General features: G+C 39.3%; 7 protein-coding genes across 9 annotated transcripts; 3 read left to right on the top strand and 4 right to left on the bottom strand.

Annotated features, from left to right (window-relative positions):
- Nucleotides 1-2,568: 2,568 nt before the first annotated feature.
- Nucleotides 2,569-5,093, bottom strand: pigh (phosphatidylinositol glycan anchor biosynthesis, class H). Its single transcript, XM_041804753.1, has 4 exons — nt 4,609-5,093; nt 3,293-3,502; nt 3,063-3,146; nt 2,569-2,928 (listed from the first exon to the last, which is right to left on the bottom strand). Exons 1-4 carry the CDS (start codon nt 4,786-4,788, stop codon nt 2,857-2,859), a joined length of 546 nt encoding a protein of 181 aa, XP_041660687.1. The 5' UTR covers nt 4,789-5,093; the 3' UTR covers nt 2,569-2,856.
- A 946-nt stretch (nt 5,094-6,039) lies between these two features.
- On the top strand, nt 6,040-14,097 carry zfyve1 (zinc finger, FYVE domain containing 1). Its single transcript, XM_041805238.1, has 13 exons — nt 6,040-6,342; nt 6,809-7,344; nt 7,434-7,677; nt 7,753-8,013; nt 8,434-8,648; nt 8,784-8,890; nt 9,305-9,413; nt 9,499-9,596; nt 11,010-11,127; nt 11,263-11,433; nt 11,547-11,727; nt 11,835-11,948; nt 12,566-14,097. Exons 2-13 carry the CDS (start codon nt 6,856-6,858, stop codon nt 12,796-12,798), a joined length of 2,340 nt encoding a protein of 779 aa, XP_041661172.1. The 5' UTR covers nt 6,040-6,342; nt 6,809-6,855; the 3' UTR covers nt 12,799-14,097.
- Nucleotides 14,033-20,885, bottom strand: wdr21 (WD repeat domain 21). The gene is made up of 13 exons (XM_041805239.1): nt 20,450-20,885; nt 20,179-20,312; nt 18,775-18,932; nt 18,497-18,579; nt 17,964-18,066; nt 17,703-17,846; nt 17,423-17,472; nt 17,239-17,318; nt 16,903-16,995; nt 16,459-16,556; nt 16,170-16,346; nt 14,698-14,812; nt 14,033-14,580 (listed from the first exon to the last, which is right to left on the bottom strand). Exons 1-13 carry the CDS (start codon nt 20,560-20,562, stop codon nt 14,348-14,350), a joined length of 1,581 nt encoding a protein of 526 aa, XP_041661173.1. The 5' UTR covers nt 20,563-20,885; the 3' UTR covers nt 14,033-14,347.
- A 558-nt stretch (nt 20,886-21,443) lies between these two features.
- On the top strand, nt 21,444-51,563 carry dpf3 (D4, zinc and double PHD fingers, family 3). The gene is made up of 12 exons (XM_041805786.1): nt 21,444-21,475; nt 34,968-35,128; nt 38,614-38,721; nt 42,257-42,390; nt 45,245-45,340; nt 45,587-45,659; nt 46,138-46,179; nt 49,473-49,610; nt 49,751-49,879; nt 50,571-50,683; nt 50,800-50,881; nt 51,030-51,563. Exons 1-12 carry the CDS (start codon nt 21,444-21,446, stop codon nt 51,095-51,097), a joined length of 1,176 nt encoding a protein of 391 aa, XP_041661720.1. The 3' UTR covers nt 51,098-51,563.
- Nucleotides 51,564-62,894: 11,331 nt separating this feature from the next.
- Nucleotides 62,895-72,238, bottom strand: LOC121521140 (protein LEG1 homolog). The gene is made up of 9 exons (XM_041804895.1): nt 72,094-72,238; nt 68,565-68,912; nt 68,271-68,357; nt 68,105-68,178; nt 67,910-68,014; nt 65,933-66,051; nt 65,348-65,489; nt 63,126-63,222; nt 62,895-63,046 (listed from the first exon to the last, which is right to left on the bottom strand). Exons 1-9 carry the CDS (start codon nt 72,236-72,238, stop codon nt 62,895-62,897), a joined length of 1,269 nt encoding a protein of 422 aa, XP_041660829.1.
- Nucleotides 72,239-74,385: 2,147 nt separating this feature from the next.
- On the bottom strand, nt 74,386-79,361 carry LOC121521304 (protein LEG1 homolog). Its single transcript, XM_041805195.1, has 8 exons — nt 79,013-79,361; nt 78,708-78,791; nt 78,050-78,123; nt 76,958-77,062; nt 76,716-76,834; nt 75,080-75,221; nt 74,888-74,984; nt 74,386-74,791 (listed from the first exon to the last, which is right to left on the bottom strand). The coding sequence occupies exons 1-8, from the start codon at nt 79,305-79,307 to the stop codon at nt 74,628-74,630; spliced, it is 1,080 nt and encodes a 359-aa protein (XP_041661129.1). The 5' UTR covers nt 79,308-79,361; the 3' UTR covers nt 74,386-74,627.
- Nucleotides 79,362-83,844: 4,483 nt separating this feature from the next.
- Nucleotides 83,845-94,828, top strand: stx7l (syntaxin 7-like). Of its 3 annotated transcripts, none has more exons than XM_041805196.1 (10): nt 83,845-83,896; nt 85,938-86,031; nt 86,164-86,233; nt 86,557-86,647; nt 86,759-86,896; nt 88,680-88,726; nt 88,811-88,901; nt 89,006-89,078; nt 90,388-90,470; nt 90,847-94,828. In XM_041805196.1, the coding sequence occupies exons 2-10, from the start codon at nt 85,947-85,949 to the stop codon at nt 90,940-90,942; spliced, it is 774 nt and encodes a 257-aa protein (XP_041661130.1). In that variant the 5' UTR covers nt 83,845-83,896; nt 85,938-85,946; the 3' UTR covers nt 90,943-94,828. The 3 variants fall into 3 exon arrangements, with proteins under 3 accessions (XP_041661130.1, XP_041661131.1, XP_041661132.1); XM_041805197.1 differs by having other exon boundaries at nt 83,847-83,891; XM_041805198.1 differs by lacking the exon at nt 83,845-83,896 and adding an exon at nt 85,367-85,449.
- Nucleotides 94,829-137,415: the final 42,587 nt, after the last annotated feature.

Below are 137,415 nucleotides of genomic sequence, written 5' to 3' on the forward strand. Positions count from 1 at the left end.
CTCCAACCCTTTCACTCCCACCATACCCTAATGATCCCACACCCAAAACAATTTAGGGGATTTCACTCTACAGCAACAATAAAAAAGTATAAAATATCAAACATTTTTAATGAAAACCAGGTGATACATGACGGACAGCAACAGTTGAGAGATGTTAAGAGAAAAGATGAAAGAAGTCATAGAATAACCAGAGATGAAGTACAAAAGTTAATGTGCAATTAGAGGCTGATTATACAGAGGGGTAATTAAGAGACCAGCCCTCTAGCTGTAGAAAGGCTCGCTGTGTTTTAGCTCTGCCAAACCTCCACACTATGATTTACACTCAGGGGGGCTGTGGGTTTATGACGCCTATTCAAGAGCCCTGAGGTGTCACTCTGGGTCACTCCCAGGTTTTTTCACCTCTCTTGGTTCCTGACTGTTTCACACCTCCAGGAGGGACTATTATCCTGTCAGAGGGCCACTCTTCACAGCAGCGTAACGCTTCGCCCCGTGAAAATCACACCCCTCTGCTTGTTTTGTTGGCCTGTGGAGCAAAGGGTTTACACACAGGTTTGACATGGAGCTGCAGCTGGTTACTGAGATTTAAAACGAATGGAAATGATAAGCAGGGGCAACACAGGCCAAAGGAAGGTCCCTGAACTTTAAACTGTCGGAAATGGAGGGCCATTAAACGTTTAGTGGTAACAGCCAAAAGGCATTTCAAGGCATTTTTTTTTACTCCTAGCAGCAGCTTATAAACACAGCCTTACAATTACCTCCATTTATTTACATTTAAGGATTTAGCAACTTGTTTAAGGTGCTGCTTTAAAGTAAGTACTGAGTAAAAATTATCCTGTTTTTAGTGGAGGTGGGCAGGCCTGCCCCCAGAATTGGCTGGGCCCCTGAAAACCCCCATCAATGGGCCCTCCCCAGTTCTGATTTATTGATTATAGTAATGTACGTGTGTTGCATCAGTAGCATTAGTGCTAATGGCTAACAGTTATCTCATTTTGGAGATGTGTCCAGCTATCATTGGGTTCTGAATTTTTGGCCCTTTTTAAACCATTTTCCCACACAGCTGGCCTCTTTTTGCATTTTTATAACCCATTTTTGCCACCTTTCGCTCATTTCTATCACTTTTTAAACACTTTTTACTACTGTTTCCAACCAGTTTTTGCCAACATTTCTACTTTTAACCAATTTTTCTCAATTTTGACATTTTTATGTCTTGATGCAGCAACTTTTTTGCACCTTTTGGACACTTCTTTCTCATATTTGCCACTCTATCTGATTTTTGCCACTTTTTAACCAATTTTCACCATTTCCCCACACATTTTGCCCCTTTTTGCATTTTTTTTAAACCCATTTTTGCATCCTTAACCCTTTTTTTTTGGCTTTGATTTTTTTTGTCAATTTTAACCAGTTTTTGTAATAATTATTTTTTCTTCACAGCTGTCTCATTTCCTACTACTTTATTTTCTGTTTTCTGACATCTGTACCCACTATGGCCCAGCTACAAAGTCCAACAGTACATGTTGTTAACAAAGGGTTTTTCTGTTTTAAGAAAAGGGTTTACATTTGTATTAAAGTTATATTGTTACAATGCATAAACAAATTGAGTTCTTTTTTATTTCTTTAATAGGGGTGACTATTTTTCAGGTTAAAAATAAAATACAGATATCACAGCTTAACTTTACAATGGACTATGAATTTGCTGACCTCCATGGGACCCCCGTTTGGCTGAGACCCAGAAAGCTCTCACCTTTATAACCCTAATGCACAGCCCTTGGGGCGGGCATTGCAGCGTAACTCACAAAATGAAACTCAGCAATGATCCATGTTTTTACTGGTAAGCTAAGGTCTTTCATAACTTAAAACTTAATTATAACTTGAAACTACTACTACTGACATCTACTCTGCATACATTGTTATTACTGTCACATTACAGGAGCATGAGGCAGCCCTGAGTGACATTTCTGAAAACTGGTCTGGTCTATCAACAGTCACAAGGAGCATTAAAGATCATAAACGTGACCAAGTAGCTCAAGGATGAAGTTTAATGTAGTTATGAGGAAGTGAAAATGCATCAAAGTAGAAAGGTGTGGTGGTTTATGTATAAATAGAGATAAACACCTTCAATAACTTTATAAGAGAGCTTCAAAGGTAAATTGAATAAAGCTTTGTCTAAATTAAAAAGCATTATTATATACTTTCTGTGCACCTTCAGTGATTTTATCCGAACCATTAATGTATTTTTAAGAGTTTGATTAGCACAGAAGCGTGAGTTAAGGGTGATGTCGCCCTCTACTGGGGAACACACAGTAAAGCTTTTAAAAAAATAAATCAGTACATGCACTGCCATCTGTAAAGGCAAATAAAGAAAAAACAATTTTAGTTTTGTTATATTTTATTGTAAATATTTTAATAAAAAAGAACAGATAGGGAATTCTTTTAAATCAAACAGAAAATGACATAAATAGTGAACTTGCATCTACAAATAAATACTTTTTAAATGTTGTCAAAGGAAATTTCTACATTTAGTTTAATGTCAGATAAAGGTTTGGCTCTTAAAGTTTATACAAGTACAAGTAGTCTAGCACCAGTGCTCATTTAATTCAAGTAGCTACATGTCAATACAAAGTAAATAAGACACTAATGTTGGTCAACAGATCAGAGTAATGAAATAGTTTTTGTTTATACAATTGGAAAAGGAGAAATATCCTGATACAAAACATAAAGAAAAACAAAATGTGTCTATTTTAAAACTAAACTCCCGTGTGTTCATTCATTCAAAGGAGATAACCTAAAACAGAGAAATATTACAAACATGTTGCCTAACCAGAAGCATGGCTAATGGATGACCAGCATTTCATTTCATCAGCACTTTGAAAGAATCTCCTGACAGCTCTTATAAACCTTCACCAGGCAGTTCAGCCTCGGCTTTGAACTCTGGAAAACAAAGATAGGGGGTTCATTAGAAACAGGTTACTGTGAGTACAAAGACAGAGAGGTAAACAAGGAAGAAAAAACAAATGTCATTTGCCAAGAGCATTTTGCCTTCACATAGATGCATGTAACCCTACCTGGAACAATGGCACAACACTTGACACTGCATTCGGCTCAGAGGGGTCCTTCAGCAGCACACACAGGTAGTAGATGATCTGTTGCTGTAATAAAGGATAATGCATCAAATCACTCATCTTTCAAAGGCATAACCATTTCCTGAGTATAGAACAATATGACTAATTTAGTAATAAGATTAATGTAAATTTGCATTAAAAAGGAGGAAAGAGTCATGCACTTCTTCATTTACCATGTGAACAGCTTCATTGATGACAATGTCCTTGATCTTGCTCATTTCAATAAATGTTGTAGTCTCTCGGCCTGAAGCGTAGCTGGACGACACCTGAATGCCCAAAGAGCCGATGATAAGCAAGGACTCATGGTCCACCTTCACAAAGTGGATGTGAAGCATCATGCCCACCAGGGTGACAAATATAGCACAGGACAACACTGCTGTGTTCTGCAAGGAGGAGAAGACAGTCACATGCTGATCTCATTCAGTATAAAATGTTTGTAGAAACCAACCCCAACATAAAAACTATGTATGTTACAAATGTTAACATTTACAGACCACAAAGAGCATGGCAATAAGGTTGTGAAAAAATATAATTAATTTGGCTTAACCAGAGAAAAACATGTTGATTTTTTTATGTATAAGTCACAATGTGTAAGCATAGAATCATTCAGTTTTGTTGAGGATTACAATCAAGACTGATTGTATATGTGGTGATGACCAGGGCTGGACACTTGGGGAGGGTTCTGTATGTTTGTATCCCGTGTTAAATAAAAAAACAACACAAATGTTAATCAAAAATGATATTAATCTGAATAGTAACTTATAAGTAAAGGTTACAATTCAATATTTTTAGTTGAGTATGAGACAATCAAGTGCAAAATACAGGCTTATAAGAGAAAATAAGATACAAATGAAAAGTACAAGGGGCAGTAGTTGCTACTAATAGTAGTGGGGCTACTAATGTCACTGTAAGTGGTTCATACTGAGGTAAAAAGGTAATCATAAGATTTGCTTTAATAGTAGCTTATGCTAATTTCACCTCAAGACTTCTTTATGGAAAACAGAACCATCAAAACAAATCTTCCATGTGAGTTTAACGTTTCTGGGCTTTTTTTGCAATGTGTAAAAAAACGATATGTTCACGTAAAACTGGCTATTAAACATCAGCATGTACATCTCATTGGTTTGGAAGAAATAATGAGAATCTTTTCTTGCTAAATCTTATCCTTCTGTTTGCTAAATTTCACATCCGTAAGTGCACATTTTTACATACATCACCTTTTCCCCTGTATTGAAAAAAGAAATTGAAATGTATACTTCTACTATATCAAGAAGTACTAACACAAAAGAAATGAAATCTTACAACTCCTGTCTATCCTTTAGGGTGTCTATTTAATCTATGTCTGTAAGATAATTGATTCAATGCGCCCCCTGGTACATTGCAATCTTGTACCTGACTGTTTTGTTAATCATTAGCTTTACTTTGTATTCATGTTTTTTGTCAGAACAATTGTTTGTATCGCTCAGTCATTGAATATTAGTTGTTTTACCTCTGTGAAGAAGAACACGGCGTATGCTAGGAGCCAAACAGAGCAGGTATACACCATCACCTTCACGATGGACACTTTAGCAGAGCTGACTGTGAACTCCCTGCACAAATCTGAGTGATTCTGGCAGTCCAGAGAGATGGCTTTGCCGTTAATGTCGGCGAAGGCTTCATCTTCCATCATAAATACAACAACAAGTGTAAAACTAGAAGACTAGCGAACATTAAGTCAACTTACAGTTAGCTTTACAAGCTAGCACTAACGACAGGTTAGCACTAAGCTAGCAGTGGGTATCTAGAACAGGCAAGGTCAGTCTATGTTAAGACATCAATTGTCGCTATTATAGACGAGAAAAGGAAATTACTCATACGACGCTTAGCATGCACTGTAAAATTAAACGTGGGAAAAACGCTGAAATATTCCTAGGAAAAGAAGTTACAGCTGAGTTGTTGCCAAAATAAATTCTCACGGTGGATGCACTTGTTATATTCACCGGGTTGTCCAGGTTAGAGTTCGCTGAGTTTAGATGAGGGGATTTTCCGATGTGTCTCGTTAATGTTTTCAAAAAAAAAAAGTGTATAAACATATGATACTGCAGTGATACTCACCCTTGGTCAACCAAAGAGCCAAACTGTTGATAAGATACCTTTGCAAGAGCCAAAAAATAAACCTGAGGAGTTGTATATCTGAACGCTCAACATGTTAAAGCACCCAATAATTCCTAGATAAAAACATAATCATCATAGCATGCGGAGAGCTTGGTTTCACCTTTCATTTTCATCATTTTTCTTTATCTATTGTAATTTAAGATAATTATTTGGGTTAAAAAGGATGTTTAAGCAACTTTTTATCCCCTGTGTCAACTCTGTCAGGTGATGGTTTTTGTTAATTTGACAAAAAAATGCATTATCGTCTGTTCAATTTATTCTGCTCATTTGTTAAAATACCAGCGAATATGCAGTAATGACCTATATATTTAAAAAGATTAGTTTTATGTGGTTAATATCAAATAAAAAGGGGTAATAATACATTTTGAGTATCGTTTCTGAATACCAGTACTAGATAAATTAAAACTTCACTTAAATGAAAAAAATAAAAATTAAATATTTTAGTGTGTCTAAAAGCTGAAAAAACAAGAGGGGGTGTGTGTATTATTTTACACTTTGCGTTTGTGTTGGCTGTTATCCCCGCTCACCTCACTTTTCGGTGTACGCAGGTTCATATAGAAGCATACCGCACCGCACAGCAGCTGGAGGGGGCAAAGCACCATGGGTAAACGGTCAGTTGCTAGCATGGATGGTAGCTCTCAGAAAGAAGAAGTTGATAGACGGCTATTATAAAACTAAATTTAAAACAAATTAAGGAGTAAAAGTAAGGGAATGTTCTAAAAAAAATGCTGTCAGAAACGATATGTAGGTTAATTGCGCTGGGTTTAACAGTTATTCACAACTGTTCATTCGTGTAGTTCCCAAAGCCTCACTTTCCCATAATGCGTTGCGTTTGTTTGACTTTTGAACTCTGGATAAAAACAAGCCGATCAGCTGATGTAAAAGCAACAACATCAACAGGGGTCTGACACCAAATAGCTCTGCTAGCTGAGTTTCTCACTAACGTTAGCTGTCTGTGTCGGTCTGTCGGCGGTGCTAGACTGAATACGTGTCCACTTTTAGACCGTGATGAGGCAGCACTTTAGTTCACCAGTCAGTCGACGTCGGTCGGACCAGTAGCCACTGCTAGGTCAGTCTATTCAAACGAAGGTTGTTTGTTTCTATACGAGAGTGTCTCTTTGTGTTGTTAATGGTACATAACGCATATATTACTGAGTTTCGGGGCGTGTTTTCTAACATTATTACGAGCCCACTCAGCAACTTCTAAAGAGCAACTTGTGAGCTAAGCTGCATCATTACTAAACCAAAACAAGAGAAGCAGGGTAGCTAATGTTAGCTAGCAAACTGCTGTGCCAAAACATAGTTATTACGAATCTGGACAAGTGTGTTTAAAATTGGCATCCTGCCGCTCCTGTATTACCTTGTAAATATCCTCATTTAGAGTAAATAGAAATAGGTTCAAGCCATACATTTCTCAGAACTTTTTGAATGTGTTGCAGACTTGACTTTTTGGTGTATTTCCACAACTTCTTTGCAGGCAGAGTGTGTGTTAACAAGGTAATAACTCTGAGTGTTCCTCTTCATTTCATCTGTAGTCCTAGTTGGTGTTAGTAACCTGTCGACCTGTCCTGTTGGGGTTGAGATGAGTGGTCAGGGTCCAGCTGTAGACAAAGGGATGAACACTGTCCTGGGCTGTCAGGAGAGCTACGCCTGTGGAGGTTCAGACGAGGCAGCGTTTGAATGTGATGAATGCGGCAGCTTGCAATGTGTCCGTTGTGAACTGGAGCTTCATCGCCAGGAGCGGATGAGGAATCACGACCGGGTTCGGATTGCACCGGGACACGTTCCTTTCTGTGACTCGTGCAAAGGTGACAGCAGCTGCCCTGTCAACGGAGGGCGTCTCAGAGCGGTGGTGCGCTGCCAGGGCTGTAAGATCAACCTGTGTTTGGACTGCCAGAAACGCACCCACAGCGGAGTCAACAAGAGGAAGCACCCTCTGACACCTTACCCACCCGCCAAGGCTCCACAGGATAACAGTATAGGTGCAGGGGATTCTCAGATGGAGATCCTGAAGGCAGAGCTAGAGAAAGTATGCAGCTTCCTTTTGGTGGATGAGAGGGAGGAGATGCAGGTAATCAATATGAGCATGTTTCCATCTCTTGTTAGTGCCTCATTAATGGGCTTTCAAGATGATGGTGCTAATCTTCTGCTGACTTTTAGGTAAAGAATGAAGAGGAATTTGTGAGCAGACTGGGCTGCAAGCCGGATGAGCTCCTTAAGGTGGTGTCCATCTTTGGAAACACTGGGGAGGGCAAGTCCCACACTCTGAACCACACATTTTTCCTTGGAAGAGAGGTTTTCAAAACCTCACCCACTCAAGAGTCATGCACTGTGGGTGTATGGGCAGCTATGGACCCTGTGCACCGGGTGGTGGTAATCGACACTGAAGGCCTTCTAGGAGCTGGTATGGAATTAACAGTAGATTTGCTCTATGTCATGGTTTAAAAAGGTATTCACTGCAACTTTTTGTTTCCACCAGGGGCCAATCAGGGCCAGCGAACAAGACTACTCCTCAAAGTCTTAGCCATATCTGATGTGGTCATCTACAGAACCCATGCAGACCGTCTCCATGATGATCTCTTCAAGTTTCTTGGTGATGCGTCAGATGCCTACCTAAAGCATTTCACGAAGGAGCTGAAGGCGACCACCACCCGCTGTGGTCTGGATGTCCCATTGTCCACTCTAGGCCCTGGAGTTATCATTTTCCATGAGACGGTCCACACCAAGCTGTTAGGGTCAGGTAGATGGAGGTCAACTTTTATTCTTTGGAGCCTTGATTTTCAACTGCTGGGTCGTGACCAAAAATTGGGTTGTGAAGCCATTTTCAGTGGGCTGCAGATGTATGCCTGGAAATAAAGTATGTGTCAAAAAGTACATGGTAGGCTTATATCTTCATCTCTTTGTTCTGTTACATTTTTGTTCTGTTTCATATCTAAACTGCCCCACTTTTCAGGAAAAAATGGTGTTATGATGAGAAATTCAAGAAATTTGGGATGCAATTTTATCATTGAGGAGGTTGCAGTGGGTCCTGGCAATAAATCAGTTGAAAACAACTGCCTTAGAATATACTTTGTCAGTATTTAATAAATGAGAGCTGCCTACATTTGTTGAAATGTGTTATTTGTATCTCTTCTTTACTCCATTTATCTCTGATCTCTAGACAAACCGTCTGAATCAGCTGAGCGTCTTCTCCAGGAGCGTTTCAGAAAACTAGGTCTGTTTCCAGAAGCATTCAGCTCCATCCAGTACCGTGGAACGCGGACCTACAACCCCCCCACAGATTTCAGCGGTTTGCTGCGCAGCCTGGAGCAACAACTGGATAACAACACCACCCGCTCTCCACGCTCCGCTAGTGTTATCTACAAGGCTCTGCAGGTAATAGTGCTTAAATCCTGTACTCCTAATTTTGTATAAATGTTAAAGGCATTCAAATAACGGCATAAGTCAGATACTGTAGTTGACGGTTTTAAATCCTCTTGTTTCTTCATCTTTTATTGCCCTTTCATTTAGGCGCTGAGTGAGAGCTTCAGTGGGGAGATCCCTGATGAGCACATGACTAGTAACTCCTTCTTCCCTGATGAGTACTTCACCTGCTCATGTCTCTGCCTCAGCTGTGGGTATGTTCATCTCTCTCCTTGCTACAGTCCACTAATTAAAAAACAGAAATTAATGGCAAAAATTGTGTCATATATTGTAACTTGAATTAAGTCTGAAATACCAGAGCAGCTTTCTGTGGTATAATGGAGTGTCTCACAGCCACACTCACAGGATGTAAATATTTGTTTATGTAAGCCAAAATTAGTGCCAATTAGATACACAGAACTTTTGATAGGTAGACAAAGAATATGTGTCAGCCAGGACTGTATGTGGCATCCTTTTACCTTTTTTATGTATATATTGACAGTATTGCAAGTAATCTAAATATTATTTGACTAAATTGTTAAATTATGATTGATATTTTCTTGAAATATTGAATGTCCTGAAAATGTAGAAATATTTTCGGTTTTTGTAAACAAATCCTGGTCCTTCAGTTCAGGCTGTAAGAGAAGCATGAATCACCTGAAGGAAGGACTTGACCATGAAGCCAAACATCGCTGCCGCTACTCCGCCCAGTACGACAACCGCATCTACACCTGCAAGGTAAGCACAAACTCATACATACCACATGGATCTGTTGATATATGCCACTTAAGCAAATTCTGAGTGTTTGTGTTGACCTTATCAGGCCTGCTATGAAGGAGGGAAGGAGGTTATAGTTGTTCCAAAGACAACTGCGTCATCGGACTCACCATGGTTTGGTCTGGCCATTTATGCCTGGTCTGGGTGAGTCTGGCTACCAACAATTAGGATGAAAAGATTAGTAATGTCTTGCTTGTTAGCAGAAATAATTAAATCATATGGAGGAGAAAAAGAAAATATCAAAGAGTTGAGCCACTTGGTATTCTGTAGAAATTCTTTCATCCATTATTTGGGTCAAATTTACCTCTGGTTATTGCTTTAAAGCTTGTGCGATGAAATGTCAAGAACTGGAGTGAGAAATATCATCAAGAAATTCAAAGACAGCCACACAGTACAGAACAAGCCTAGCAAAGGTAGGAAGAGAAAGATTTCAAAGACTCTGGAAAGAAAACTAGTGAGAGATGTGCCTAACAACTGCAAAGATACTAGAGAATGACTTCAGTAATTGTAGTCTCAAAGAAGACAACCACTAAAGTCCTGCACAGGAATGGACTGAGAGGCTTTAGACCAAGGAAAACTCCACTTCTGCAGAAGAGACACCTTCAAGTCAGGCTGAAGTATGCTAAGAACAACCTGGATTGTGTGCACTGGAAGTGTGCCCTTTGGTCTGATAAGACCAAACTAGAGCTAATGTTAAAAAAAAAAGGGAATGATGGCTTGCCCGTTAACTTATCAAAAACAGTCCATAGTATAGATGGCAGTGAGAACTGAGAATCCAATGCACTCTGATGTAATAAAAATCCTTTGTTAAACGGGATATCTACGCTTTTCAACTCCCAACGAGTCTTCATCAGGACATAATGAGCTGATAAAAAACACATCTTTAAGTACCAAACTTTGGCCATGGAGATGTTGCTTATGTTTGGAGAAAGAAAGGAGATGCATATAACCCAAAGAACACCGTCCCCACAGCGAAACATGGCGAGTGGGAGTATTGTGCCGTGGGGATGCTTCAGTATGTCTGTAACCGGGAATCTCATAAAGGTGGAAGCAATCATGAAGAAAGGAGGACGTGAAGATTTTGAAAGAAAACCTCAAGCAGTCAGCAGCAAAACTGGGTCTGGATCTTGTCTTCAACACGACAGCAACCCAAAACATATGTGAACTACTTCTGGAAGACCAAAGTGAACATTATTGATTGGCCTCCTCAAGATTTGATGGTCTTCAAATGTGGATGAACTTGAGAGATTGGCCAGGAGACACATCTAAGACTTGCTGAAAACTACAACAAATGACTGCAGGCTGTTATCCAGCAAAAAGGAGACACAACTAACTATTAGCATTAGTATCAGGGTGGCTAATAATTTAGACCCTGGTAGATTTTTGTTTTTGTTAAATAATGTAGTTTTAGTGTAGTAATTTCGCCCTCATTTGTATATTATTGTGGGTAACAAAAGCCAGAAAATAAATAAGACTTTTTGTGATGTACAGTAAGTTTTTTAAGATGGCACAATGAATCCCTTTGGTTTTGGAACTTAATTTCTCTGTTTTGTACAGGTATGTCATAGAGTGCCCAAACTGTGCGGTGATCTATAGAAGCAGACAGTACTGGTATGGAAACCAGGACCCAGTGGAAACAGTTGTGCGGACAGAGATCCATCATATCTGGCCTGGGGTAAGAATACGGTGGAGAGGTCTAGAGGTGTTAAAACATGTTTCTTTAACCGCACGAATGTGCAGAATGAGGAGCACATAAGATAGAATTTTTTAAAGAAGGTATTTTTATTTACCTCTAAACGTCTTCTTTCAGTCCGATGGATTTTTGAAAGACAACAACAATGCTGCTCAGAGGTTGCTGGATGGAGTCAAATACATTTCTCAGTCTGTGTCCGAACTCAGCGTCAAACCTGCCAAAGCAGTTACCTCCTGGCTTACCGATCAGATTGCTCCTGCGTACTGGAAACCCAACTCCCTTATCCTGGTACATCAACATAAAAAAACTTTAACAGTGTTTAATCGTTGCAGTGGCAAAATTTTAACAAGAAACCTTGAAATGAATTTGATTTAAAGTTTTCTGCTGTTTTTGTGTCCTAGAACTGCTCCAAATGTGCTGAAGAGTTCCAGCCGAATGACACAAAGCACCATTGTCGTGCGTGTGGTGAGGGCTTCTGTGACTCCTGCTCCTCAAAAACCAGACCCGTCCCAGAGAGGGGCTGGGGTCTAGCCCCTGTTCGAGTGTGCGATGCCTGTTTCCACAACAGAGGAATCTCAACTGGTAAAAGAAACTAGTTTCTCTTTGTGCAGTCCATCTAATATAGGCCTAGATGCTTGAACACATCTTATGGTTTGATGTAATCTTGTGTGATTGTGTTCCTGCTGCAGAGCTGCTGGATGCTGCCTTGGAGGAGGAGGGGGGTACCCTGATAGCCAGGAAGGTCGGAGAGGCGGTTCAGAACACTTTAGGAGCTGTAGTTGGTGCCATTGACATACCTCTTGGTGAGTAACATTAACAAAACTCTCTCATTAAGATCGAGGTTTAAGACTGCTTGTCGAAATGCATTCGATGTGTCTTTTGAACTGCCTTACCCAGAAGTGAAAGGGCTTGAAGGGACATTTTGAGTGCTGACCCTTCAGTTTTCTTTGAAGTCTTTCTAGTCATGCACTTTAAGAAGTTTGATCACTTGAGTGTGCTCCTTTTTGTCTTGGTTTTTTATAACAAATGTATTTCAGTTTCTATCAGCCCTAAAAAAAAAAAAGCATTATCGGTTGACCCCTACTCAAAATAGTAGTTTGATGGATCCAGTTTACAGCACGGTCTCTTAAAAGTCCACATTAATGTGATGATCCTTTGCTGAAATCACTTACCTCCTTATTGTTCAACCCGAGTAAAAAGTACAATTCAATTAGACTTTAAACTGCAGGAATCTCTTTCATCTGGTATGATTTCCTTGCTCTCAAGACAGAGGCATTTGATTCATTCTTGTCTGATTGAAACTCCTCGCAAGCTTTAACCTCCATTTTAAATTTGTTGCTGAAGTTTTTTTGTGTTACTAAAATGTCAGTAGATAGGTTGACAAATAAATCATTTGAAATCCCACTCCCTCTTCATTCAGGCCTGGTGAAGGACGCGGCTCGCCCAGCTTACTGGGTCCCAGATCAGGACATCGTCTCCTGCAGCGAGTGCCAGCGGGAGTTCTCCCCTCGCCTCTCCATCCATCACTGTCGTGCCTGTGGGCAGGGTGTGTGTGACGACTGCTCTCAGGAGCGTCGTGCGGTGCCCTCCCGTGGCTGGGACCACCCGGTGAGGGTCTGTAACAGCTGCAACCAGAAACCTGGAGAGCTCTAGCAGGACGAGGAGGCTGAGGCCAACAGCCTCCAACACTGAAAACTGGAAATACTGTTTCGACTTCAAGGCTATTATATTTTTTTTATCGCCACTGGAGCGGGTGTGGCAGGTTGGACTCTGAGTATCATTTTTAAAGCTGTCCTCGCATCACATCAGTCCCAATTTCACTTAAATTTGCCTCTAATTTACACTGTGAAGTATACCAGTCAGACTGAATCTTTAATATCAAGAAGTTAGTAAGTTAAAGGACCTTTAGGTGAAAGTCAGACAAATTTCCGTCCTTTAAAACTGATCCCCATGCACATGAAGCCCTGACACCTTTGACAATCCTTCCCTGTGTAACTAGAGCACCTTTTGTCGTCAGATACTACATGTTAACCAGTTTATTATCAGAAGTACTGACAGAGCATCTTAATCTGACTTTAGGTTTGCACTTTGATTCTCAAAGCTCTGGATGTAGCATTCAGTGTTCGCTATAGAGGAAAACAACAGATAACTTGAAAATTAATCCACCTCAATTGAATGGATGTCAGCCAGCTTCCCTCTGCTTTTCTTGATTCAAACAATCGGAAGCCAATGATGAACTGTAGCACAGAGATGCATTCCAACTAAAATAATAATGACTTAGTGTTTCCTACTTACATAATCCTTAGTGGTTGTTTGTGCTTTTGAATTGGCAGATTGTAATAGAGCAGCCTTAATAAAGCTGTCTGGATTGACTGTTTAAATTTTACATAGATCATAAATATAAGGGATAAAGTTTACTTTATTAGGGATATTTTTAAATGGCCTCGTTTCTTTTAAGATGTCAAAACTACTATCGAGAGAAACCTGACTGCAGTGTAATGAAACAGTCTTGCTTTTAGAGTGGCTGGCTCACAGTAGCTGATGTAGTTTAAAAAAATAAAGACTTCAATGTGTCTTTGAGGCTGGCCCCTCAAAACAGGAGAAGAGTAAGTCATTACTCTGTCTACTCAGGCTGTGTAGCAATGTTAGCAATGATGATGTTGCCTTTACTGCAACGAGACTGTACTTGACCACTGTCTGATAAATACAACATATGACGTTACCGAAGTGTTATATCAGACATAGTGATGCTTATCCTTGGGCTTTTTCGGTGACTGATCAGGAGAGTGTGTTTGGTTTTGATGTCACAACACATAAGCTGAAATAACAGTAAAGGAGCTCTTTGGCATCTCAGAAGGAGATGTTCAATTAAATATCACAAGGAACAAATCAATCAATACTTTAATGTTCTTGTATGCTCATAATGTACGTATTAAACTGCAGAAAACCTCAGTGTTTGCTGATTCTTTTTGAAATAATACAAGAAATAGAAAATTTGATTTGTGGTATACATTTTCACATCAAAGACATCCTCAACTACATTAAAAATTAAGAGCACTTTTTGTAAAGGTTACACAAACCACTCCAAACTTTCATTATTCTTTACACATGGCACCAACAAGTAATTCAAATTTAATGTAACCCTGAGATTTAAAGTTCATTTTAGCACAATGAAACATATTTATGAGATGACCATTTTCCCCTATAAGTCCACCTGCTGCACTGCTTCTTCCTGGTAGTCAGTGTTGTATGGGAAGTAGTAAAGATCATGTTTGACGGCCATGAGCAGGCCAGGGAGACCCCTGCAGCCGCCCAGTTTGGATGAGAAGACCACGCTGGGTATCAGGTCGTTTGCTGCAGGGTGGGGAGATGGGATAGTCCTGAGCAGGAGTCCGTCTTTTAAGCTCCATAATCGTGTGTAGCAATCCTGTCCAACTGATGATTGAGACAGAGGAGGCAGAAATAGTAAGTCAATAACAAACAAGCACTAAAATATATTATCTGACAGTCTGTTAGTGTTTGTTTTTAATAGCATGCATTGTTCTCTCCTACCTGCCAACAGAAGCCCCTCTGGCTCATTGACATGGATGGGAAGGTAGGCGTGCTCGTTGTAGTGTCCTTTATACTCCTGCACTGGCTTCGTCACCCTGACATCCCACAACTTAATCTGCATATGAATACAAAACACAGCACAAAAATAAATCAGAGGATCCACTTGGATAGTCTTATAAATATCTTCTTAAGAAGCTGAAGAGAGGCTAGATAAAAATAAATACTTTTGGGTTAATAGCTCAAATGAACAAACATCTGGCAAAGAAGACTCGGGACTGTTAAGCAGCTAGAATCCTACATCAGACAAGAATTGACCAACATTCCTCTTGCAAAACTCCAGCAAGTAGTCTCCTCACTTCCCAAATGTTTACAGACTGTTGTTAAGCAAAGATGGGATGTTCCACAAAGGTAAACATGGCCCTGCCTGTCCCTACTTTTTTTAGATGTGTTGCTGCAATCAAATTCAAAATGAGCTAAAATTTTTAACCAAATGGCAAAATGTCTCAGCTTCAAAATCTGATATGTTTTTTAGGTTCTATTGTCAATAAAATATGGGTTAATGGATTTGTACATGATTGCATTCTGTTTTATTTTCATTTTGCACGGCGCCCCAACTTTTTTTGGAATTGGGGTTGTACATTATGGGGGCAGCAACACTGAAAATAATCTGGATTCAGTCCTTAATCTCAGTGTTTTTAAAGGGATCCAGTTCTGAAATCTGGTTGCACAGCTGGAAATATTTCTTGACAGGAGAGAAGTCCAGTACGGAGAAATTTACCAAAGAGTGCCCTTTAAGTAAATCCAATATTTTGCTTTAACAAAATGAAGCCAGCCAACTAAGTGGCACAATGACAAGTACAACATCTTTCAATGGTGATAAATCCAGAAGCACTGTAATACACAGCATCCACAGCCAAAAGAGGTTTATCATAGTTTGAACGATCTATTTTTCTGACAGTACACACAAAAGTAATAACTTTTTGAAACAAATAAGAAAAAAATTATATCAAGAGCATGAGTATTCAGGTGAAACATGGTGCAAACACAGGCACTATGTAAACATGAAAGCAGAGTTGGCTTAAAAATTGAGTTATAGCAATTATTATACACTGACTTATGTTGATCATCAATATTTAAGATTATCGCACTTTGTATTGTATTCTTACATCTTGCAGGCCCACAGACCCAAAACCTAGTCAACACACCTGCAAACAAAACAAAACATCTGTAACAAGAGCTAAGGTATCACCATCTAGTTTTAAAACATCTATTTTTTTAATATTATTTTTCAGGATTTATTTTTGGGGCTTTTGGCCTTTATAAGAGGGTTACGACAGTGGATAGAGCCAGAAACAGGGATGAGAGAGTGGGGAATGACATGTGGTGAAAGAGCCATGGGCCAGACGTACCAGGGCTGACTGGGTGCATGCCGCGCAATCTAACCACTATGCCTCTTAATTTCAAAGCCTTACCTGGCCCAGCATGTCAGCTGCCAGCAGGTAGTTCTCATCCTGCAGGACACGAACAGATGTAATGGCTGATTCTTGATGGAAGCGGCTAGTCTTGGAGCTATGATCTCTGCGGACACGCTGCCGAAGATCAATGCTGAAGATCTCTCCTGATCTGCAGCCATTAAACAACACAGGAACCTACAAGAAAGAAACCGTGCATTCTAGATTTCTCGTTTCTTTCTCGGATAATCCTTGTTACAGTATTTGAAGAATGAACTCAAATATAACTATAATAGACCAGACAACTCACTCTGTGGGCAAACTGCTGAGCCAAAACATCGCTGCCGGTGCTGTACGTCTGTGTCCGACCGGTCTCTGCATCCTTCACGATCACCCTGCGAGACAGACCTGCACGCATACCAAGAAGGATGACTCATTCTGGATTATTACAACAGTGTAGAAAAATGAATGCACAAGTCACAAACAATAGATTAAAATTCTAACAAAGTACAGCATATGCACTAAACAATCAGCTAGAAGGAGACAATTTGAAAAAAATATTTTGAAAAAAAAGTGAAAATATTTGCTCAATCTTAAGTGCGACTCATGAGAGCTTTAAATCCTTATTCTATAATTAGAGAAAAACCAAACAAACTCAGAATCCTACAGAGAGCTGTGAATGACTATTGCTGGATCACGATTTTCATATTTGAACATTAATATACAAAATAAAACTTTGTAGGCTGGCACAGACCAGTGCTGAAGGTCTTGTCAAACTGGGGGTTGAGACACCAGGCACATGACCAGGCTGAGGAGATCTTAAAGCTACACAGCATCCCAGGCTGGTCTGAGGAACAAGAGGAGGAATGTTAAAATAATAAAGAGAACAAACAATGTTAACAGAAATTTGAGTGTTTTTACCACTATTTACCTGCAAACTTACAAGTACACATAACAAATGTAGTATTTTGATTGCTAACGCTTATCCCGTAGCAAAGACTTACAAATACAAAGTAAACATAATCTACTTTAATGAATAATAAAAAAGTGCAAGTTGTGTGAAACTAAAAGAGACTGTGATCAATACAACCTGGGTTGGAGTTGCTGAAGAGGGAAGCGGGAAGTAAACTGACACAGCCGGGGGTGTCTGCTGCTCCGACCAGACACAGCCTGAAAATCGTCTGAGTCAAGAAAATAAAGCAGGGCTCCGGCTAGATTTTTTTCAGTTTTAAGATGTAAATTTTCTAAAGGTGTCGACGAAAGCAAAAGGATACAAGACATGGGAGTCAGGGTAGTTGACTGAGGCCCAGCAAATGGAATTCACCTGAAACATATTTACAAACAAAATGTCACCATGCAGAATTTTACAGATAAACTAAATGTTCCTCTGTATTTCAGCTTTAATGGGAATTCAATTGGTTAAGAGCTTTGGTGCAATGAAGGATAACCCAAGTAACAAGGCTCCATAAAAAAGTTGGGTAGAGCATGTATACACCTTATTGTATAATGTCTACATATCCAGGGTTACTGCTCTAGCTCCTGAATAAAGCCCACCTTTCGGTTAGTGAAGTACAGGTTGTCACACATTTCCACAGACAGAGAGCCTCTGCTGCTGCTGCTGAAGTTCATGATGCCGTACTTGCAGCCTCCATGTGACACATCATTGACTGTGAAAACACGCTCGCATGCAGAGTCGCCCTAAATAAATGAGATGAATAAGGACTGAGATATTTTTGAAGGTTGTTACTTCCATACAGTTATTTTAGCTGCAGTGATAAGTAGGTGGATGAATAGCATTTGTGTGTTTATTCTTACCACAATAAGCCTGAAGTTGTCAGTGTTTGGGCTGCTGTTGTCCGAGCTTTGGATCTCCAGTTTGTGGCGTCTCATTGCACTGACCTTCACCTCATGGACCAGCCTGGGTACACACAGGACCATGGTAACAAAGTGGAGACCCATCTGTGAATAGTCCACTTACCAGTAATCTCTGAAATTCAACTGTTTCATATTTATGGATGTTTTTTAGTAGGGTGGATATAAATTTAATTGTTTCCTCTTGTATATGGTTTGAATTAACATATTTAAAACAGTAAGGAAACATTTTAACATGGCTTTTTGTTTCTTTTTCAGCTTTTTTTTTAAATGCTGTCAAAGTTGATTAGTTTTGTTATTAGTAGCCATACACTCCTATGAAAAACTATTCTCCACATACAGAACTGATTATCATTAAAGTTAGGCTTTCTTTTGCTGGGGTTGCGTTGTATAATGTACCACAGCTGTGGCCATTCTAATGTGTGTAGCATACACAAAAACCAGCTCTTTGTACACACAGCAGTATAGTGCGGTACCTGCAATAGGAGTTCTCTGGTAACAGGCCAAGATGTCTTTTCTGCAGCAGCAATGAAGTGTTCAGTCCTGTTCTTGGAGCTTTCTGTGAGGACAAAGCAAAACAAGTTCCATCATTAAACAGGCATAAAGGACAGAGAATGTGTTTGCATTTTAGCAACAGTGAAAGAAGATAAGTCTCTCGCATTTTCCCATTGGCATTTGCAGGCCATTACATAATTAACCAAGACTATGTACATTTACCAGGCCTTGTTTGAGTAGCACCACTTTTCAGACTCACTTTTCTGGGATTCTCATCTTCTACAAGCATCTTGTTTCTTTGTTTCTCTCGTTCTTTTTCTTGCAGCTGCTCTCTGGTCAGTGGGTTACAGTTGTTGTGTCCTGGCAGTAAGCGGAAGTAACGATTTTTCTCTGGGTCAAAGTAGAAACCAGGCAGCTCTGGAAACAGGACAGGAAATACAGAATGTAGTACATAGTTGTTTTCTTGGAAAGACCAACCATTAAACAGTCAGGGGTGGAAAAGTATAAGGCTATTGAACTCAAGTTAAAGTACAGTTACTCTGGTTAAATCTTAATTCTAAGTTAAAGTACTGGATCAATAAATCCATTCAAATAAAAGTAACTAGTATTTCATTTTAAGTTTACTTTAAGTACTCACTGGCTACAGAGGCTGAACAATTTGGGAAATTAATCTAACTGTGATTTGTTTCCCTTTTATGCATTTGCGATTTTCATGCAACTGTTTTTTTTTTTTAAGTTTTTCATCTTTTGTTTTTTTTAACAAACACAAGCAATAAATCATTCTGTAATATAACCAGATTTTTTTTAGATGGAATAAACATAAACGTGTTTCCTGTAGGCCAGGCTTTTGTGGTAGGACAACATAACACGATAACTAAATCAGTATGAATTACATATCTGTATGCATTTACTTTAATTAAAGTTGTAAATGTACTGATTGTTTATACTTTAAGCCAATCATCATGAAAACTAATTTTTAAATAATAATCAACTTAATGTATTGAGGAGAATGATCATTTTCATCTTAAATATGGAAAACATTTACAAAATAAGAAAAGTTGGATTTTTGCAAACTATTCTGAAAATAAAAAGATATTTCAGCGTTTTCATAATGTGTAGAGAATGATATCTCTGCTAAAAAAAAAAAAATAGTATGAAACTGTTTTACACACATTTCAAGTCAAAGAAATATTGCAGCATCTCTGATATAGAAATTAAGTTGGACATATAACAATGCAATACAAATCTGGATTAATTGCTCAGCATTAGTTGCTACTGAGGAGTTGTACAGTAAAATTGAACTTTCCTTATTGGCAATTTACAACATGAGAATATGGATCTCTAACCAGGTTTTCCAGGTAAAGCCACACTGCTACAATAAAGAAAAATATAACAGCTGTTTTGGGATGTAATGTTGAATCATTCTTTCACTGTGCGCTACTATACCACAAGAGTATGGTACTCAACTACTGTTACTCTGGTTAAAACTTACTTGAGTAGAGGCACAGTTACTGATTTCAAAATGTACTCAAAAGTACAGGTATAAAACCCAAACTATCCAATAAAAGTAATTTGAGTAAACGTCATTATTTACTTCCCACCTCTAAAACTGTCCATTTAAGTATACTACACAATAATGAAAGGGTTTATAGTTAGTTCTTACCTGGTGCGGCACTGCTGGCATTAGAAGAGGAAGCTGCAGAGGAGGAGGAGGATGGGGTTGAGGAGGAGGATGCCTGATCTTCATATCTCCTCTGGGGTGACCTGTGGTAAGGCCCTGAATCATAATATCCAGACCTGTGCAAAGAAAGACACAGCATGTTAAGTTGAGGTTAAATGGCAAGGACATGCAGTCTCTGTTGTGACAGTTCTGATTGGTAACACGTTTCAGCTATTTCACCTTCAAGTCAATCTGTTATATCTCATTAGCATACCTTTGATCTTCCTGTGTTGATCTCTGCCTGTTATTTCTGTACCAGCCGTGACGATGACCAGCTCCCTGTCTCCTGTGAGGTCTTTGCCCCTCTCGCCAGTTCCACTTCTTCATCTCTGCTGTGAAGTAAAGCTTCTCACAAAGGCTTTTATTTCACTCACTTCCTTGTGTTTAAGGCTTTCAGAAGTCGCATGTTAGCTTGTAGTGCAAGTTGTTGTCATTAGCTCTCTCGAGCTTTCGCTAACCACGCGCCTTCCTTGTCAACTTTATGATAATAACGAACTTTAAAATAAAGAAAATTTAAAAGATAGCTTCATTTGATCGACCAAAGCGCCTTCCGTTCATGGGAAATCTTGTTTTCTCCTGAAACGTAGTAATTTTGACACCTCATGAGCTAACTATGCTAACTACAGGACATTGAGTTCCTGCCATTTTGTCCCGCCTTCACATGTCATTGATTGGCTGACGGCTAACAATAGGTCGTGACGTTTTCGTCATTCATTGGTTTTTTCCATAGTGAGCATAAGAGCCACGCATCAAAATAATATTTGTTTTTATGTGATAAACAAATGAAATTAAACACAATTGCGATAAATATGTTTATTTTAATTTAATGAATCCCATCCTGTTCTCATTCACACGCGATTAATTGAAAAGTAAAAGATTATTGCTAAGTTGTTAATGTCTAACAGCAATCTAAACCCATAATGCAGCCAAACGCCACGGTAAAGCTACTGATATGAGAAATGTATATCCATATGTGATTCTACGATCAAATAATGACATATGGTTTTAATACAGATAAATTATGACCATTCTAAGAACAGGGCCATTGATTTTGACAGATTTCTCCAAAGCCACGCCCCTTGTCTTGATGCTTATGTTGTATTGGTGGGGAGCAGAGTGCCCACGACCGCATTGGCTGTTGTGTTTTTTTCATAAGGGTCCCAAACTACACCGAGATTTGGAATATTACGTTACAGTCCAGCAGGAAAATGGCGACTGTCATTCATAATCCTCTAAAATCGTAAGTACTTTGAAGAAAGAAATTGCTTAATTTTTCATAATTGGCTGTAAGTGGTACATGTTTTCAGGATTCCTATAGGCTTGTATGCATGTTTAAGAAAAAAAAAACATAAAACGCACCCTTTTGCCATGTACTTGGTCAGCGTCCGTGTTTTTTCTGCAGGTAGCGCTGCATTCAGCGCTGTACAAAAAGAAAGCATGCACTCATGCACAATATGCAGAGGAAACATCTCCAACCCATGCGTAAATATCTCCACTTAAAAGCTCGTGCACTTGGTTTTACTTGAATGGAAGTTGCCACCGTTTACATTATGGGCTTTACAGATACGTCTGACAGAAGTTTGCGTGCAGGGCTCCTTTGTTAATGCATTAGAGATGTTTTTGCATAGATAATTTCATGTAATTCAGACCACATTAAGAGGGCGAATCGCGCTCGGTGCGCGGCTCGTGCTTTTTGCGGCGACTGCCAAATGCATTTTTACAACACAATGAGGATTATTACATGTTGTATGCTTTCCTTCCTTCCTGCATGGTGCAAGAGGTGACCTGCACTATAACGGTGCCGCTGTCTGACCCTTATTAACGGAGCATGAACCAGGTATTATATACTGAACAGCATGTTATCTCCAAGAATAGAAGCAATTATGAGTATTTCTAAATAGCTGTATTATCGGTAATTTTGATCATTAATGGATGTTATTTATTATAGCATACTTGGTGCATATTTGCATTTTCACCCATCAAAACAAATCAGTCTCAGGTCTGCACTGCATTTTAGTGCATCCGTAACTTTCAACTCGGCCTATAGAACTAAATGCATGCTTGTCCTCCTGCTGGATATCATCAAAATTCCGATATCGTGCACGCCTACTTATTTTATATCACTGTGGCTACAGGGAGATGCTGCAGTGGCTTTACCATAATTGTTGAAAGCGAAAATAAAGCCTGTGATTAATTGCAATTTTAAAAAAAGTAGTGCACTAATTATGGATTGTAGTTAATCGTAATTAATCTTGACAGCCCTACTTAAAACCATTACAGGATCTGCAGAACAAAGTGCCTTTAAGAAAAGTTTGATCTAATTGTTTTTACTAGGCATATCTATCTGTTTGTTTAACTTTGGGCCAATTTGAACAAGTGAGTCCAGCCTTATTTTACAAATATAGTCAGACACTATCTGAAAATCCTTACAAGAATTTGTCACGCAACAAAAATAAGCAAAAACACTGCATTTATATTAAGAGGAAGGTAAATTAGAAAACTCCTAATGCTTGTGACTTCTTTGTTTACAACCAAAATATCCACCCATTGCTGAGGAAAAAGCTGTTTTAAGCTGTTGTGATCAACCCAAACAGATTATACACTAGAGGATGTAGGTATAAAGTAAATGTTTGTGTGTTTAGCGTGTCTGCAGTTGTGCATGTAGAGCAGCAGATTAGGAGCGTCCCAGTATTCTCCTGGGTCCATCTGTTAGGAGAGAGAGAGATATGTCAAGACAAGATGCTGCATCTGCCCTTCATATATGGTATGATTTAATCAGATAGACTGCCCCAAACCAACCCCCACTCTATCCAATATCAGGAAAAAGGAAACAATGCATGAGTGGGTTTTTTGACTCCACTCCACCTACGAAAACAGACACTGGAATCTATGTGAGATATTGAGTCTCTCGCTCAGGATGTGGTGGATAAATCATATGAAGTCAATTAGGAGCTGGTGAGGTAGTGTACCCTAGGACCTGTTCAGCCATGTTTAACCATGCATATTTATCTGATTTATTCATTTCTAAAATAGACTTCTTTCTGATTGAAACCCTGGAGGCCTTTAAGAGCTGACATGAAAAGTATTCAAATGAGTGATATATTATGTATGCAGAGGTGTGTTAATGTGCTTATAATGAGTCCTTTTTACCTTGTTGCTTATCATTAGGTCGATGCACAAAGAGCCCAGGTGGAAATTGGTCTGGCTGTGTTTGCATAAGGAAGCAGAGGCTGATATTTGGGGCAGTATGATGTAGAAGGTGATAGCGGGGGTCAGTGCATATGTGTGTTTGTTGCATGGGAAGGCGGTTGTGTGTAGCCGCCTGCCCTTCCCCCTCAATCTGTGTGAGAAGCAGCGTGAGTGAGTGATGGAGGTTTTTGGGGGTCTGAGGGGTGTGTGGGGGTTGTCTGTCTGGCTGCATTTACTGCATACATTTATACTACACACTCATGTGCAGGGGGCAAACTCTGGCCTTTTTCGATGTGAGCCTCAGGAATGGGAATGTCCGGGAATGGTTTCCAGGCATGTGGAATTAAACGGCCAGGAACAATTTTATAAAAAGAAATCTCCACGCAGTGATCAATGCTTTCTTTCTCCAATCTGTACACATCTTTCTCTTTTTCTGTGTATGTGTGAGATTCATAAGAGGACAGAGGGATGTTAGGATATGAATGCATGTTATTCCTCACATTTAAAGTCCTATTTTTTTCCTTTGAGACACATTTCCTCAGATTTCCTCCAGCGATCCCATGCTGAGTTGATGGGAGTTATCGTTCTGCCTACGTCTCCTGCTTTCTTTCCTTCATCTCACCATCCTCCTCCTCCTCCTCCTTCAGAGCAAAAACAACAGCAGCATCTGAATCAGGGTTTCCCCCCTACCTCTCCCATTTGTCCCCCCTCCTCCTCCTCCTTTTGCACTATGCACCTTTTCCTTTCATTCCCCTTTGTGTGTCTGTTTGTGCACGCACAAATGTGCATGTGTGACTGCACTCGTGTGAATGTACATCCGCACGTTTGAGAGAAAATGAGTGTGACAGGGTTTGAAAGGGAACACGTGTGCCCCGGGACATATCGGACCCCTCCTCTTCCCTCCCATTCTGCCTACTTGGCTCCTCCCCTCTGCCTTCTTCCTCTCTCTGCTCCATCGTTGGCGTGAAAAGTGGCACAAAAACACACATCAGTTGCTCTGCCTTGCACTTTCTTAAAGACTCATTCATTTTCCTAATCAGGAGTGGACTTCCTCTTTCACCACTGCCTAATGTGGTGTGGACTCCCATCATTCCCTGACACTTGATGATGTTTTTGAATTACTCCCTGTCATCAGCAGAACTGCAGGCTTTATTAGCAAGATATCACCATGTCAGTCTAATGTATTAGGCTGATTTTAAAGAGGCTTTTATTTTGAAGTAGTTGCGCTTGTCCTTTCCCTCTGGCTCAGTGAGCTGAATGAGGTCATGCAGACAACATATAAACAGTTGTGTGTACTGAGGAACACTGTGCTTTTACAGTAGAGATTCAAGATACTGAAAGTTTTCTGATGTCCCATATGTCATTAATTTCAAACGCTATTCTGCCAATTCCAGTGTGCACAGACACATCTTTTCTTTGCTAAGAACCCCAATCTCTCTTGCATTATATTACCTGTTTACTCTGGAAACAGACTGAAACAAGAGAAAACGCATTTGATTCCACCATAAATTACAAATGTATTTTATTACATAGACATTAAGAAAGAGAAAGCAAACACATTCCTTGGATTGCATGTACATTATGTGCAAAATGTTTTTCTTTTATTTAAAAGACAGTAAAACAAGCTTCATCTCCTTTTTTGCAAACAGCACTGTAACAACCTGGAAACAGACAATGAGCTCTGCAAGGCACTAAATAGAAATGTGTCCCTTTTTTTACAGAACTTACCATTTCAAATAGGGATGCACTGTATTGGATTTTTACCAATGTTAGGGATGAACAATGCTATCAGTATGATATAGGTCTTGGCTGGTATCAGCTTAAAAAGTAAATTATCAGTGTCTGCACACATATGTGTACGTTTCTGCCAATATTTACATCTAATATTTTGCCAAAAAGTCTGCCTACATCAGCAGTAATTATTAGGGATGTTCCTATAAGTCTATTTCCTCGTTCAGCTAAACACTCATTTAAATTGCATGTAACAGACTACTGTAAAGAGAAGAAAATACTTAGAAAACAGTCTAATTCTTCACAGGGTCACTGTACAGAGTATACTAGGCTCACATCACACCTGTTAACATTAGCCGCTAGCTCCACCAGCATTTGTTCTTCTTTGATTAATATCGTGCTTTGATATGTGGCCTTTTCACTTCGGTTAAGTAGTTAAACGTGAGTTCAACCATCAACGGACTACATGCCACTTTATTTTACTTATTACTCAAGTAATACACTGTTCCTCCTACACATTAGCTGCTAAGCTTCTCATATTTACGTCCATTAAAGTGCCAGGGTAAAGCCCAGACAGGAAGGCAGCAGCCATAACCAAAGCTACAGACGATTCTAGTGGCAGGAGGTTCATCACAGTTTAAAAGAATATAACAGACCAGGATTTCAAGCCCATGTTATAAAAGATTAAAGGTAATTAGTCGAACCAACTAGTAAATCTCATGCTGACTAATTTGATAAACAAATAAAACCATTTAACTGCGTACATCCCTTGTAAATTTTGGCTGTATAAGTTAATAGATTAGTGGAGTTTTAGACTGGACCAACAGACCTACATCAGCTGAAGTCTGAACACTTTAAAAGTGTGTTAGGACTAAAAGTTGCACTGGACTTTTTTGTTGTCCGTCATTTTGACAGAAAGGGTCGTAAAAATTTTGCCGTACCATTTTACAATCCGTCATTAGAATTTTCTCTTTAATATCTGTAATATGATATAATTCAATGTGACTTAATTAGTAGTGTTTAATTTATGAAGCACCCTTTCCCAACTTGTATTAAACAACCATCTTTGAGGTTCTCCATTTTAATGGCATTAAGAGACTTGATGAACACAGCAGCACAGCGTTTACTCCTCGTCATTTTTACGCAGTAACGGTGGACCACAATCCGTCTTCAAGCAAGCAACTATGAACTGCGCCATTTAAGGTATCACGTACAGTGAGAGATTTGAGGATATTTTTAATGCTAAGATGTTGTCGTTTGACGACCGTAGCTGATAACAAGTTGTTAAAAGGCTGCACTGTGGGCCTGAGCACATTTTTGTCTGCTCCACAGGAGTCGTAATCCAAAAAACGTCACACACTTGGATCTTAAACACTAAGTCAAGTGCGTTTTTATTTGCCTTGACTGCAAAAATTCATAAAATGTGGCAAATAGTTTCGTAGGCTACTGCGAGCCTGTGTCTCTTTCACTTCTTTAAAATCCCGCTGGATCCATCCTGACAGAGCTTCATACAGCACACGCTCATGTGTCATAGTGCTTAGACAAGTTGGAGAGATGAAGAACAACTTTTAATTTTGTCTCTGTTATGATGTGTGAATAGGCTACAGATGTATGCCTTTATCTGTTATATTTCCATGGTTGATGTCCACATAATACACGGGCAAACTACAGAGTTTAAAGTGAGGTTTCGTGCGAGAGAGGGGGAGAGATGGAGAGAGATGGGGGAGAGAATAAAGCAACAGGCACTGATCTTAATCATCATTCACCCATCTCTCTGTTATATTTCCATGGTTGATATCCACATTATAAATGAGCAAACTTTGGTGTTTAAAGTGAGGTTTCAGTGCAAGAGAGAGGAAGAGGGGAGGGGAGGGCGGTGGTGAGCAAGCGGGGTGGAAGCAGCAGGAACTGTTTTGAATCATTAATCACCCATTTAAATGACTTGGACATGAAATTTTGCATAAAATTGAACCTGTTCCAAAAACAATAATTTCAGTCAGTGTGCAGACATGATTAGAACAACATGAGGACCCATTGTGCAAAGGCCCTAACACTCTGCATGCCGACCTGTATCCCTCTGTGACGTACTGAGACACCTGCAGTAGCCTCTCAGTGTGCTGTCAGCACAGACACTGATACGCTTTCACTAATCTGCGGTGTCGAGGTCAGTGAGAGAGCCCTCTGGTTACAAGATTTTTTAATCATGATAGTCCATGTGTGCAAAATGGAAAAGGTCTATGCATCTGTCTCTGTGTGTGCGCTAAAATGCAGGCTCATCCTCATCATTCCAGTCTGTCAAAATGACAAACAGCCTTCCAAATTCTCTGTCATCCTTTAGAAAAATCTGTCAATGACGGAAAATATTCGGTTAACACTACCTCTGGTTAGGACTGAATTTCATATGTTTACCTTAAAACTTTAAATCCTGTCTTTTAAGGGCTGAAGTTTTAGGTCTGAACTTCATTTAGCTAAATATCAGTATTAGCTAAAACAAATTCATAAATGTCAGCATATCGGATATCGGCAATATCACAGCCAATATGCCAATATTCTGCATCCCTATGCTATTTACAAAATTTTAGCTGATTTCGATTTTGATACAAATTTTTAGTGCAGACCTAAAACTTTAGTCCTTATAAAACACAATTTAAAATTGGAAGATGAACAAATTAACCAAATACCTGTCCAACCCATTTCAGGGTAGATGATGCCAGAAGAAGCACTGTTTGGTTTAGCTGTCCTCTCATATCATTCCTGACCATAATGTTGTCTTGAGGTATTTCAGAGTTCGGGGCAGGGGTTGCTACTTTAAAAAGTGTGCAATACAAGTCTGCCTGAATAACACTAAACTATAGCCTCGTCTCAGCATACTTGGAGGTCCCGCTCCAGAGCAGGACCATTCTGGGTGTGTCAAAGCTCAGTGTGTCATGGCGCGGCCAAACTGGTGATGGAAAAGTAAATCAGCATGGCTTGGTCTGATTTGGCGTGGCTAGAAGTCACACTGGAAAACCACCACTGGTGTCTAGCATCATCTGTCCAGATGAAGAGAAACAAGAGTCAAGGAGTCTTGTTCTGAGCTAAGAGGCTAGCTGAGCCCCTGTAATATATAACAAATACTCATTTTGTCGCAAACATGCTTTTAAACAGAACAGTGATATACTATCAACCAAATAAACCTTGTGGGGTAAGCAACAGAGCGATGATGTGCTGTTCATGTATGAGTCTGTTCTACTAAACAGCTCTGTAATGTGAGCCCCAGTAGCTAGCTCCTGTTTGTAGTGCCAGTTTCCTTTCCTCCGTCCAACGTCCTTATTTAATCCACATTTAAAAAGCCAAACTGTTATCAAATGAAGAGTCGTTTAGAAGCCAAACAACCAGCTCTACTGAGCTGAGCCAAATGATGTGGATCTCTTAAAAGAGAATGATTTCTCATCACAACAAATGGCACCTGGGCATGAGCAAACTTTTATGGTTGTTTTTTGTATTTCAACATGACAGTTTGTCCACAGCATACGCTGCACATTGTCATGTCAACACTGACATCTCCACACTCTGAAATCCATTTAAATTGGTTTTTTCTTCTCAGTGACATAATTTTGCTGTGTTTGGAACAGCATAGGAGAGGCACAGCACACTCCTCTGCATCAAAGTTCATCCTACTTTAAAGAGTGTATTTACAGTGTAAAAATTAGGGATGGGACCGATCTGATCCAATATTGGTATCGGGTCTGATATGGACTTAATTAAAAGATCTGATATCTGACTGACGCCAATGATCCAAATCCATCCTACAGTTTGCGGTAAACCATGAACGCACCGCAGTCCAACACGAGACATTCTGTGTGTAACTGAGCTAGTATTAGTTATGATGTTGTTAGTGGTATAATTACCTAGTCAATTAAACGTAAATCTATATTTAGAATTGTCAAAACTAGTTTCAAGATGAGAGAACACAAAGAAGAGTGGGTGTGACGTTAGCCTGATAATACTCTCTACAGTGTGGCTAGCATTGAAAGCTAGCGCAGCCCGCCTTTATTCCTCTTTGAAGATTAATATCCTGCTGTGATATTTGGCCTCTTGTCACTTCGGGTGAGTAGTCATACGTGAGCTTAACCCTCAACAGCCCACATAGCATTTTTTATTTCCATTTACTACTTTGGAAAACTGTCGTACCGGGGTCTTCCTACTACACGCTAACAGCTTAGCAGCCACTGCCTGGACGTTTACATCCAGGGAAAGGGTCAGAGAGGAAGGCTGCAGCCATTAACTGAAGCTACAGTGGTCTCTAGTGGTGGGAGGTTCATTAAAGCGCATTATAGACAGGGATTTCAAGCCCGTTTTTTTGGATAATGATATTTATTTTTTAGTAGTAGTTCAAATAAATTTGTTTGGAATACGTTTAAATTCAATTCAATTTTTTTTTGTTTTTGATAAGAGGAGCTGGGTGGTTTACTACAGCCTCGTGTAACCTCACACATTATATCGGTATCGGCACATATTTATCGGAATCGGATCGGAACTGAATAAAAGTGGATCGGTGCATCCCTAGTAAAAATGGTCAGAACGGCTGCATCTTACATTGTGTGAGTTGTAATTTGGCTACCACCAGTAGCAATCTCATAGTTTTCTGACTATTTCTCACTCATAATGATAGCAATAAAATCTAACTACAACTATAGTTCTTCAAATCAGAAACAGGAAGGAAGCAGTAAATGAGATGAAAAACACAAATCCGGAAAGAAAACTGACATTGATGTACTCTCTTCCTGATTACTGATCTTTGTAGCAAGGTGAAAAGAAGATGCTGCAAGCGATACAGAACTGACATAAATTTGTGGCAGGTTAGAGCGAGATTGATGGGTTGGAACGAGAGCAGACATCAAATCAGAAAGTCTGACTTATAGAGCATCCTCTAGCCTTTGGCTAAAGAATAAGTGCACTTTGTAATATTTTAGATGATAATCGCTGTCTCTGTAAGGCTCCACCTGGAAACATCCACCTTATCATGAGCTTCTCATTACTTCTTTACTTTGATAAGACTAACTGTCACACACAAAGCTCATTCGAGCATTGGCAGCACAATAATGCACACACACACATAACAGATGCAGATTCCATCAGTATCCAGGAAGCTGTTGACCAGGAGGAATGTTTTTCCCGACATGCAAAACTGGACTTACATAAGCACCATCACAAGGATCAACCAGACAGACGACTAATGGGTACAAAAAAGGAGCACAGTACAATCTCTGATGGATGAGACGGGGGAATCAGGACACGCAACCAACAGACAGATGGTCTTACAGGCATACAAACACGCATGCACTCGCGCTCTCTTAACTTTCGCTGAACCGAACACACCTCTCAAACAAATGCACAGCAGACACATTTGATTATGTAAGAGGTGATGAAACTGCAGACACTTTGTTGCTGAAGAAGTGGAAAAAACACAGGCGATATGTGATGACACAGGGAGGAAGAGAGGGAGGAAAAGTGGGGAAGACAGATACAGAGAAATGCCTCTAGGTCCACCCACCCACTCACGCACACACACGCTTCAGTTCAGGCAGCAAATTGTGAAAGCAGAGACAAACGTTCACTTCTGAGAATCTGAGTTATGTGACAGGAAGTCTTTTTTGGAGATCTGGATTTTTTTTACCCGAGCTGTGACTGCTGGTTTGTCGCACCAAACACCAGCTGTGTTTCTCGTCTGTAAGGGTTTCCTGAAAAAAATAACCTCAGACAGCATCTGCCACATGTGTTTAAGTCCAGACAGTGTACTGTAAATACACTGTGGACACAGAGATGCTACTTGGCGCTCGTCTACTGTGCTACTGCTTCAGGTAGACCAGCCTTTACCAAATCTCAGTATGCTTTGGCTAATTTGAAGTCTAAAAATCTATAGAGGCCCACGAAAAACCCCCATGCAACCATTACATGAGTCTCAAATGTTAACCTTTTATTTTTCAAATTTTTTCTTTCATGAACAGTGAATTTTAATGCAAAAGTTTTAGTTTCAAATACTTTATCATTACTTGGGATGTGTTTTTTTGGTCACAAAGTACATTTAATAAGCCACTGACAGTTACTGTGTTTCAATTGAGCATCTGCAAAGTCACTTCTAGTTCTTTTTTCTCATATTTATCCCTATTGTATATTGTGGCCTAGCAAATTCTTCCCAAGTGGCATTAATGACTCAGAAGACACTGATAGACTCTCAAAACCAGGAAGTGAGTGGCACAGTAGAATGTTCAATGGTGTGAACAGTGAATCCAACACCAGCCAAACCATGACACCGGTTGTGTGCATCAGACAAAATAAATGATGAAAAGGTAACATGTGTTAAAACTTCTTGCAGTTTTGTTACTTCTGAGTCTTAAAATAATGACAGTTAAGTATTTTATGTTTATTAAAAATTAGATTTTTAAATTTAAAAAATCTCTTTTTTTTTTCAGTTGTTGTAAAAGACCCCTCACAGCCCACCTGCAGTACTGCCCACCCCACACTGTGCGAAGTCCTGAGGTAGAGCCTCACCAAAGGCGTAAAAGGACTTGTTACCAAACCTGTTTTTGATTCTGATCTTGCTACTATTTTTGACATCGATGATGCTATTTTTATTCTCCCCTTTTTCAGTGGAAACCCATTCAAAAATAGCATTTGAAAATCACATTGAAACAATAGTTTAAAACTATAAGTTTTTGTTTTTTTGCTACTAAGATAGGTTATAGCAGTTACCATTTTCTTAGCAATAAGCTATAGAGTCAGGAGACAGTTAGCCTAGCGTAGCATAAAGACTGAGGGAAAACAGGGAGTCAAAACACACAAGAGTAAAATCAGAACTGTGCTAGCAGGTAGTAGCAACTTCCTTGTTTCTTCATAAATAGCATTTCCGATAAAGACATATGTGTTTACCTTAAAGTGTAGCTTGACATCATGAGAAATGTGTCTTTAGCTTTTTTTGCTTGTGGGGGGAGGAGGAGCTAATTTGACGCTGTAGCTAGTTAACAAGTTGCCTATTAGCATCATGACTAAGCAGATAGAAGCGGTTAACATGGCATTGCCAAATCAAAATTTACCACTACATCTTTATCTTACTAGCTAACAAATGTTATTCTTTTTAATGAATACTTCGCAGCACTTTGAAATATCACGGTGGATTAGCTGCTGAGTGTTTAGTTAACAGGCAGTGGTGAATTCCTGGATTATTTAATTAAGAAGGTGGATTTTTACATGCAATGGTTTGATATTATAGGTCATTTATTTGATCTAATGTTTGTTATATTAGGAGATAGATAACAAATTTCAGTGAATTTTTAGCCTACACACATGAACAGCAAGAGCCGGGAGGCTGTTAGCCTAGCTTAGTTTTGTGTAGTTTAGCTTTGTCTAGCCTGGGGTAGAAATTGTAAAAGCAGAGGGAAACAGACAATATAATGTGAAATAGACTATTTGTATAGTGTGTTAGTTTACTTTCCTGCTGTTTAGAAGAGGAGACCGATACCAGTATGTCTTAGTAAATTTGTAATAACACCAGTTATGAGGCTGTGGGGCCAATGTGGATGGTTAGCCTGTAAGTGTAACGACTGTAAGCAAAGCAAACATACATTCCCACACCAACACATTACTCTCACTAGCCCAAACATAGTTTTTTAATCAACACAAAAAAACACAACAGCCAAAAGAAACATTTCATCCTCTTTTAATCAATGAAAAAGTTGAATGATTAAATTACATCAATAGTTATTTTATATATAGGGTGCTATTATATTAAAAGGGATAAGCTGCATCTCCATCATCCTCATCTTGCTCTCTATCCCTGCTTTCTTCTCCATCTTCCACATCTTTTTCCTCCCTATCTTCTTAAACCCAGCTCTCTTTCTTTTATAAGAAATGTGAGTTTTATCTGTTTAGCTAAATTTTGTTATCTTTTCTCCAGCTAGGGATACTTTCCGTAACTGAAATGCAACAATGTTTATGCTGCAGCCTAGGATATCCTTGTGATGTTGTTCCTCTTTTTTATCCATTTTGAGACCTCCTACTTTAACATTCCAGATGTGAACAGAAACAAATCTCCCCTTCAGCTCTGATCTTCATCCAGAAGCAGTTATCTTTTTATTCTCACAGTATTTTCATTTCCTCAGACACCCCCCACCCCCACCCCCACCGCCACCCCAATATTCTCCTTGTGGGTGCTCTCTGAACTCTCCCACTCTCATTCATCTAATACAGGCACACAGTACCAGGTAAAGTCACGGCTGCTTCTCAATCCAACCTCTTGCCTTTTTCCACTCACCCTCTTCCTCCTCTATCCACCCTCCTCTCCACCCACCTTCAAACACTGCACATCTTTGTGTGATTCAGTGTGACCAGAGAGCTGGTCTTTGTCCAGCTTTGGCATTCTTAACATGTCTGTGAGGAGAATCCACATAGCGCTCAAGTCTGCTCAGACACACTGACAGTGATGGCTGAGCAGATAGGCATGTGTGAAATCGTGCTTATTGAAAAAAAAACAAAGAGCAGGAAAAAGTTGTTGCATTTTTCCTATATTAAAAGGCATTTCACCAACATAAAATTGTCCTATATGGCTGACTCATTTTAAAAGTAGTCCGGATTTAAAGGCAGTCTACTCTCTCTAAAGCTTAGTAATGTGTGCTCCTGCAGGCAAACATCAGATCACATAAGAACTATCTTTTCCTCCTCTTCCTGTCTGGATTTTATCCGTAATCAAATAAAGAATAACAGACTCAAATTCAATTTTTGTTAAAAGTAAGTCCATCTCTTTGTTCTGCTGTCTCTAATGACATTACCTGCAAAAATCTTGCCTTTCATGCAGACTGTGTGCATAATTAATGGCTCACATCTTGATTTATACTCTCTTGTCTGTCGATGGTGTGCGTGCATCTGGGTGTAGCCAGTCTGTTGTGCAGCCTTCGATCCAGCACTCTAACTTGTCTATAAATCAGACAGGATGAAAAATTTCTTCTGTTCTCAAGGTTTATCATTGTCTCCTGTGTGTGCCTCTAAAAACCCTTACTGTTTCCAGCCTGCATAGATGATCCTTTAAAGCTCAACTGTCTTCATGCTGCATCTTCAACCCTTAAATCCAGATTTGAAAACTAAACTGTGCAAAACTGCAAAGAGCAGTCAGTTGGGTTTTATTACCCCAACATTAACCAGGACCAAACAGGCCTTTTTGCAGAGCGTACCAAATCATTAGCTCCACACATGTTGTGTCACAAACCATCTAAAAAATTCTGAACTGACAAGACTTTAATAGGAGGAATAACTATGTGCACATAAGCAGAAATTGAAGCAGCATGCTGCAAATAGCCTGGATCTATGGCAGAAAAGGGGCTATTATGTTACTTGTGGCTTACTTTACTTCTGAATAGAGATCTTTTTCAGTTTAACTGAGAGGGTGGATGAATGGTGCAGCTCTTTTAGAAGTAAATGTCAAAGAGTTTGATTATGAAAATTATTAATGACCTCTGTTATTGTTTCTTCTCATCTGCATATCTATGAGGGGTGGGACAAAATATCAATACGGCAATGTTTACATTTATTAAATCAATTGTGCCTGTTTCGATACGTCACTAAAAAGAAATGCTGCTCCATACAGATTTCCCCTCCCAGTTTGGCTCTCAGTGTCACTACTTTATGACCCCACATGCAAAAGGTCCATAAAAAAAAGGTCTATAGTATTGTACCGTAGTATGCTGTATATCTTCTCCTATCGTATTATGTAATGTTGTGTTGTGAGTTATGCTGTAATCGCAGCCCTAATACCTACCAAGTTCACTTTCTGTGCCCAGGCTCGGTGACCAGTTCTATAAGGAGGCGATCGAACACTGCCGCAGCTACAATGCCCGTCTGTGTGCAGAACGCAGCGTTCGCCTGCCGTTCCTGGACTCACAAACTGGAGTGGCACAGAACAACTGCTATATCTGGATGGAGAAACGACACAGACAACCAGGTTGGAAACAAAGTCCAATACAAAGAACAACTTCTTGTCCCTAATATGATTTTTAAACGTGTACATTTTACTTTAGATATGTTTGGTTCCCGGGAAATGTGTGACAGATATTGGGAATTAGCTTATCACTTTCTTAGCACTGCCATGTTTTGCTAAATTTGTAAGAACAGCCAGCATTGCTTTGTAGCCCTGGACTCTGGACCTGTCGAAAAAGGAATGTTTTAAGATTTATATGTTTGACTTTTACCCGTAAATGGAAAATAGTATTGGACTTTAACATTTTCAAACTCTGGATGTACGAGTGGTTATGTGTCACACTTTTTCTGCAATTTAGCATGAAGAATGGAAATGAGTAGAACTTCAAGCCTGGCACTTTCCAGTAATTCACTTTCAAAATCTGCCATCTTCGGTTATGCAATAAACTGTAAAATTGTGGTGGTTATGTGGTAGACTATTTCAGGTGATTTCCTGTAGTGTTGAAGATACTGATCACCAGAAACAAGCATTTGGTTGGTGATTGGTATAATCTTAACCACACTCCATTCCTTTTACCTTAAAGGAAAATGAAGAGATTAAATTTCAGCAGATCAACCACATGTAAGATGATATCTAAGGTGACAAGGCAGCTACAACACATTATGTTTTATAGCTGTATAAATAGCCCTGTGATGTCTGATGAACAAGACTAGTTTTATATGTGTGAGTCAAAAAATTGTCAAGCCCGTCAATATTTATTACACATTAAATAAATTAGCCTTCGTAAATGTATGTAATTTCTATTTAGTTAAATGCTGACTTTATTTCCATGAACGTTGCATGACATAAACTTATCCGATGCTTTAACAGTTTATACAGCATAATAAATTGAAAGCTGTACTGTGTGAATTTGTCACATTTAAAATAAAATAAAGGGTTAGCTGGTGTTAAAATAAAATAAAATTAAGTAAGAAATCCTGGGTATTTTGATCTCATTTTAAAATAGGCTACAGCCCAAAGTTTTACAAATAGGTTCAACAACCTAGAGTGATCTTTTCACAGGTTACCTGTGGTGAAAAATAAGTAAATGAATCACAAAAATACGGGGACAACTGATCTAAAACTTCATATGAAGAATGTCTACATTAATGCAATGTCATATCCATCACTGCTGAGCTAGGCTGATCTGTGACCTCAAGCTCTGCTTTGTGTACTTGAAATCGAGTCCAGATAAACGTCAGTAAACTTGATTTGTGGCCACATATTAATGTCAGCAGTCCAGGAAACAGTATGGATCTTTGTCAAGTCCAAATATCCCCAATTTAAACAGATATGTTTTTCTTGCATTTTCCCCCACTCCTTATGGAGCAAACAGTCGTGCCTTGCAACCCAGCTAAGCAGTCTTGTTGCGTGCTAAAAGTTATGTCAGTACAAACCATCTTGTGTGTGCGTAGCTTCAACCTTCAGGGATGGCTAGGTAAGCTTGGCACCCCTATGGAAGGGTGCCAAAAAGTGGGAGAGTACAGGTCAATTATTTGGGACCTTGTCCGACTATTGATATTGGAAATGCAAATAAATGCATACCATGCCGCTCCAAAGTGAACTGGACTGCTGAGTGGAAAAGACCTATGTGACATCACCCATTGGTTCCTGAAACCATCTTTTTTAGCCCATTGATTCAATTAGCCATTTTAGAAAAGTCGTCTCAAATTAACTCTTGGTCAAAGAGCTGGAGCTCCCTTGGGCCCTACGTCTCCTGACCTATGCACAACAGTGCATCTGTCAGTTAGAGGAGCCACGATGATTACGATAAATAACTCCAGTCTTGCATTGAATTCCATTTCTGGAGTTCAAAATAAAAAAAATGATCCCTGTAAAGTGTGTGCTGATCAAAAGGAGAGCTGAACAGACCAAATAATTATTAAAAAAAAAAAAAAAAAACTAGGCTAGGTTTGCTATAAAAGTTAACTTTTTGAATGAATGTGAATGGGACTTCATTGCTTTTGGAGCCAGCCTCCAGTGGACACTCCAGAAACTGCAGTTTTTTGCACTTCCACAGTTGGCTTCATTTTTCAACACTAAAGGCTGATGTGTGGCTCTGATCTCTTAATATTCATGGAAACTCTTATCTACCTTACATGCTATGCATCTAATCTGGTCAAAAGCTTCAGTATAAAATGAAAATGTTGCCGTTTTATAGGAGGTTGTGTTCTGGATTTTTTTTTTTTTTTTTGGCTAACTGGCAGGGTCAGCCCTACATGTGGGTCTGTATGTGACTGCCTGCCTGCCCGACTGAGCAGGAGTGATACTTTCAGAGCCATACAGAGGGGTGTCAGCAGAGGAGAAGCAACATCTAATAGCGGTTCATGGGGCACAGTGGACCTGCGCTGACGCCATGCTCTGTGGATACCCGGGCATTTCAACAGGCATCCCAGATAATTGCAGTCAGCCATATACCAGGTTTTAACCTAGTCTTGTTCGGCCAAGGGCAAAGACTTCCTGCAGTGTTGTTGTCATTTTTAGATAACACATGAGATTTAATGTTTTAGTTCCAGATAGCATGGCAGTGCTGGTAGACAAATTTTGGATCCTTTGGGCTGTGCCAGACAACCTGATTTCAATGCTTTCTATGTGCTAAGCTAAGCTATGTTGCAGGTGGCTGTCTCCTTACTAGAACTTCTCATCTTAACCTCTGCAGTAGAGGAATGAAACAGGAATGCAAAAAAATGGCTGAATAAAAAGAAGAATCAGTATATCTCCTCCTATGATGGAAAAAAGTCGTCCCACTTGTCCCTGAGACAAGCAGTCCAAAAGCGTTATGCACATCTGGGTCGCCTGTACAGCCAAAGGGAAGAATCTGCTCTTTACCCAGAAACGGACACAAATAGCCCGCGCTCCATCTTGTATGCAAAGCCCTTCAGGCCCCACCCTATACTTTGTGGCAGACCTAACTCACATTATATGCATTTATTCTGGGTTTATCCCCCCTCCCCTCCCTTCTCCTGTTTTTTTCCTCTGCTTATGCTTACAGGAAAAAAATAATTTCTTTCCCGCCATCTTGATCTCCAACTGAGCTATTGGAAGAGGATGAAAAAACACAAGAGCAGAGAGTGACAGATTAAATTCAAGTACAAGACAGCTCTTTTTAATGAAATAGTGACAGCAGTTTCATCAGATTTACACTCATAAAACCAGTCCAACACTAAATAACACATCCCTGCTGGAAATGTGTGATAAAATGGCCAAAATATGTGTACAGTTTTAACATTTTTGTGACAAAGACCATTAGTCTGAGACCTGGAACTGGGACATATTAAGTATCCTGAAAACAAGACCAGTCCACTGTGTGCATTTCTGTATGTGAGCATGTGTTGTGTGTGTGGGGTCAAGGTCTCAATGCAAGTTTTGTTCAGATTGTAAGCCTGCCAGTGGTTGTTAAAATTCTTCCTGTGTGCCTCTCCCTCTCTGCATGTGTGGACGTCCATGTATACGAATTTGTGTGTCTCCAGGCCAAGCAGCAGGACAGATGTACACATACCCTGCTCGATGCTGGAGGAAGAAGAAGCGACTCCACCCTCCCCTGGATCCACAGCTCCGCCTGTGCGAGCTTCGACTAGGTAACGCAAACAAAACACACACATACGCTCAGATACACAAGAGCAGAGACATGCAGCACATTGGCATGCATGCAGAGTGGATACCATGCATACTGCAGTGTTGACCCTCAGTAAAAAACACTTTTGATGTTGCTCCTACTCATTTTTTATTTCTTTATTTAAATATGTATGTATGATGTGTCCCGTGCATCCCTGCATGGAGCTCAGTGGCCTTAATGCTCCCTATCTGACCATCTGGCTCTGGTTAGCCTGTCTCTCTCGCCAGGTCTCCAGGTTCATTCTCTCCCCTGAATCAATGCCTCCTCTCACTGTTCTCTGGCAGCACGCACACACATGCAAAATGCACAAACACCCCCACACATGACTCTCTGTTGCAGCACAGAAGCACCCTTACTGGGCCTCTATAATCATTTGTCCATGAGGCATTAGAATGTAAGTGAGTCTTATGAGGTGGAAGTGTGTGCTTTTTCCTATGTGTGCATGCACAGCCATGTATGCATGTGTGTATTTGTGTGTGTTTTAGGGGATTTTAGCAAAAGGAATGCCCCAGGAACCTGATAAGGGGGAGAAATAAAAGCAGGCCTTTGTTTCGGCTTTGCCACACTATTGTTTCCCCCGCGCTGTCTTCCAGACGCAATTTAATACTCCAGAGATTTCTACCAGGAAGGTTTTAGATTCAAGCAGAGGACAGGGTCATTTTAAAGACAAAAAAAGGAGAGGAAACTCCCCAGAGCGCCACAAAACTAACCAACCTTAGCACTCATATTGAAAGAAAACTAACAGGAGCAGTGGAGGTTTTATAGCTGAGGGTAAAAGAGAAGGAGTTTGTTTTTCAGGGATTCAATTCTCCGCAGTTTGGCCCAGATATCTATCATAACACGACAGAGGAATGTGAGTGCTCCCCTTTCAGTGCTGTTGGAAATGCTTTATGTTTATTTAATACTTCCTGAGCAGGGAGAGGTTTGTCTCAATGTGTGAAGATACTACAAGGCTCTGTCACAGGGTTACTTTGACATGGTTTGAAACCAGAACTGAATGCGTTGTTTTATGGATTCTGTCAAGGTTCAAAGTTTTAGTGGCTTTGCTTTAACAGCCATTTTCTACCCTTTAGTAAACTAAACCCAGCCTTTTTACATGTGCACAAACCTAGTGCAAATTTCCAGGTTAAGCCATATGTTTGAGTACAAACAGTCAAATTTTTCAGTCTTGAATTTTCCTGCCACTCTCTGAAGACAGCAGGTGATATTCAGGAAAAATCACAGCAGTGCAACTTGTTTAATGTTTGTGCACATAATTTAGCAGCTTCTTGTTCTTTTCCAATCTTTTTCCTTATACTAGGACTTTAACTACATATAGCATCAATATGAAGGAAAAAAATGTTGTTTCTGACCTTTTATCTACCAATATTTGCAGGTTCTTTTTCACAACATTTATTGCCTCTGGAGACCCCTCCCACCTCCAGTTTAACAGGGAAAATGTCACACTGCAAGGGATGTATGTGAATAAGCAACACTGGAAGATGTTAAAGGTAGTCTGTTTGAAATAGCTTTGACATGTTTTGCCTCTGGTTTTGTGGCTCTTCTGCTTAATTTCATTTCTCAGCACAAAGTGAAAGTGGATTTGCATTAGCAGCTGTTTTGCCTCCCTCAGTACAAAGTCCCCTTTCAAGAATTTTAGTCAAAAAATTATACAGAGTGAGTTAAAGACTAAAAAAGCGTTAACTATGTCATTTATGTTCATTTACTTTAGAGTTTTTTTTATTTGTACATGAACTTAGAATGCCTCTTATGCTATTTCCCACATGCATTGATGTTTTTTTTTTAATATTCAGGAAGCACAAGATGCTGCTGAAATCCCCATCACTAGGTTTGTGAGCATTGATGCTGCTCCACTTCTAGGTATAAACCTGGTATGAAAACTGTGAAGCATACAGAGAACTTCCCATTTGAAGGGTATTCATATAAGAGTAAATCCATCTCCAAGCACATTGTTTAGGTGGGTTAGTCTATTTTTTAAAAGTCCAGTTTCAGTCACACCAACTCTGTAATTCCACTTTTTCAGACTGCATGTAACACACAGAGTGTAATGTTTACAACATATCTAAGATGTTGGACTAATGATAGAGTGCAACACTCTATGATGACAGTTTTCTACCTTTATGTAAATGCAATATATTAACTGCTCGTATTCACCATAAAGACAAACAAGAACATACAGTGCCCATAAAAAACATTCAGCCCCTTGGATGCTTTACCCATTGAATTTTCCTGATTTTCCCACATTGACACCCTTACTCCTGGCAGAAATTTCTCAAGACGGTTGGCAGGAGAAAGTCTGAATAAATAAGAGTAAAATATTTGGTTATTTGTGATTATACATGCACCAAACCCCCAAATTTCTTGACTTTTCAAGAGTGCTGTCTTTTATATGAGAGGGCCTTTAAAATGCTGCCATGTTAACGGTCAGAAAGTAACTTATATCTGGATTTTCTGTCCCAAGTGTCAGTCAAGCTTTACACTCCTGTATTATACCTAAAACATCATCTTTGATGAGATAAAGCTATGTCCTACATGCCCTCTTATTGCAAATGTTGCACCTCCACTTAGCTCCATGAGTAAACTTGCTCTTCCCCTTAGACTCAGCAGTGGAGGAGATGTATCTGTGTTTTACAGTGATGTATCTGTGTTTTACAGTGTCTGGGTGTTTGTGCAGGGTTGCAGCTGAAGGTTGATTTTGTTAATGTTTGCTTGTGGAGCAAAATTTCACCCCCACCATATTTCCACCATGTTCGTCCTGTAGAGTCCAGAGGGGGATGAGGAGGTCATGAAGTGGAAGGCGGACGGGTGAGGGCAAAGAAAAATGAGGGAGAGAGATTTATTGTTGAAGAAGGGGGAGGGGTACAGCAGAGAACAGAGGTAAAGGAGACATAATATATTGGTTATTGGGGGCAGGGATGGTGCTGTTAGTGGCAGGTTTAGGGATTTGGATGAGGAATACACAGCGAGGAGGCGCAGCGGCAGCTCTGAATTCAATAAAAACACATCACAGCCTCTGTAGTCTTCCTCCCTCGCCGTCTTTCTTATCACATCACTACTTTCATTCTGTCTTTATCCCAATGTTAGAGTTCAAAACAGAGAAGCTGCAGCAAGTTCATCTCCACGGAAATGAAAAAAGCAAGAAGGAGAGAGATAAAGAAGCCAAAAAGACTCTTTATTTTAATCAAACATTCATTATTTTGCCTTCTATTTGCTGATGTTGGATCTTGAACATGTCACGCACCATTACTAAACTCTCCTGGCATCCAAAACAGAGAGATTACTTGCACTGTGCCCACATTAATTCTGATGCATTTTAAACTTCGCTGTTATTCATCCAAAATATAAGGTCAGGAAACTTCCAGAAAACCTGAGTCTCAGCAAAGATGATAACCCTTAACACTGCAGAACATTTTGCTTTAACGTACACAGCTTACACAGACCTGTCACCTTAAATTATCTTTTCCTTCTTTTAATTTCTTCTGCCTCCATCTCTTCAGAAGCAGAGTTGGCCCCCAAACGAGAGGTCCCGGCAGGGGAGGCCACAGCCTTGGAGGCCCTCCTCAGGGGGGACAACCTGCTGGAGAAAAAAAACAACATCTGTAAGGAGGAGGAGACACTGCTGGAAATACAGGTATTTAATTCTGACCCCAATAGAGGCACTTTCATGCATTATTTATAGGGACTGACTGAATGATAAATCAAGGCTGACATAAATTCTGATGATAAACAGGACAATTTATCTGACAGCTGATTTTTATTCTAGTGTTTTTCTTATATCAAATCTCCTTTTTATTATCAATTCATGCATGTGGAAAAGGGACCACCATTAATCCACACTATGAACATTGTTGAAGACAGTCCGGTCTTCTTTTCTCTAGCTTTTGGTGTATTTACATATGCATGAAATTTTCGTGGTGATCTACATATGTGAATACAAACAGCCTTAGATTTTAGCCCCTGACTGTCCTCAAAATTATTCATCCCAACCCTTCAGTAAAACTTCTGTGTGAGGTTGAGGTGAGCCAATGTGTGAACACAACAGGAAATATTCTGGAAAACTCCCTGTGGGTGACTGGGAGGGATTGATGACTTTAATATCCTCTGAATGGTGTGATTATATTTCTCCTTATAAGCTGCTTTATTTTGCTTTATTACTCACTACTGTTTTCTTCTTTGCTCTGTACTGAATACCCTAGATATGTCCAAAACACTTTACATTCATATGCAAAAAACATTATAATAATCTGATACCAATATAGTACCTGTACCACAACATCTGATACCCACCATACTGAATTACAAGACAGAATTTGTTGCTTTATTTCAGTACCTTACCATCCCAATGCAATCCACGCCACTCCAAATTAAAGGTCTGTAACACATATGTGAAGAACACCAATTTGGTTTACATAAATGTTCTATTGGCATATTATTTCTGAATCATTTACCATAACAAGACAGCTTTTATTCAGCAGCCAAATTTTAAAACCCTTTTTCCCTTAAAAAATCCAAACAAAAATATTTATATTCAAATAAAGCTTTATTTCTGTTTTATTTTTATACTCAGCTACCATATTGGTGCATTCCTAGTAAATAAGGCATTACAGCTGCTCTGCTTTGGTAAATAGGGAGGCTGATAGTAAGAACAGCTGGAACAGTAATGATTTAGATAAGAACTTTTACCTGAGAGATGAAAATATTTGAGGTGACATATCATTCTTCTTTTCAAGTTTTTAACACGGTCCCTTTTAGTCTAAATTAAAAGTCTTTGCAATGTTTTAAATTATGAGTAAAGCTTGAAAAGAAGAATGATATGTCATCTCAAACATTTTCATCTCTCAGGTGAAAGTTCTTATCTAAATTATTACTGTTCCAGCTGTTCTTACTATCAGCCTCTCTTTTGTACATGAGTAAAGCTGTATGTTTTGACGCTTTAGGCAGAGATCCAAGTGGGGGGGGTGCACCAGGTGAGGGGCAGGTATAATTGCTAAAGATGTTTTTACAGTTAATTTTCACAACAGCACCACAATGTAGCTTTGCCATTATTACATCCGGGGACTAGACCTGGGTGATATAGCCTAAAACTAATATCACAGTATTTTGAGCAATATCACTATTCACAATATATATTGCATTATTTTGAAATCTCTTCTAAATTACTATTCAAATGTTTGATTCAGCCTTTCGATGTATATAATGAAACTAGCACGATGGTTAAAGTAATCCTTTTTATTAGATTTTTTTAAAATCTGTGTGCAGAATGGGTGAAATTAATATCAAGGTAAATTAAGCACACTTTTTAATTTTAAAAAGGACTTCACTCAAAAGCTTTAACAAGTAAGTATAAATAATGCCATGACAGGCCTTCTGCTCAAAAAATCGTGAAATATTCTCACAGTCTTTAATTGTGCACAAAAAGTTACGAAATATTTTCTCTGTTGTTTACTATTGTTGATTAGGGAGAAATATTATGAGGCAGACCTTCATATAAACTCACCGATCACTCTCCTGTGTGATCATCAAGAAAAAAAAACACAAATTTTTTGACCCCCAGTTGTCGATTTTAGGAACTGTAAAGCTGAGTTCAGGCCAACAGGTTCTGCTGGAGCACAGATCCAGTTGTGGAGCAGAGGGTCATATTTGTTTGTTGCTTGGCCTCTTTTTCTCTTACTGACATGTACAACTCTGACAGAGTTTTCCACAAAAAATCTAAAAACTCCCTCCCAGGAAATGAGGGATTTCTAAATCTGTGTTTTTCAGCAGCACTTACAGGGGCCATGTCTCTGACAATGTGTTGTGTTACTGCTGCCGTAATCTTGGAGTAATTTTGATACTTCTGATACAAAAGCGCTGATACACAGAGGAGAGTTTCCAGGATGGGGGGGGGTGTGCTGTCTGCTGTAAGAGAGGCATTAGGAGGCAGTGGGAGAAGCACAACTCCTACACCCCTACTTGGGACATTCAAACTGATACTATGATGGTATGATATTACATGTCCCTGTCTGTCAATTTAGAGTGCGTTTCAGCTTTCCAGGACAGCCAGAGTCCACAGCACAGTGGGAGCTCCACATGTAAACACAGTTAGACATGTATTACGCACACAAATACACCCCACTGGCTCAGATGAACCTGTTATTGTCTCTGTTAATACCTCTTAGATGAACAGAGGGTGGATCACTTTGTTCATCTGTCATGCCTCTGTAACATTCATGGTTGAGGAAAACATCCTGGAGGTGTACGTGTTATGGCTTTGAATGGCACTGTGGAATGGGCTAATGTAAAAATGAGCTCAGATCCTTAACAGACTGATTTCATGATTTCAGACGCAGATGGACCAAGAACAAAAGACTGGCTCGACTTATGTCACATTTTGTTAGCCTGCAGATACAGAAACCTGAACACGTTACCCCTTTAAATCTGTTTTTTCACTCCCCACCAGCATTTTAAACCCTCTCTCTTTCTGTTGATGTGTTTGTGCTCTTCAGAGAGTTCTGGAGGCAGAGGAAAATGGGGACGGTTTCAATGACGATGAAGACTTTGAACTGGACACTCCAAAGAGAAAGAACAGAAACAGAGGCAAAGTAAGAGGAAACTGTTCCTACTGACTGTGTAGAAAGAAGAGTGACTCTGTTTAAACATTGTGAAATTCATTAAATTGAAAAGGGCCACACAGTCATACAGCATCTTTATGAAATTAACACAATAAAATAACACTTATTTCCATTAAAATATTATATGTCAAAGAAAGAGATCATTTATAAGTTTTATTTTGCTGCTTTTGTGCTGAGGGATTCAGACATTTAGGGTTCTGCTGATGTGCCTTTCAGAACAGAGGATCGAGTCGCAGAAGAGCAGAACCTGTTAGCATGGACGATCAGGACAAACCTTACGTCTGTGACAGTAAGGACAAACAAAACGTCATTCTTTTTAAATCATGTGATCCTTGCCATTAGTTTTTGTCTTACGTGTTAGTCTCCTTAAATATAGACTCACACTATTTACTAAAGCCAGGAGTTAAAGAGTTTTCTTTAAGTTTGTGTATTTCCTTTATGAAGTATTTTTAGGAAAGCTGCTCCAAATATGAAGTTATTTATGTGTTAGTAAACAGAGAAAATCCCACAGATGAGTCATTTTCTCCCATCCTTCAGTTGTTAGCCCCCTCTCCTCCTTGTTCTGAGAGCAGCTCTCTGCAGCATGAAGAAAGACTTTGCTGTTAATCCAGACCTGACTAGCATGCCACTCGTGTACTTGGGCAGAATCCCTCAGGAATGGGGCTGTTTATGAGAAAACCTCGCTCAAACAAATGAATCTCATCCTCATTTTTTGTCTTGTTCTGTCTTTCCTTTTATTATTTGCTTCTGTGTCTTCTCTGTTCCAGATAGATACAAACAAAAGCATAACTCAAAAAAGGCTGAAGAAGGTATCTGAAACTGTCGCCATCTTGTCTTTTGTAGCCTCTTTATGATCGGCCTTTTTGCTCATGGGCATCTGGTGTGGGAATGGCTGACTGATTGCTAAACTTCTCAGAGAAATCTGATGCTTTTAAATGCTTTCTGCTGCTCCTGAGTTCAGTGCAAGCATTGCATGACACTAACGCTATGCCATGTGCCTCCATGCTTGCTCATTGCAAGGCATGCATCAATTAATGCTCGAATAGCAGCTGTTGTCGCACTGGGTGATGCATGTTTCTTAAGGCCTCACTAGCAGTGATGTGATCCACAGATGTAGCCATTGTAGAAGTGTTTACAGCGTCTTGAAATTTTCATATGGATCCATTTTTGACCATGTGGTTGGATTGGCAGCGAGTTTAGAAGGACATGGAGGAGTTTTGTGGTAAAATATGTTAATCTGGTTACAGTAAAAATGCTGCAGAATTGGTTGAAACAAGAAAATCAGCAGAAACATACAGAAAAGAGACTTCTATGATGGCTACAGCTCTAGTGTGCTAGTTCAATACCCCAAAAGCTTCGACAATATTAGACCATAGAGCCTAGTCTCCCTATGATTAGTGTCAGAAATGCTTCTAAACCAAGCCTGTCTTTTTATTTTTAAGTTTTGACTTCATAGCTTTACAGGACAGTAACAACAGCATAAAAAGGCAACAATTAAGCTTTTTTTTGTTTCTGAATACATCTGTAGACCCTTGACAAGGCTTTAATTTCATTGTATGCTTGTGGAATATTTACCAACAAGAGATTTTGCCTCCATTTAAGAACCAACAACACTGATTATCTGTCATGCTAATTTGTTCTGCCATAATTTACCTATAATATAACTTTTAAACTACAACACATTTTCCTGAACTAAAATATGCAGCAGATAATGTTATTGCCACACTTTCATTGAGTTTAAAGTCTGTGTAAAGCAAAAACAAAAATTTTTCTTTAAACAAAGCATACTGCATGTTTGGAAAAAGACTGAAAACTGTGTATGACTAAATTTGCCTATTGCTATTGGACTATCAGCACGCTGACCAGCATTAATGGGTAGGCTTTGATGTGTAAATTTTGTTACAGTTAACACTGAAGAAGAAAAATACTAAGGTGACAAGTTGATATGATGAGCTAACGTACAGAAGCTGAAGTTGGCCATATCGTTAACAGCGATTATGGTAACGTGTGTTTTGCAAGGTGATGGTTTTCACGATTCAGATTCAGACAACTTTATTTAAAGGGCAATTCAACCTGATGTCAGAGACTTAATGTATGAGGTTATACAGTGCTGTGAAAAAGTATTCTCCCACTTCCTGGTTTCCTGTTTTTTTTTGTTTTTTTTTTGTTTGTTTTTTTTTTGCATATTTGTCACACTTACATGTTTCAAATCATCAAACAAATTTTAATATCACATCATTTAAATGATGATTTCATTAATTAAGTGGAAAAAGCCATCCAAGCTTCCTTAACCAATATGAAAAGGTTCAGGAAGTGGTGGTGGGGGGTCTACTGTAGTTATGAATGTGGGGGAGACTTCTGCTACAGTAACAATAATAGCAAAAACATGTTTCTCCAAATAGCTGACTAAAGTAACTCAACACCAACAGTGGTTGTTTTGAACTGAATAAATCATCAATTTAATACGGCTTTATTTCTTTCTCAAATCAGGTATACAGCTAAGGGTTATTTTAAGATTAAAGTGTTATTCTCTGAAACTCCTGGTACCTGTTGCTCTGTTGGTGGTACTAATAACCAGGAAAAGTTAAATATGTGTCTCTAACAGCAAGGGTGTTTTAAACAAGCTGTTCATTGTCTAAATGCATTATTGATCTGATTCTTTTAATATTGATTTATCTATTCTTAAATTAAAGATTTACCAAACTGAAGGATGACCAAGTGAATCATGGAGGTTAATACAGTTAACATATTTAAAAAGGGACTACATTTTAAAACTGAACAGAATACAAAATACTTATTTCAGCTCTTTTTCTCTAAATTGAACAAACACGAAGTTTTGATATAACAGTACTCAATCACTGTAAGTGTGTTTTGTCATTTTATTTAAAATATTTGACAATAATCCCTTATTCTGCATAGTTTTCCCAGAATGCCTTTGGGCATTAGACACTTTTGTACTGTAAGTGAAGTTACCTGCTGAGTTAGAGGAGTCCCACCTGTGGACCAACTTCAGCACAGCAAGGATGAAATACTGAACTCTGTGGAGGGGCATATTTGAGGTATAAAAGGTTGTGGGCCAGTTATATTAAAATTATGATCTTGTGGGACGAGTATAACAGCACCATGGGTCGGATTTGATCTTTGGGCCTTGAGTTTGACATCTCTGGGTCAGTCTGTAACACTTCTTTGACAGTCCATCGACAGAGTCCCGTCACACACTGACACACTGAAGCCCACAGATCACAGCAAACTAACAAGCACAACATTTTCCACCTAAACAAAACAACTCAGACCACAACCAGTAGAATGAAAAGATGTCAAAAACTACAGTTCCTCTAAACATATTACTTTACTGAATACAAGGCACCCTAAGTACTTCATATTTCAAGCCAGTGACACAGGATGTATTTACTGTAAAAGTGTCAAAAAAAATTTAGGGGAAAAAAATCAGTTGTGCTATTTTCCATCTTTAATTACTCAGTCTCAGTAACTTCCACAGGGAAATACTGCTGAAATCTGTAAAGAGTTATCTTGACATTGATGCCAAGCTTATTCACGTAGACTTTGTAGTTGCAGAGAAATACTCAGTTGTATTTGGGTATGTCATTTTTTAAGCTTGAGCACTGAAAAAGGTCCTCGGGATGAAAGGGTTAACTTTTCATGATTTTGGAACTAAATTAAGCAAATTAATGACACATGCTTTCTCTTGCATAAAAACTTTAAATTCATATAGTTAATGCTTTACATGGACTTTAATCCTTGTATCAACACTGTCTCTCACTAATTGCTGCAGTCTGTACTGAACTTGAACTTTGAATACTACTTTCATTTTTCTTTTATGAAACTTTAAGTGTAAGGCAGAGTTTTGAGTTTATAGCTTAGAGGAGGATGTACAGGACTTTTCTAATACAAAAGAACTGTAAATCACAATTTACAAAGATTTATGGTGAGTTTAAGCTTCTGAAGTTTGAAAAAAGAAATGTGTTTGTTAGTTTAGTTAGGGATGTAAGTTAATTTAGAGCAGTTGATTTTGTCCACCCCCTTTTGTGTATGTCATATGGTTGTTTATGCTCCAAATGGACCTGTGATATTTTATCTGTAGTTTGTGGAAAGCGCTACAAGAACCGACCTGGCTTGAGCTACCACTACACCCACACTCACCTGGCAGAAGAGGAAGGTGAGGAGGAGAAGGAGACAGAGATGGCCCCATCTCCTCCACGATGCTCCGACAACCACAAACGTAAGATGCTGAATAAAAGTTTAATGCTTCATTTTGAGAAAAGAAATGTCTTAAAATCTCTGTTAATGATATGACCTGAACCTATCAGGAAACAAACACAATGAACCAATCCATCTTTATGGATCTGTTTGTGCCAACAGCTCAGAAGGCTGCAGACGGCACCATCATCCCCAACGACTACTGTGACTTCTGTCTGGGAGATCAGGACTCCAACAGGAAGACGGGCCAGGCTGAGGAGCTAGTGTCCTGCTCTGACTGTGGGCGCTCAGGTAAGTCTCTGGTCTCCAAAACATAAAGAGCTTCTGTGTACGACTACCATATGACAGATGTCAAAAACACTGCAAGAAAGCTGATGTTGGTAGGCCCACTTTTATTAGGGCTTTAATGTAAACCTTCTACTGCCTGCGTAGAAGTTATAGTCTATGCAAAATACATTTTCTTGTTAAACGTGTCATTTATCAAGCTAAATATGCGCTGCTAGACAAAGACAAAGCTAGTTGTTTCCCAATGATGTCAGTTGTCTTAGTTGTCTTATTTTCCTCACAGATTAAACAAACAAGCAAAAATCCCACAATATCCAAACTATTTCTTCAATAAATTATCCAGTTTATCATAGATTAGAAGAGATCTTATCTCTTGCTCTTCTGCATGCTGAAACTCATTAATGTCTCTCCTTACCTCCATCATCTTTAATTGTTTACTTTTTGTCTATGAACTGAAAATGGTGCTCTTGATGCCACAAGTGTGATGGTGTGATGCAGTTTAAAACTCTGAATCCGATACCTTTTTGGAATTTCAACCTTTCTTTTTTGAGGATAAGTGAAATCTACAAGCTGTTTTGTATTGAGAATGTTTTTTTTTTTTTTAATTTTGTGACAGTTAAGGAAACACTACTTCTAAAATCCTTTGAGAATCTCCATTTCTTTTCTTTTCCTTTTTCTTTTCAATGCCTCCTCCCAGGTCACCCCACATGTCTGCAGTTCACAGATAACATGATGCAGGCCGTGAGGACGTACCAGTGGCAGTGCATAGAGTGCAAATCCTGCAGCCTGTGTGGCACCTCAGAGAATGATGTAAGTAAACATACAATATTAAATACTTGTATACAAGCATGTAGAAAGAGAGACACTCTGTGCTCATATTTCACAATTATTATGTATTTAAGATGTTGGTTGTGTTGCCCATGCAGGATCAGCTGTTGTTCTGTGATGACTGTGACAGAGGATACCACATGTACTGCCTGAAGCCTCCAATGACTCAACCGCCAGAAGGTACAACTCTCATACCATTTAATATGCATCAGCGGGCTGATACTGCACATGTCATCATGTACTGTATGCAGCTTATAAACATAGGCTTTATATGGAAAAGAGCAAGGAGAAACATATTTTCATCCTCTCTTCTTTTTTGTCTCCACAGGAAGCTGGAGTTGTCACTTGTGTCTGGACATGCTTAAAGACAAAGCCTCAGCATTTGGAGAAGCATAACTCCTCAGACTCTCAACATATGTACACATAACTTGCATAATTTTACCTACACTTTAGCTGTTTGACACACCTACTTTGACATTGGGCTGGCTACACACTAGACGACTTTAAGCCTGATTTTAGGCTGGATTTGTTTCACCCAGTGATGGGAGGGCATGACCAGATTTGAGGTTTGTCACTCATGATTTGTCCAGGTAAACCTCAAGCGTGGTTCCTGTACAAAAACTTACTACCCCCAGTTGAGTTGGAGTCTTCCTGATTAGGAATTGTAAGAATCAAACAAGTTTGATATTTACAACTCCAGGTCTAGCTACTACAAAATACCCACAATAGCCAATGAGAGTTAGCAGACCTAGAAGCCTCACTGACCAGATGTTAAGTACTTTAACAGCTCACAATAAGAACACAACTTGTCTGTGTTTGAAGACAGGATTTTAACTGTTCTTTTCCTTGTTTTGTTTTGTTGCATAAAAATACACACCAGGACAGCCAACTCAGGAAGTCTAGCATCCTCCATATTTATTATTCATTTGAATCATAGCTTCTGTGAGATCTTGTGTCTGTAGAATCACCACTGTGAAGTCATTACCTCAAATGGCAGGTGTCTAATCAGTTCTAGTACACTTTAGAAGACTGGACTGATTCTAAAAATGAGACATGACAAGAAATAATGAAAGATTTAACAGTTTTGTCCTTATACTGTGTGGTGTGCAACAATTGGACTAAAACATCAACAAAAGAAAAGACAGAAAAAATCTTTTCAATATCAAAGTGAAAATAGATTTCTACAAAGTAATGTCAATTAGATAAAAAATATGTAATGTGAAATAAGAGACTGCATAAATATTCACTTCCTTCAAGTCAGTATTAAGTAGATGCACCTTTTGCTGCAATTACAGCACTGAGTCTGTGTGCATAGGTCTTAATCAGGCATGCACATTTGGACAAGGCAATTTTACTCTACTTTTCTTTGAAAACTGCTCAAGCTCTGTCAGTTTGCACCGAGATTGGGCATGAACAGCTCTTTTCAGGTTCAGCCACAAAATCTCTATTGAATAGAGATCTGAGCTTTGAATTAGCCACTCCAGAACATTTAACATGTTGTCTACCACTTCTGTGTAGCTTTCGCTGTATGCTTCAGCTCACTGTCTTTCTGGAAAATAGATATTCTCCCTATATTCAATATTCCTGATAGTTCTCTTACAGACTGAATAAGATTGTCCTCTTCCTGTATTTTTCCATGTTCATTTTAACCTCTACCTGTAGAAGCCTTGGGCTTGGGGATGGTGGTTTGGTGTCTGATGGCAAAAATGCACTATTTTAGTCTCATCAGACCAAAAAACTTTCTTCCACTTGACCATGGAGTCTCCCACATGCCTTTTGGTGAACTCTAGTCAAAATTTAATGAGTTTTCTTCAACAGTGGCTCTCTCTTTGCCACTCTCCCATAAAGCTTTGGCTGGTGAAGATCCCAGCCAACAGTTGTATGCAGAATCTCTCCCATCTCCACTGTTGAAGCTTGTAACTCCTTTAGAGTAGTTACAGGTGTCTTGGTTGCCTCTCTCACTAGTCTCCTTCTTGCACGGTCACTCAGTTTGTGAGGACGGCCTGATCTAGGCAGATCAACTCGTGCATATTCCCTATGTTCAATCACTTATCACTTATTTTATCTTGCATCATTGACATTACTTTGATGAAATATGTTTTCACTTTGGCATTAAAGAGGGTTTATTTTTTGTAAAAAAAAAAAAAAAAAACAAGTCAAAAGCTTAATAATATTGACCATGATTGATTTATCACACCAATAAATTGGTAAAACATCAAATGTGGTGATTACTTTTTATAGGCACTGTAGTTCCAAACACAGAGGCTTTCTGGAGGAAAAATAAACTTTTTCACAAGTTTCTGAATAGCATACCTTTAAGTTAATGTTGATTTTTTTTTGCCCAGTTTTACTTAAAATTCAGTAAATTACCTGGAACAACTGTACCCACCCATAGCACTGTATAGCCTAGCTTCATTTGCAGGTAATCTGAGTGTTCTCTCCTTAAAGAGACAATCTAGGCTGAAATGTAATGTAGGCTGAAATCTCTTGTGGATAATATAATTAATATTAGCACATACCTTATACAACCAGGCTCTATAGAAATCCCAGATGCCCCTATAAGATTTAAATCATCAAGCCTGTAGCCAGCCTTAGTAGGAACTTCCACTCAGACAGACTCAAACAGATACGGACACTCTTACACTCACACTTCAGTGCATTAGCAGGCTCAGGACAGTTTCACTGAGATGCTCGACCTCGTGCAGCAGAGCGAAACTTGGGATGTAACAGCTTCAACATGCAGTCTCCACCACAAGTCATCTACCAGCAGGTCTGCCATCCAGTCATTTCTCTACCTCACCACTCAGCTAACAGCCCAGACGCCAAAGCAACATATATAACGGCCGACACTGTGGACTTCATACTCATGTTTGTGATTTTAAACCAAACAAGGATTTTTTTCTAGACTAAAATTAATTTGAGTTTGAGTTGGACGGGGATTTTTGTGATGCTGTTTAAGCTCTGCAGTGAGAGAACTTTAGTGGGTTTGACTGATGTTTGTTTAGATTTCTCCCTCCAGCTCTCCTCCTCTACTGTGTTTACACTCTACAGTGACATTCTTGTTTTATATCTGCACAGACTCAATGCTAGTTATGTGATCATTCACAGGTTCTGTCAAGCCTGGTGAAAGTTATCTTCAGTGCTGAGAGAACACAAATCTATAAAAGAGCCTAGAATATCTCTGCTGTTGACATCTCAATCCACATCTGCTTTTTGTATCCTTGAAGGCAATCATGGTGCTAAATTTGAGACTTCACAAAACATGTAGAACTTCTTTACATAGAAAAAAAGCATTTATTTATTTTTAAGATGGTCTAATGTTATCGTCAAGGAGACCAATGTTACTGATAATCCTTCTTTGTCATCACAAAAATCTTTGAATTATTTAAAAACTTTTTGCACTGTTGGTACAAGTCTTTTACATATAAATCAGTGTTTTCAGCACTTCTTTTAGCATCCTAAACTTTTACTTTGTAGCTTTGCAGCTTGCCCCACTCTCAGTTTATGATCTTTTGGAGCACTGGCCTCTCTATGATGAGTACAAACCTCATGATCACAATAATCCAGTAATTGGAAATATTTAGATTATTCATTAATGTACAAACAAACCCTGTGCACATAATTCTGTCAGTAGTAAATTTCTTTCCAAAAGTTCATGCTGTTAAATGCTAAAACCCCTGTTGGCTTTTTTCTTAGATGCAGCCTCACCCTAGTTTTTCAAAGCAGGAAATTACTGATAATTTTAGGAATCCCGGCATTTAAAGTCCGGGGTAAACTATCCTGCAGTCAGTGACAACAGTGATATGTGTAAATGGATGTAATACTTAGGTCAATTTTTAAACAAACAAGAACTTCAAAAGCTTTATATTTCCCACAGATTAGTATCTGATTTTGTTAGCCAACAATAGCCTAATTTACTATGTATCCCTATTTAGGTATCACTAGAATCAGGTTAACTTTCACTCGATGAGCTTTTGTGTCCCCTCCTTACTCACTTTAAACAAAACTCTGTAAATGATCCTAAACAGCACATACTGTTGATGTTTTAAAGCTAAAAATCAGTATTATGTCTGAATTAATGATAAAGTTGCCCATGCTCCTAGTAGAAGTGTGTTCTGCTCCCCAGTTAATACAAGGCCAAATAATAAAACAGCAGTTTTTTATTACTAGTAGAACTGCTGCAGATCCCTATATACCTAGAGCGGGTAAAATTGGCCCATTATTTGAGTATCTTGATTTTCTCAAAGAGCACTGATCAAAAGCAATTAATTAACCACAGACATCAAACAGCTGTTTAACCCAAAGAGTCTGGCTGCAGACAGTACATCTCAGACAGCTGCCCTCACAGATCGTTCATCTGAGATGTAATTTGCTAGTACAATGTTTTTGATTTACAAAAAACAAAAACAAAATCAACTTATTCACAAACAAAGTCTGACAGTTACAGTCATGAAATGACCACACTGAAACATTATAGACTAAGAAAAATTTCATAAATAAAACAGAAAAAGGTCAGAGGTCTAATTCGGGGTTAAATTATGCATAGATCTCTTTTAGAAGAGGTTACATGAATAGTGGCTAGCTGAAGTTTTGTTAGCTTTAGCTAAAGTTAACATGGTTACGCTACCTACGGAATCAATGTTATTACATAAGCCAATGTTGCTAAGTAAGCTTTAGCAACGTGAGCTTTGGAAAACGTAGCTAAAGCTCATGTAGCTATGAAGAGAACTTTGTGGGCTGAGCTTTAGCTACATTCTGTCAAGCTATGTAAGTGACATAGATACATAGAGAGCATAGACACATTGTTTTTGTAGCTGCCTTGTGAGCTTAGCAATTTGGTCAACATTGATACATAAGCCAATGTAGCTAAGTTAGCTGTAGCATTGTGGGCTCTAGCAAACGATGCTAAGGCTAAGATAACTATGTAGTGAAAGTAGCTATGTAGTCTACAGAGCTGCTTTGTGAGCTCAGCTTTAGCTAGTTAACTTAGGCTTTGTTTGCAACATATATGTGTAGAGAATGTAGCTACTTAGTTTATGTAGCTGCCTTTTGAGCTTAGCTTGAGCTATGTTATTTTTAGCTAAAGCTCACATAGTTATGCTACCTATGTCAACAACACTACGGCATAAGCCAATATAGCTAAGTCAGCTTCAGGAATGTGAGCTTTAGCAAACACAGCTAAAGTTAAGGTAGTATGCATAGCTGCTTTGTGAGCTAAATTTTAACAATGTTAGCGTAAGCTACATTAGCTACATACATACATAGAGAACCTAGCTATGTAGTTTATGCAGCTGCTTTGTGAGCTTAGCTTTAGCTATGTTAGTTATGTTATCTGTGTAGCTGACGCAGCTACAGGAGCAACGTGAGCTACAGTACACTCGCGTAAGAATGCTTACATGAAGGACGAGTTTTTGTCCCATAAGCAGACAATTTATTAGGCGTTATTAAACTTTTTTTTTTTTTAATCAGGTTTTGTAGGTCAGGTTTTTAACTTTTTGCCTTTGGTATCCTAACCATCACTTTAACCCTTACCCTCACCCATGAAGGCTTTAGCTTGTATTTCCATTCTAACAGAGAGAGCCCTTCAGGTGAACGGTCTGTGAGAGTGGCTGTTAAAGATATGCGGTCTGCAGTTAGACTCCTCTGGATTATCCACACAGAGAGAACAGAACCACAGTCAGATGGTTATCCATTGCATCCAACATGATCTTAAGACTGACTGCTTAGTCCTGAAACTTGCCCACCACCAGATTCTTCTTCACTCAAAGCATTGAACATATTTGTTGACATTTCATAATAATGAATGTTGTTTTTTTTGGCCTGGGGTGTCCATGTTGAGGTTTGATCAGGTATTTTATTGTATACTTCTTTTTTTTTTAATCTCAGCCACATTTTTTTTACCCAATCACAGTTCTAGCGTTAAAGGGTTAAAGGGATGTTAGCTCTAGAAGTTTTGTTTCCTTCTTTATGTACCACATCCCAAATAATTTACACCATGTCCTAACAGCATGCAACACCAGGTATCACTGCATGAGACTCTCAATGTCCATACTGCATCTGTTAAATATTTATCTCTTATTTCAGTTTTCTCCTTTGACATCATGACATCCAAACCTTTTTATTTTGAACACAGATAAAAAGAAGTGTGGTGGATAGTTTCACATGTCGTGTTAAACATTTCTTACATGGATGTGGATCCTTTAAATGCACCACTACCTCCACTTTGTAAAAACAAGCTAACACCTTCTGTCTCCCTGTGGGACACCCTCACTGCTTTGTCAGTCTACCCTGTTTCTTTGTCACTCTTCAATGCAAATTTTATTTATTTTTACTTAAATTAATTTGTACAGGAAAACCTCACTGAGATAAAGAATCTCATTTACACGAGTGTTTTGGCCGAGACAGACAGTAGCACATTTAACAAAGACACAGAAATAAAAAACAGAGCAGTTGCAATCACAGGCAAATCAAATCCTGAGTCACAGAGCAGAAAGTCAGCAGTCAAAACATCTACAACCTGATGCATCTTCCTCGAATTCAGGGGTGACCATCCTGTAGCTCAAGATCTACTGGTAAATCTTTCACCATGCAATGAGAAACACAGAAACGGGTGAATCCATCTGCTTTGCAAGGTTAGCTTTGTGCAGCATTGCATGTGGGCTGATAGGACGCCTAAATTGCAATCAGTTGGATTATTTGACTTTGTTGCCAGCGCTTGGTTGTACTGCATGCTATTAAGATGTTTAGTTTGTTAGCTTGATTTTACAAAGCAGGCAAAATATTTAGCAGAGCATGCTAATGTTTGTATGCCTTTTTTACTCTGTATTTTTGGTTTTACAAAGGTTTTCTTACTTTAAACTCTCACAATCTAAAGATACCTTAAGTTGCAAACCAAAGCTGGACAGGTCAGACGAGCTTTCTTACATCAGCTTAGCTGTGAGTGGACAGGCAGACATTTAGCAAATGATCACGTCATAAAGCATTAAGCCTTTCATTGTGAATCTTACCTGCTATGATAAAATGTTTATTTTTTGTGGAATCAGTCAACCTGTTTGTCCCTCCTGAGCTACTTCTGTGCCCTCTAGAGGGCCCCATCCCACAGTTTGGGAACCATTCTTGTAGATTGAAAAGAGCTGTTGGTCATTATAAACCCTTTTGTTTATAACTGTTTAAGACAAGCAGAGTGTACATGTAAAGAGGACTTTACGGTGGGCTCTGTCAGGAAGTTGTCAAACATTTTTATATTACCACAATATCACTTTATTAGGGTGTGAAAACTGTTGAGTTGTTTCACAAAATAACTAAAAATCCCCATTAATGCAATTCATTTCACTGAACAAAACTCTGCAGCACTGACTCGATGCTCTCTAAACACCAACATTTAAAAGTGAAGGAGTCTTTCGGTGTACACAGTGCATGTGAGCCTTGACAGGATTTCACAACCTGCGTTTGTATATTTTTTATTGTGAGTTTGTTTTCGATATTTGATATTGCTTTTCCACTGACAATCATGAGCTAGCATAGATACCGTACATGTTGTTTATAATATGCAGAGGGTTTTATTGTGCTTTCCATGTCGGGTGTAGTGACCCTTTGTGTCTTCCTTTTAAAACATTTGTTCATCTGCGCTGATTCGAACTGTGTGTCGTGTTTTGTAAAAGTAACTGGTCTGTTTTGTGATGAAATAAAGACTTTTACATTCATTCTTCTGTGTTTCAAGAATTTCCCATTCTTTCATGTGTTTTTATTTTGTTCCAGAAATCAGTTTCAGGAAAAAAAACAAGAAGGTACCCGCTGTTTTCTTTTGGCGCTGAGTTTTACAAGGACTGAATGATGTTTTGCTCCAAGATGATGGGAATCCAGGACTTCAGACAGGATGTTGACTCATATTTTTAATGCGGGAGGAGATTCATTCTGGTATCAGCTACATGATATTTGATTAGCAGGAGTGATTAGATACATCTTTAATATTTTCATTGCTCACACCCCTCAAAAATATCTTTCATAATTTTTTCCATTAAAGTTGACCACCACACAACAGAAATAATGACAGGAAAGATTCACATAAAGCACTAAGCACTCAGCTCCCTCTAATGGAGGATGGTGAGTTATTTTTTGCAGGTGGTAATTCTGTTTTAACATCTAAAATTGTTTGTGAGTGTAAGACAGAAAAATTGTTACAAAAAAGAAAAAAAAGAGCAAGTAAAATCTATCAGAAAAGTTTATTCTCTTCAGATCGTTTGTAGACATCAGTAATAATTTGTCATATAAGTATTGTCTCATAGTCAGGATCCAAGGAGTGAATACATCATTTTTACGGATTAACATTAACTCCAGATTTTTTTTCAAAAATCTGATGCTTTATTTTAGCTTTCCATGTGTCTAAATGTTAAAACAACACATTCTTAGTCTATATGAAGTTGGAGATGTACTGTAGTGTAAAACAATGCATTGTTTTGTTTTGTTTTGTTTTTTCTTTTTACTAATCTACCAGGTTATACCCATGAAAAGTCTAATAGCTGTCATATATAGATTAATTAATAGCTAAATGCTGATAAAAATCAAAATATTTCAAATGAAATATAAAATTTTACACAAACATTGTGGTGTCACTCAAAGTGGAGATGTTGATTTAGCTCTGAGGCAAATTGAAATATATTTTTCACATTTTAACATTGGTATTGAAGGTTATTGTGACTTTAAAAACTTCAGCGCTCATATTTAATGGTTTAACAGACTGTTAACAAAATACTGGTCCATAAATTGACCAATACTGTTACACAAAGAGGCCACAAGATGGAGCTGTTCCTCAAGTAGCTGATCCATCAGTGAATGCTCATCTATCACACAGATGATGTTTTAACTTTAAAACTGAAATACTGTAACCACACTAAGGTAGTCCTTCTATTTAAGGGAATACTGCAATAATAGTGTTTTTGTCTTGTTTCAAGGCGTTTCTTTGACTTAGAGCCTAAGGTTCAAAGTTGACAATTAAAATAAAATATATTTTTCAGGTCTTCATACAAACCAACTCCCATATAATACATTTACATGCAGTCAAAGACAACTGAAATTTAGCTAAATGAGAATTTACTGTCTTTTTAAATAAAGCTCTCAAGAAACAAAATAAATAAAACAGACAATATATTGAGACACATTCAGTCTTCTCATCCACAAAGATTTACCTGAAGAACATTAAAAGCAGCTTGCAGGTTGTTAACTGGACTCACCATAAACAGGGAAGAATAAAAGCGCCTGGGGCTCTGTAGGTAGAATCAGATGACTGATGAAGGTTATTGGTTCAATCTCCAGCTCCTGTAGTCACATGTTGATTTGTCTTTGAGCAAGACACTTAGCCATAATTTGCTCCCACTGCTTTGCCGTTGGTTTTAAATGTATATATGATTTATAACAGGGATGACCAATCCTCCATAGCATCCACTACCATCACCATGAATGTGGTGGAATGAGTAGGTGTGGCCTGTGCTGTAAAAAAATGCTTTGAGTAGTCAGATGACTATAACACACTACACAAGCTCAAGTCCATTCATGGTGTCATCAGCACATAAACTTTGATTCTTTGCAACATTTTCAGATTAAGAAATCTTCTACTTTTATAAATAATAAGGTGGGCCCAAAATACGTCCTTTGGTACATGATTTTTTATATGATCAATAAACTAGAATATAGACCTGTACATAGAAATTGTAGCAAATTGCATTCAACCGCTGGTAATTTTAAAATGTTTTTTATTTGTTAGTTAATTAACTTGTGTAAAAGAACTGAGAGGTCTTTATTCAATAAGTCTAAGAAAAGGCGACTCAGTGATTGTATTTGTTAATTTTTTTTAACAACAGCATGTATGGTGCCCTACAAGACCTTCACTGTAAAAGTGACATTACTGTCTTTTTCTGAAGTTAGATTGTGAGCTTTTAATAATACCTCACTCAAGTATTTAATGTTTTGCTCATGAAAGTCATCATAAAATTATGCAAAAACTGTTTAATTTAATCTATAGCAATATTGGACTCATAAAAGGTAGACGCTATCTCTGTCTTTGGGGTTGTTGGCGGGTAACAGCAGATTATAGGGAAGGTTATATAGCAGCCATGACTGTTCTGCTTACACTGACTTAACTGCTGTTGTTCATTTTCCCTCTTAGTTATTAGCTAATCTCTTACAGTGGATATGCCCGCACAGTCTGGACACACCTGATGGTAGGTCATTCTTGTTATAACTTATTATCATTATTATTTAGACATTTTACAAATATTTCTGATGTCATACATGGTAAGGGTTCACTGAGTGTTTTTTCCTTGTATTAACCATCTGTTTAGTGGCAAACTTTTAGAGTGTGTGAAATGCTGACTGATGACCAAAAACTACCACCTGGCACCTGGCTGCAGACATCAGACATCCATAAACTAGGAATGCACGATGTTATCAGTATAATAACGGTTTCTGCAGATATGAAAATTTTCACAGACATTTACAATGAATGATTTGGCTATTAAAATCTGCTTTTATCAGCGGTATACATTGGCCATATAAACAAATAAGTTAGCTAATAATTTTGTTTTAGGCTGAACCAACAGACTTACGTTAGCTGAAGTCTTTTTCTTTATTCATCATCATTCCTTACACTTTAAAGTCTGTTTTAAGGACTGAAACTTGTTCATTTATTCATCCTCAAACTTTAAAATGAGTGTTTTAAGGTTTTAGGTAAGGTTGGTTTAAGTCTGAACTACACTCAAATATGTATCAATACTGTTGGAGTTGAAGTATATTTGTCAATATCAGCATATTGGATATCTGCAAAAATAGAATACTGTGCATCCCTATGATGAATGCATGCATACTTGGACATCTGTAATGTGCCAGATAATATCTAAAAGACCTGTCCTTAATACAAAAATTTGTTTTAAATATCCAAATTGATCATAAACATGGAAATATAAGATATATTCAGGTGTAATTGGAAAAAGCAGCTGGGAAGAAATACAAGTTTTTAAATAGCTGGTGAGCATGAAATAAGCCATTATATAAGCTATGTTTTAAACCCCATTTCACTGTGTAGCAGTCTCCTGACTCTATTGTTCCACTGACTTTAAAGCTTCATTGAACTTCTCTGTCAAAACCCTTTCACACTGGCTTGTCATTTACTAGCTTACTAGCTGGTTAGTATGCTAATTTGCTTGCTAGTTAGTCAGCTAGTCATTGCTAAGTAGCAAAATAGATGCAAATGAGAAGTAAATGGAAACTGACTGAGCAGAGAGAGAAGAAGACACTAGAAGAGACAATAACATAGAAATAAGACTAATAGCTAGCAAACTAGCGCTAGCGACACAGCTCTACAGAATTAGCACAGGCACTGCAACCCCTTCAGCTCTGTGTTTAAGCAGATCTATTAATGTCATTGTTTCAGTTTAGCATAAAAAAATACTGTTATCCTATAACCTGTGACCTATGGTTTTCTGTGCTAATTTAATACAACAAAAATATCTAGATTATGAAATGAATGCAGAAGGCAGACTGTTATGTAGTCCCAGCTTTATTTCAAAGATTGGTAAAAATAAAACTGCAGAAAATCTTAACAAATGTGAAAGACCATTGCAAACAGGATGACATTCGTCTGCGCTAGTACAACTTATTCACAATATTTGTGAATATGCAGATAATTACCTGTTTTATAATGTAAAGGCACAAGATGGGCAACTTAAAGAGTCAGAAGCCCTTCCTGTACTGCAGTGTCTTCATAGTTCAAGCTTTCTTTGAGTTATTGACCACAGTGTTGTAGTACCTGGAGAAATAAATATATGTACTCTTACTTTTAAAGGGGCTGCTGCTACAATGGATGAACTCTGTGTGATATAGGTTACAAAATTCAACCATGATGGGATAGTAATATTTGCACAGAGGCAGATGGTTTTACAAACAAACAAACAAACAGACAAACAAACAAACAAACAAACAAACAAACAAACAAACAAAAAAACAGACGAGACAGTAGGTTACAAGAAGTAAGCACACAAGTCACACAAAAGTTATTCAGCTCCATTTACCCTAGAAAATCATGTCAAGTGTCAAATCATGTTAATCTGCATTGGCAGCTACTAAACCCAATTACATCATTGACATTTCATTCTTCCCTGCTCTCTCATTGCCTTTTGTGTATACTGTCTGTCTGTCTGTCTCAGCAGTATGCAGCTGCCCCAGAGATGATGGTCATGAAAGAGGTGGTGGGGAAGCTGGGGTTCAGCACCAGCTGCACCATCATGTCTCTGCCTTTCTCTCGGAGTTCTGCTGAGCACATGGCTCGTTTCCAAGCCTGTGCCAACGTCCCACCTGGTAGATATCAAACCCATAAAAAGAGTTAGAAATGCGATACTGTGTTTGTGTGCATGCGTGGTTGTGTTCTCCTTACCCATTATACTGTTGATGCTTTCCAGCCAGGAGAAGATGTACAGAGAGTGGTTCTCCTCTTTACTGAGGTCAGGAATTTTAGGTGCGTTGTCTTCCTCCTTCATGAATAGAAATTATCGACAGGACAAAAATAATCAGAAATTCATAGGTTTCAACAAAAAGAAATGTCTAAGAGCCATAGATGGTGCTTTTTGCACTAGCTGTACAACTTTTTAATACAGAACGGATGTAGTCCAGACACCCAGCAAAATGCCTGGCACAACAAACCCCTGGTTTCTTATGTCTTGTCCAACATTTGAAACAGAGCTGCAATGATTAGTATCACTTCTCCCTCAAGGACCAATCAAAATCAAGAAGGGGTGGGGCTTCTGGTACCCACCTTACCAACAACAATGGTGAGAGAGAAATGTACCAAATTTTGACTTTCTGAGAGTACGCATTCCAGGTCTAGAGCTGCAGCAAATGCTGGGACAGGATTCTTTTGTGTTTTTGTGTTCTTTATGAAATATCCTTGAATAAAGGAAATTATTAAGCACATAAAGCAATTTAAAGAGCAACTAAACCCTGCCCTGAAGTTTTGCAGGAAAAAAGTGGGAACCGGCAAATTGGAGGCATCACTGTGGCACGCTAGGTGTGTGGATAATGTAATGCTGTTGTTCAAGATGGCAAATAAACCAAGTTTTTCTTAAAATGAAGTGGATAACATACTTCTTTGTGTCTTCTACATCAGTGGTTCTCAACATTTTCAGCCTGCGACCACCAAAATAAAGGTGTCAGAGACCGGGGACCCCCACTGTACCTGAAGGTGGTTGAACAGGAACGTTCAAGAATAGTCATGTGCAGACAAGGCTGTCCATACAGGGGGATAAGTGGGCGAGCTTTCTGGGGCCCAACCAAACTGGGGGGCCATGGAGGTCAGCAAAACCATGGTCCATTGTAAAGTTAGGCTGTGATACCCATATTTTATACTTAACCTGAATAATAACCACTCTTATGTAAGCGTGTAAGAGTCACTGTTATGTAAATCCTTTTTGTGAAAAAAAAAGAATAAAAATGGTTTAAAAACTGCTAAAATAGGTTAAAAATGGCTAAAACATGGTGGACAAGGTGGTGATGTTGGATTTTAAAGGTAGCAGAAATGGGTTAGAAGTGGTAAAAATAAGATAAAAATGGCAAAAATGGGTTAAAGTGGCAAAAGTGTGCATAAATAGTAGTAAAAGGGAGTGAAAATGTGACTGAAATGGCTTTAAATTGGCAAAAATGGGGGGAAATTTGGTGAAATGGAATGGAAAATTGATTTAACTGGCAAAAAAGGGTTAACTGAGAAAGAAAAAATAGGCAGATATTGGCAGAAATTGGTTAAACCACAAAAATTGGGCATCTGGAATGGTGAAATGTGGTTAAAAAAAGGGGTGTAAAAAGGGTTTAATATTGGCAGTAGTGGGTCAACAGAGGCACCATTAAAGGGGTTAAAAAAAAATGTGACAAAACTGGTGTACAGTGGCGACCCTAAAGGGGGTCTTGACCCCAAGGTTGAGAGGCAATGTTCTACACGACCATACATCCTGATTATCCTGTTTTTATGTCCAAAAATGCCATTAAATTCAACAGTTGTGGCAAGTATGCTGGGGAAAAAGGGATCAGTTACGTCACTCATCTCTCATAAGGTAATGGGTGATGTAGAGCTGTTGCCCTAGATTGTGAATAAACCATGTTTTTTGTTTGTTTGTTTAAACAAAAAGATATGCAAACTTGTGTTTTTACATATCATCAGTTAACATTCATGTAACTCTCAGTAAGTCTAACTTGAATGGTTATGACATTATGTATTATAATGAAACTGGAGAAAGCAGCTGAATGATGTTGTGGCTGGTAAGGTACATTAGGAAGAGGGAGTTGGCGTGTTTTATCCCTCTCTCTCCCAGCATTATCCCTAACTTTCTAAAGGCATATTTTAAAAAGTCCAAAGTAAATTCTGGGGTTTAGTAACTCTTTAAAACAGACCTGATGAATACATCCAATTGCAGCCAAAGTCAACCATCATACGATGCAACTATAAGCCCAAGTATTAGGTGCTTGAGGCTGGGTTGTCTATGCTGAAAGCACAAAAAGCACCCTTTATGTACATTAGCCCTGATAATCAATACATTAAAATATTTTTTTTCAATAACTGGTAATCTATCAAATAAGACGAATGAATGAATGGGCAGAGTTGGTACGTACAGTCAAAACTCGACTGGGCAGAGAGGTGATGAACTTTGCAGAATCCTCCAAGTTGGACTGGAAATACACAGCTGAAAGGTAATCAAATATGTACAGCCAGCTGTTTGCAAATGACACCTCTTTACTGGAGTAGAACGTTTTCCTGAAGAAGAGAGAGACAAGGATCTGGTCAGTTGAAATCAAACAATGAAAATAGGTACACTTTTGTATTTTATTTGCTTTTATAACTTCGTGTTTGATGAGAGGAATGATGCTGAATGTTAGTATTTTGTCACAGAGCCTACTGTAGGAAGGGGCAGCCAGAGGCTGTGTAGCCTAGCTTAGTGTAGCATAAAATAGAAAAACAGTAACCAAAGGACAACGCTTAAATAACTCACAGCCCACCATTACCACTGAATGTGGTAATGTGTCCAAGCATGCTAAAACAAAATCCACAAGGGAAAAAACATGAAATCAGTGGACACGCTTGCCTTGCGATTATTTATTACAAAAAAAAAAAAGTCATTTTTGCAGTCAACAGCTGGCATAAATGTTTCAAATATTGACCATTTTAAGAGTTCAAAACTGAAGTTAAGGTTTGGTTACCTATTGTCACATACAGAAGACGCTTGAACTGAAGCCATCTGAGCATCCCAGAAAAGACCCAGGATAGCGTCTTTTTTCTCTGTGTCAGACAGAGCAGAAGCTCCTGTTGTGATGAGACCCTTGAATCAAATACAAAGAAAATTAGATGCATTAAAGATGTACACCAGTAGTTCAGCTTTGAAACTAAAACCATACAGTTAGGATATTCAATTCAATGACATTCAATTCAATTTGATTTGATATTCAGATTTTTAAGGAAGTAACAGAAACGTCGGTCATACGATACTTTTGATGCAAAAAATTAATGCAAGCAAAAAAGAACACTAAGTTCACAAAACTTTAAGTTTGTTGTTTGTCCACTGGGGTGGAGAGAACCAATTTTAATTTGTTGAATCTGAGTTTTGAGAGTTTTTTGTCAATAAATCAGAAGCATAGGATTCTTGTCAGGGGTAAGACCCAAAAGTTCCAGAAAAGTGAACATCATTTAATTTTAAAAGTATATCAAAATAGGCCACTCTTCAATTCTCATTTAATTCATTTAAGTTTGATGTTTGAATACAACTCAAGACCTATAATAACCACTGAGTGAAGTCTTGGCCAATTAAATCAGGCCATTTTAAATCCCCCAGGCTGGGACAGCCCTGCATATTTATCTTCATGCAAGATGTTAAAGTTGATCAATTATTGGAGATTTGCAACAGAAAGTGTAGATGCTATTCACTTATCTGTGAACACAAACTTAATGCCTCTCCTGCATTAATCCACAACTTCTTAAAAAAAGAATGAAGATGGTTGTTTCACCCTTTTGAGCCCTGAGCTTTTTTTCAACCAGTTTGTCTCACCTGGACTTATTGTCTGAAAAAAGCTTGAAAACATCACCCCTGTGGTGCAGTAAAACTCTAAACATCCTTTTTTCAGGATAACCTGGACTTTAAGAATGTACTGTACATGCTGCAGTACCGTCACTTGAATTTTTAAAAAAGTTATGTTACTATAAAGACAAAAATAAAAACTGAACAGAAATTTAAACTCAAAGATTTTTATATATTACAGACAGTAGATAATCATGACAAGGGCTGGTTTTGCAATGAACAAGCTCATCTGAAATTTACAATAACCTGCATGAAACAAACCATAAAAGACCTGTCAGCCAGTTTGCTGCAGTTGGACTAAAACTAAGGATATTTTGTTTATTATTTCATTTTTTTAGCTGATTAAGTAAACACACATGGTGGTTTTAGCTTTTTTTGAACCCTCCTTTCAATTTTGATTTTATAACTAAAATTATTTTTACATTCTATATTGAGTCATTTAGTTAGTATTAGTTAATTATGATAACCTTTAAACAAATATATACATACCTAAATAATAAAGCATTATTCTTGATGAGAAAAAATGAAGCTTTTTTTTCTTAATATGGAGAAGATTTTATACAGAAAAAAATCAAATGAAAAAGTTCATCCTACAAAACACTAATTCATCTTGGTAGCCAGATAAAACCATGCTTTTTAAAACTGCTTCATGTTAGGATGTTGCATAAACCAGTGGTTCTCAACTGGTGGGTTGGGACCCTTCACAGTAGGGTTGCAAAGGTATTCCTGAGAAAAAATACACCAAAAAGTTCACGAAACTCTAAAAAAAAAAAAAAAAAAAAAATGCTTGGTTTGTCCTGTTGCTTTGACTTGTTCCTTGTTTTGTACTGCAAAAAGTCAGAACACTTCTATTGCATTAAGTAAATTGGATTGGACAAAAGATATCAGAAATTTAGGTTGCAATTTTTCATTCAGGAGTTGATGGTGGGTCATGAAGCTCCATTGAGAACTGCTGCTTTAAAACATCCTGTAAGTTCTCTTCCTGAATAAATATCAAAAGCCTTTTCAAAGAAATTTCCAGGGGAACATGACATGAAGTGGTGATGTTCAGAATCAAAGCAGTATGTTTTAGTCTCATTGTTTTTGTATATCTATGCAGATTTACCTGGAAAAAGGCATCCCACTTAGCCATGGCATCAGGGTGCCTAGCTGAACAGTCAGCATATGTGGTGCAATAGTCTGTATTATCTTCAGGCATCATCATCTGGACCTAAACAGTAACAAAATCAATTGAAATTGTAATCATCAGCATGACTGAAAGCAGATGTTGCTGTAGAAAGGAGTATAACTCCTCATGTACCTGAGCTCCTTCTCCCATGAATCCATTCTGTGTAGCAGATATGAAAGGCAGCACAGAGACGTGATAATTTACACCTGGTGGAGAGGAGAAAGTGGTTTAAATGCATCTTTTTGTGTTTTGCTATCAATCCTAACTGTTTCTGTGTCTGTACATTGGTCCAACTTACAGCCCCACCAGCTCTCTGGAGCAATACAGTTAACATCTCCGGGTAGCTTGCCACAGGATGTAGCACCAGTTGGGTCTGCAAGACGGCCTGCAAAGCCAAAAAGTACATTAATACAAAAGAATCTGTTTGGAGGCTAATGTACCAAAAGTTCTCTATGTTCAGGACTTCAAGTGATGAGTATGTTTTGCTTGTTGATTTGTGGCTCACAGTGGAAGCTGCATATTTGAAATCAAGAACCTGTAACTACTCTGAAATCATTCTGCACAAGCTCTTATTTTGGAGGGGAAAAAGTACCTGAAGTGTGCATCCACACTAGCTGCAGTGCCAAAGCCCAAAGAGGATTGGCCGAGGCATCCGGTCCCATTGTTAACATAAACGGGTTTGTAGCGTCGATCATCAGCCGGCTAAGACTCAGGCGATGGAGGTGGTTGAGGGGGCTAGGAGTCATGATGCCAGCCTGTGAGGGCAGCTCAGACACTTGGCCCATCGTTTGGGACCATAAGAGAGGAATGCCATTCTCTAGAATTTCAACAGAGCTGCTGAGAGACACAGCACAAGCCAGGAGAAAGCAGAGGAGCGTCAGACGCAGCATGGCTGAAGAGCTGGGGTTGCAGACAGGGATGGAGTGAAGTCTTCCCTGGTCTGAGAGTTGTCACACACATGGCTTATATAGTGTCTGTTTACATTCACATGCTACAGCAAACATGAGAGACACATGTTCAAAGAGACACACGCTTATGTTGGTACACATGACACTTTGTTCAGTGAACTCCCATGACAGGCTGATAAGATAATGAATGTACATAAACCCAAATCCTGTACTAATGTTTAGAAAAAGGTCTGCTTTTGATATTGGAAGCAGTCAACTTTATATACAGCTATAAGTGCCATTTTTCAACGCCTTATGTTTTTATAAATTATGTCTTCAGAACTGATTTTCACAATTATAACCATATTATTATACAATACAATACAGTGAAAAGAAAATATGATGAGTGATGTCTGTGCAAGATAAACTGTGATGACAAAAGTATTCAGACGTCTGGCCATTACACCAACAGGGACTGTAATGAGATTGTATTAAAATGCATGTACTTTAACATGGACTTGCCCCACCTTTTACATCTACGTATAACCTCCACTCTTCTTGGAAGGCTTTACACAAGATTTTATGTGTTTTTGTGGGAATTTGTGCCCATTCATTCTGTCATTCTGGCAACTTTTATGCATCATTTGCCTAGTCGTTGACCCCACTCTGTGATTTTACATGGTCCTCGCTTCTTTGCTGATTGCTGTTGTTCCTGAACGCTTCCACTTTCTAATAATACCATTTACAGATGACAGTGGAAAATCCAACAGGGATGAAATTTCACAAACTGTCTCGTTGCAAAGGTGGCATCCTTTCACAGTACCACGCTTAGTCACTGAGCTCTTCAAGATGACCCATTCTGTATCACAAATGTTTGCAAATGGAGACTGCATGGCTAGGTGCTTGATTGTAGCATCTATGGCAGCCGGTCTGATTGAAATACCTGAATTCAATAATTAAAAGGTGTAGACAAATACTTTTGTCTTTATAGTATATGTAGTGTTTAAGTTGCCTATGCTTAACCATGTTCCCTTCGAGCACAAGGAAAGAGCAGTGGAGACAGGCCATTTTTATATCACCTCACATACTAGCCCTGTTAGTACGGGCACATTCTGTGCACTGATGGCATTTTAGAGCTGGAGTACACTGTCATCAGAGAGAAATACAAGAAATAGAGAATAAGAAAAGAGCAGCAGAGTAGAGTGCTGGTTCAAAACCTACAAACAATAGCTGTTACTACGGACTTGTGGAAAGCTCAACAATATGTTAGCATTACTTGTCTTTCATTCAGAGGCAGGATCTGAATCCTCCTGTCCTATAGACAGGGCCGCATGGTGGTGCAAGGGCCAGCACTCTAGCCTCAAAGCAAGAAAGATTCCAGTTCAAATCCCAGGGCCTTTTTATGTGGAGCTTGAATTTTTTTTATGTGGGCTTTGTCTTCTTAGGCCAATTTGACTCTAATTTGTCCGTAGGTGCGATGGTCTGACTGAACCTGTCTAAGATGTGAAGTAACAGACCAAAGTTGTCCACCCACCTCTGCTGGTTACTTGCTTTTCTGAATTGAAGAGTCTTTTCAATAAATACTTCAGTCAATAATGTGTATTCATTTGTCTGTAAACCACCGTTCCTAAATTAGGGATACATTTAAAATAGTAAGGGAAAAATGTTGTTTTAAAAGTGGAGACATTATCTGGCTTCACAACACAAGTGTGTGCAAGCTACACATGAAACATTTTTGGGGGCATGCAGCAGCGTGAGACTGATTCTCAGCTGACCTTAATGTAATGTTTAAGTTGCATGATGAGTTTTTCTTGAGATAATGTGGGTACTTGAATACTGAAATGACTGAAAATGCCCATCTGTAGTTTGAATATGGGCTGACTCGAAATTCCTAGGCATTTAGGGCCATTCTCATGTGAGCACTAAAACATCTGCATTTGCTTTCTAACACTGGAGAATGATGCTTTGTTTAGAAATTCAACCATTTGAACTATGTGAAACCTAAGATGATGCTTAGTTTGGGTTATTTAACAAAAGTTTATGAGGCAAAAATAAAAGCTCACTTTAAATAAAACACACAAGTTAATCAAGAAGGTTAATCAAAAGCAGTAGTGGAAAAACATGAGGGACAACAGAAGCAGCGACAAGACACACAAAATGGACTGACATAGCAGGTCAAGAGAACATGCTCAGGGCCAAGAACCAGGGCACAGTTCAGGAGGCCGACCAGGGGAGCAGAGCAGGTCAGGAGGGCAGATGGGATGCTGACTAGATAGGCATAACAGATCAGAGGGGAGACCTGGGGGCCAACCAGAGGAGCAGGGCAGATAAGGAGGGCAGCCTGGGAGGCCAACCAGACGAGCAAGTCAGATCAGCAGGGATGTTGGGGAGCCAACCAGACAGGCAGGATGGATCATCAGACCAGCCAGGAGAGCCAACCAGATAGGCAGGAGGGCAGCTTAGAGACCCAAGCATATCCTGGGCCACTGGGGCTGAACCTTCAATTGGAACCAAGAGCCAGTGTAGGCTGGGCAGGGAACCAGGAGAGCCTGGGTGGGACCTCCTGACTCTGCAACTGGGGACTCACTGTCTCACTGCAGGGACCAATAGTACCTATCTGCAGGATTGCAGGCAGCTGTTTCTGGACCGCAGATTTGCGACTGTAGCTCCAGGACCAGGGTTTTTCCACAACAGCACCACCCAACGCAGTGGAGGAGCATTGCAATTAAACAAGTGGCAGCAGTTTAGATTTATGATCATAGATAGAGGACCCATGTTTTGTGTTGGCACAACATTAATAGAAAGAAATCAAAAGTTCACTTAAAGTATTTTTTTAATGTTATTTGTGTTTTCCCTTAATTTCATATAACCTTATTATGCATGTTTAGTTGTGTAAGCCTTATTTTTCCATTAACATTATGACTGATGGTAAGTACAGGCTAAAAAATAATCTTTCTAGGGAACAGACTCTCGATCTCCTTTGTTATTTAATTTTAATTGTTTTAGTCTAACAAGCTTTCATACTACTAATTATTTTTTTTATCGTAACACCTCATTTTGAGGGACATGAGCAGACTTAACACATTAAGTACTGCGCCCTGATTGTCGCTGTAGTGAGTAGTAGCAATAGCTAGCAACCTGTGTTTTTAAAAATGCCAATAAACAACATGCATGTGTGCAAGCAGGTTCCTGGATCCCCAGTCCTGAAACTGCTGCATGCAAGCATGCAGATACACCCTTCTCGCAGGGAATGGTGACAGACAGCGCTCTGCTCCGAGGCAGAGTCACAGGGACAGTGGAAGGCTGAGACCAGGACTGGTCCACAGACTCCTAGGGCTGAAGCTTGGGCTGGTTCACTGATGGCTGGGGCTGAGGCCATGGATCAAGATCCAGCAGGAACAAAACCAATAAACTTGAAAATATGGATACTACGAATTTCTGTGAGGCCCAAGGAAGGTTGTCTTGTCTTTGCAAGAGCTAGGAAAAATAGTTGATCCAGTCTTCCCAATCCAGGAAGACTGCTTCAGATCAAAAATAATCTGGGTCCATCTTGGTTAGTTCATTCTGTCATGGATTAGTAATCTTATCTGGAAAGAGTTTGAAAAATCACTTGCAGATGAAACACAAAAAGTGAATTTATTTACCAAAGTCCACGAGGCAAACAAATAAAAAAAACTCTACTGCAAATTGTCCCAATATTAAAGTTAATCAAAAATCCAAACAAAATCGAGCAGTGGTGAAAAAACACAAGAAAAAAAGTAAGATACTGTGGTAGCACAGGTAAAGCCTATGCAAAATTTACAGACAGGAGTAGTGAAAGAGAATAATACAAAGGAAACACAGAAGAACCGTGATGAAAGGATGATAAAAATGACATCATACAGGGCGCAGATGGCCTTGTTCGTCCCAGGTTCAAATCTGGCCTGTGGCCCTTTCCCAATGTCTCTCCTCGCTCTCTCATCTCAGTTTCTGCTCTGTCCACTGTCCTTCTCTATCAATAAAAGCCCCAAAAGCCCCAAAATAAATCTTAAATAATAACAATAATAAAACAACACAATACACCAGAAACTAAAACTAGGTAAATACTTAAAATAAGAGTAAACTTGCCTCATCATGAATAAATGAATTTTGAAGAATTAGAAAATAAAAATACATTAACTTCTGACCCCAGAAGTCCAATATGCATGACAGCTAAATGTAGACAATAAGACAATAAGGCACACTGTGAGACACCAATCATGACAAAGTGCGCAACTTCATTAGAGACGTCAGGACTTTTAAAAAAGTACAGAGGTACGAAGAATATTCTTGAATGTGAACAACAAACAAAGAAATGGGGCAAAGTAATTCGTTCAAGACACTTGAACTCTTTAATATGCTTTAGGTGTGTAAATAAAGAAACATGTAGATACTTTATCATATCTGTGAGTTATCATTTGACCAGTCAAGCAGGCCTATTTTGTCTAATAAACTTCCAAGAACCCACTCCCAAATAGCACTGTTCTGCAGACTGATGACATCTTGTTTGTCAGCAGTGGTTAATCGATGTTTCATCAAAAGCAGATATGATCTGTTTAGTTACTGTTCTGTTTGCTAACTGTCTCAGAGAGTGGGTAGAAGAGTTTAAAAACCCAGTACAGCTGACTCATGGTGACATATGTAATGCTTTGTTCCATGTGACTTTTTATCATCACATGCTCTAGTTACATACTGTAAATAAATGGCCATTAAACTGAAATTACTGTCGCAATTACGTCGATTTGTCTGACTGTCTGTTTTCTGTTTTTAAAAATGGATGATGATAATATTATGGTCATTTTTTCAGGTTTTTTTTTTGTTTTTGTTTAAAAAGTTATGCAAAATGTTGAATGACCATGAACTGCAGACAAGTAGATTTGTTTAACCCTCCTGAACCTGTTCAACAAATATTGTGTCCTTTTGGGCTTACATATGATAGCTGATGTAAAAAAAAAAAAAAAGACGTTGTGTGTAATTTATCAAACAGCATATGAACTTATTGAATCTGGAAATTTTTTTATAGTCTTTGCTTTTACCATCTGAGAAATGCTACTCTCCTTAGAAAATGGTGATACATTACATACAGTCCAATGGTATGGTTTGCTATGAAATACTAGGTTGTTTCTTTAAGGATAACACCATACCTAAAGAAATGCACTTGCTTAAGGAGAGTACAAAGCTTTTTTTTTACTTCTACAGACATTTTAATGCAAGAAAATAGATTTCTTCCAAGAACGGTCAATCAAATATGAATATACACTCTTCTGAGTCAAAAGTTTCCAAAGAACCCCTTTCATCTCCTGTAAAATATCAAGAGTCCTCAACACATCAGATAAAGATGTTTTCTGGACTTTCGCTTGCTTTTTCTCAGCTTATTGTTGGCATATATTTTCATCAAATTACCTCTGGAAGGCGCTAAGGTACCAGAGTAGACTTGATAGCAGAAATGAAAGCATGGTTGAACCTGGAACAATGCAGTGCTTTTTTATAAAGAGGATGACAGTGATGAACATTTGAGATCCTTTATTGAAGTAAAACCACAGTTGATCATATCTCCAATTACAAGTACAACACATGCATTTGAATTATATAGTAATGACCATTCAAATTTATGTCATGTTTCATAGATTACTGGCTATAATGCAGAAGAGATCCTACCACAATATGATCAAATAGTTGGATTGTTTTAATCTATTCAATATTGTCTTTCAATTAAAAAATTGGATACAATCACATAACTTCTGTTTCTGTTATTGACCTAATAAGCATTCAGTAGCCATCCTAACGAGAACGCCCATGAATGAGATTGAAGTGTAGGGCTCAGCAGACAGGACATCATCCAACAGTTGAGCTCCTTTCGCTCTTGTCTCCACCGAGCACATGGCTCCTTTCCACGAATCCAACAATGATATAGCTGAAAGAGGACAAAATCAGAGAGGACATTATGTAAAACTCTATGATTAAAAATCTTTATATCCTCCACTTCTGTGTCTGCGTGTGACTAACGTACGTGCTTGTGAGTTGAGAGAGTCCAGCCAGGCGAAAGTATGCAGTGATTTGTTCTCTTCTTCAGTCAAACCTTCAATGTTGGGGGCAACATCACCGTCCTTCATGCACAAATATGACATAGAGAAAAAAATCATACAGAAACATAATGACATAATTTGGAAATATTTGGATGGACAAGGCTGTGGGCATGTACCTTAAGGATTCGCCTTGGCAAAGGGCTTATAAACTTTCCTGCCTTTTCCAAACTGGATAGAAAATGTGCTGCAGCAACAAACTCAGCCAAGTTCAGCCAGCTGGTTAAAAATGCTTTCTCTGGTTCAGAGTAGTGGCTCAACCTGGGGAGAGAAGAAGACAGACAAGAGAGGCTAAAAGATGTGTTCAACTTGATGTTATAAAGGGCTTCACTGTTCTGACATCTGCCAGTGTTTTATATGTATATATAGTCAAAGCCAGTAGTGACTGGATTAGTTTAGCATAGAAACTGGAACAACAGACCAAAATCACTTCCAGTGTGTTTATATAAGCAGCACAAAATTCACTGTTTGCTTTAGTATCTGTGCCATCTGAACCACCATAACAATGGACCAATTTTTAAATGTATATGCAGTTTTTATGTTCATTTGGTTAGGTTTTTTAGTGAGAAATAGACAGAAGCACCACATATTGAACACACTTTGCAGCCATTTTGCTTGTAGTTTTCTTTCAGTGAACTTGCATTGCATCAAAAGTCAAATGAACCACATTTCCCACACTGGAAACAGCACCGCTGAAACCAACACTTCCTCCAACAATGCAAGCAACGACCCTTTTTGACTTGGAGCAAGGTGATGCGGTCAGTCATAGAGGCCAAATGTAACTTAGGGATATCTAGTCACAGCAGACCAGCTTACACCTCTGCACATTTCTGAACTGCTCTCTTACTCTTCTTTTGCACATCGCTGTTTTTTTCTTTAGCCAGAGGTCTTGAGTGGAAAGTTGTAAATGTTGTTTGAAGGAAACAATTTTCTGAAACATTAAATATAACATTAGATGCCATGTTTGGGTATATATACAACTATTCAAATAGTTTGGGTTTGGGAGGTGTATATTTCTGTGGGAGTGGGATGGGCAGGAATGAAATCCTCTCCAGTGTCACCCTCTAGTGCAGAGTTGGTGCAACAATGAACACACTTTGGGTTTAGCCTTTTTTTTCTACCTGAGAAAGAAGGATCTAAACCCTGCTCTTACAGGCGTTAAGGACAATGCGAATAAGCTGCACAAAAATGCAAACAATTGTGAGGCAAATTTTGCCACACCTTTCTATGCACATCAGGAGCAACACGTGGTGTTGGAGAGGACATTTCTGCTCCTCTAAGTGCTTTACAACTTAGCAACAGCTTGTGTTTTGACTGGCCAGATCTTTGCTCTTTGGAAGTGAAACTTTGGAAAAAATGATCACAGTTCGAAAAAAATATCAGCCTCAATCTTGCATGGTGAAATTACACTGCTGGTGTGAAAGCTTGCATTTGCTAACAACATGCTTTAATAAAGATAATTTCATATGAATTTTTAAGGATAATCATTGAGGATCTTTACCATGGAAAATATAAAAAAGAAAACACTTTTTCTGCTGCATACTAATAGTCTCATTTCACACCTACAACCAGGCAGAGATTTCAGGCATTAAAAATAACTATAGAAATAATCTGTTTTGTTACTGGTGGTCTCAATTGCTTTTGAAGCTCATAAATAATCATTTTTAATTTCAGACTGTTTCATGACTAGTTAAACACTTGCTAGTTAAAAAGCTTGCTGTCTCAAAGCAGAAGGGAAAGAGTTAAATAGTTTACTTGGCTTCACATGTACTGGATGCATAGGTTGAAGCCATCTGGGCAGCCCAGTAGAGACCAAGGATTTTGTCTTTCTTCAGAACATCTGGTATATCTTCAGAACCCGTTGAGATGAGACCCTTTGATCAAACACAAAGATCATTGCAGAAATTGAACATTTACTCCAGAAATGTAGCCTTTAAACATAAGTGCCACTCTAAAGGTTTGGATGTAGATTTATTGTGTCTGTCATCTAGGGTTACATTGAAGAAGGCGTCCCATTTTGCCATGGCATCAGGGAACTTAGATGAACACTCAGTATGTGTGGTGCAGAAGTCCGTAACACCCTCAGGCAACTGCATCTGGACCTAAAAATATACAGAGAGCTGTCATCACCATAATTATTATCATTGTCAACACAGTAGGGATAGTAGCTGCAGTGTTTATAATATCTGTGCAGATTGGTCTTATTGGCGTCTGAGAAAGGAGGAAGAAAGCCCCCATACTTTAGAGTAAATAGGGACACTCCATGACTGACCCATATTCAGATGGCTACCTTATATGTTTTATGAAAGCATGAGATTGAAATAAAAATGGAATTAATTTTTCTTTCATTTCAATCATCTGGTAATTGAAATTTTGAAATATCCCTCTTACTAATTTTCTGAACAATAAAAGTAAAACTTTATAATTTTCAGGATTTATCAAAGGGAAAAATGGAAGTCGACTTGCCGCCCTTACTGCAGTGGCATCACTTTGTTATTTGCATATTGAATATCAGCTGATCAAAGAAGTGGACATCTTCTTTAGCATTACGTTATTTCAAAAATATGATGTAAAGGGAGCCACTGTCTTAAACCATTTTTTAATATCAGTGGAAGATACATTGTACATTCAAAAACTTTAAAAATTATGTTTCGTATGGCGAATAAGAGCATTCAAGTGAGGTTTGTATTCAAAAAATCTATAAACCTGCAAAGTCAAAACAAATCTTAAATACAGAAGTTATGGAATGGGCTTAATGATGAACTGAAAATGTGTAATTCTATGCTGGCATTCAGAAAGACTTTCTGATGAAAAATAATCAAAGGTTAATGTGAACTGAAACTTGATGAAAGTTGATTTCTATTTGAAACTATCATGGATTTAGTTTCTCATTGTATAAATAGGCAAAAATAGCTACTGGCTTCAGCCTATTCCTTTTTCAGTTGCTGACTGACAAACTTTTATGTAAAAATGATCATTTTCTATGCTTGTTTTTAAATTTTTTTTATCAATATATATGTAACTGAAATAAAATGATTAATTAATGAATTCATTCATTCATTCATTCATTCATTCAGTGTCTCGCGTACCTGCACTCCTTCACCAAAGAATTTGTTTTTTGCTGCTGACAGGAAGGGCAGGACTGAGACTAGATAGTTTTCACCTGAAGAGAAAAGATGTTAAATGCTTTATTACTGGAATTTTGATATACAGTTGATACTAAATTATTAGTTTCTCAGGGAAACTTTTTATAGAGCATTTTAAGCTCTTCAGGTTAAAGCATTTTTTTAATAAAAAATGATTGAAGTACCTATGGTTCCACTAATAGGGGCATATAAAAGAAAGATACATTAACCAATAAAATCACTTTAAAGACACCACTTAAACAACAACATAAATGAAGCAAAGGCAAAAGTCAGTGTAGGACTACAATAGAAAAAATCGATATGTGCAAATATTGCTACAGCTTGTTCAAGTTCAGTGATAGCAGCAGGTGAAAAATATTTTTTGTAATGCAGGTTTTCTTCTTTGAGACTGAAAATCTCTATCCAGAGGGAAGAAGCTGAGAGTCACTGTGCAAAGGATGGGAATCATCATCTGACTCAAGTTGTGCACGGTGATGACTCAGCAATCAGCAGGCTACACCATAGAACTGTTTGGTTGAAGAAATGCTTTATCTTTTAAAGATGTGAATGACCAATGAAATAGACCTGATACTTTTTATGTTTCTGTGTGTTTTCTACTTACAGCCCCACCAGCTCTCTGCAGAAATACATACAGGATCTGCTTCCGTACCACAGGTTGTACTATTAGTCGGGTCTGCAAGACGCTCTGCAGATACAAGACATTTGACAATGCCATCAGTTTGTTTTGGTCTTTTAAAAGATTGTGTCAGATGTTACCATTTTAGAATTAAAAGGTATGGGAATATTTGTAAAAGTTGACTGTGCGACTCTCTGCCAAAGTGGAATATTTGATAGACATGAGATCATTCCTGGGTGAAATAGCTCAATATTTATGTGCACTTGCTGTAAAAATAAATTAAATCTCACCTGAGGTCACCATCCATGCAAGCTGCAGTGGCAGCCCCCAGATAGGATTTTGATTAACGCCTGGTCCCATGGGAAGCATTAACCAATCGGTAGCAGCCATCAATATCTTGTAAAGACTCATGCGGTGAATGACGTTAAAGGGGTTTGGCACCACAACATCATTCTGTATCGGCAGCTGATCCAGTTGGCCAAACGCTTGTGCCCACAACACTGGCACTCCATTGTCGAAAATAACAGCAGAGTAGCTGAGAGAGACAGCGCAGGCCAGGAGGCCGAGAACCACCAGACGCATCATGGCTGAGGAGCTTTGAATGCAGACAGGAATGGTGTCGAGTGCATCTTCCCTGGATTGAGAGATGCCTTTTATACCCCTGCATGACTTTTTTTCAACCAACACAATCAAAAACACACCTACTCAAAGACATATTAGTCCATGTGATACTTTGTTCACTTGACCTACACTGACTGACTGATTAGATAATTTAAGTAAATAAAACTCTAAACTCTCTTTATACAATCAGACTAAAAAAAAAGCCTCACTATTAAACACACAAATACCAAAGTGGTCATGTCCTCAGCAGACTTTCAACATGAACTTACTAAGAGAGATATCAGCTTCTCATATGAATCCATAAAAGCAGAGCTGAATACTCTTTCAAAGTAGATTGGATTTAACTTTAAGGAGATTAAACTGAGTTCACAATAGTCTCCAGTAACAACATGAAGGAAAGGGGGTTTAGTAGATTACTGATTCCTTAAAATCATAACTTTTTTTTTTGTTTTTTGTTTTTGAGGTAACATAAGCCAGGTTCCAAAAATTGGTAGAGCTCGACCACTGCTGTCATTTAAGTGGAGAATCACAATATTAAGGTTTTTTACTTCCAAGGATATTATGTAGCACTTAAATCGAGTCGTCTTTGGTAATATGACATAATTAACCATGCTATCTTGGTCAATTGACTATAATACACTGTAACACGATGTTTATGTAATGCCTGTGAGCTCAAACACAGTGCCCAATGCAATAATACACTTTCTAGGTTTTGTAGGACCTTCTCTTTTCCATGTGTTTGAAATGACCTGAAATTAATTATCAATAATTGATATTTTATCAAATGCCACAAGATGAGACCTCTTTTTCCATGTAAAAACACTGTAACTTTTTGCATACTGTCTGAGAGTCTCTCTGAGATGGGAGAAACTCTGCTACAACAACTGTTGCCTGGGATCTTCACCAGTCAAAGTTTTATGGGAGAGTGGCATAGAGAAAGCCACTGTTGGAGAAAACTCAAATTAAATCTCGACTAGAGTTCACCAAAAGGCAATGTGGGAGACTCCATGGTCGAGTGGAAGAAAGTTCCTTGGTCTGATGAGACCAAAATGGTGCTTTTTGGCCATCAGACGGGACGCAAAGTTTGGACGACATCAAACACAGCACATCACCACAAACACACCATCCCTGCAGTGAAGTGGCAGCATCATGCTGTGGAGATGCTTCGTGGCAGTCGGCCCTGAAAGGCTTGTAAAGGTAGACAGTAAGACGAATGTGGCAAAATATAGGAAAATCCTGGAGAACAATTTTGTTTAGTTTGAAAGAGAACTACAGATTGAGAAATGTATTTTCCAGCGTGACAATAAGGCAAAGTATACAGTGAAAGCTACATAGAAATGATTTAAAGACAACAAAGGGAATGTTCTGGAGTGGGAAAAGGCAGTTCCTTGGAAATCCCATTAAGACCCATATTAGAATGCCCATTTTGAATTAGAAATAAACATGTTTATAACCTGATTCAAAGTCCAGTTTGGCCTGAGCTGTTGTCTTTGTTAGTAAACACATTTAAGGAACAAATATTTGTTTAACTTTTGTGGGAGGGTTGTAGTTTTTAAAGTTGGGCAGTTGATCCATTTTCAATCACAATTTTGGCTCCCCACAATCATGTAAACAAGATAATCGTGATTAAACATTTTGTTACCCACATAGCATAATTGCCAAAGTCATATTTCAAGGTTTCAGAAAAATAAGGCACATCAGCAGTGTTAGGAAAGTATAGTAAGGCAGATATCATAACTTGGTCCAAAAAATGCTACTATTTAATTATGCTATAAGGTGATGTGCTGTATGCTGAGTCACACTTGTTTATCTATAAAACTATGAGTTCAACATGTCGTAAACATTTCAGTGTTTGTTATAATATTTTATATCATAGTGGTGCATCACCACTACTTCAAAAACACAGTAAATATGTTTGATTGACCCCCCTTTCAATCAAAATAACTGGGATTGGGATTTTTTCCACAGCAAAGCAGCCCTTGTAGCTTAATGCCAGAGGGCTAGGGCAGGTCCTGAGGGCAAGCTTAATAAAAACTTTTTCATAGGTTTAGACTCTGTATTTACAGTATTCAGTTTTTTTTAAATATAAAACTGATGTACGCATACAAGCAATTCATTTACTTTAACTTTTTACTTCAGCAACACTCTAAAGGCTCAAGAATGTTCTTCAGACTGATAGGATCTTTGTCCTGCAGGTAAACAGAGATGAACTTGATCTTCAGGACATCAAATCATTTGTTGTAACCTTATCTGTTTGATAAGTGCCTTAGCCTAAGGCCAGATGAGTATAACAACCTTACGGGTTATTCCTTCCTCCGTGTGACTTTGGTGCCCTAGTCAGTGACCTGAAATGCAGAGTTGGTTGGTTAAGCTGAGGCTACATTCCTCTTTATGGTCTCATTTTTGCATACAGTTAAACATTAATACCAGGAATCCACCAGGCGGACATGAGACAGCCAGGACCTGGCAGGCTTTTAGTCATCAAAGGGATCAAATGTATATATGGTTGATTACCAAGAATTTCAGTCACATAACTCAAGTTTGCCTAGTTTGAACCTTGATTTGCAAACATAGGCTTTCACGTGACAGTAGATATCCAAACAAAGACTTCTGTTACCTGGACTACTCCTCCTGCACTTATTTCACCAATCACATTCAAATCATTGATACCCCTTCAGGACAGTGAAGTTGTGCTCCTTTTTTAATCATGAAAATGTTCACCTCAGCTCTGCCCACCCAGTTTAGTCTTCGCGGCTTTGAAAAGTGGACTTCCTGGTTTTCTGTGAGCTACTCACTAACAATGGGATCGCTTGTAGTTCATGCTGTTAAACAGAATTGTGAAAACAGCAAAAGCAACAACTCTAAAGTAATAAAGCACTGTGATTTCTAATCAACTAATTTACAAACCCATTCCACTAAATTTGATGTGCGTCTTCTTTTAACAACAGTCTGTTAATGTCTGGAAAGTGAGGAGACCAGTAGCCAGAGTTTTGGGAGAGGAACGTTGTCCCATTCTTGTCTGATGTAGGATTCTCACTATTTAACAGTCCTGGGTCTTCTTTGCTGGATTTTTTTTGCTTTATGATTCACCAAATGTTTTCTATTGGTGAAAGGTCTGGACTGCAGGTAGGCCAGTTCAGGACCTGGACCCTTCTACTGTGAAGCCATGCTGTTGTGATAGATGTGGTATGTAGTTTAGCATTGTCTCACTGAAAAGTGCAAGGCCTTCTCTAAAAGAGGCGTCGTCTGGATGGGAGCATAGTTCTAAAACCTCTGTATCCTTTACAGCACTGATACTGCCCTTCCAGATGTGTAAGCTGTCCGTGCCATAGGCACTAATGCAACCCCATACTATCAGAGAGAATAAAGCTTTTGAACTGTGCCAGGAAAACAAACTGGATGGTCCCTTTCCTCTTACATCCACAGGACACTGTGTCAGTAGTTTCCAAAAAGACTTTAAAATTTTGGTTCATCTGATGAAAGAACAGTTTTTCATTTTGCCTCAGTCTATTTTAAATAAGCTTTGGCAAAGAGACGTCAGCATTTCTGGATCCTTCTCACTTATGGCTTCTTCTCTTCATGATATGGCTTTTACCTGCATTTGGGGATGGCACGACAAACTGTGTTGACAGACAAGGATTTCTGGAAGTGTTCCTTAGCCAATGCAGTGATTTCCAGTACAGAATCATGTCTAGACAAAAGTGACCTTTGGCCTTGTCTCTTGTGCACAAAGATATCTCTAGATTCTCTGAAATTTTTGATAATATTATGTACTGCAGATGCTGTGATATGAAAAGTCTTTATAATTTTACTTTGAGAAACATTTTCTAGAATTGTTCCACACTATGAGATGCTGTTTTTGCAGATTAGCAAACCTCTGCCCATCTTTACTTCTAAGCTGCCTCTCTAAAATGTTCCTTTTATATTCAGTCATGTTCCTGACCAGTTACCAATTAACCTAATTCCAAATGGTCCTCCAGCTGTTTTTCATTTGTACCACTTTGTTTTCAAGGCTTTTGTTGCAGTTTCTCTACTTTTTTTTTTTAGATGTGTTGCTGCCATCAAATTCAAAATGAGCCACTGTATTTTCCATGAAATGGCAAAATTTTATCTAAATTTTACACAGCAGTCCAACTTTTTTGGAATTGCGGTAGTAATTTAGCCATGATATAATGTTAATATTTTCTTAACTGTAGTGTTTCCCTCTTGAGAGTTATTAAAAAGAGAGTAGAAATTAAAAGTGAAAGTGTAAAAGTAGACCTACAAAATAGGAACAACATTGTGGATGTGTAACAATTAGCTACAAGTCTTCACAGTCTTGGGTTTTTAGGTGTTTACACTTTAAAATAAAATATCCATGCATTTAATTTACACAAAAATGAGTTTTCCTTTTTAAGTTTTACATTAGGGTCATATTTAATCAGAATAGGGGAAGAACTGATTTCATGATATTACTGATGCTCAGAGCTGCAGACTTTCTTAAAACCGACGTCATGTGACGTGGGAGTGTTCGTGAGTCCGGAAATAAACAGCTCCTTCAAGTCAGAAGTAAGGTAAAGTTTAAACTTTTATATGACTGTTCTCAGCTTTAGGGATGATATAACGGGACATAATCATTAACACGGTTAAACTGTATTTTAATGCACTGTCACGTTAGGGGAAGACGGAAACTATCAAAATTTTTTCTTCACAAGACGACAGAAATCTCGTAAAATTGTAATACGACCTTGATTGTGACCGAAAGATTACTGTTGGTTACATGTTGGAAATAACAGGAGAAATAATTACTTAAACTTCAGCAAAGACAATCGTTCACAAGCTAACAATGGTTATTTGCACAGCCTTACTGTCAGTGCAGAGCTTCCGTGATTTCCGCATAGTCTGTTTCTACCTGACAGTTACTGAAGCAGAATAAACAGGCAAATATACATTCACAAACGGACAGAAGGAGTTAAACTAGTTTTATTAAAGTTAAAGCAACGATGTAAAGTTCATTTAAGTTGTATATTATTGCTGACAGACGTTGCAGCGTTGGTTATCTTCGTGGAAGTATTTTAACAGATGGTTTGTATACCGGTGTTACGAATTACGGTGCTACCGTGTTATCTGAGGTCTGCTGGCAGACGGTCTTGAGGAAAACTCCCGTTTCCGATGTAGTTACAACACATGTTGTAGACAGAAAGTGTCCTAACGCATACCTTGTTTAGTTCCAAAGTATGTTTATTGAAATAAGTCAACAACAGGTATTTGTAAGGACACTCCAATGTGTGTCGTCACTACGACAACTGCAGGAGCATTCGGCTTGAAGTCGCCAGTGAACACGGTCACACCTTAAACCAAAACACTGGCAATGGTCTCTGATTTTTAAGTCAGAAGTTCCCTAACTTACAGAAGCCAGCCATAACCCATAACTTCCCCCTGCTAAACAGGCTAAAATGACAGCCAACAGGCCCACTGTATTACAAAACACTTTTGAAAATGCGACAAATTGACGAAGTTCAAGGGAATTTATATGTTTATCTGACAACATAAACACAGGTGTCTTTTTAATGGCTTTCTTCCATGTCAGGTCTGCGATGCTAGTTATTTAAGCCTATTTATGGAACTTTGAACTGTTAATATTTTGGCCAAGTTTAATTTTTTAACATCTGCTATCTTTTGTTGGAAGCAATTTCATCTAACCTGGCACACCAGATGGATGTGTGAAACACATGTGTTTCATGTGTTTCACACATCCATCTGGTAAACCACCCATAGACAGCGTTGGGGAAAGGGCAGAGCCTTTGAAAAAAAAAACTCTTTGAAAGGAACATGCATTTGTGGGATGAGCAGCAAAGCTGAGTATGTGCTTTGCACCTATGAAAAAGTTGCCAAATTGTCTCTGCTGATGCCAAACAGCTTATTTTACTGTAAAAAAAAAAAAAGTTAATCAAAAGTTTTTAAGGAGGTGGGCTTAAATTATCCATCCATCTTCTTGTGCTTATGTGGGGTCAGGTTGCGGCAGGGCTTGAATCAGCTTTTGAATTATTTGTCTTTGGATAATCAGTTTGAGACACTTCAGTCAGCTTTTAGGGTACATCACTACACTGGAACAGCGCTTATAAAGGTGATGAATGATTTGTTATTGACTGATTACTCAAAGGTTATCATCTGTTTAATGCTTTTCTGCTTTTAATACTGTGGACTTCTAAGGTCTTACCTGTCAGAGAGATCTCAATGTGTCTTATACAGCAGTGTTTTCTTTGAGTCCTGTTCTGTGGGGCATGTGGTGCCACAGGGGCCTGTATCTGCTCCCCTGTTGTTTTCACTCTGACACGTTTGGGTCAAATTGGCCACTTTAACAGATGTGTATAGTTTGGTTTTAAACCTTTGACTAATGGGGTTTCTCATTGGGGCCAAAGTATTTTGACAAGGTGGAGAAGGGAATTGAAAAACAGCACAGATTTTTGTTGTTTTGTTTGGCATAAGATCATATACACCTTCCTTGTAGACTTTACTGTCATATATTACTTCTATGAATTTTGTTAGTCATGTCACACTGAAATGATATGTTAAACACATGAAATGACAGAATGTGTTGTTGTGTCCTAACAGCTGTCCATCATGGCGTACCAGGCTGGGATTCCTCAGGAGCCCAGTGCTTTGGTTAACAGCATCAGCTCCAACATCCAGAAGATTACACTGCTGAGTAATAAAAACTATACACACACAAACACTGACATTTCACCCACTCTAGTGACTCAGGTTTATGAATCATGCTAAATATGTGCAGATAATTCAGCAGAGATAAATAATGTCTGTTCACTTTCTTCCTTAACAGCCTCTGAGCTGCAAAGAGCCGTCTCCCTGCTGGGCTCCGATCAGGACAGCAGCCAGTTAAGAAACACACTGTGAGTTGTGGGGGGGCTGAGTTGTGTTTGCAAAATTAGAAACAGTCCAAACAGTTGGGTGAGAAAAGGTTTGAAAATGCGTTGAACAACATATGTCCAAATAATCATTCACAGTAAATCACAAAGGATTAATTCTCCTTGAGTTTACAAAGCCAATCCATGCCAGTGCTTACACAGTAACAAGACAAATATGCTGTACATTTAAATCCAAGCTAAGATGGTAGATGAGTCTACCACATATTTTCAGGAATTAGCCTTTCAAATGTCTGGCCAAAGTGTCTGCACTTTTACAAAATGACACAAAAATATCTATTGTTTATCAGGCAACAGAAACAGCAGCAAGGCAACCAGTTAGCAAAGGAGACCGACAGACTGATAAAGGCTTTCAGTGCACTACCTGTTGGCCCTGATCAGGTACTGAAACCATGACTTCTGTCTTAACTATAAATAGGTAAGTATTTCATCTGTTTTCTTGGGTACCAGAATGTTTGATTTGTGAATTGTCTGTGAATGTTTGTGTTTTAGCGACAAAGAAAGATACAGAAGGAGCGTCTGTTGAATGAGTTTTCCATCGCCCTGAACAGCTTCCAAAAAATCCAGCGGCAGGCGGCTGACAAAGAGAGAGAGTTTGTGGCCAGAGTGAGAGCCAGCTCCAGGGTGTCTGTGAGTAACCTGCTGCATAGGCCAGTATGTAGACAAGTGTTAAACATACATTTAGGAGGGATTAACTGTACAAATATCAGCTGGTGATGTCAGCAGTTGTCACACAGGGGGTCATTATTGGTGTTTCTACCAAGCAGCAAACTCAGTGGTTGAGTTCTAGTCTGCACAAGCAGGTATTTTCTGAAAATACTCATGTCCACACACAATATGTTCTCAAAAACATCTTCCTCCGCATGAAAAGATGAAACAAATGCTCTGTTACATATGCTATACATAGTTTAGTCAAACATCTCTGCTCATCGACATAGTGGGAGACCAACTGTGTGGTTATGTGTAAGCATGTCAAAAGTCCAGTTAGCAACAAACACTGGCACCAGTACATGTTTGGCTACAACCACCATTACCATGGCAAGAAAGAAAGTAATAACATCCCACAGCAGTGACATCAAACAGAGGAGAAACCAGTGCACTGTGTAAGCTTACAAGTCAAAAACTCTGTTTTCCTTGTCTACACATAAAGGCTGTAAGCAGAGTTTCTAAATGTATCACCCTGAAAGAAGTTTTCAGTGACCTAAAACACTGTTTATGTGTGTACAAAAGGCCTCCACCAATGTTCATAATACTTTTAGAAAGATGTTTTAATTTGGGTCACTTTTAGCTGCAGTGTGAATGTAGCCTTATTTGCATTCATGTAACCAGAGAAACCCTATTGAGTGTCTTGGCCAATAAGGTAGCAGTGCACATAACAAAATTACAGACATAAAACAGAGCAATCACAAACACAGCTCAACCAAATCTTATTCACAGAGCAGAAAGTCATAAGTTGATTTTTCTACAGCCTAAGTAATCTTCTTCCAGCTTCTGTAATTTAGTTTTAAAAAGATTTTAAAAAGAGACCAGCTCCACCGGACACTAATTTTTATGCAGCTGATGCCAGGCTGCAGGAGCAGTAAAACTGAAACTCCTTTTACCCATTTTGAAGACGGATTTGGGGGCAGATAGAAAAAGCAAGTCTTGTGACTTGCTTTTTCAGAGTGAAGACTGCTGCCATAACAGTTTACATTAATAAGTCATACAAGTTTTGTGAAAGCAGGTTTAGTAAAGCCTTATAAATAGTGGTATGGCAATGTTGTAACCTAGGAGTGGCCAGCGAAGGCCAACCGACTGAACCATACACCTTCATTGTCATGCCCCTCTTTTGGTAAAATTTAACAACATGAATTTAGAACTCAAAGCAAATCAAGGGCAATTTTTTTAGCCAGCATGCACTACAAAAAATCACTATCTTCACACACAGATGGAGCAGTGTTTTAATGTTAAGTAGATGAATAATTTTTAGTAGAGTTAGTTATAAAAATTTCAACCCAGGGCACATTCTTGTTTTTTGTTTCTTTGCATTTGTTGTATAATTTTGAAAGTTTTACAGGATAGAAGTCTAGCATTACTTTGGAGCAGGCTATGGTCCTAATTGCACCTGCTGTAAACGAAGTTTCCCCAGGAGACATTTGCTTGGCAACTTTGACCCTCAGTGCTTATGTCACAGCAAATAAAGTGTTGTTTGTTCATGTTGATAAGCAGGTACGGTTTGTTACTGTTGTAAATGATAACACAAATCTTGGCTTGGTAATTGAGCTCACTGTTTTTCTGTTTTGTGCCTTATTCCTCCTATATTTAAAGAATTTTATTGTCCCTGCAGCTTTAATCAAGCATTTACCCATACGGAGAGTTAAGCATGTCCTCTTCCTAATGTTTACAATAAAAAGCCTTTTTTTTCTTTGACCAGGGAGGACAGCCTGATGACAGCTTTGGACATGTTTCTCCTTTCCCTAGGTAGCTTTTCTTTAAACTTTTTATAAAATATCAATAGTTTTATTGTAAGTATCATGATCTAATCTTCATAATATCCTCCTGTAGTGACTCTCAGGTGCAGGCTCAGTCTGAGGCCATTACTGAAGAAGACCTGAGGCTGATCCAGGAGAGAGAGACGGCCATCAGACAGCTGGAGGTAAACTACATGATCTGTAACATGTACAGTATGTCAGCTGCTCTGCGTTTTTAAGTTTATCACAGAATCACTACAGCCATCTCCTTTTATGCTGCACTATTTAGTCTGACATCACAGATATCAATGACATCTTCAAGGATCTGGGGATGATGGTTCACGAGCAGGGAGACATGATAGGTGAGTATTTCCCAGTAGAATACTTCCTCTTAATTAAGACTCATACTGACAAGTCTTGTTTTTTGTAATATACGCTTGTCAACCATTTTATTTTAGGTATACCTCACTGGTACCTGATTAAATCCCCTTTAGCCTTCATAACCACCTTACTCCTTGTTGGTATAGAGTCAACAAGGTGCTGGGAACATTATTCAGAGATTTTGGTCCATATTGTCAATCCCCTGCTCCATTACAACTCTAAAGTTTCTATTGAATTGAGATCTGGTGAGTGTGGAGGCCACTGGAACTGATTGTCATGTTCAAGAAACTCGGCTGAGATGATTTGAGCTTTGTGACATGGTGTGTTATTCTGCTGGAAGTAGGGATAAGTAAATGGGTACATGGTGATCATAAAGGGATGGATATGGTCAGCATTGTTTGAACAATGTTTTTTTTTTGGACCAAGGGGCCCAAAGCTGGCCAACAAAATATCCCCCACACTATCACACAACTGTCACCAGCCTGAAGTTTTAATAGAAGGTGCAATGCATCTATGCTCACATGTTGATGGTGCTAAATTCTGACCCTTCCATTCAATGTTGTAACAGCTTTTGTTGCCCAATTGTGGTGAGCCTGTGTGAATTGCTGCCTCCTTTTCTTGTTCCTAGCTAACAGGAGTGGCACTGTGGTGTGGTCTTCTGCTCCTGCAGCTTATCTGTATCAATGTTCAATGTGCTGTACATTCAAAGATGCTTACTTGGTTATACACATAGCAAAACTGGAGTGTTGTTTTTCAGTGTTAAACATTTCAGAGATGATTTTAACTTCCAAAGTGTAACTTCCTTTGACCTCATGGCTTGGTTTTGCTCTGATATGCATTGTCAGCTGTGAGGCCTGGTAGACTCCAATCAAGGTGTAGAAACATCTCAGCAATTATAAAGGGAAATGGGAGGAACCTGAGATAATACTGTATGTTTTTGTAAAGCGTCTGAATACTAATGTCAATGTGATATTTCAGTTCTCTTGTTGTCATATATTTGTAAAAAAGAAAATCAAAAATTCTGTGTTCACTTGTCATGATGGGGTACTGAGTGTAGATTAATGAGAAAAATGCTTTTTTTGGTCTGAATACTCTCTGAATGCACTGTACTTCAACCCAAAACATCTGGTAATGTTGAGGAGTTTAGTGGATGTTTGAAGCCCTACTTGAGTCTTCCTACACTCAACCTAGAATAGTCCACAAGGGATGAAAGTGGTTGCAGGATTTCATTCCTTTCCAGTCTTTCCATTTTCTAAACATAACTTTGTCTTTTCCGTCTTTGTTTTGCAGACAGTATAGAAGCCAATGTGGAGAAAGCAGATGTGAATGTCCAGAGCGCCACACAGCAGCTGGCACGTGCTGCAGAGTACCAGGTAAAACTTCACTAGAACTGACAGAATTGAGAAGTGTCAGATATATCAAGAAGAGCTTAAGGATTGAGGAAGAGGAGAGGCTTTTCAAATGTTAAAGAAGTTAGCTTAAGATGATTAAAGCAGCTGCACAGGAATGATTGGTCTGCCTCCTGCACAAGGACTTTCTTGTCCAACAAAGGGTCTTAGTCAGCTTGCTTTGGTTCATCAAGCATAGAGAAGGAGGCGTACAGGAGAAAATCAAAAGCTGACTCACAAGGTGACATGATTCACTCTGTGGCTATGAATCACTCTGTTACCCTGTATGACAAAATCAAATTACACATTATACGTATTCATTACAACGAAATCACCTTATCCTGTCCTTCCCTCCCTCCAGCGGAGCTCCAGGAAGAAGATATGCATCCTGATGATAGTGCTGGCTGTGGTTGCTGTTATTATTGGACTCATCATCTGGGGTGCTCTAAGAAACTGATTCTCCTTCTTCCTCTCCACCTCCATGTTCTTTCCTGTTCAACCATCAGCCTGGATACAAAGGGTGAAGCATCGTCCTTCCTCCCCTCATCCTCCTCCTTTTTTCACCCCACTCACCGGGAAGTCATTAGGACTGTTTGTCTTTCTTTGACTTCGTAATACTTTTTATGAAATGACAGCACACTCCTTAACTGTGATAACAAATCTAGCGCTGGTAGCTTTGTTGTTTCAATCATCTCTATTTCTTTTACTTTGAGTCATAAATGACAATGCGATACACAATGCTGCCTTTATATATATTGATCTTGTAATTTTAGTTTTCGACTTCGTGTTAAAGGTACTCATGGATCATTCGGAGGCATACTTGTGTAGACCTCCAGTTGACCTCCAGGCACAGTTGAGACAAACTTGCAGGTGCAATATAGCAGTGTTGTTGGGAGCACCCGAGCTAGAAGTGACTGGCAGATCTGCCGCTTTACTGCAGCTGTCTTCTTTTATGAAGTACACATTGAAAGCTTTAATGCTATTTCTTTTGAAGCAATTTCACAAATGAAGAATAGCATCTCTACATAAACCTAAAACAAGCCTTTAATTAACAGCACAATACAAGCAAACTTCACTTGGAAGATTTAAATGTTTTTTAATCTATATAAATCTATATAATCCCTCTTTTTAAAGGGTATAATTAACTAAATCAAGAGTTAAATCTGCTGTGTAAATTAAGAGTTACTGTCCTATACAGCCCTAACTTTTTTGTTGTCAGGACAACACTCCCTGCAATTAACAAATAATTTCAGGTTTTTACAAAAAATTTTGCTTTGAGAGATTAATGAATATTTGTTGATTGCACACAAAAGAATGTCTTGCCAAACTGAGATATTGAAGATGATGTTATAGTAAAATTTAAGCTGTATCTTATGGTCTGCCACAGTCGGGACTATTATAAGGCCTTAGAAGAGTTTTAATCATTTCACTGATTTGCATATTGATGGTGGCCACAGTAATGTTATCCCTAAAATGCAGATGAGAGGTCTTAACAGCAAAGACAAGTGAGGTACTTGGATTGATTGCACTTAAGCAGGCAAGCTTTTTTGACTGGAAGCTGTATCTGACAGGAAAGACTCTTTCATAGAGTAAAGGCTTATTTAGGGGGGTTGATGATGGTAAGCAGCCTAATCGTAATTGTTTTCAAGTTAACTGTACACTTAATACACTTTATTAAATATACATTCAGGATGAGGGAAGGCCAGAGCAACTTCTGCCTTGTTTTGTAAACATTCAATGTCCCTCTTGTAGCCAAGCACAACATATTGTATGTAGACTCGGACAGAACATGAAGAACTGTGATGAGCATAAACTGTGTGAATTTGTCTGATTCAGACACACATTTTGAGTTGCACAGCTGGCTTGGAAATCGCAACAACTTTTAGTCAGATCATAGACCGTTTTCCGTGCGTTGTACAGGGGAATCCAATGGCAGACCATGACCCAACTGCAGCTGCTCCCAACTGGTTGGATGGGTTTCTGGCATGTTTGATATTTTGGTTGTATGACTCCAGACAACTTCCACTGTGAGAGCAGAACCACGAGCAGGATAACCAACTCTGAAGTTTTTTATTCCCTTGTGAACTATCAGGCAGCTTCTTTAATCATGATGGCAACAGCAACAATGGCTCTCCTTTTCCCCTCCTACCACAACACCACAATAAAATAAACAAAATAACAAGCAGGAAAGATCCCTGACCCCCAGCTGACATGGGTGGTGTTTGTGTGTGATTGAGGGTGAGAGAGAGAGGATATGACAAGATACGACTTCAACCTCAGTGTATACTTTAAACGTTTTTAAAGGAACTGCATAGATTTTTGTCACAGTCCTTCCCCGACTTTACTCGTACTCTGTGAGCACTCAGTTTGTGCACAACCATCAGACCTTGCAGTGTGAGCACATAAATTGTGTGTGACAGTCATGCATCATAAACGTCAGTTAGTTGACATTTCTTCATGACTGTTATAGAGTCGCCTTGAAATCGCACAGTGTATGCCCACTTTAGATTAAAATTAATAATCTAGAAGAGTTGAGATGTCTGTCTTGATGGTAAGTCTTTAAACAATACATAAGGCTTTTGCATACATGCAATCCTGAAAATTTGTAGAAAATTTGAGGACAGGTGGTACCTTAAAGAATAACTGAACCCCAGAGTTTCAGCTCAGGTGCATCTACCATATAATTTTAAAAAGCTGTGTGGTGACAATATGACACCTCCACCCACTCCTTCGTGCTGTCCCCAGCAGCCACAACTAGGGATGCACAATATTACTGGCTAGATATCCATATTGGCGGACATTATCTTAAGACTGTGATTATTGGCACTGGCAAATATGAAGTTTTCTGCTAAATGGCTGTTAATATTGGCCTATATCAACAGTAAATATTGGTAGTATACGTAAATAAGTATAAGTCTTTCTCTTTGTCTCTTAAACTTTGTAGCGTGCTATGAAAACATAAGTTTAGGTCTGAAATACAAATTTGAATATCATTATCAGCTAAAATTTTATTCTGTTAATACTGGCATATTGGATAAATGTATGCTTCTTTTGTTGAAAAGTCATAACCCTCCAATGTAGACTCACCACAAGCCACATGAGTTCAAACAATGGTCCTGTAGATGACGCAACCTAATTTGTTAACCTTGTTGTAAGGACAACGTGCTTTAAATGTAATCTTGGGTTAAAGAATAACAACACCACATGCATCACATGCCCTCCAGATCAGCAAATTGATCAAAATCAATAGCAGTAGCAGAGTTTCAACCTGTTGAGAGCAATCACTACGTATACTTCTAACACAAAGTAAAGAGTTTAAACACTTTGTCCTCAGATGTCAAGATATGGTTGCTCTTTGATTAACAGCACAACTAAATGACCATATAAATACTACATTTTCACCTGAATAAAGTGGTCTGAGGTTACAGTTAAGGCAGGGTCAGACAACAGAATTTTTGTTATGACAATTTTTGAATTGTCTGTTATGATGGTCATTGTGTCTGATTAGACGATCATTCATTTCTGCTGTGACTGGACCGGCAGATGTATCAGACTACAGAGAGATATATAATCAGTTATTGTGGTTGATTTGATGATGTTGGAATGAAGGGGGCGGGGCTAGACTACACCTGAAAGGATAACTGTAAAAAAAAACATACTGTACTTACTTTACTGTATTTGTCTGTCAAATCATTATAATGAATGATGGCTAGCTTGATGCTAATGCTAACAGCAGTTACTCATTTGTTTCAAACATTTCCTTTTTTTCAATCAGCCAGGTATTCCTGAATAATGCTTCAAAAATGCAGGGATATTGTTGTCAGAGCTTGAAAAACATTTCCTCAATCTCATTGTTCCATTTCACAGAAAACCAAAACAAGGAGGATTACACAAACTGCAATGCCTACATTGCACTTGGTTATATATTTGTAACAAATCTTAATCTTTTTGCTGTAAACTTATCTCCAACCACAAGCTGCCTTCCTTCATTCATTATTTCTGTATATGGTGTAAATGCAGATAGAAACTTAGCCTCTGATGTATGAATATACCTCTCGGAGAGCCTCTTTTCTTTTTGTTTTAAAAATTGCTGATTCTCACATTTTTTTGTGAATCCAAACTTGTGGTGACCAAAAAGTACATGAAGTTATGGCAAACACTAATGATTATTTGCTACAACTGTTTGATTAAAATGTAAATTCATGACCATGTGTATTTCTTAAGCTCTGTATCTCAGCTTATTTCCAGACGCAGGTGAATAAATTACCTGAATATAAAAATGAGAGACATGATTTCACTGAAGTCAAATGTAATGAAATAAATGATAATTATTTTGAACTACATTTGAATTCAAAGCTTTCCCGTTTTTTAAATCAGGACAATACGGCATGACTCGACTCATAAAGGATTAGTTAATGGGTACATAGTTCTGGAGCATTCTCGGCGTGTTTTAAAGTGCAAGAGAAGCCAAAGTGTTGCCTGAATGTCACTGACCTCTTATGTCAACACTACTGGTGCATTTTGTGTAACAATCTAAAATAAGGTCAATATGAGTCAATCTTTTACAGGATATAAAAGTCATAGTGACAACTGTGACTCTGATTAACTTCAGTGTATATTTTCAACAACACACTTCTAGAAAAAAGAATAACTCCATCATAACTTTCTGTTATGACTTCTTACACCCATTACATTTAGCTCTAATACTAATACCGCCATATCGACAGTACTGGACAGTAACAGTGTTAAAGGGGTGTACAGGTAACCTGAAGAACAGCAGGAGCTTGTCTGCTTGTTTGAACCCTGTAAAATATAAGAGGTCAAATAAGGTTTTGGAACCCAGTTATCATTAAAACAAATAAAGACAAGGGCAAACAATAAATCTGCTGAACTTTGTTTCTCAGTTAAGAGTTGAAGCTAAAGAGACAGTACCTAGCATGACTTAGTAAACATCTGATGTGCATTTAACACAGAGATAAAATTGATCAGCCTTATACGGTCCAGCGTGTTCCCGTTTCCTGAGGACAAGTGTTGGATGGCACACACATTTTCAAGGTAAAGATTGAGCCTAATCCAAAGATAACTAAGGCTAAGCTAACTCAGGCCAAGGCACAAGAAACATATTGTATATCCCAGCCCTGAAACATGTTATGAAAGTCCATGTTTTACAGGATTTTTATGGTGAATTATTAAAAACAATTGACATTGTAGCATACTTAACAGCATATTTTTAGTGATAGTCCCCTAATTGTGCCTCTGCTACTTTGAAAAATTCCTTTCTAGCTTTTGCATATCATTGAATTAAAAATATGTCAACAAGCATAATTATGAATCACGGTTGTATCATAACCATAGTAGAGGTTCAGCGTAGCTCACCCAGATCGTGACCAGCATTACTGGACTGTTTAGTTGACATATTGGTTAAAAATTCTCAAAATAAAAAGATATTAACACAGCTAGGGGGCACTATTCATAACAAAAGCTTTATTGTTTAACATTATTGACCAGATTTGTCTTTAGCCTTCAAGTGCTTGAATCCAACTTTCACCCATAACATGGAGATAGGCCCAAACAGTGATTCCAGGTATGGGTTTAATGACAGAAATAAAAAAAAGTCTTTATCTTATGGAAAGAATGGGAAAAAAAAGAAAAAAACAGTTCTGCCATTATTCTTGAAACAGTGGACTTTCTAACCCTTCAATGTCAGTGTAAAAGGAACCCCTGCCCTGTTGATTTTAAAAGAAAACCAAGGCTTTTGGTAAGGAGATCACAAGTTTCGTAGTTTTGTATTAAAGTTGAAGGTATGCTTTATGGACAAAAGTATTTTGCCACATAACCATTACTCCAACAGGGACTGTAATAGTATTGTATTCACATACATGTACATTAATATGGAGCTAGTCCCTCTTTTACAGCGGAAACAGCCTGCACTCCTCTTGGAAGGCTTTCCACAAGATTTTGGAGTGTTTCTGTGGTTATTTGTCCCCAGTCATTCTAGAGCATTTATGAGGTCAGGCACTGATGTTGGACAAGTAGGTCTCACAATCTCTGATCCAGTCCATCCCAAAGGTGCTAAAAGGGGTTGAGGTCAGGAATCTGGGTGGGTCAGTCAAGTTCTTCCACACCAAACTCATTAAACCATGTCTTAAAAGTCCATGCTTTATGCACTGTTGCACAGTCATGTTGGAACAGAAAAGGGCCTTCCCTAAACTGTTGCCACAAAGTTGGAAGCATAGCATTGTCCAAAATGTCTTATGCTGAAGCATTAAGATTGGCTTTCACTTGAGATAAGGGACCCAGCCATCCATCCATCCATCCATCTTCTTCCGCTTATCCCAGTGGGACTTGCCCGGAACACCTCACCAGGGAGGCGTCCAGGAGGCATCCGGACCAGATGCCCGAGCCACCTCATCTGGCTCCTCTCAACGCTGAGGAGCAGCGGCTCTACTCCGAGTCTCTCCTGGATGACTGAGCTTCTCACCCTATCTCTAAGGGAGAGCCCAGACACCCTGGGGAGGAAACTCATTTCAGCTGCCTGTATCCACGATCTCGTTCTTTCGGTCACTACCCAGCGCTCATGACCACAGGGGAGGATGGGAACGTAGATCGACCGGTAAATCAAGAGCTTTGCCTTTTGACTCAGCTCTTTCTTCACCATGACAGACCGATGCAGAGACCGCATCACTGCTGACGTTGCACCGATCCACCTGTCGATCTCCTACTCCATTCTTCCCTCACTCGTGAACAAGACCCCGAGATACTTGAATTCCTCCACTTGGGGCAGGATCTCATTCCCAACCTGGAGAGGGCATTCCACCCTTTTCTGACTGAGGACCATGGTCTCAGATTTGGAGGAGCTGATTCTCATCCCAGCAGCTTCACACTCGGTTGCAAACCGTTCAAGAGAGAGCTGGAGGTCCCGGTCTGATGAAGCCAACAGGACCACATCATCCGCGAAAAGCAGAAACCTAATCCTGAGGCCACCAAATTGGACGCCCTCAATGCCCTGGCTGGGCCTAGAAATTCTGTCCATAAAAGTTATGAACAGAACCGGTGACAAAGGGCAGCCCTGGCGGAGTCCAACACGTACCGGGAACAAGTCCGACTTACTTCCAGCAAAGCAGACCAAGCTCTGGCACCGGTCGTACAGGGACTGAACTGCCCTTATCAGGGGGTCCGGCACTCCATACTCCCAGAGCACCCTCCACAGGATTCCTCGTGGGACACGGTCGAATGCCTTCTCCAGATCCACAAAACACATGTAGATTGGTTGGGCAAACTCCTATGCACCCTCTAGGACCCTACCGAGAGTGTAGAGTTGGTCCACTGTTCCACGGCCAGAACGAAAACCACATTGCTCCTCCTGAATCTGAGGATCAACTATCCGACAGACCCTCCTCTCCAGGACCCCTGAATAGACCTTACCGAGGAGGCTGAGGAGAGTGATCCCTCTATAATTGGAACACACCCTCCAGTCCCCCTTCTTAAAGAGGGGAACCACCACCCCAGTCTGCCCCCCAGAGCCAGCCTCTGCAGCCAAGGATCAGACCCCCAAGGTCCCCGCCTTCGGCTGCCGCCCAGCTCACACCGCACCCGACCTGTATGGCCCCTTCTACGGGTGGTGAGTCCGTGGGAGGGGGAACCCACGTTGCCTCTTCAGGCTGTGCCCGGCTGGGCCTCATGGCTGCAGGCCCAGCCACCAGGCGCTCGCCATCGAGCCCCACACCCAGGCCTGGCTCCAGAAAGGGGCCCCAGCGACCCACGTCCGGGCAAGGGAGATCTGGGTCCTTCCTGCCGTTCTGCAATATATGGTCTTTGAACTGCGCTTCGTCTGGTCCCTCACCCAGGACCTGTTTACCTTGGGAGACCCTACCAGGGGTATGGAGCCCCCGACAACATAACTCCCAGGAGCCTTGGGACATGTAAACCCCTCCACCACGTTAAGGTGGCAGCTCAGGGAGGGGGGGACCTACCCAAAACCCTGAAAAACAGCCCCATACAATTATCCTTCCTCCACCAAACTCCATAGTTGGCACAATACAGTCAGCCTTGTGACCTTCTTCCGGCATCTGCCAAACCCAGACTCAACCATCTGACTGCCAAACAGAGAAGTGTGATTTGTTCTTTTTCACTGGACTTGGTGATATGAGGCTTGCATGCAGCTGATTGGCTATTAAAACTCCTTCCATGAAGCTCCTGCTGTACAGTTTTTGTGCTTACATTGATGCCTGTGAAAGTTCAGAGTTTTCAGCTATGGAATCAGCAGAGTGTTTGGCTACTTTTATGCACCCTCACAGTCATTGACCCCCCTCTGTAGTTTTACGTTACTTAGCACTGTCTTGCTGCAATATACACCACCTTCCCTGAAGAGACGTCTGAATGGAAGCATATTCTGCTCTAAAACCTCTATCTACATTTCAGGGCTGATACTGCCTTTCCAAATGTGTAAGTTGCCCACGCTATGGGCAATAATACAACCCCATACCATCAGAGATGCAGGCTTTTGAACTGTTTAAAATTTGGATTAATTTGACCAAAGAACAGTTTTCCGTTTTACCTTAGTCTATTTGAAATGACCTCTTGTCCAAAGAAGATGGCATTGTTTCTGTATCACGTTCGCATATGGCTTCTTCTTTACATGACTCAGCTTTAATTCACATTTGTGGATGGCATGGTGAACTGTGTTGACAGACAAGGATTTCTGAAAGTGTTCCTGAGCCCATGCAGTGATTTCCAGTACAGAATCATGACTGTTTTAAATGCAGTGCCACCTGAAGGCCTGAAGATCACCAGCATCCAATATTGACCTTTGACCTTGTCCCTTGCACACAGAGATTTCTCCAGATACTCTTAATCTTTTGATGATATCATGGACTGTAGATGGTGGAATATTCAAAGTCTACAAAATTCTATAATGAGGAACATTATCTGAAATTGGCCTACAACTTTTAGACATTGTGCTTCACAGATTGATGAACCTCTGCCCATCTTTACTCCTAAGAGACTCTGTTTCTCAAAAATGCTCCATTTATGTCCAGACATGTTACTAACCAGTAACCAATTAACCCAGTTAATTTCAGGATGCTCCTCCAGCTGTTTTTCATCAATACTACTAACCTTTCCAGCTTTTTTGCAGCCCTGTCCCAACTTTTTTAAATGTGTTGCTGCAATCAAATGCAAAATGAGCTAATTCTTTTTGTGAAATGGTAAATTCAGTTTCTGATATGTTGTTTATGTTCTACTGTGAATAAAATATGGGTTCATAAGATTTCAACATCATTGCAGTTTGTTTTTATATAGATTTTAAACAATGCCCCAACTTTTTTGGAATTAGGGTTCTTATTTTCCAGTTCGATCTAGCAATAAGCAGAGTTTTCAAGTGAGCCAATTCAATTAAATGAAAATTATTTTTTACAGTCAAGAGTCTTTTCCATTTAGGATACCTAACTCTTCCATAGAAGTAAGCCCCCACCTCATTTTTTCCGCTCTCTTTTGAAGACTAGACCTTCCATCCCTTCGTCCAAATGTTGAGAATTGGTATGCTTCAAGTGGTGTGTTCCCTTTAAGGCTGAGTGACAACACAGACTTGGATGCAGAGTTGGGAGAGAGCTGCTTGAAGCAGGGAGCACATACCTTTTTCCTACTGTGTGACAGTGTATTTTTTATTTTTGTCATTAAACCCATTTTTGAACCAGACAAAAATTCCTGTCATTCGTGTCCGATTCAAGTGACTCTACTTACAGCTCTAGGATGGTATTTTTTTTTATTCCCAAGGAATGCCACTACAACCATGGACTCTAACTTCCTCCAAATGTGCTTGTCGAAAACATGGTGAGAGATCTCAGACCTCATTAACAGTCTGAGATAGGATGTCAAGGGAAAGGCCTTAATTATACACAATCATCAGGAACATGTTTTATAGAAGACACATTTAAAGAGAGTGAAATTACAGAGATGACGAGTCTCTTTAATAACAATACATGTATAGGACAAAAGGGGATTAACTGAAAATACACAAGCTTATTGTCACAGCATGAGATGCTTTGGAAATTGGGTCAGTTTGAGTTAGTTTCACCAGAAGGTCAGCCAAAGCTCACATAGAGCAGTTATGACAGTGAATTTGGAATATTTGCTTTTGATTTCTCAAAAAAAAATTAAAGTTAGATTAAGTGGTTGAAAGGAAGTTTCTCAGTAATTTTGCAGCTATCACGAATGCCAAGATTAGAAATTGGTGCTGAACATGCAAAAAATCTCTGCTGACATTCAAACTGACTATAATTTAAAAACAACCCACTTACTTCTAAATTGTCTTGTTTGAATTTGGTGAAACTAAAGTCTGCATTTGTATCCTTGCAATGGATCAATGTCACCAGCAGGGGGCATTGCTGGACTGCTTGCGTGACCCTTATGCTGTTTCTCACATAACCCTTTATAATGCTGTCTGTGAAGACTCTGTCATCCAGGTCATGGTTATTCTAGGCTTGATCAGAAAGGGAATTTGACTCGATGGAAACTCTTGAAGAACTGAAAAGCCTTTCATAGGATGAGGTGAAACATCCTCAAGAATTTTGACCAAGTCCAGTTGCCTTTTAGACCAAGGGTTTTGATGTATGACATTATCAGGAATACAGGAATAAAACAGCCACACATCAAACCGCTTATGTCCATTTTTCACAATCCTACATATCGACGAGGAGTTAACGAGTTCATAAAATGTAGTGATAGAATAAAACCAAGCTCTGCTAAACTACATTAGACATTTATCACAGAGCCAATAAAGACTTTGATGTCTCCCAAGTGAGATGTATCCAGTCTGATCCATGCTAATTAGCTTAGATCAAAGTCCAGACTGTCCTTCAGACTGCCTGCTTGGTTTCAAGCCCTCCAGCAGCCATCCTGTATAAGTGTCCTTATGTGAGACACTGAGCCCTTGTCTGCTCTGGGGTGCACATTTGTTAATAATACTGATCATCAGATGGTAATAGTATTAGAGTAGTTTTTTCTGCTCATTTGTTAGCTGTAGCCCTGTGCTTTTCTAAATTGACTCCTATCTATCATCAGAGGAGAGCATCCTCTGCTCTCCTGTACTCTCATTTCCTCTTGGGCTCTAGGCTGCTCAGCTTGCTAAGTCAATTAATGATAAACAGCAAAATACAACCCTTAGAATATATTGCTGGCAGAAGTTATGTTGTTCAAGCAACTTTGAAAACTCAGGCTATATTGCATGTGACGCCTAGCAGTGCAATAAGCATAAGCACTTTCATATAGGGGCCCTCTTTGGCTGGGTACACACTGAGCAATTTTAAGCTAGGTTTTAGGTCCAATTTAGGCTTTTAGGTCCACCCCATCAACAATTTTGATTCAATTTGATGTTTGTATTAACCATCTATTTGTCCAAAAAATCCTCATTACAATTATTTTACTCCTTCTGATTAGGTCAGAGCCTTCCTGATCAGGCAGGTTGGGCTGCCTCCAACAGAATAGACACAATAGCCAATGATTGTATGCATGTTTTTTTGTTCTTTACTTTTTGCTGTGAAATAGTAACACACCAGGAAAGCCAGCTGAAGACAGTGAAGATCACTCATGTTGGTTTCTTTTCTGAGGTCACATTTGATTCACATGTTTCAATGAGATCCCGTGAATGTGGAATCACTGCTGTTACGTTGTTACTGCAGAGGGCAGGTGTGTAGTCTCATGGTCTGGCCTAATTGTCTAGTGTGTGCATTCAGAGGTTTATGCAGTGCCTATGAAAGTATTCACCCCCTTTAATGTTCTGCCCTTTTATTGATTTTATAAATCAGATATGGTTGATTTAATTTGGCTTTTTTTTTTGACAAAAAAAAAAACAAAAACAACAAAAAAGGCCCTTAAATGTCAAAGTGAAAACAGATTTCTACAAAGTAATATCAATTAAGTAAAATATGTAATGTAAAATAAGTGACAGCATAAATATTCAACCCCCTCAAGTCAGTATTTAGTAAATGCACCTTTGGCTACAATCACAGCACTGAGTCTGTGTGGATAGGTCTCAATCAGGCTTGCACATCTGGATACTGCAATTTGACTCCATTCTTCTTTGCAAAACTGTTGGAGCTCTGTTAGGATGTACATAGATCAGGCAGGAACAGCGCTTTTCAAGTCCAGTCCTGTATAACTTTTGCTCATTGTCTTGCTGGAAAATAAATCTTCTCCAAAGCCATAGTTCTCTTGCAGACTGAATAAGACTGTCCTACAGGATTTTCCTATATTTTGCCACATTCATTTTACCCTCTACCTTTTCATGACTTCCAGGGCTAGCTGCCGAGAAGCATCCCCACAGCATGATGCTGCCACCACCATGCTTTACAGTGGGGATGGTGTGTTTGTGGTGATGTATAGTGTTGGGTGTCCTCAAAGCATAATGTCTTTTCTGATGGCCAAAAAGCACCATTTTGGTTTTAGTGGACCTAAGAACTTTCTTTCACTTGACCGTGGAGTCTCTTGGTGAACTCAGGTCGAGATTTAATCTAAGCTTTCTTCAACAGTGGCTCTCTTTTTGCCACTCTACAATAACGCTTTGACTGATGAAGATCCCAGGCAACACTTGTTGTAAGCAGTCTTTTCCATCTCAGCAGCTAAGGCTTGTAACTCCTTTAGAGTAGTCATAGGTGTCTTGGTGGCCTCTCTCTCACAGGTCCCCTTAATGCACGGTCGCTCAGTTTGTGAGGACAGCTTGAGGTGGGCAGATTAACACAAGTGCCATATTCCTGCCATTCCTTCATGATGGATTTAACTGAACTCCTGGGGATGTTCAGTGCCTTGGAATGTTTTTGTATCCATCCCCTGACTTAAACTTTTTAGTAACCTTTTCTCTGAGTTTCTTGGAGTGTTCTTTTGTCTTCATGGTGTAATGGTAGCCAGGAATATTGATTAACCAGTGACTGGACCGTCCAGACACAGGTGTCTTTATACTACACTTTATACTCACTTGAGACACATCACTTCACTCAGGTGACTCTCATTTCACTAATTGTGAGACTACTTGCACCAACTGGATGGATTAGGTCAGTCACTTTAAAGGGGGTGAATATTTATGGAGTCACTTAATTTACCTTACATTTTTCATTTAAAGTGACATTTTTTTACATTATTTTTTTTGACAGTTTTTAAATGTTTTCTGTCAAAGAAGCCAAATTATATTGACCATGATTGATTTACAAAACCAATGAAAGGGTAAAACATCCAAGGGGTGAATGTTTTTACACTGAAATGTTAATAAAAATCAGTTGAAAATATCCTTACATCTGTGGTCATTTTTAAAATTAGTTCATCTTTGAGTGTAGATGTCTCACTGTCGATTCAAACTTCCCACACCTTGAGCCACTGCTGTGGTTTGAGCAGCCTTCAACGGCACCCCACTGGGTCCCAAGCCTGCCTTACCTGTTGACAAGCAGCACCTCTGTCCATGGGAGCAGGTGGTCTCATTTTTAAGGGCTAGTTAAACTCAGTGTGTCCACTCTGTCAAAAGAAAAATCTCCCTTGTCTTTTGGCTACTCTTTTTTAAACACATGCTGATGAGGGTTGTTAAACTTGAAGACAGGCTTCATTAGAGCTCTACTGAGCAAAGTGCCTCATATATTCAGTGTGAAGGTAGCTACACCAGTTAATTGAAATAGTAGGTTTTAAAGTCTGTTGCATAATAGTGTCAAGACTTAATCACTGCTCATGTCAGGAACACCCTAACTGCGAATAGGAAATTAGAGCTGCCCTGAGACAATGATAACTGCTGATAAAACAGAGCAGAGTTAATAATGGTACCTCTTTATGAAGCTTTTTTTAGTGCCCAAAACTGCAGACATGGGGTAGGTGTCAGATGAAACTATTAACAACCAGGGGTAGAGTAGCTAATTGCATTCATATTATGTATGCTTCGCAATATAGGAAAAAGGAAACTCAAGCTTCTGGTCAACCGTGTGAAACTGGCCATGTGTTGATGACAGTCAGGGGTACGCATGCAAAATTTCATTGCACTTATAACAAAGGTGTGTCTTTCATTGAATAACCAAAGAGAGACATAATATGAGTTTAGCAAAAAATTATTTTACAAATTTTGGTAAATGTGCTATATTTTAGGCGATTAGGCTCTATTGTGATGACTTCATGTACTTAAAGGGGTAGCGAGGCCAACAGCAGGAATAGAACACCCCTTATGAAAGATCAGATGAGGCATAGACTTCAGAGAAGCTGGACCACAATAAGGTGGCTTTGAAGGAGACTAAGATATGCAGGATGAGACTGATAGAAGACCTATGAGGATCTGGACTAGATGCTGATGAACTGGATGGAGATGGCTGGGGTGGAAGAGGGTTGCAGTATCTGCACTGAATTGTCAGGCTGACCATGAAAGAGAGGACAACTGATTTAAAATATGGTTGGCACATGTTGATTTGGAAAATGAGGTATGGCATTGCATAAGTCTTTGCATCAGATTTTTCTTCTGAGTTTGCGATGCTTTATTCCAAATGCAAATGTATAAATCTGATGCAGGTCAGATACCTGTATCGGCTACAGTCTGTCTGAACCATGCATCACAAAGTTAAACCATTAGTGTCAGTATAAATGAACCTTGGTCCTTGTTGACACCTTTAAATCTTAACTGAACACCCCAGTCTCCATCAGAGATCCCTGACTTGTAATCCCCAGGTCTGGTCTAGAGCCCCAGTGGGCTGCATTCCTCCCAGCAGCCCAGGAATGTAAACTTTACTTTGGAGTGGAGCTGGAGGAATGCAGAGTGCTTGCTGTTAAAATGTCATCTCTGAGGTGTACTCTCCTTGAAATGAAAAAAGTCATGAATAAAGATGTGGTGGAGCTGGCACTGGCAGTGAGACAACTGGCACTAGAACAGAAAAACACACTCGTGGGTAAAAGGGGTTTTTAGATGTACAGGCTCCTGTGTATTCTGGTAAATATTGATGTTTTTCTGAAGAGGAAGTAGCTCTCAGGTATGTGACAGGATGTTCCACACAGTGAGAAAACAGCTGCACTCACCTGCTGTGTCAAAGTTAAAAATTAAATCCTGCACACTTAAAAAACACCTTATTACACCTGTGCTAAACTGTTTATTTCCTCTGCTCTAAAAAATAACCACATCAGGTATGTGTGTGTATATGTATATGCTGTGTTTTTGAATTTGGATAGCCCCTAATATTTCAGCTACAGTAAGTAATAAATATGCTGGTGGTGGTAGTGAGCAGTAAAGGCTTAAAAACCTCAGTATCAAGAAGCCATGTGATGTGCACGTGCATGCAACATGTTCTTATTTATGGACTGGCAGGGATTTAATATCAAAGACACCGAAGGTGCAAGACAGTCAAAACATTTCTGTATTCTACCCTCAGAATACTTCTTCTAGTGTGCATAACTATGGTGTAAAGGAAAAGGGCCAAATAAGTGTTTCCTTGTTTCTTAGAATTAGATTTCTGTCTCTTTTGCATGCCCAGTTAATGCAGAGTACAGTATAAATAAGTGTTATATACAGGTCTCATGTAATACAAGGGGAAAGCAGGGCTTTATCTGCTCTGAGGTAGTCAAAATCACTGATAATTACCAAACAATACCTCATCCAAAGGTCAGACAACTGCGATGAAAAGCTTTGTTGTTATACACATTTGTGAGTAAGGTAAGGATGAAAGCCATTAAAATATATGGTCATTTTTTTTTACAGCAGTGCATCACTTTTTTGTGTGAGTTTGAGACTCAGAGGAAAAGTGTTCGGAGCCACTGGTCTAAAAGTATTGGAATGGTGGGCCCAATTTCTTTATTTTTGCTGCAGACTTAAAACATTTGGGTTTGATGTCTGATGAAAAATAAAGGAATTGGGCCCACTGTTCCAATACTTTTGGAGGTGACTGTAGTTGTTAAAAGATAGTTTTTACTTTGGAGAGTAAAACAGAGCTGGAAAATCAGTGAACATTGCACTTGGAGTCTCCTACCTTATCAAAACCAAACTTAAAAGTTGTTCTTATACCGCAACAGCCCCCACAAAATGGTAATAAACAACATAAACTAATAAAACTAAATTATGATACTTATTATGATATAAACCACCAATAAAAAGACGTAACAAAAATAGATGTTGCTTTTTGAGAACAAAACAAAAATTGACAGTTACACTCAAGTACAACCTTGCATAATGATGAATTAGGGTACATTTCCCTACAATATAACTGGCCAGAAAAGTACAGAGGTTTTCATGTTTATATGTTTAGCACACACTGCGGTTATGGCAGTTGCGAAAGCAGCTGAAAGTGGGGGCGGTGTTCCTTGCCTCCGGAGCCTTGGGTTGTGGGGTTTGCACCCCATGCCTAAACTACATAGCATGTAGGCACGTATGATGAAAGATCCATGCAGGGGTAGTACTCCTGACACTTGGAACGCTCACTGCTGGTTGAGGAGAAAATCCCTGCACAACTAGTGTTGATCAGGTCGGTGGAAATTGCTGGTGGTGCTGAGGTGTCATCAATCGGTTCTCAAGTGTTTTGGGTCAACTTGAGGCAGTCTTTCTGGGACATGACTTCTCTTCAGGAGGACTCGCATACCTGCAATGTCGAGGGAGCTGGCTAGGCTTTGGATTTGTCGCTCCCTTGTCGGAGGCGAGTCTTGTACGGATGGATACACCTACTGGTCCAGCCGCGCTGGTTGATGCCACACTGAGGGGTGGCACTGGCAGTTGCGACCTAACTGACCCTCTAAATATCAAAGGTAAGGCCTGTCAATGAGCGTTTACTGCATGCCAGCCTTACCCATTCATTGGGTTTGGTCTCATTCGTCGCAGTCCATGTACAAACGGGTGAGTGAACTCTCTGCAAAGGAAGTGCTCTACACCAGACTCGATGGTAGATTCAGTCCCCAGAGGTGATACCTTGATTCTTGGGGACTTCAGTGCTACCCCTGGCACTGGCAGGGATGGCAACATGGCACGTGTTGGTCCACAAGGCTCCTTGACTTTGCCAGCTTGTGGATTGCTGGGTCGTGGTTCCAGAGACCTTATTCGCTGTGCTGGACTTGGTATTCCAATGATGGTGTCACGAAGAAGGAGACTGACCATGTACTGGTAGGCGATTGAAGGCCAGAGGCACTAGCTGGACACCTTCGTGGCATCTTCCCTTCAGCACATGTTTGGGTGTCGTTGTTAGACCATGCATCTAATGCTGACATGCTCAGGAGATCAGGGATGGTAAGGGTCAGATTCTTGATACGGAAATGACAGCTGCGCTTTTACGGGCACCTGGCATGCTTTCCTATGCCTGACCCAGCTCACTGCATACAAGGTACCCAGGACCTGGTGGGCTGGTCCAGATGCCTGGGGTGACTGCCTGTGGAGGGATCAGCTGGGATGATACTTGGAGAGAAGGGCTATGAGACTGGTAAAAGCCTGGAGGATGGCCATCAGGAAGCCAGAGCAGTACAGGACCAAGGCTGATGCAGCAAAGTGCTTAACTTAGCATTTGCTCCTGACCTGGTGTGGTGAGCAAGCCTAGTGCCTAGTGTACAGACAGGGCAGGTAGCAGGGTTGCCATAAGCAACCTCAAGCACCTGAAAACCACCAGCAGTCTCCTGGCATATCATCAGCAATGAAGAGGGGTGAAAAGAGATACAATCCTGCTTGACTCAGGCCGCCCCCCTCTAGGCCCAGGTTGTGGATAGTCGGACCCCACATTGAATCCTTAGCACCCAAAAATGTACGCACATGAGAGTTTGTGATATGTTCTAACATGATTATATTCATGACATATGTTATTTCCCTATTTTTACATGTTTTAAGTATATTTTAAATGACAACCACCACGAACAACAGATGTAAATTAGTCACTAACTATAATCTGGTATATTTATACTGTCTAGTCTTGGTATTGTTTTTAGATATGCACTGTCCCTTTCAAATCAGTTGTAACACCAACATAATAAGTTTAAGTGTAGGTAGGTGCTAGGATTTTAAAAAAAAAGCGTCTCTCAGGCTGTGTTTAAAAAATAAAAGCCCATTCTCTCCCTTTCTCTGTTTACACTCTTAAATAATAACTTTTTCCCATAGCTCATTGTTCCTTGAGGTTTAACTTCTGACCTTTAAATACATGGTTAGATCCTTGCTCTGAGCTTATTTTGTAGGATGATTTGTGTTAACAATTTCCTGAACTCTTACTTTCTCATCCTGCAGGCGTCTCTGGTTACAGCACAAATTGATTTATTCATTTTTCACAAAGGAAAAAGTAAGACAGGCCTTCATTAGCCTCCACCTCAAATATGTTTTGCTTCATCTTTTGTGAGCAAGTTAAATACCATCTTGGTTTACTCACCTCAGATCCTCTCCTATATGTGCAGGATGCCGTTTGCACAGAGGAACGTAACCAGGTGGAAAAATGCACAAGACAAACTGTGGTGACCTTGTGTAAGGCTACGGACGTCATAACGTCCAGCCGCCTCGCCGTTGGTGGGAATGAAGAATGAAGGACGGAGGAAAGCCTGGAGGTAATTGAGGAATGGATGTGCGTCTCCTAGGTGGCCATGCTGCTGCTGTGGAAGGATGTGGGCACTGGTCAGACCACACGCACATACACCCAAACACAGTCACACATAATGCACACTCATAGCAAGGCCACACCACACTTCAGCTCTATATTGTTTTACCCTGGGTCTTCTCCAGAGGAAGGAGAGTCTGTGTTCGAACACTGGTATTTGATCTTTGGTTTCCATAATGGTGGGTAATAAATTGTGGGTGCTTGTCATGGTGGGACCGGAGGAATTTGACTCTAGGTTATAAGATTCTGTTGAACCACAGTTACACATTAAGCCACTGAATGAAGCAGGAAAAACATGCCATCAGAGGAACGCTGCACTTTCCATCAATCTGCATATTTTTGATAATTGGGGAATTAAAGCTACATCATGTTCTGTTTGTTGTTCCCCCATGGTGATGGCAAAAGTAAAGTGTATAAATAAGGCAACTGCTTTTACAGAAATTAACAATCCACAAGCACACATCATGCAAAAGTTCTGTCAGGAAATTTTTCTTTGTTTAAGACTGAAATGAACACTGATGTTACAAACACCAATATAGAGATTTATCACTGTGAGTGAGTGAGTGAGTGATATGACGGACCATTAAGAGTAAGCCTCATTTCATACCTTGCTTGTGATTGGATATTTCAAGCACATTTTGAAGGACTGTTTTAAAAATTTGCACCAATGTCCATTCTGACTCAAGAATGAACTAAATGGATTTTGGAGGTCAGAGGTCTAAGCTCAAGATCATTGGACCTCATGGTCAGTCCTTGTGAATGCAATGTCAAAGTGAGGTTTTCAAGGGATTTTCTTCAAACTTTGCACCAATGCCCACTTAGACTCAAGGATGAACTAGTTGGATTTTAGGGCCACAAGGTCAAGGACATCATGACCTCAATCTTGTGCACACAATAATCAGGAGCACATTCAGGGATTTGGGGGAAATCTGGCACACATCTACACTTGGACTTGAGGTTGAACTAATTAGATTTTGGAGGTCAGAGCTCACTGCAACCTTTACAGTATGAGGCTGCAGTGAGCTTGTACCATGTTGTAGTGTCTTAGGAGCTATACCTTCTTATTACATGTGAACAAATACACACAATTTCAGTCCTTTTCTAACTTCATTGGTTCTCAAATGATGTGCTGAGGCCCACTGGTGTGCCTTAAGGCAAGTCTAAGAGTGCTCTGGAAATTTGCACAACCTTACTTTATTACTAAAACTGTACAACAGAAGACACTAATGTGTTAAAGAGGCATGTTTGTCCTTATGAATATAGAGTGCCATGAGATTCAGACTTGATCTTAGATATTCCTTGGGCAAAAGTGTTTAAAAACCCTGCTTTAGATTACTGTCTATACTGTATTCAGAGACATACAACAGAAAATTAATATTAGTTAGCACTGTTGCAGAGTTACCACCTTGGGGTTGGTCTGTTTTTTTTAATCAGAAAGCACATCTTACACATGTACAAAATCCGCAAAGAGAAAAAAAATATTGCTTTGTCCACAGCGGGAGCCAGAGTTGGCATAAATCAGAAGTTCTTCAGAGGATCTTTGAGAGCATAAAGCTGTTTTAAAGCACTAAAAATTTCCCAAAGATTTCAGACTGCCTGCCTCTGACTTATTCTTGTGTTGCTTAATTGTATTGGGGGGGTTGACTCAGCTCATAAGACATGATGTCATTAGCCATTTTTGCTTTATTGACTCCTTTTATTGGAGTATTTGTTTCAGTGGATTTGAGCATATTCACAACATGCATCATACTCTGACTATCACACTCTGACCTAAGTTGTGCTGGTTAATTTTTGTCTGCTGTATTGTATGGGAGATGGGATCAGTTAATACTGGGGGTTTAACAAACTTTGTACAAATGTTCTAATCTGGAGAATAGTCATGCTTTTCTGTAAATAGAAAATCACAATTTTTTGAATGTAATTGTACTTGTCCTTTAAAGTGAACTACTATGAGCCTTTAAGCTGAACTGTAACTGACTCTTTGTCCTTAACTCTTGCTGTCGTAAAGAGACAGGACTTGTAAGTGTTTTCACATTCAAAACACCCTTTGTCCTACATAGGTCGAAAAGGAAGCCCTCTGCAATATATATAATGGGTCCATGACAGCTTTGCTTTTACACTACAGAGGTATTCACAGTGTTTGTGGCAGAGACTTGTTCAAAACCTAGGTCAGAGGTCACAGAACAGCCCCAGGGTATCAGTTATTTCAAAACACAACAAAATAAAAGAAATGTGTCAAAAAATTAAACTAATACAGTCGATATTCCACTGGTCCAAATACAAAAACTAGACCTACTGCCTGGCAAACAGTGAAGGGAAAAAGCTGGTCAAAAACATGCTAGTTGGTTTCTGTTGGTGTGGTTCACAGGAATTTTATGAGCAAGGGATGGATGTGTTAAAAAAGTCTCTGTATATGTGAATTTCTGGGTAGGGCTTTCAAAAACTAAAAAAAAAAAAAAAAAACTAAAAAGAAACAAAGAAACAAAAAAAGAACTCCAGCACAACATCTTACTTTTTGATGATATGTGTTGAAATAAACAACATTTCGGTCTAACCAACCTTCTGAAGGCCGAAACGTTGTGTGTTTCAATTAACATAAATGAGGGCATGAAGCTTGAATACTTTTAAAATATGTATTTTCATTGAGAATGACTTTGACAAAAAAAAATAAGGAAGTAGTAGTTCTTTTGTTTGTTTTATTAAATCAGTTTTGAGTCGTCTGCATTTTGGGTTTTTTTGTTTTTACCATTGTTGGCCATTTGTGACAGTATTGTAAAATAAGTGACTGCATAAATATTCACCCCCTTTGCGCCAGTGTGTGGTAAATTTAACTTTGGCTGCATTTACAGCACTGAGTCTGTGTTGTAAGCCCTCAATCAGGCTTGCACATCTGGACACTGCAATTTTACTACAAGGACATGAACAGTCCTTTTAAAGTTCAACCACAAATTCTCTGTTGGATTGAGGCCTGAGCTTTGACTCAGCCACTCCAGAACATTCCCCTTGTTGTCTGTAAACTATTCGTGTGTAGCTTTCACTGTATACTTCTGATTGTTGCCTTGCTGGAAAATAAATCTTCTCTCAAGCTGTGCTTTTCTTGCACACTGAAGAAGATCGTCCTCCAGAATTTTCCTATATTTTATTTTTCCCTCTATCTTTATTTGTCCTTCAGGGCCAGCTGTTGAGAAGCATCCCCACAGCATGATGCTGCCACCACCATGCCTCACAGTGGGGAATGTGTGTTTGTGGTGATGTGAAGTGTTTGATATACTTTTTCTTCAACAGTGGCTTTCTCTTTGCCACTGACTGGTGAAGAACCCAGGCAACATTTGTTGTATTCAGAGTCTCTTATCTCAGCTGCTGAAGCTTGTAACTCCTCCAAAGTAGTCATAGGTGTCTTGGTGGCCTCCCTAACTAGTCTCCTTACATGGTCACTCAGTTTGTGAGGACAGCTTGGTATAGGCAGATTTACACGTGTGTCATATTCCTTCCATTTCTTGATGATGGATTTAACTGAGCTTTGGGGAATGTTAAGTACCTAAAATCTTTTTATCCATCACCCTGACTTATACTTTTCAATAACATTTTCTCTGAGTTTCTTGGAGTGTTCTTTTGTCTTCATGGTGTAATGGCAGCCATGAATACTAAATAACCAGTAGCTGGACCTTCCAGACACAGGTGTCTTTTTTTTTTTCTTTTTTTTTTTTTTTTGTCAAAAAGCCAAAATATATTGGCCACAACTGACCAGCTCAGATCGGACATTTACACAAATTTCAAGAAAATCCCTGGATGCCACCATGAGATATGGCATTCATAAGCAAAGGTATGAACATAAGGCCTTTTTAACTTGACCTATGACCACCAAAATCGAACCAGTTTTCTTGAAATGAGATGTTCATAAGAATGGTTGGACGTATGTGCATACCTAAAGACAGACAACTCAAAAACATACTGGCTCTAGCCTCGGCTGTGGTATCTGTCAAGGCTTAAAAATGTGTTTGCTATTGCCCATTAGTTGTACGCAATACGTGACATCTTAAAGCGAGTCATAAACAATTAAAAAAAAAAGAATTAAAACTGCATAATTAAGTGGGAAATTCACATAGAAAGTTATCTAATCTTCATCCAGGCTTAGTCAGTGTGGTTTGATCAGACTTGATTAATAGTGACAGCTGGATGAGGAAAAATCTCCAAATCTGTCATCACATTTCAATCCACAAATACCTGAACCCTCCTGGTGCACTAAATTATATTACATAACCTTTGTTGTGTAAGAAATGCCCACATAGACAGTGAAAAAGTGCAATAAGTAAATAGTAATAGTAAAGTAAATATTTTATCTTGAAAATTTGAGTAATTATGATTGCATTCAGTTATTAAAAATTTGAAGATGAAGAAAAATGTTCTATTTTTTACCTCAGATCGACTGATTCATCCGAAAACATCACTGAAGCAAGAATGCACACTCATAGTTCATAGATCTAACCTGAGTCGTAAGTGAATCATTCCCGTTTATCAGCACCACTGCAAAGGCTTTGACATCAGCAGTGGACAAAGCTAACAGAGCAAGAGGTGTGAAGAGTGTGTGCGTGAGTTAGTTTGAGGAGACAGGTGGGGCAGTTGGAGTCAAAGGTTAAGAGGGGTTGATAGGTGGGGTAGCAGTGGAGGTCGGGTGAAAGCTCCTCAGTAAACACAGCTTGCTGTCACAAACACAGCAGACGTATGAAACACCACAGGGCTGTGAGGAAGACGAAGGAAGGATACGTGTGTGAGGGAAGAGGGCAGAGAGGTCGATGGAGAACTCACGAGAGGGCACGAGAGAAGGAAGGAGGCCCTGGGTTTACTCGCAGTGTTGTGATAAGTTCGTCATGTTTTCACACCGGGGGATTCTCAGACTGTTTCTTTCCATTTCACTGTCTGGCCTTTAACTCTGACTGTCAGGATGGAGCTGAGTTTCGTACGAATCCCACATGAGAACAACTGAGGTTTATAACAGTATAAGGTTACATAGCAAGACAAAGTCTCATCTTAAAAAGAGATGGAGTAGAGAAGAAACAGGAAGCTTTAAAGAGAAGGACTGTAGTGACAAGGCAAGAAGGGAATATTTTAAGCAATGTGAGTTTAAAGCTACAGTATGTTGAATTTTGTCACCATAATGGGTTCATTAATTAAAAATGACTACTCTTACATTATATATATTTTTAGTTGAGTACCTACACTAAAGCAAATATTGAAATGGTTATCAAAGCCAGAGAATTTCTTCACTTTTATAGTTGTAACAGGATGTGTCTTGTAATGCTGACTACCATGATAGAGCCACAATGACAATACACAGCATGCTCTTTAGTGCTGTAGAAACACTGGTGTTTTGTCAGAGACTGCTACGGTAGAAAGAGGTAGCTGCTACTGGAACCTGCCATTCTGTTTAGTTAAGTTTATTAGGATCCCTATTAGCTGCTGCATAGCTGCTATTCTCCCTGGGCCTCACAGCAACATTTATAATTGGCAATGTGAAGTCAGCATATTGCTGGCATTGGGCCAAAACCTAGTATCTTCATTTTTCTATTTTTTTTTTCTTAAACAGTGCTATTAGTCAGCATCTATCAGTGGGTTTTTACAACTTTAAACCAATAAAAAGTGTCAATAAGATGCTGACTATGACCATTCAGTGTTAAATCATTTAAAAAAGTTTATTTGACAACAGTAGTGCAAATGATGGTGAGCTGGCTGGTGGTTGGCAGAATCACTGGCAAAGAGACAGAGACACTGCAAAAGAAAGAGGACAAAATGGAGCTAGACAAGGCAAAGAAACTCAGTGAAAAATCACTAGATTCACAGGTTGAAGAGAAGCCAGGTTATCTGTGAGTAAGCTGTAGTATACTGGTGCCTGAAAGTTCAACAGCAGGTGTGTGGATCTTGATTGCCAAGGATTACTTGCAGCTGGGACACCTAACGAGCTGCAGCCATGACTGACCATGAGTGATGGCAGCTGGGTTAAAACTTGACTCAGTGTGGTTCAAGTTTCACACCAGCAAAATTTCACTTGTATTTTTACTCCAACTCTGGTGGTTGCTGGTAGTAAATACACTCAAAAAAGAGTCAATTTGACTATTTTTGAGTAAAATATTTTTAACTCTGGAAAAATTACACCCCAGATTTTTATGTGTACTAAACAGGAAAATATTTAGTATTACAAATTACATAATTGTATGAACCATTACAACAGGACATGAAAGTTCTCGACACAATCAATGGTCAATGGACTTGAGGCTGTTTAGCCGACTCCACATTCACACACTGATGGTTGCTATGGAGAACTGGCTATCATTATTATTTAATCCCATTCAAATGCATCCATTCCCAAAACAGTGGGCGAAAACTGGGGTTTTTGGCTGACCACTGAGGTCAGCCCTATACATGGCTCTGTATGTGTCTGACTGAGTGAGTGACACTACTTTCAGAGCCATACAGAGTTGCGCTATGGGTGTGGTTTTGCTGTACAGAAAGCCGTCGGTAATGGCTGCCTCCCCTGTGGTGATTACCTTGGATATTGCTTTAGCACTGCATCAGTTTTACTCAAACTAGACCATGTTTCTGTATGAAATAAAGAATAAAAACAACCCTAAAAGCTTTTCATGTTGTGAAAGGTGTTTTCGCTCTTCTGCCAACCTGCTTTGGCATGAGTTTGTTCTAGTTACAGGGAAAGGGTCAATTGTTGTGAGTGGTTCTATTCAATGTCTGGTAGTGGAGTGATTAGCTCAAACTTAGCCACAGTGGAAGTTTTGTCAGAGCTGGACAACATTTCTTTATTAAAACAAGGGCAGGGTGCGACACTGAAAACATTCCATGACAGAAAAGCTGTTTTTGCTCTTCTCCCATTCTTTTGTGGCAGAGATTTGCGATCGCTACTGGGGACGGTTTTCCGCTGTATCCACGGGCTGCAGCAGTGGTAGTTGTTAGCTCAGATGTAGCTGTAGGAAGGTTAATCAGAACTCTTTTTAAAACAAGCTCAAAGAGTCACACCAAAAGCTTGTCCTGAAACAGAAGTTGTTTTTGCATGTCTCCTGAGTGGCCTTGGCATCAGTTTTAAATGAAGCCATTCATGATCTAAGGCAGCAGTGTGCATGCGCGCGCACCACGTTATTCATCACTCTAATAGTCCATCATGAATGTGACAGACAGAAAGTTCCTCCAATCACCTTCTGAAGCAACACACCTGGATTTTCAGTTTGATTGCAATTTCACAAGTCGGGGCTTTCAGATTACCGGCATGAGCACTGCGTCTCTTCTGCCTCATCAAGACATCTCTGATTTTGGGATGGGGTGCATCAGGTAGGTTTTCAGGGGGAACACTGCATCTCACACCATGGTGAAGGGCATTGGACTCTGGATTCCTGGTTCTGCTTAGAGGCCTGCATGCAGGAACATCCAGGGTTTTGGCCTAAAAAACCTCTTCCAAGTGCAGAACCGGCATACATTCCTCTATCACATGTTCGGCCAAAGTCCCCCAACTGGTCTGCATTGACCAGAGCAAGGAGAACGATAGAGAAAGTCTTCTTGTAATTGAAGAAGAGGCTACCTGACTGTTTGGGCGCTACAGTGGTGATATGCTTACCATCAATGGCACCCAGACAGTTTGGGAAATTCCATCTGGTACAGAACTTGGATGAGATTCCTTTCCACATGTCCTTATCTGGTCTGGGGAAGTTAGCTGCCATTATTTTTTTGTTCAGTGGTCCTGCAGGTCATATGCACAGACTCAGAAACTGTGCTCACACCTAGGCGATACTAGAAAGCAAGGCTCACAAAGCTTTCACCAGTTCCTAGGAACCTGTATGGGAGACACAAGACAAATTAATCAGTAAAATCAAAATTTATTTTTCCTCCACACAGTTGATGAATGCAAGAAAAGATGGAAGACACTGTGGGACATAAATTCGACAAAAAATAAAAGCCAAATAAACCTTCCCAGTGGCTCTGCTGATGGCACAACAAAGGAGTGGAAATATGAAAGGGTGATGTCCTTTCTACTGCTGTATGTTCAGACAAGATGGTAAGGAGACTTTCTGTCTTGATTTTAAAGCTCAACCCACACAAAAGGCACAGGAGTAAACCAAACAAATAATGCCACTTATATATTATGTTTTTGTTTAGATATTTGATATGGATTAAACTGTTATTTTGAGTTTTTATATGTATTATGTTTTAGTTCAAGAAACACCCTGAAGCCCCAGGAAGAACAAGAGGAAGCACTGGATTTGACAGTTATAGAGGAGGATGAAGAGGCAGGTCTTTCATAGAGCAATCATCTTCTACACCATATGTCCCTCCCCCTGATATTGAGGAAATGTATCATTTTGCCCTTAGTTTAGTGGCAATCCTGAAAGGCTCCCCAGGCGAGCACATCTGCAGGCCAAAACACACATTCTTAATTACCTGGGAGAATTGGACACATCACACGCAGTGGGAATACTGCCAAGACAACAGCAGCCATCTAGATTTCATTCATTTCAGCCTCCGCCCATGTTCCAGCAGACCCCTTTGTAGCACCTCTACCTCCTCCCACAGGAGCAGACCAAAGACCTCAGAGGTCTTTCCTGGAAGATTTGGAAGACTTCTCAAATCTACCACCAGTTTGACCAATTTCATTGCAGTGCCCTTGAAACGCAGCAGTATAGTACGGTATAGTACAGTTTGGATTGCCTCAGTTAACAGCAAGCTGCTACTTTGGTTGATGGCAGCTCTGTAGTTAGTGGTTTGTCTCGTCAGGTCATCTCCAACCAAGGACAGGAGCTTATCCATTTGCTCAGCAGTCATTCAGAAATATTTGAGGTGTTTTTCGTTGTCAAGGCGAAGCTCCGCAACAAGTTGATAAAAGGCTCCCGCTTCTCTCCACCTCCGGTTGAGAGGGTGAACCCACATGCGTCGTCGGATTCTCATCTTCTGCATCCAGAGCAAAAGATACAGCGCTATGGCCTTTCTACGGCCCACAACTCGTCCTAAAATGCAGTTAGAAAGAGACGGTTTAGTTGACCCTGCATTAGTTGACTGAGGAACTCATCACGGAGCCCAAAAGTTTTCCTATCCTGAAACCTCTGACTACACAAGCACGCACACATCACACACAAGCAAACACCCATGCTCACAAACAAAGCATAGAAATAATCGTTATTTACAGGCATTTGTCCTTCTGATCATTATCCTATCTGAGAAATCATATTCTAATTGGTGGATTATGCAACATTTTCCTCACCCATATAAACGAGAGAAACCTCCTATTACCTCCTGCTCCTTTGTTTTTCGTGCCATATGCAAATAAATTCAATGCCCTCGATGTAAATAAGATTGTTTCAGATGAGCCCAATCCCTGTCACCTGTTTGGCAGGCAGCCCAAACCAACTCCATGCATGGTGGAGAGCCCAGCGGGGAACAAGATTTTGCAAATTATTATCCACAACCAAATTTGCTGCTACAAAAAAAACGCATTTCGCCCCCTCCAGTAGATGATACTTGATTTACGACACTGAAAAGCATCATTTTCAGCTTTTATTTGAGTAACATTTTTAAAGACTGACAGGGCTTTGACAGCAGGGAGATGCGGCTGACACGCAGCCAACTTGTGCCTTGTGTAAAAGCCGCACCGGTAGAGGACGGTGCAGACACGCAGTAAAACACGCAGCCAGTCTGAGACAGGCTTAACGCTGCTAGTTATTCCAGCGAGCTTGAAGATAAACTTTTTTCTCTCATTACGTGAAATTCATCCATGAAACTAAAGCAGTTGTCTAATGTTTTGGTAAAAATGGTACACCTTATGGCATGCAATTTTTAACAACTAGACTCCTCACTTTAAATCAAGAGGTAAGCATTAGAGCAAAGGTGAGCGGAGAAGAGCAGCACATCTCAACAACTCACCTTCTGTTATTCCTTTGACTGAGAGCCCCCTGGTAGGGGGCATTTATATACCACGCATTTAAATTCATTGATGAGTTTTTAAAAAACTGATAAAATATTTTGGAAGACAGGAAAATAGAATTAACTACAGAACTGGACGCTCTGTTTGACCTACTGATGTGCATATATTTTATAATGATGATTTAAAAAACTTAAATGAAGTAAGATTCACCTCTTTAAGAAGACTAGGCAAACATGGGTTAATTTACCCTTTGGGTAGAAGATGGAGTTTTTTTTTTGTTTTTTTTTCCAACAGTTAAAACAAGATGAAAAGAGATTGATGCAGTCAAATTTACTAATATTTAAACTTTAGATGATTAAAACTGTAATAAGACCAAAGAAAAATGGCAGCATAAACTGAGACAGAGTAAGAGGAGAAACAAGAGGATCTTGTTCATGGGATTGAAAGAAAAATTACAAGAGTTGAAATGAGCTTTGCAGGCTTTGACATCAAGATTAAGTGATGAAGTTTCTTCAATTCTTTGATGATTCATCTTTAGATTTTCTCTGTTTCCTCTGGCAGCATCTTCTCACCCATAGATACAAAAAGATCAACAGGCTGTTTACTCCATCCTCCTGTTTCTGTGCTGTGACCGGTTCAATCCGACCCTCAAAGCACAAATCTACCACCACATCAAACGTTTACTTTTTAGATCTCAGTATGGACTTTTGCTTTTTCTCCTTAATTTATCCTGGGAATATTTGCCAAGCACACATACTGTCTTTCATCAACACGCTGCTTCACAAGTACAAAGTTAAACACATTCATACCTGGCTGCTGCCCAGTGCAACCACAGTCTGCTAGTGTTGGTCCACTGGGCAGCTCCACCAGAGCAATTTGGATGTTGAGACATTTGCTCAAGGACATTCTGAGGGTATAAGCTGAGTTAAAGTAGAGCGGGTCACATTCGCTTCCCTGCCCTCCATTTTTCTTGGCAAATCAGGCATCCAAAATCTCAATCTTCTCATCAGTCCACTTGTCTAAACATAAGGAATGTGCATATTGGAACAAGGACCTTTGTGTAATGAAGGACATTTAGAGGAAACAATGAAGCTTTCTGTTTGAGGATTTGGGAATTTCATTTATTCTGTGGCCCAGGTTATGATCCCTGAGACATTTTATAATATCTCGCTCTACTTAGTATCTACAGTAAGCTTGCTTAAAATGCATGTAAATAAGACAAAATTAAAGTTCCACATATTTATATGGATAAAGAAACAAGAGTCTAGAGACATGCTAGTCTCTGTGAAACAAAGTTGTAAGTAAGCAGTTTTACCTGCATTTTCTTAATCAAGATAGAGCCAAACTGCTTCTAGACACTATTTTTGCCTGTTTATGTCTGGGTAGTAGAGCATTTTCAGCAAATATGACGATAGCCATTAACCGGAGCTCCCTGGCTTGTGGTGCTAACATATTGTACTCTCCCCCCTTTTTACTCTCCTATAAAGTGATCAACTGCATCCTGGCACTTTGGGTCTTCACTGAGCGCTTTCAGGAGCTAAGTAGTGGGTTGCTTGCAGCCTATGTTGACTACCAGAAGGCGTTCAACTCGGTGAGTAGAGATGCCCTCCGAGGGATTTTATAGCTCTGCTGGATCCAACGTTCACTCATCCAGCTGACATCTGCCCTATATAACGGTACAGACTAGAGAGTGTTGTGAAGTGTGGTGGTTCCACCTCTGACTTCTTCCCAGTTGATTCTGGGGTGAGGCAGGGGTGCGTCTTAGCCCCTACACTCTTCAGCACTTGTATGGGCTGGATAATGGGGCGGGTAACATTTGCGATGTCCAGGTCACTGATCTGGACTTTGCTGATGATGCTGTGATCCTTGTGGAGACTGTGGATGTCTTTGTGGGGGCTCTTAACTTTCTTAGTCTTAGGCATTTGGGCATGCCTTGGATACTGCGATCAAATCTGTTTCTGTCAAGTCTTTTTTGTCCTTGGTTTCATGGTCTGTACTCTTAGGAGGTCTAAATGTTGGCTGATGGCCAGAGGCGCTGCCTCGACTCATCTGTGATAACTTCTCTTCGCCACATCTGTAGGAGCCTAAATGCAGATTATTTTGTTTGACATTCCCTAAGTTAATGTATAGAAGAACAATTTACAGCTTAAGAACACACGATCTATATTTCTCTTATTATTACTTGAATGAAGGTAATGTCATTTCATCTCCCTCACCTCACTGTGTCGTAATTCGTGAGATGAAAGTTCTAGGCCAGTTGGCCACGCCCACAGTTTTTTTTTACCTCTATCCATGGATTGATTCTTGTTTTATTTTTTTGTTAAATGTGGAAATAAGAAAGTTTGTACAACCTTTTTGTGATTACTTTTTGTTTTTGAAGTAAACTTTTAAACCTTTTTAAGTGGTCTAGTCTTTTTTTGCTGTGGATCAAGACAAAGGGCGTCATTATGGGAGCATCAAGCTAAAGGCTTCACTCATTGGCCCTTACAGCATCTTTGAGTACTGTTGGCAAGGCCATGTGTCTAATACAGACTGCAAGCGTTAATGCAGCATAATGTCAGCAACTCTCGACATAGATTTGATAATTTCTTGCAAAATGGATACACAGTTTTGCTTGACATTGCAGGCTCTGCTCAAAAGATGCTATCTGGGTTAGCCAAGCAACATGCTTCGACTTTGGACGTCATATCTAAATGCATCCCCTTGTAGAGAGAATGAGCTGTGATTGGTTGCAAGTGTGGGAGCTGAATGCCAGCTGGTTGCAGCCATGCATATGACTTCTGGTTCCTGTATGAATTCACTCTAAGCATCATGAACTACTTTACCATGACATGCAAAAGGGTTATAGACAATGCTAACATGTTGTTAATTCATCCTGGTAAATCTTTTTTTTTATTTTTTACACTAAAAAAATGTTCTATTTTTACTGCATACTTTCCATAGCCTGTTTGACAGGAAAGACTGCTTTGAGCAACATATGGAACAGCAATTGAGTAATATTTAAAGAGAAAGTTGTCCTGAAATCTTCAGGAGTGAAAACAGCTGCAGTAAAAACAAAAATGTTCAAATAAGCTTGAACATAAAGCATATCAAAAGCTTTAATTTTGCAGCCATGCAGAAATTTTGATTCATATTGTGTAAAAGTTACAGGTAAACCAAAGTTTCTTTGAATGTTCTGGTTTATTTCAGACTTTATGGAGATGCAAAGGTTTGACGTGTCATCATAGCTGTGTACAGCATGGTGACACTAACAGGAAAAAACAAAGTTATCAAACTCTTCTTGATTTATTTTCTGTTAACCATGAATGTCTCTAAAAAATGTCACTGGAATTAATCCAATATTTGTTCAGATATTTTAGTTTGAACCAAAGTGGTGTCCCAACTGACAGAAAAACTCTGAGCCAGGCCACAAGCACGGCTAAAATCAGATGACTCATGTAACAGCTCATCAACCATTTGTGGTTCAGTGTTGCACATTGTCAAAATGAAACACAGGACTGACTTATATAATTACTAAATCAAGTTCCAGACGGCATGGACTGTCATCCTGAATGTTTCAACTGTGGCTCACTATTCAAACATCTCTGTGCTCACCTCCTTATAAGAGCCCTCGTTTCATGCGGCAACATGTTGCTCTGCTTAGACCAGTCTGAACTGCCCCTCGCTAGGACAGGGCCGCTCCAGCATCAAACGATATTTTTAATCAAGTGGTCAAAAGCTATTGCACAAACATTCTAAAGTAGCTTAGGTCAACAGTGTCCCAGAGCCTGTTCTGTTAGCAGGAATGCTCCTGAACGCAGCAAACAGGCCCCTCTTTGTGCTGCAGTCCAGCAGCCTCACGCCACACCGCACTGCTCTGGAATCCTGTTTGTTTTCTTTCAAATTTCTCAACCTAGTTCACTCCGATGTGGAAGCGCAGTGTGCTGTGCGTGTGTGCAATCTGTGTTTTAAGGTGTTCGCTAAGTGTGCATCTGTGTTTGTACCCATGCGGCAACAGTATGCCTCATTGAGCATGTGCTCATTTTAAGCCTGTGCCAAAGTTCACAAGCTTTAAAGTGGAACATGGAGGAGGGTTAAAAATGATCAACTTTGAGCCCTTGTTAGTGAAGAAAGAACAGTGGTGTTAGTTAATGTGAGGAGATGATCCAAACTATTACTTAAGCCAAGAGGCCTTACTTTTAATTCACATTAGAATTAATAACAGAAGGTTTTGTACAACACAGTTTATTCTTGAATTTAATTGTGTGTTTGATTGAATTATCAGGATTCCTGGCAACTCAAACAATCAGATGTTTTCTAACCTACATTCAGGGACAAGACAAAAACTTAGATTTGGATATGTTTTGTAATCCTGCACTCCCCCCAATCATTTCTTGTCAATCCACTTACTTTACCAGTAATCTGCAATTATCCACAATACAGAGGGCTTGTTAAAATCCTAATTGCTGACTGGACAAACACCTCAGTCCTTCCAATCTGTGCTTTCAGCCCTCCTCCCCTTATTTCTGCTGTTGGCTGACCAAACCAGAGGAATTCATTATCCTGGAAACACTTTGCAGATCAGAGTGAGCCAAGCAGGGCAAGGCTATTCTTCTTTCCATCCTTCCTAACAATGAAACCAAGGCATACAAATGCTACTATTGATGGTAGCTGTTATTTTGTGGTATGAACTGTAACTCTAGCTTTTTAGCAGTCTTCTTTTTCATCCTTAACACAAGTGTTAAGGATGAAAGTGGAGAGGTCCTTATCAAACAATTAGGTGTAATTTCATCCATCTGCATGGGGTTAATATGTGTGGGAGGATAAATTCTTCATTGGAATTTTGGGATTGTGAATCAACTAAAATATGAAAATACTGTAATTATTTTGTCAGTCTAGTGGGCTGTTCAATTCCTGTTAACTGATTACCATGGCTGGGTATCAGAAACACATCACATTTATCAACACTCCATGCTAAGGTTGTCAAAGTTTTCAATTTGTCAATAGTTTTCAATACCGCAATACAGTCTTCTTATTATCACTACTGGTTGCTTCAAAAGTGCCGAAGTTAGTCATACATTTCAAATATTATGTAATTTTGTAACCAAAAGCTGAAAGCAAAATCAGAGAGGGCACTGTCTAAAAACATGTCAACACAGTCTTTCTGACAGACTGTTCAGCTGAGACACCATATATCTAAGAATGGAAATACACTAGCATTACATACAGGTGGTGGAGACAAGACAGAGACAAGCAGGTAATCATAACATATAAACAAGTTTGAAGGTGTTGAAGGGGTATGTCTTAGCGTGTGTGGGTATATACGTACATATATAGGTGTGTATATATATGTGTGTGTTCATATATATGTGTGTATATATATGTGTGTATATATGTGTATATATATGTGTGTGTGTGTGTGTATATATATATATATATATATATATATATATATATATATATATATATACACATACGTATGTGTGTGCATGTATTTGTTTTGGGGGAGACATAACAGGAGGGTGAGGATATGGTTCGTCAAATTAAATTGGGATTAAGTGGTATGAATACATGATAGACAGGAGGGGAGACACTGTAAGAAAATAGTGTTTTGTCCTTCACTTGTGATGTTCTGTCTTGCATCACTCAATTAAAAAAAGAATGGAAATACACACTAAAAATTTAGAAGTAAAATTGGATTAAACCTCATTTTAGGGTTAAGATAAAGGTTAGGATACCAAATATCAAAACCTGACCTGCGTCCCATAGACTTTAGCTATATGATGGTGAGGTACACCTGCCAGTCTGTTGGCACACTTTGCCACAGCCTAATAGTCTATGGACAGGAAACCAGTCACACCTAGCTGGCATGTGTTTAGACTGTCAGCGGAAATGCGTCCAGACATGAGGACAACTCCATGCTGAAAACTTTCCACAGTAAACGTGACCAAAAATTTTTTTAATAAGTTTGGTTCACATGAGACAAACCAAGAGAATTCGTGTCTAGTCATATCAGAGCTCTGTTGTGGTCAAGCGGCAACCTCCAGTCCTGAAAAATGAAGTTGATGCAGAAGTGCAAAAAATTGCAATACTGCGAGTGTCCAATGGAAGTCCCGTCTGGACACCTGTTAAACAGCCGGTTTTTACACTAGAAGTAAACTGGTTTACAGCCTGGTTAAAAAAAAACAAACCTGTCTCATTAGCTAGTGTCTTATTCTGCTCTCACTGTACGAGAGTTCAATTTTTTTGTACCACGATCATTTGGATTATATTTAGGAAAAACCTCACTTCGCTTCTGATTGGCACGTCTCATTTGATTGACAGATAGCTCGTCAGGCAGAGGCTACGTTTCTGTCAACCAGAATGCTAGCTAGCTAGTTGACAGGAAGTCGCGCTTAGTAGGCAGGTCGTTAGGTTGATCCAAAGTTCGGTTGAGACCGCGATTTCAATATGGAAGCCTCCGCGGATTGGCTTCAAGAGCTGTTTGAGTCCGCCTATTGTAAGCAGATGGCTGACGTCACACGGGTTTGTCCAATTCTTTCTACAGTCTATGGTTGTGTTCTGCCTTACGGTGTCCACAGTAGTTCTTCAACAAGGTGGCTTGCTTGCAGAAAATAAAGCACTGTAAACTTTTGCAACATGTTGCACATTTACCCCAGTTTTATCTTTAGATGGGTTTATTAGTAAAGTAGTTAAATTACATGGTGCAAATGACCTCTTGTGCTTAGGTATACAGCTTAGCTTCTGTGCTGGCTCTCCCAAATGGTCTCCCCTTAAAGGAGACACCCTTACAGGCATCGCCTTTGTTGAATACGCTGATAAATATGTAAGGTAAAATAAGTGATTGCATAAATATTCACCCCCTTTAAAGTGACTTACCTAATTTGACAGAGATCCAGCGAATTGGTGCTAGTAGTCTTACAGTTAGTGAAATGGGGATCACCTGAGTGCAGTGAATGTGTCTCAGATGATTGTAGTATAAAGTCACCTGTGTCTGGAAGGTCCAGTCACTGATTAATCATTATTCCTGGGTACCATTACACCATGAAGACAAAAGAAACACTCCAAGAAACTCAGAGAAAAGGTTATTAAGAAGTTCAAGTCAGGGAAGGAATACATCCTTCAGAGTTCAGTATACAGAAAGTAAGCATCATGTAGGTTCCATCAACCAAAATTCTAGGTTTTTACAATGGATTTTTGGGTAAGACGATGTAAAAAGAGGTGCTTAAATGCTAAAACACCTCCAAGTTTTAGGACTCACTACTACTCTATAACAAGACTTCAGATGGTGTACTCTTTTGTTATGGATGCTTTGATCCTAAAATATACATAACTAAAATTCATGTTTTACCTGTCATTGAGGCATTTCTCGCTCTGATGTGTTTGACTTTGGTTTAAACCCTTTACAGCTCCATTTCCAGTAACCTGAGGAAATGCCTTTTCTGGGCTGTCCCACAAAATGCCACATATAGGCGGCCCCTGCTAATATACTGCAGGGTAGGCTGCTCTGAAAAGCCCCTCCAAAATACTCTGCAGGGCGGTGTGTCCTGAATGTCCTGCACCTGCATAAACACACTGAGCCTGAGGAGCTGCCTGCTGCTCTGCCAGGCACGCTAAACTACATGTCCAAAAGGCAGGAGAATAACATACCTGGGAACAGTTACCGTGAGAAGCTTGAGGTAAAGGAGAATACCCCCAAACACAAGAGGTTGCAGTCCAAAGGCACGCTTAGAGAGGTGCAACCTTCAGTTTATACATGCTTAGTGAAAGAGTGCAAAGTAAGGTTTCAGTTCATTCAAAACATACCTGGTGAAAAAACCTACGTACATGTGATTAAAAAAAACAAAAAAAAAACAAAGAGCTGTAAAAGATCTGAAGCAGTCAAAAGAGAAACCAGATGTGTGGAGGAGACAAGGAAAAGAAAAAATGTCAAACCTGGAATCAGATTGAGTGTGAAAAAATAGAAAACCTCTGGGATAATTTGGCATACTATGAGCCTAAAACGAAAAATGTGTTAGGGCCTCAGAGACAGGGCTTCGTATTGACATGTGGGGACAGAACACCTACCTGTCAGACGTGCCCCGTAAAAGTCTGCTCAGTGGGACAAGGCTGCATATTCACACGGCATCACACAACACCTTGTAGTTACGTAACCGTCGCACCCTTCAATCGTTGTGCTGTAAGTGAGACCTCGCGAGGGGCCCCAGCTTTACGTCCTGCTCTGCTTTATAGCATGAAAGGCTCAGGTTTAAGCTAGCTGGCCTCCGTATCTGATCCTGGAGTGGTCTGCATTGTAAAAATGCCCTTAAGAAGCGATTTAGTGTAGCTTTAAAAACTTGTTTGCTCAGTTTTAAAACATAGGGCTGTCTTAATAAATGATAGTGATCTGGGTTTTATAGCTGTGGTCTTATCTGTGGAGTTGAAAAGATAACGGTGAACATAGAAGATGCAGTAAGAAAAAGCAGTGTTTCTCATTTTAGCAGTAAATAAAACATCCTGGACATACACTCACTGTTCCTTTTAACGGGTGAGCATTAATCTACACTCAGTACCCCATCATGACAAAGTGAAAATAGAATTTTAGAATTTTTTAAAAATAAAAAACTGTAATATTACATTGGTATAAGTATTCATACACTTTCCAACAACTATTGAAATTTAGCTTAGGTTCCTCTCAATTCTCTTGATAATTGCTGACGTATTTCTAAACCTTGATTAGGGTCTACCTGTGGTAAAGTAAATTGATTGGACATAATTTGGAAAGGCACATCCCTCTATAGAAGGGCTTGCAGCAAGGAAACGAGGGCAAAGGAACTGTCTGCAGAGCTCAGAGACAGGGTTTTTGGGGGCAAAGTTTTGGGGAAGGCTACAAAAAAATTCTGCATCATTGAAGGTTCCTATGAGCACAATTGCCTCCATAATTTTCAAATGGAAGAAGTTTGACACAACCAGAACCCTTACAAGAGTTGGTTGATGGCCAAACTGAGCGATGAGGGGAAAGGGACTCAGTAAGAGAGGTGACCAAGAACCTGATGGAGCTCCAGAGATCCTGTGAGGAGATGGAACAACATTTCAGAAGGACAACCATCACTGCAGCCTTCTACTGACCTGGGCCTTATGGCAGAGTGGCTAGATTGAAGTCTTTCCTCATTGCAAAACAGATGAAAGTCTTATTGGAGTTTGCAAAATGCACCTGAAGGACTATCAGACTGTGAGGAACAAGATTTTCTGGTCTGATAACACCAAGATTGAAGTGTTTGGTCTCAATTCTAAACGTTATGTCTGGAGAAAACCACACCATCTCAGCAGTGAAGCATAGTGGTGGCAACATCATGCTGTTGGGGTGTTTTTCAGCAGCAGGGACTGGGAGATTGGTCTGGGCTTAGGGAAAGCTGAATGGAGAAAAGTACAGAGATTTTCTCAATGAAAACCTGTTATGTGGCACTCAAGACTTCAGACTGGTCCAAAGCTTCACCTTCCAACACTCACAGCCAAGACAACACAGGAGTGGCCTTGGGACAACTCTGTGAATGTCCTAGAGTGGCCCAGCCAGAGTCCTGACTTGAACCCTTTCCAACATCTCTGAGAGACCTGAAAATGCCGGTCCCCTGATGGTCCCTATCCAACCTGACTGAGCTTGGGAGGATTTGGAATGGCAGAAAATCCCCCAATCCAGGTGAGAGAAGCTTGTGTCATATTCAAAAAGACCCGCTGACGTAACTGCAACTTCAACTACGTACTGAGTAAAGGGTCTGAATACTTGCGCCAATGTGATATTTCAGTGGGTTGTTCTTTTTATAGATTTGCAAAAATTTCTAAAATTCTGTTTTCACTCTGCCATTATGGTAGATTGATTAGAGAATAAATTAATTTAAAAATTGAAAGCATCAGGGTGCAACATTACAGAAGTGAAGGGGATCTTAATACTTTCTGAATGTACTGTAAAACTAATCAGCCAATCACATGGCAGCAACCAATGCTTTTTTCAGCTCAATAAAATGATGGGCTTAAGTTCAAACAGAGCATCAAAATGTGAAAAAGAGGGTGGTCTTAACGACTATGAACTAGGCATGGGTAGAAATCATTATTCGAGTAACGTTTCATTACTCTAGCGTAGCACACAGGCACATTTGAACACATTCTAACGTCATCTGACTGAATACACTTGTCATGAAATAAGAAAATAATAGAGAGTGCACAGAGGTTTACCCTCTTCAGCCACAGCTCTGGCTTTGTTAGCACAGCGACCCAGATTACAGCAGCAACATCGGCTCTATGACAGCTATGGTAACTCTCAGAGGACATAACTAAGTCAAAAGGTGAACACACATTAGCCCTGGTAGCTCAAGATGGCTCCCATTAAGTTTTGAGAAAAATAGAAAGGTTCTTCAAACTGATGCTGTTTTTTCAAGCTGGAGTAAAAGCCACCACCATGGCTAACAACAACTGCAAGATTGGATGAGATGTATAAAGAAAAGAAGACAAGACAGAGGAGCCTCCTTGAAAATATCTGCAATGCTCCTTCTTTGGACATGATTAAAAACTCCTTTAGCACCGCCTGCTCACCACTACCTACAATCTCTCCTACACGCTCTAATAATTGGATGCTGCCATGTGATTGGAAAGTTGTCTTAATTAGCTGTTAAAGAGGTATACCTTATAAAGTGTTTTTTATTGTTATTAAGTAGCCACATTTGAGAAAAGCACAACATTAAATTCAACTCTAACATATTGCTACCACTGGTTTGACAGATACCGGTAGGCTATTATTGTTCATTTCTGCAGCATTGCCTCCTCCTCTTCCCCTACTGCTGATGGATTTATACTTTGTGCAGGACTGGATACAGCTGGAAAAACAGTAGTGAACTCACAGTTTATGATGCATGAGACATATTTGGGTTAACACAAATATGATACTTTTAACTGGACTAGGATTTATAACTCAGACTCAAATAATCCTAATAGCAGACACTAGAGTAGTTTGCTTTTTGGATCTTGATCAATAAAATGGTCAAACCAGAATGGATTGTCGGTAAAGTCACTTCAGGTTGAATGATGCTGAAATGTACAATGCTAAAATGTATTTAGTATGCGTTTTCATTAGTTAAGTCTATTTGAAAGTATTGTTTTTAGAAATGGGATGAAATCATCTAATATTATCATGGGTTTATTGCCGTATGCAACTTGAGTTATTCATGTCATGACCACTGTCAACAGCCTCAAACAGGAAGCTGCAAACTAGCAGGGAGCGAGGCATCAAAACGTGTGGTTCTCCTAGACTATGGGGAAGGAAGAGACACTTTTGTTTGCTAAGAGTTGACTGAAGAAGGAAACACAATAACTGCAGCCATGACAATTTTTACTTATTTCCAGCTCACACTACATATACAGCCCCTATTTATAACATTTCCACTACTTCATTGTTGTTTTCTTTGTAAATCTGTTTGCCTATTCATCAATTGCAATACTTATATCCACAGATTAGTTGCCATAATATGTGTACTGCAAATTTTGTACAAGAAAAGCTAAGAAAGATTGAAATGTTAGTATTAGATAGCTGCAAATCACACCAACAAATATTTTCAATAGTAGCACTGAATGAGCTAACGCTAATGCAACAATGCCAGTACTCATGTGACCTTTTCTACTGGTAGATGTTGAAAACAGAAAGAGTTCTTGTGAGTGTCTTTTTCTCTAGTCTGCTGAACATATTTTGACATCTAAATTAGAAAGCAGAGGTATTCATGGATGGTCATATTGACATCAAGGCTTTCATACGGTATACCTTCAGGTCAGAGTCCTCGAGGGTCCAATTTCGTAAATATGAATCTCCCTGCCCACGTAGAGCTCAGTACTGAGACTAAACTCATTAGCCCCAATTTTCCCCATTTAAAACACGCATTTACCCGGATCCATGAATAATAGAGCGCAACCCTACCCCACCCATGATTAAACATAATAAATACATACAGCAGCTCACTTTTGTTTCAAGTGCTTTATTTTTCAGCTGCTGCAATCCGTGTCTTGACAACAAAGGCAAGAGATAAGCAGTGGTAAAGAAGCCTACCATTTATTTCTCTCACATGTAAATAAACACTCACACATTAATGAAAACATACTTCTGTTAAAACGACTGCCAGCTTCTATAGAGTAAAACCAAAGACTGTAAAAGAGATGAATAAAACTCAAAACTTACAACAATGAGCAACATAGGCACTTAAAACTAATTCCCTCAGGCTCTAAGAGTGCATTTGCCAAAGAACAAGTCTACATATGAGATAACAAAAAGTAACAGAGGAAGATTGTGCCTAAAATTACCTCAAAGCTTCAAGAAGGAACTTCTGTTCCTACCTGATAGTGTTCATTTATTTAGATCTAAAAATAATGGTAATCATTATCATATAAACTAATACCGAGAAGGTCAGTTTACTCTTTTTTTTTGGTCGTGCACCTATCATGTGGTTTAGTATTGGGAGGTTGCTCCTTTTTTTGCTTTTTTAATCATTATGATAAAGCCAATGATTTTTCTTTTATTGTTGTCACCTGTCTGCATTTGGTTTATTTTCACCCATGCCCTCGAAAGAAAAAATCCAAATACAAGTAAATTTTCTACCTGTTGCGGATTGTTTTTACGGGCCACAGTAGTGAGTGACATCATACTCATATGTCTGCAAGTGACCAATAGCATCACTCTCCACATATGGGAAGGACGGTTTTGACACTTTCAATATCTGTCAAGATTTTTCAAATCCTTTAGGCCAGGTTTTAGAAATAATCCAAATTAAACTTACCCACCATTAATTTGTACCTGAAGCCAAATGAAGTTCTCTAATGTCTCATTTTTATGGATGTCCCAGTAGAGGACACCATTAATTTCCCTCTCCACAAAGTAGTAATTCCTAAATTGAGAGCATGGTTCATCCTCTCATAGTTTACCACTGCACTATTCTTAAACTCTTTAATTTATGCCCTCGTGCTGAGAGTGGAAAAACATACTTCCTGCTGTCTGGGCTGAGGTACGAGGAACATGTGAAACTTGGGTTGTCTGCCGTCGGTTTGACAGCTAGCTGAGCGATGACTCTGTCCTGCGTCATCACTTCCTCCTCACTTTGCTGAGGAATCTGCCTTCCACTGTTCCAGTGAAGGAATATTTCAGGTTGTTGTGAAGAGGATGATGGGAGCATAATATTTTCCGCTGTCAGTCTGGAGTGGGCAGGTATGCTGCTGGGTAAAGAACACTGTCAACAGAGGACACAGTTGGATGTTTTTTTGCTAATTTTCCGTGACACTGGCATAACAAACTGTCCTCACCTAGTTTGTACACTAACCCAGAAACTGAAAATAGTCTTACCTATATCTTGAACCATATCTTAATTGGTTTATCCCTCATTAAGCAGCCAAATGAATTCATTTAAGGATACATAACACTGTGCCTCTCATTAACCAGGGAAATGTTGCAGCCCTTCTTCTTAGGTCATCAGAAAAGTTGATACTGTGAGAGCTACTTTTAGCAAAGAGGAGTGAAGCAGTGAGTAACATCAGACCAGCTGTGACCTTCTAGCTAACAGACACATAGGTAAGCACAGAGGGGTTAGATTGCCTCAGACAGACAGACAAACAGACACAGACACAAGGCGAGGCTGAAGTCTGACCTTGCAGTGGGCAGACAGAGGCCGTTTGGTTCCAGACTCCAGACAGACTGGGAGGGGTCCCGTTAGCCACCTAGCAGAAACTTCATATCTGGAAACAATTAGAGCTGATGGGAACTCACTTGGTGTTTTTCCATATAGAAATTGGCAGTGTATTTTTTTAATCAGGAGATTTTGCTCTCCTAATCAAGGCTTGAGCACCAAAACCACCAGCCCCAAAAGCTGAGTTCATTATTCCATCAGCACCTTACGTATCAAGCAGCAGGTGACAACATTGTTTTTCAAGTTTAGTTAAGAACACATTTGTGTTTAATATGATAGCCTAGCATGAGGGAAAGCCCTTGAAGAGTAATATTTTCACAGCCGTTTACACAGGAACAGTTTTCATTGCAGTAACCATTCAACTTTGCTGATTCTGATTAGTCATCTGAAAACGGTATTACTTTTTGCAGTGTTCAGCACTAACGACTCCTCTACAGGATGGATCAATTGTTGACTTTGCATGTTCTTCCTCTACAGACAGCGCGGGTCTTTGCTGTCAATGCCAGCAGGTTCAACCAGGTTTTCATGGGTGAAGCCAAAGCTCCAGCAGTGATGAAAGGGACTCATTGCACACACCTCTAATGGGAAGGTTTGTGGCCTGAACTTTGTTCTCTCACAGTGAAGGCTTCTTTCTCAAGTGATCTGAAGCCAAATATTGAGCTGGTTTCATGCATAACACACACAAAATGTTCAGCCTTTATGCCATAGAGTTACAGATCAAGAAAGCAGGGTTTAGAATGACATAAGGACACTCTTTTCCCCAAACCTCTACACAGTACATCATGTACAGTCATGGACAAAAGTATTGGCACCCCTGGAATTTTTCCAGAAAATACACAATTTCTCCCAGAAATTGTTGCAATTACAAATGTTTTTGGTATACACATGTTTATTTCATTATTGTGCATTGGAGCAACACAAAAAATCAGAAGAAAAAAAGACAAAATTGACATAATTTTACACAAACCTCAAAAAATGGGCTGGACAACATTATTAGCACCCTTTTAAAACTGTGGGTAGATCTTTTATTTTTTTTTTTCAAGCATGTAATGCTCATTTAAACTCACCTGTGGCAGTAACAGGTGCTTGAAATCTAGAAAACACACCTGAAACTTGTTAGAATGTATAAAAATTGACTCAACCTTTGTGCTGTGTGCCTGTGTGTGTCACACCAAGCATGGAGGAGAGAAAGAAAAGCCCAGAATTTTCTGAAGTCGATTGACTTGCAATTGATCTAGACCTTTTTTGCTGTGACATGGTTTATATGAGACTTCCAATTTAGTTTACTGTCAATCATTACACCAGAAAATTTATTTTCACACACTTTTTTAATTATAACTTTATTTATTCCAATCTTATAGCCGAGGTCTCACACACAGTTTCCAAAAATCATGCATTTTGTTTTACCAAGGTTAAGTGATAATTTTTTACCATCAGACTATTTTTAAGTATCTGAAGTTCCCTCTCCACTGTATCCAGAAGTTATTCTAGATGCTTCCCACTATAAAAAGTTTGTTGTATCATCAGCAAATAAAATACACTTCAGTGACCTAGAAACTAAACATAAATCATTAATATACAATATGAAAAACAATGATCCAACTACTGAGCCCTGCAGCACCCACACATAAGTTTTAAAAGGTTTGAGTACTTTAATGTGTACACACTAGGCCATACAAGGTAGTTTTGTTCAAGGTTGTGCAGTGCTGTTTTGCACTTACCTAAAGTGGCAACACTTAAAGCTCGAGTATGTAACATTCGATGAGGACCGTGTAGAATCAACTCTACTCCCCCTCCCTTCCTGTTCTTCTCCCTGTTTGAGCTCCATAGCTCCGCCCCTCTTCTCACATACCTCCTCGCGAATGTGCATGTCCGCTGATTTGAATACTGATGGTGGCAAAGCTATCATGGAGTGATTTTTCTCCGCTTTTCCGCTGAAATCAATGGTCAGATTACAGGCAAGAAAACACTTCATCTCAACATGAACGAATTCTACACATGGCTGAACACTGCTGGTAACTCTGCCATTGTATCAATTTCTCACTGAGCTGAGAGGCGGAAGCATGCCTACTACAGCGGCCAATAGGAACACTCCCTCTGACTTGAGCCGTGATTGGCTGTGAGTGCTAGCCTCCTCATTGGCTGGAGCATCATCCCTTGTTGGTTTTCCTCAAGTGAGAGTGCAGCACGATGGCTTCAATGACAAGACCCTGAGGGGTTGTTTCTGCTTATTTGTAAAACTGCCACTCTGAATTTTCTCTGCCCTTGTACAAAATTCTCTTCTCTCTGTGTGCTCTATAAACTTTTTTTCTGTTATAGGATATTTTTTTGATTAACCAACCTATAGGGAACAAGTTCACGATTGTGCAATCATGTGTGATCTTTCTAGTATTGCTGTCACTAAGATAGCCCCAATATTCCTTCTCATACATTGAAAAGGCCTGACAGCCAAAAATAATCCTAAACCTTTGACATGTACGTATAATGAAAAATCAGTAGAAAGAAGGTGGATCAAGCATAAATAGCTGAATAATCTGTCTACACAAAATGCAAAAAATAAGTCTGTAGGAGGGACTGAGTGTATATATATATATATATATATATATATATATACAGTCACTAGAAAAAGTATGTGAACCCTTTGAGATTTATTGGATTTCTGCATAAATTGGTCATCAAATGTGTTCCGATCTTCATCTAACTCACAACAATAGACAAACACAGTCTGCTTAAACTTATGCCGTGCAAAAAATATGTTTTCATGTTTTTATTGATCAAACCATTTAAACATTCACAGTGCAGGGTGGAAAAAAGTATGTGAACCCCTAGGCTAATGACTTCTCCAAGAGCCAATTGGAGCCAGGAGTCAGCCAACCTGGAGTCCAATCAATGTGATGAGATTGGATGTGTTGGTTAAAGCTGCCCTGCCCTATAAAAACACACACCAGTGTTGAATTTGCTGTTTTCAAGAGGCATTGCCTGATGTGATCTACGCCTGGCACAAAAAAGCTCTCAGAAGACCTACAATCAAGAATTGTTGACTTGCATGAAGCTGGAAAGGGTTACAAAAGTATCTCTAAAAGCCTTGATGTTCATGTGTCCATGGTAAGACAGACTGTCTACAAATGGAGAAAGTTCAGCACTGTTGCTACTCTCCCTAGGCATGGTCGTCCTGTAAAGATGACTGCAAGAGCACAGCGCAGAATGCTCAATGAGGTGAAGAAGAATCCTAGAGTGTCAGCTAAAGACTTACAGAAATCTCTGGCACATGCCAACATTTGTGTTGACAAATCTACAATAAGTAAAACATTAAACAAGAATGGAGTTCATGGGAGGACACCACGGAGGAGCCACTGCTGTCCAAAAAAAAAACATTGCTGCACATTTGAAGTTTACAAAAGAGCACCTGGATGTTCCACAGCACTACTGGCAAAATATTCTGTCTATAGCTGAAACCAAAATTGAGTTGTTTGGAGGGAACACACAACCCTATGTGTGGAGAAAAAAGGCACAGCACACCAACATCAAAACCTCATCCCAACTGTGAAATATTGTGGAGGGGCCATCATGGTTTGGGGCTGCTTTGCTGCCTCAGGGTCTGGACAGATTGCTATCATTGACGGAAAAATGAATTCCCAATTTTATCAAGACATTTTACAGGAAAACTTAAGACCATCTGTCCACCAACTTCTGGAGTGGCCCAGTCAGGGTCCTGACCTCAACCCGATTGAGATGCTGTGGCATGACCTCAAGAGAGCGATTCACACCAGACATCCGAATAATATTGCTGAACTGAAACAGTTTTGTAAAGAGGAATGGTCCAAAATTCCTCCTGCAGGTCTGATCTGCAAATACAGGAAACGTTTGGTTGAGGTTATTGCAGCCAAAGAGGGGTCAACCAGTTATTAGCCTAGCGGTTCACATACTTTTTCCACCCTGCACGGTGAATGTTTACATGTTTTGTTCAATAAAAACATGAAAACATATCATTTTTTGTGCAGTATGAGTTTAAGCAGAGTGTGTCATATCATATGCTACATTCCTATATTCCAAGCTATTTTCCAAAATATTTTTAAACACTTATTTATTGGCAATATTAACTTTGTTTTTGTCTCTTTAATTCTCTGAACATACAGTATATTCCTCTGTGGTACTGAATAACAAAAAATGGCCACACTTATCCTCCTCCAATTGCTACAGGTACTTTCTATCAGGTTGCTATTCATCAGAAAAATGTATTTCCTTGTGTTGGACCCTAAGTGGCATCATCTGTATATTTATGGATATGAACATCAGTCACATGGATAAATATAAAGTGGGGGTTAGTATGTGTTATGCTTCAGTATGTAATATTCTGTTTCAGGCATAGCCAAAGAGTCATAGAAATCTCCACGTGACTTTGCAGTAGCTACAGTTTATGTTGTCTTTTCCCCATCAGTGAATTAAGGTCTGTTAGAAGATCTGGTTTTATCCATATATAAGGTAAACAAGCAGCTTGTAAATAATTTGTATGCTTAATGAAGGTACTGTAAATTGAGATTTGTGTTCCTGGCATGCAGCTGCTAAATAATCATCAAGTAGTCAACAAGTTCTCGTGCAGGAAAGCTGTCCCTGACAGTAAACAAACTGTAAAAGCTACCATATGCTGGATGTGCATTAATATGTATAAGGGCACTGTTCTCTCGCTGACAGCCGGTAAATAACCATCCAGTAAAACCGACAGTAAACACACATTTTCAAGACCGGTTCGACATCTCAGGCAACCTCAGGATGAAAGAAGGAAAGTATAC

The sequence above is a fragment of the Cheilinus undulatus genome, linkage group 14 (assembly GCF_018320785.1).
Source record: "Cheilinus undulatus linkage group 14, ASM1832078v1, whole genome shotgun sequence".
In the NCBI taxonomy this organism is placed as follows: domain Eukaryota; kingdom Metazoa; phylum Chordata; class Actinopteri; order Labriformes; family Labridae; genus Cheilinus; species Cheilinus undulatus.

Excerpts from the sequence above, each read along its gene's own strand:
- stx7l (XM_041805196.1), top strand. The coding sequence starts at position 85,947 with ATGGCGTACCAGGCTGGGATTCCTCAGGAGCCCAGTGCTTTGGTTAAC. Across the intron at positions 86,032-86,163 it reads CCAGAAGATTACACTGCTGA|CCTCTGAGCTGCAAAGAGCC; the intron begins GTAATAAAAACT and ends CTTCCTTAACAG. Across the intron at positions 86,897-88,679 it reads GAGCCAGCTCCAGGGTGTCT|GGAGGACAGCCTGATGACAG; the intron begins GTGAGTAACCTG and ends TTCTTTGACCAG.
- LOC121521304 (XM_041805195.1), bottom strand. The coding sequence starts at position 79,307 with ATGATGCGTCTGGTGGTTCTCGGCCTCCTGGCCTGCGCTGTCTCTCTC. Across the intron at positions 78,792-79,012 it reads TGCATGGATGGTGACCTCAG|AGCGTCTTGCAGACCCGACT; the intron begins GTGAGATTTAAT and ends TTGTATCTGCAG. Across the intron at positions 78,124-78,707 it reads TGCAGAGAGCTGGTGGGGCT|GTGAAAACTATCTAGTCTCA; the intron begins GTAAGTAGAAAA and ends TTTTCTCTTCAG.
- dpf3 (XM_041805786.1), top strand. The coding sequence starts at position 21,444 with ATGGCGACTGTCATTCATAATCCTCTAAAATC. Across the intron at positions 21,476-34,967 it reads ATTCATAATCCTCTAAAATC|GCTCGGTGACCAGTTCTATA; the intron begins GTAAGTACTTTG and ends TTCTGTGCCCAG. Across the intron at positions 38,722-42,256 it reads CCTGTGCGAGCTTCGACTAG|AAGCAGAGTTGGCCCCCAAA; the intron begins GTAACGCAAACA and ends CCATCTCTTCAG.
- wdr21 (XM_041805239.1), bottom strand. The coding sequence starts at position 20,562 with ATGAAGAAGTGGAACTGGCGAGAGGGGCAAAGACCTCACAGGAGACAG. Across the intron at positions 18,067-18,496 it reads CCAGAGAACTCCTATTGCAG|GCTGGTCCATGAGGTGAAGG; the intron begins GTACCGCACTAT and ends GTGTGTACCCAG. Across the intron at positions 17,319-17,422 it reads TACCCTGACTCCCATGTCTT|GCTGTGTCTGGTCGGAGCAG; the intron begins GTATCCTTTTGC and ends GACGATTTTCAG.
- pigh (XM_041804753.1), bottom strand. The coding sequence starts at position 4,788 with ATGATGGAAGATGAAGCCTTCGCCGACATTAACGGCAAAGCCATCTCT. Across the intron at positions 3,503-4,608 it reads CCGTGTTCTTCTTCACAGAG|AACACAGCAGTGTTGTCCTG; the intron begins GTAAAACAACTA and ends TCCTCCTTGCAG. Across the intron at positions 2,929-3,062 it reads GTGTTGTGCCATTGTTCCAG|AGTTCAAAGCCGAGGCTGAA; the intron begins GTAGGGTTACAT and ends TTTGTTTTCCAG.
- LOC121521140 (XM_041804895.1), bottom strand. The coding sequence starts at position 72,238 with ATGGCCTCAGCCCCAGCCATCAGTGAACCAGCCCAAGCTTCAGCCCTA. Across the intron at positions 66,052-67,909 it reads AGTGGGATGCCTTTTTCCAG|GGTCTCATCACAACAGGAGC; the intron begins GTAAATCTGCAT and ends ATTTGATTCAAG. Across the intron at positions 65,490-65,932 it reads TCTTCTGTATGTGACAATAG|GAAAACGTTCTACTCCAGTA; the intron begins GTAACCAAACCT and ends TCTCTTCTTCAG.
- zfyve1 (XM_041805238.1), top strand. The coding sequence starts at position 6,856 with ATGAGTGGTCAGGGTCCAGCTGTAGACAAAGGGATGAACACTGTCCTG. Across the intron at positions 9,414-9,498 it reads ACCGCATCTACACCTGCAAG|GCCTGCTATGAAGGAGGGAA; the intron begins GTAAGCACAAAC and ends TGACCTTATCAG. Across the intron at positions 11,949-12,565 it reads TGCCATTGACATACCTCTTG|GCCTGGTGAAGGACGCGGCT; the intron begins GTGAGTAACATT and ends CTCTTCATTCAG.